At 43.6% G+C, this 122298-nt stretch overlaps 1 protein-coding gene and 1 long non-coding RNA gene across 2 annotated transcripts; one reads left to right on the top strand and one right to left on the bottom strand.

Annotated features, from left to right (window-relative positions):
• Positions 1-15232: 15232 nt before the first annotated feature.
• Positions 15233-107141, top strand: USP48 (ubiquitin specific peptidase 48). Its single transcript, XM_043574035.1, is given in 28 exon segments — positions 15233-15603; positions 42412-42532; positions 43488-43644; positions 47637-47764; positions 48384-48506; positions 49026-49136; positions 52104-52137; positions 52140-52236; positions 52946-53028; positions 60118-60297; positions 63699-63827; positions 65323-65472; positions 69674-69871; positions 71518-71632; positions 72567-72697; positions 73862-73933; positions 80123-80247; positions 80411-80533; positions 80812-80873; positions 81726-81836; positions 83663-83793; positions 84133-84239; positions 91453-91557; positions 96332-96487; positions 101494-101619; positions 103003-103051; positions 105501-105527; positions 106594-107141. Coding segments are annotated over 28 exon segments (3108 nt in total). The 5' UTR covers positions 15233-15469; the 3' UTR covers positions 106617-107141.
• On the bottom strand, positions 52100-56121 carry LOC122480063. Its single transcript, XR_006296509.1, has 2 exons — positions 55591-56121; positions 52100-55357 (listed from the first exon to the last, which is right to left on the bottom strand). It is a non-coding gene; the product is annotated as an uncharacterized LOC122480063 (long non-coding RNA).
• Positions 107142-122298: the final 15157 nt, after the last annotated feature.

The raw sequence follows: 122298 nt of genomic DNA, 5'->3' as shown, positions 1-122298 counted from the left end.
CAGTAGAGCATGCGACCCTTGATCTCAGGGTTGTGAGGTCAAACTCCACATTGGGTATGGAGCCTACTTAAAGAAAAAATACAGTCCTATAATCAAGCTTAAAGACATTAAAGATTATTGAGGAATAAAACTACAAGTACAAGATTCTTACGTTCCCTCTTTCAGAATAAAAGCATTTACTTTGGGGCGCCTGAGTGGCTCAGTTGGTTAAGTGTGTGGCTCTTGATTTTGGCTCAGGTCATGATCTCATGGTTCGTGAGACTGAGCCCTGATTCCGGCTCTGCACTTATAGCATGGAACCTGCGTGGCATTCTCTCTCTCCCTCTCTCTCTGTCCTTCCCCTGCTCATGCACGTGTGCACTCTCTGTCTTGCTCTCTCTCTCTCATAGTAAACTTAAAAACAACAAAGCATTTACATTGACCACCCTCAATGACTTCGTTATAACCATCCTATTTCTCTGACACTGTGTACCCAGTTTACCTGTAAATAGACTGACCATAACCTATCAGATTGACTTCACAACTAATTGCTAAGGTGGTGAACACCTCATTTGGATCAAACCAGGATCAGATATAGACCCATGGACATTTCACAATAACGAAAATACATCTTATTAGGGGCACCTGGATGGCTCAGTCACTAGAGCATGCAACTCTTGATCTTGGGATTGTGAGTTCAAGCCCCATGTTGGGTGTAGAGATTACTTAAAAAAATAAAATTAAAATACATCCTATTAGCCCAACTTCAGCCATCACGAGACAGAAATGGTCCAAGTCTGCATGGAAGTAAAGAAAGCTACATGACCCTTCAAGATGGCCCGAATGAGGCTGACATAATCGCAAGGGATCTTGAATGGGGAGACTCACCCTATCAGAGAAATACCACCAAGAACAAAAGACCAGATATGGACTTGGTGGGCCTGAGCCTATGCTTAAAACCTCACCTCACCTGCAGGAATGATTATGCCTTCCTTAAGAGAGACAAGTGAACTAAGAGATGAAGAAGATTTATAGCAACATCACCAAAGGATCCATGGGCCATTAGGAAGAACTGAGAACAGAACAGACATAGGAGTGGGTATCACAAACGTTCATGGACACTGGGCATGGTAAGTTGAAGAGAAACATGGTGCAAAGATGTACTTGGGAGATCTGGCTGCTCAGTCAGTGGAGCATGTGACTCTGGATCTTGGGGTAGTAAGTTTGAGCCACACGTTGGGTATAGAGATTAATTAAAAATTGAAAAATAAAATGGGGGAGGTGCCTGGGTGGCTCAATCGGTTAAGAGTCTGACTTTTGATTTCTGCCTAGGTCATGATCTGGGGGTTGTGAGATTGAGCCCCGTGTGGGGCTCTGCTCTGAGTGTGGAGACTGCTTAAGATTCTCTCTCTCCCTCTAGCACTTGTGCACTCTCTCTCTCTCTCTCTCTCAAAAAAAAGTAGATAAATAAAATATAAATATAAATAAAATCTCTAATGATTAAATGGATGGAGCTTTCTCTCTCTCCCTGCATGGCAAGACTCTGTGCTGTGGACATTTTATGGGACTCTTGACATAACCTTGGGGATTGGATACATTGCAACATTAGCAAATACTTAAGGAATATGCTTGTTTGCTATGATTCTGTTTGTAATTTTTTAAAGCTTATTTATTTACTTTGAAAGATAGAAAGAGTGAACTGGAGAGGGACAGAGACAGGGAGAGAGAGACAATAACAAGCAGGCCCCACACTGCCAGCACAGAGCCCGATGCAGGGCTCAAACTCATGAACCAGGAGATCATGACCTGAGCTGAAATCCAGAGGCAAATGGCTAACCAACTGAGCCACCCAGGCGCCCCGCTATGATTCTAATATTGGTTCAGGTCTGTTGTAAAGCATAACAGAGTCAGGGTGTGAACTGTAGAGCAACTATGTTTGTAAATTATGTCTCAGTTCTGGCCATAGCTTCTTTTTTGTTTATTTAAATATTTATTTATTTTTGAGAGCGAGAGCGTGAGTGGGGAAGGAGCAGAGAGAGGATCCGAAGCAGGCTCTGTACTGACAGCAGAGAGCACGATGTGGGGCTCGAACCCACACACCATGAGATCATGACCTGAGCCAAAGTCAGACGCCCAACTGACTGAGCTACCCAGGCACCCCTAGTCATTTTTTTTAAGTAAACTCTATCCCCAGTGTGGGGCTCAAACTCACGACCCCAAGACCAAGAGTTGCATGCTCTATCTACTGAGCCAAGCAGGCACAGCTTTTTGTTTTGTTTTGTTTTATTTTATTTTATTTTATTTTATTTTATTTTATTTTATTTTATTTTTTTATAGCTTTTTATGAATTCCAGATGTCAAAGGCTGCCTGCATCCTGGTAAGGTCTAGCTCACATCTTAATTGTGTCAAAATAACCGTGTCACTTGCACTTCTCTAAAAAACTTCTCTAAAACAGTCCAATGCTGAGGTGGCAAGAGCCAGCAGGTGCAGTAATCGTATCAAGGATCAATATATTCAGGTTTGCTAAATTGCCAATAACCAATCAGAGCCAAGAGTGTAAACAGCCACGCACAAAGAGCACGATTATAAACAGCGTCGGAAGTTGGATAGTGTCCACCCAAAAGTCATGCCCTCCCCCCGAATCTCAGAATCTGATTTTATTTGGAAATAAGATCTTGGGGCGCCTGGGTGGCTCAGTACACTAAGCATCTGACTTGGGCTTAGATCATGAGCTCACAGTTCCTGAGTTCGAGCCCTGCATCGGGCTCTGTGCTGACAGCTCAGAACGTGGAGCTGCTTCGGATTCTGTCTCCCTCTCTCTCTGCCCCTCCCCTGCTCACGCTCTGTCTCTCTCAAAAACTAAACATTAAAAAAAAAAAAAGGAAATTAGATCTTTCCAGATGTAATTAGTTAAGATGAGATACCGGATTAGGGTGGGCCCTAAACCCAATGGCCAGTATCCATGTAAGAGGAGAAGGCCACACAGAGACATACACAGAGGGAAGATCCTGTGAAGGTGGAGGTGGAGAGTGGCGTTAACCGCCACAAGCCAAGGAGCATCAGCGGTAACTTAAAGATGGGAAAGGCAAGGTCGACTTCGGAGACCTGAGGGGGGAGCGTGGCCCTGCAGGGAGCTTGAATTTGGACTTCCAGACTCCAGAACGGTGAATGAGCAAATGTATTGTTTTTAAGACACCCAGCTGGTAGCAATTTATTATAGCATCCTTAGTGGACGAACTACGTGCAGCAGCGGAGGTCTCCATTATAAGATTCCTGATCCTGGTGCCCCTTGCTCCCAAAGCAAGAGTACACACTGTCCTTCCCTCTCCTAATGCTGGAGGGTCGGTCTCTAGTCAAAGGATCATGCCAGATCCAATCCACTGTGACGGCCGAGGTAGTGGCCGAGGAGAAAGAGAAGGAACATTTGTACCGAGAAGGTGACCACCACTTACTACCTAGAATTTAAGGCACTGTGGCCTTTCACCCTACCTAGTGTGGTGTCTCTCCCGATTGGATGGGGGCCTCCAGATGTGGGGTGACTCCGCTGGGTGGAAGCCAGTGGCGAGGACAGTGAAAGGATTCACCTGAGGTAGAACAAAAGCGATAGAAGTTTATGGGAGACACCGGTACAGGGAGGCGCTGCAGGCAGGATGGCAAAGGAGAGACTCCGGGGCAGTGGAAGGAGGCTGCTTTTAAGGGGGGTGGAGGGGGGACGCAGAGTTGCCTGGGTGGCTCAGTCGGTTAAGGGTCCGACTTCGGCTCAGGTTATGATCTCATGGTTCACCGAGTTCGAGCCCTGCTTCAGGCTCTGCGCTGACAGCTTGGAATCTGGAGCCTGCTTTGGATTCTGTCTCTCCCTCTTTCTCAGCCCCTCCCCTGCTCTTACTCTGTCTCTCTCAAAAATAAAACATTTTAAAAAGGGGGAAGATGAGGAGATATTGGGACATACAGAATTTTCCCTTTTTTGGTAACTGTGCCTGGTTGTAAGTAGCCCATTGGTTGGTTAGGTCCTATAGATATTTTGAGGTGGGTTCCCCGATGGGCCTTGCTGTATTTAGACAGATGGTCACTGTGGGCTCTTTCTACATTCCATTGCTCAAGCCTGTTGACTAAAGGCAGCCTCTACACCCAGAAGGACTATGTGTGTGGGGGCTGGTGTATTAATAGGGAGATTTATTCTAAGTGTCTAAGACATTGTATTAGGTAGTTCCTTATTATATTAATTCTATAATAAATATGCTTTTCAGAAGGCTACCTGTGGTCAGATCCCACATTACATTTTAGCCAATGGAGTTCATGTGATACGGTTCACTGAAGGTCTTGTCTCCTCCCTCCACTATACTGGTCAGTGACTAACTCCTGGGTATGCCGGTTCACACCGTAGATGTCAAAGGGAGACCCAACGCTAGAATGTGACCATATATGTTCAGATCCACAGTGGTGGCAAGGAAGCGTAGTAAAGCATCTTCAGTGTCCACATGAATGGTACTTGGTGGATGAGGCAGCCCTGACCCCACCCATCCTCAGGTGGTGACACATTCCACCCCTTCACTTCCCTTTTTGGCTTGGTTTTTTCCCCTTTCTTCCCAGTCTTGGAAAGATGGTGACATTAAAAATCTGCTTGTGCTTCATGCGTACTTTGTGAGTCTGCCTATATTTCAGGCTTCTTTCATCTAGGCAAAAGAATCTACTTTTTGTTTGTTTATTTTGAGAGTGAGTGCGTGTGCATGCCCACATGAGCAGGGGAGGAGTGCAGAGACAGAATCGCAAGCAGGCTCCTAACTGTCAGTGTAGAGTGGACTCGGGGCTCGATTCCATGACCCATGAGATCATGACCTGAGCTGAAATCAAAAGTCAGATGCTCAACCGACTGAGCCACCTAGGTGCCCCAGAAAAAGAATCTACTTTTAACCATACCTCTGGAACAAAAACGATAATCCTTATTCAGACTGATGCACATTCATTATTTAGCGATTTCTTTTTGCTGTTAAATTTGAGAGAGAAAGAGATTGAGCGTGAGAGTGGGGGAGAGGGGCGGAGGGAGAAGAGAATCTTAAGCAGGCTCCATGCCTAGTGTGGAGCCGGATGTGGGGCTCGATTCCATGACTCCGGGACTGTGACCTGAGCCGAAAACACCAAGCCAAAAGAGTTGGCCGCTTAAGTGACTGAGCCTATAGTGTATTTTTTTAAGTTTATTTATTAAAAACGTTTAAAATTTTTATTTATTTTGAGAGAGAGAGAGAGAGAGAGCGAGCATGAGCAGGGTAGGGGCAGAGAGAGAGGGTAGGGGCAGAGAGAGAGGGAGACACAGAATCCGAAGCAGGCTCCAGGCTCTGAGCTGGCAGCACAGAGCCGGATGCAGGGTTCAAACCCACGAGCCTTGAGATCATGACCTGAGCCAAAGTCAGATGCTCAACCAACTGGAGCCACCCGGGCACCCCAATAAGTTTATTTATTTAAAGAGTGCTTGGGTGGCTCCGTCAGTGGTGAAATGAGAAAGTAATTTATTTCTGTGAAGCTGATGTCGGGAAGACTGCAGCCTGGCGTCTCCAAAGTGCTGAAAATACTTGTATGTTTATACAAGGAAAATGTGAAACAAGGTTGGTAAGTACAGGCAGGTGGGCTGTGAAGGGCCGATCAGTCATTGCCTTGGGGTCAATCACTCCAGGTCTGGCTGGCTCAGGGCAGTCTTTGTTGCTTGAGGGGTAGTTTGGGCTCACGTCAGCGGAATGCTTTGCCTGCGGGGTCTTTTGCCTGAGTTGAGAGATAAGCTGGAAAGAATTTAATCAAAGTACAGACTGAGGTCAAAATGGAGGTAGTTGAAGTTCTCTTTCATTACTACTGTAACAAATCACCACACTCAGCAGCTTCAAACAATTTATAATTCTGGAGTTCAGATGTCTGGAGAGGGTTTCACTGAAGCGAAATCAGGTTGTGGGCAGAGCTGCGTTCCTTGCAGAGAATCCAGGAGAGAATCCATTCTCCTTGCCTCTCCCAGCGTATAAGGGTGCCTACATTCCCTGGCTTCTGACTCCTTCCACTTTCAAGTCAGCAGGGTAACGTCGTTTCTGGCTCTGACCATTCTGTCTCCCACTTACAAAGACCTTTGTGTTGGGGTGCCCGGGTGGCTCAGTTAAGCGTCCGACTTCGGCTCAGGTCATGATCTCATGGTCCGTGAGTTTGAGCCCCGCGTCGGGCTTTGTGCTGACAGCTCAGAGCCTGGAGCCTGCTTCAGATTCTGTGTGTGTCTCTCTCTCTGCCCCTCCCCTGCTCACACTCTTGTCTCTCTCAAAAAATAAACATTTAAAAAAAAAAAAAAAAAAGAAAGACCTTTGTGGTTACATTGGGTCTATTGAGGTAATCCAGGATAATATCCCCATTTTAAAATCTTTAATCAAATCACATCTGCAAAGCCACACCCTTTTGCTACATAAGGTAACATATGCACAAATTTTGAGAATTAGGACATGGACATCTGTTTTACTGTATTTGGGCTTCCATAACAAAAATACCATACTAAAATAAAATAAAAATTAAAAAAAATGCCATAGACTGGGTGGCTTATCAACAACAGAAATATTTCTTAGCAGTTCTAGAAGCTGGGAGGTTCAAGTTCAAAGTGCTCACAGAAGCGGTGTCTGATGAGAACTTAATCTCCTGGTTCATAGAAAGCTGTCTTTTCACTATGTCTTCATGTTGGTGGAAGAGGCAAGGGAGCTTTCTGGGGTCTCTTTTATGAGAGCACTAATCCTATTCATAAGGGCTCCACTCTCATGACCTAAGCACCCCCAAAGGCCCCACCTCCAAATACCATCACATTGGGCATTAGGATTTAACCTGTGAACTTCTGGGAAATGAGAACATTCAGTCTATAGCAATATCTTCGGGCTGGGAGGGTGGGGCATTATTCTGCCTACCATAGCCCTATAGGTCATGAAAAGTAGTTTAGATTTTATTTAAAATGTGAAATGATGACAAAATGGAGTGACATAACCTAATTTATGTTTCTATTTCTTTTTTATTGACCTATATAAAAGAGGGCCCAGGATGAAGGCTGGCAAAACTTCAGCTGTGATGCTGTGATTTATAAAAAGCAATACATATTTGGGGGGCGCCTGGCTGGCTCCATCGGTTAAGCATCCGACTTCGGCTCAGGTCATGATCTTGCGGTTTGTGAGTCCGAACCCCACATCTGTCAGCAGGTTCGTGAGTCCAAACCCCGCATCTGCAGCGTGGAGCCCACTGCAGATCCTCTGTCCCTCCTCCCCGCACCCACACCCTTACCACTCTGTGCACCTCCCCCGTTCACTCTCGCTTTCTCTCAAAAATAAACGTTAAAAAAAAAAAATACATACATGTTGGTCTTCCTACATTCCTCCCAGAGTTCCTAAACCCTTGGAATTTCCTAAGTAACTGGAGTGATAAAGTTGTCTTTTGTTATAACAAGCCCCTTCCAACTACTCCAGGCTTTATGTTAATGAGATGACTTTTGGAAAGCCCCTGGGTAATTTAAGAATGGGGGCTAGTAGCCTGGAAAACCAATCATGATTAGAGGGCTGGAACTTTCAGCCTCAATCCCAGCCCCCGAACTCTGGGGAGTAGAGCTTGAGATCAGTCATCAACAGTCGATGATTTAATCAACTCTGGCCGTGTAATGAAGCCTCCATAGAAACCTACAGGACTGGTGTTCAGAGAACTTCCAGGCTGGTGAACAGTGGGGTTGCTGGGAGTGTAGGGTGTCCAGAAAGGGCGTGTCCAGAAAGGGCATGAAAGCTCTGCGCCCCCTCTTACATTTCTTGCCCTATGCCCCTCTTCCGTCTGGTTGTTCCTAAGTTACAGCCTTTCCTAATAAACTGTCCGTTAGTAGGTAGAACGTTTTCCTGAGTTCTGTGAGCTGCTCTAGCGAATCAGTCAAACCTGAGGAAGAGGTGATGGGCGCCTCTGACTTGTAGCCAGTTGGTCAGAAACCTGGATTTGCAATTGACGTCTGAAGGAGTGTATGTGTGTGCGCAATCTTGAAGGACTGAACCCTTAACTTGTGTGATCTGATAATTGTTATGCCCAGAATTCGTGATCCCCAAAGACCACTAGGGAGCCGAGTCCGATGCAAAAGCAAAGAGCCTTTATTCGAGCTAGCTCGAGCTCAATCCCCTACCTGCACCCGAGGCAGCGGTGAGATACCAGGGAAAGAGAGCGAGTTTCAAAAGTACAAAGGTTTTATAGGGGTCTAGGGGCAGCCGATTGACTGGGGAAGTGGCGTGTTTTGATCAGGAAGCTTGAATGGGTGAGCGGGAGGTCACTCAAAGGGAAGAGGCGTGGTCTAGGTGAAGGACACAGAACAAGATGGAGTTGGCCGGGGTAGGCCCGCCCTTTCAATAATATCTCCAGGTAGATGGTGACAGAACTGAGTTAAATACGTAGGACATCTGGCTGGTGTCACAGAATTGCTGGATGTATGGGAAACCCACACATCTGGTGTCAGTGAGTATAGAGGAGACACATAGGAGTAAGTTTTTATTTTAGACTAGCGTTTAGAAAACCCATGGAGGAGGAGGAAGAGGAGGAGGAGACAGCAAAGAAGACAGAGAAGGAGCAGTGACTGAGGGAAGTGGACAACCAGGAGCGGATACTGCCTAGAAGCCAAGAGGACATTTCAAGATGGTAGGAGCAGTGACTGCAGTGAGCTGAGGGCTGAGAGAAGACTCCTGGGTTTGGTGACACGGGAGCCATGCGAACCTTGATAAGAGCAGCTGTAGGGAAATGAGAAGGTCGCGGGCCAGATTGGAGTTGTTTGAAGAGTGAGCAGAAGGTGAGGAAGTCGAGAGAGTACAGACCTCGGCTGTCCACCGCGGTGGCACTCCCCACATGTGGCTAATGAGCACCTGAATAAGGCAAGTTTGGAATGTTTAAAAAAAAATTTTTTTTCTGAGGAGAGAGAAAGGCAGAGCTTGAGCAGGGGAGGGGCTCTGAGAGCCTCTCTTGAGCAGAGAGAGAGGGAGACACAGAACCCAAAGCAGGCTCCGGGCTCTGAGCTGTCAGCACAGAGCCGGATGCCACACTTGAACTCATGAGCAGTGAGATCATGACCACACACAAAGTCGGAGGCTTAGCCAGCTGAGCCCCCGGGCGCCCCGAATGCGGCAAGTTTAAATTGAGATGACCTGCGAGTGTAAAATGCACACAGATTTCCAGAATATAGTGTGAAGAAAAGACGATCAAATATTTCGTTGATATTTTTTAAATATTGATTTCATGTGGAAACGTACCCACTTTGGATATACTAGGTTAATTATATTGTTGAAATTAACTTCACCTGTTTCTTTTTACTTTTTAAAATGTGGCTACTAGAAAATTTTAAATTACCTATATGGCCTGTATTATATTTCTTTTTTTTTTTTTATTAAATTTTTTTTTTCAACGTTTATTTATTTTTGGGACAGAGAGAGACAGACCATGAACGGGGGAGGGGCAGAGAGAGAGGGAGACACAGAATCGGAAACAGGCTCCAGGCTCTGAGCCATCAGCCCAGAGCCTGACGCGGGGCTCGAATTCACGGACCGCGAGATCGTGACCTGGCTGAAGTCGGACGCTTAACCGACTGCGCCACCCAGGCGCCCCGCCTGTATTATATTTCTTTTGGAAAGTGCTAGGGATAGATAATTTTTTCGATAATTTTACTAAGGAGCTAAGAAATGGGGAGTAAAATAGATGGGAATTTAACATTGCTGACCATTCCCATCTTCTTGAAACTTTCCTCCCTAAGCTTCTCAGGTACCCAATTCTTCTGATTCTCCTTATATCTAACAATTGTTCCTTCTGGACCTTCTTTCTAGGGTCCTTCCCGTTCCCAAAGCTTATTAGGTGAAGGAGCAAAACTGTACCATGTGGCCGTGCAGAAGAGTGTTCCAGGCAAAGGAAACCACAAATGCAAAGGCCCTGAGGCAGAAGTCGGCTTTGGTAGTTGTGCGCAGGGAGTAAGAAGATGGTGTTGCTGGCTCAAAGTTGGGGGAAGGGAGAGTGATGGGAAATGAAGTCTAGGCAGTAAGGTGTAGGGGAGAGGGCCTTTGGAGGAAGACAGGAGACAGGAAGGAGGGAGACAGGAAGTTTTAAGAGGTTTTTAAGCCAGGGAGTGTCCACTCAGTTTACATGCAGACTATAAAGAGACAAGGGTGAAACTTGGAGACCAGTTAGGAAGCTTTTGCAAAAATCCAGGTGGGATCAGGGTGGTGATGGTAACTGTAGGGTGGTTGTATTCTGCATATACTTTGAAGGCACAGTTGACAGGATTTGTTAGCTGTTTTGGTTTTTTTTTAAGTTTTTATTTAATTATTTTGAGAGAGAGATTGCGCACACATGAGCGGGGAGGTCAGAGAAAGAGGGAGAGAGAGAATCCCAAGCAGTTTCTGCACTGTCACCACAGAGCCGGATGTGGGGCTCAAACTCACAAACCATATCATGACCTGAGCCGAGATCAAGAGTCAGACACTTAACCCACTGAGCCCCCCGGGCACCCGACTGACAGGATCTGTAAAAAGACTGGATGGGGACGTAAGAGAAGGGTAGGTTAAACCTGCCTCTAAAGCTTCTGGAAGGATGGAGCTGCCATTTGTTGAGGCGGCAAAGATTTAGAAGGATATTTGGGGGCAACTGGGGTTTGGACTGTAAAGTGTATCGCACACTAGAGATGCCAGGTGAGCAGTAGGACATACGAATCTGGCATCATGGGGTGAGGTCAAGTCTGGAGATACGAATTTGGCAGTCAACACACAGCTGGTATTTAAAGCTCCCTAAGGAGATCAGATCACCCAGGGAGTAAACGTATTAGAGAAAGGTCCAGGGACAACCTTACGCCACTCAAGCTTACAAGTTGGAGATAAGAGCAAACCAGCAAAGGGCACTAAAAGAGAATGGCCAGTGAATCGTGGGAAAAGCAGGAGAATGTGGTATCCGGCAACTTAAGAAAAGGAAGAGGTTCCAGAGAGAGATTGAATAATGGTTCAGATGCTTTGGATTGGTAGGTCAAAATCAAGTGTGAGCTTCCCAATGGATTTCACAGTGTGACCTTCATATGAGTGGTTTTGGGGGAGATAGAGACAAGAGCTTGATTTGGAATTAATTGAATGAGGATAGGAAGAGGGGAACTGGAGAAAACTATAGACAACTCTTTTCAGTTTTATTATAAAGAGGGAGCAGAAAAATGGGACAGTAGCTTGGGGTGGATGTGGGAGTCAAGAGAGAGTTTGTTAAACTTGGGAGAAATCAAATCACATTTGAATGCTGACGAGAATCATCCAGCATAGAATGAAAAATTAATGGTGCAGGACAATATATCCTGCAAGATTCAGATTCACGTCTGCTGTCTTGACATGTATGTCCCTTATGCATCTGAAACCACTTAAAAAACCAATAAAAATCAAAACGACTGCACCAACGCTTCAGCAAACCTGGATTTTAAAGTAACCTTTTCCCTCTCTTCAGCAAACTTGCCCTGCTCTCTTACCACCCTAAAGACAAGACTGGAAGCTGGTAGCACCACACAATGCCTGTCAAAACCAGCCAGATCCTGTATTTCCCTATAACCCTCCAGCCCCTTCCTCTGGGAGGGCTTGCAGTTTTTTTTTTTTTTTAATATACGTATTAAAAAATGTTTTTAATGTTTATTTACTTTTGAGAGGGGGAGGGGCAGAGAGAGAGGGAGAGACATAATCCAGAGCAGGCTCCAGGTGCTGAGCGGTCAGCACAGAGCCTGACGCGGGGCTTGAACTCATCAACTGTGAGATCATGACCTGAACCGAAGTTGGACACTTAACTGATTGAGCCACCCAGGTGCCTACACACACACACACACACACACACACACACACACGCACACACACATATTTTAACTGTATTTATTTGTAAGAGACAGTGAGCACAAGTAGGGGAGGGGAAGAGAGAGTGGGAGAAAGAAAATCTTAAGCAGGCTCCATGCTCAATGCAGACCCTGACGCGGGACTGGATCCCACGCCCATGAGACCAGGACCTGAGCCAAAAACAAAGAATTGAATGCTTAACTGAGGGAGCCATCCAGGTGCCCCAGGCTTTCAGGTTCTGAAGGTCAGCCTGCTGCAGCCTCCTTTGCCTGCAAAGCAATAAAGCTATTGTTCCTCCTTACCCCAAACTCTGTCTTCCTGTTATATTTTGGCTCTGAAGCATGGAAGTTGGTTTTCGACCACACACCTAAAATGCAATAGTCGACTCTTGAATAACACAGGCTTGGACTGTGTGGGCCCACTTGCACTTTTTCCGATATAGTACAGTACAGTAAATGTATTTTTCTCTTCTTTATGATTTTCTTAGTAACATTTTCTTTAGCTTGCTTTAAGAATACAGTCTATAGGGGTGCCTGGGTGGCGCAGTCGGTTAAGCGTCCGACTTCAGCCAGGTCACGATCTCGCGGTCCGCAAGTTCGAGCCCCGCGTCGGGCTCTGGGCTGATGGCTCAGAGCCTGGAGCCTGTTTCCGATTCTGTGTCTCCCTCTCTCTCTGACCCTCCCCCGTTCATGCTCTGTCTCTCTCTGTCCCAAAAATAAACGTTGAAAAAAAAAATTAAAAAAAAAAAAGAATACAGTCTATAATACATAAAACATACAAAATGTGTTCATGGACTTATCGATAAGGCTCCTGCTCAACAGCAAGCTATCAGTAGCTAAGTTTTTGGGCAGTCAAGAATTATACCCAGACTTTCCACGCTGCTGGGGGTCAAGGTACAGCACATAGTTTAAGGGTCTACTGTATTTTAAAAATTGAAATCATCTCCCTTCTAAACTTGCTCCTTCTGTAGTCCCTATCTCACTTGGTAGAAACTATTATCCAGGTTTGAAAACTGGCATATAGGGGCGCCTGGGTGGCTCAGTCGGTTGAGTGTCCGACTTCGGCTCAGGTCATGATCTCACGGTCCATGAGTTCGAGCCCCATGTCGGGCTCTGTGCTGACAGCTCAGAGCCTGGAGCCTGCTTCGGATTCTGTGTCTCCCTCTCTCTCTGACCCTCCCCCATTCATGCTCTGTCTCTCTCTGTCTCAAAAATAAATAAACATTAAAAAAATTTTTTTTAATTAAAAAAAAAAGAAAACTGGCATATAGCAGTGACAGCCTGGTGAATAATACAATTTCATCATTTGCTAAGTGAGACAATGGGTGGCACAGGGAGCTGTAAGCACCAAGGAAAGAGCTATGACCCAAACTTGAAGGTCAAATAACAGGTGAATAGACACTGGTTAGACCAACACCATCAAGTTGTAGCAATTCCACATCCTAGGTATCTTTCAAATTTGTCTCCTCAGGCGGTTATATATCATGAAACAGGACAACCTCCATTTTGACCACATTATGTACTTTCTAATTGATTAAGTTCTTTCCAGCTTATTTCCTAATTCTGGCAAAAGACCCTGCAGGCAAAGCATCCCCCCCCCCCCCCCCCCCCCCCCCCGCCCCACCATGTGAGCCAAAATCACCTCCTGAAGCAACAAGGACTGCCCTGGGCCAGCCAGACCAGGAGTGATTGAGGAAGACTGACCTGACCTTCGCTGCTTACCTGCTAGTACCTAACAACCGTAGTCTCTCATTTTCCTTATATAAACGTAAACGTATTTTCAGCCCTTTAGAGAAGGCTTTGAGATGCTAGTCCATGGTCTTCCCCGAGTCGGCCTCACGGAAAGAAATTCCTTTCTCGTTTCACCACCACTACTGCCACTCATGCTCTGCCTTTGGATTTTGTCAGTGGCAAGTGGTTGAACCTGGTCTGTTTGGGAGCCCTCGGGCTGTGGGTTTATACCCCACCCCTGGTACAATTACATTGCCCCAGTTTAGGCCTTCATGATCTCTGGCCTGTTATTACTTCAGTAGTCTTCTAAGAGGTTTCTCTACTTTTGACCTTGACTCAAACTGAAAAAGCTATACAAAATGCAAATCTCCAATGTATGCCTCACCAGCTTTAAACATTTCAAGGAATCTGTGGGATAAAGGCAAAGTCGCCTGCCTCTCAAGGCTTACCTCTAACCTAACCTCCCTCTGTCTCAGAATTTGTTTTCTCACACCAAGAAGTCTCTCTCTTCTGTGCCTTTGCTCCTTAGGGTTCCCTTTGTCTGTAATGGTGCCTTTTTTCTATCCTGGCTAAGTTCTACTGATTTTTTAAGATGTGTTTAGGAATTACCTCTTCTAGTAAGCCTTTTACCAAGTACTGCAAACCTTCCAAGGCTGGGAAGGGGATCTTTGTGTTTCTACCGCTCTCCCCTCACCCCCCCCCCCCCCCCCCCGCCCCAAGGCCGGGACCACGTCTTATCTTCGTCGTGCTTTCAGCAAATGTTTATCTAATGAATGACTAGCACACTTTAAGCATCAAGTCCAAGGTTACCCAGCTGGTAAACTGCTGAGTCAGAAATTAGCGCTTAGACCCCCGGAGGGCTCTCATTCAGATGTAAAGTCCTCAAAACCTTCCCTCCAACAGTGCCCTTTACAGTTTGCAAAACATTATGATAAGGCTACTCTTTAGATCCTGGGGCAGGACTTGTAAAAAGGAAATGTTTTTAAACCCGGGAGCTAGAGAAGAGCTTCGGAAAAGGACTAAGTCCTCAAAAAGAGAGGACAGCAGTCCGGGGTCAGCCAGCTGCCAGAAGACCCTCCCAGCCAGAGAAACCCCACCCGAAGCCCACCTCACCCGAAGCCCCCCTCCACCTCGAGGACTACAAATCCCAGCATGCCTCGCACCCAGTGAGTGACAGCACGCTATGCATGCCGGGACATGTAGTCCAGTTCTACTTGAGGAAAGGCCCAGAACATCCCGTGACGTCAAGAGGGCTCGGGAAAGGAGTCGGAACCGGTCCAGGCTCAAGTTTAATCATCCTCTACAGAGCCGACCGTCGTTTTTTTTGGTGACCTGGTTTCAGGTCCTACCCCGCAGTCCAGCGGCCCTATGATGTGCGTTGAGTAGCTTCTCGCGTGATTCCTTCAAGGTTAAGGGGAAGTACCAGAGAGCGAGAATAGGCAGCCTTTTGCCCTCGAGGTGCCAGCTTGTTAGGGTGGTGGTTCGCAGGACGCTACCCTGGACAGGTGCTCAGACGCTGCTTCCCCAGCAGCGCCGGTGAGGACGTGGCAACACTACCTCGAACAGGCTGCTTCCCCTTCCTCCACCCGTCGGGCTAGAGGCGCGGGGTGGCGCAAAGACTGCTGGGAACGCGCATGCGCCCACCACGGCGGGGAGTATACCTCCAACGTCTGCGGGCGCGAGGGGTGTCGGGTGTCGGCGGCGGCGCTTTGCGGCTAGTCGTGCGGGTCGGGCGCGGGCGGGCGGGCGCGGCGGCAGTGGCGCGCACAGGTGATTGACTGGCCAGCTGGCTGAGGGATCGCCTGGTCCCCATTGCTGGCAGGTGGCGGAGCCCATTTGGGCGGCGGCAGAGGCAGCAGCAACAGCAGCGACGGCTCGGCTCGGGAGGCGCTCTTCGGGCCAAGGCCATGGCCCCGCGGCTGCAGCTGGAGAAGGCGGCCTGGCGCTGGGCGGAGACGGTGCGGCCCGAGGAGGTGTCGCAGGAGCACATCGAGACCGCGTACCGCATCTGGCTGGAGCCTTGCATCCGCGGCGTGTGCAGGTGAGGCCCGCGCACTGGGCCTTGCGCCCCCGGTTCGGACTTCGGGAAACCGGGCCGGGGGCCGGGGGTCATATTGGGGGAAAGAGGACAGCAGCCAGCTGCGTGCATCTAGCAGGCGCGGAGAGGGGCAAGGTGGAGGCTTCCTCCTTAACGCCGTCTGGGCGACCTGAGTAACGCAGCCTTCCCGGGCTTTGCATGGAGGTGATGCTGCTGGAAGCCCTTTAGAAACGGTTCTAGGTTCTTATCTAGAAGATGGCGGTGGAAATGGTTGAAGGCAGGAGCTGAGAGCTTAGCAAACGTTGTTGGCTGTTGTATCTTGGCCACGGCTCGGCTTTTTCCATTGTAGAAAGGGAACTTCTTGGAAGTGAGTTTCATCACAGTATATCTTTTATTACTGATGACGCTAAGGCTTGGTCGTCTTAGTATTAGTTTCGGATAGGGCTGATTTAGAGAACCGTATGGGTAGTCTACGTCATCGACACCTTCACCCCCAGTTGACCTACCCTCTCGTTCATCTGTTTTAGCTTTCCCCCCCCCCTTTTTTGGGGGGTCGTTTCGACCGTACCACTTTACCAAGTGCGAAGTTTGAGCTGTGTAAGTTCTGTCCTTCACTTCTGCTTAGCCCTTGAATCTTGCCTTTCCTTTTAGTTCGAATTCTTAGGCATTGTTCCTGTCTCTTCTGTTTTTCCACCTTTTAACGCGGGAACTATAGTTTTTGTTCTGGAATGTTGTTGAATTGAGTTGGCCAAACCGGGCATGCTCAGTAGCTTTACTTCAGCAGGCATTTAGTAAAGGCTTTCTGGAGTTTTTAAGCGGCGGGACCGGAAGGAATGGAAGTCAAGGTCTCACTTTGGAATTTAAGTCTAGGTTGAGAAGTGATTCAGGTTAGGGAGCTTCCATAAGGCTAACGAATAATTCCAGGTTCTAAGGCATCTGGCTTGCAAGGAGGGGACATCTGACTCCAACAGTAAGCCCTGGAATGACAGAGGCTGTGTATAACAGAATTTATTAAGCTTCAGTTAGTTTCCCAAAATAATTAGATTCTAGAGAAGCAAAACAAAACAAAAACAAAAACAAAAAAAACAAACCACCACTCTATCACTGTTAGAATTCTGATTTTAACGCAAATTAGGGAGTAGAAATTGACTGCGATCCTTATAAGGGGAATGTCCTAAGAGTTTTAAGTTGCAGGTAGCCTGGGTGGCTCAGTCCATTAAGTTCCTGAGTTCAAGCCCTGCACCCAGCTCTTTGCTGACAGCTCAGAGCCTGGAGCCTGCTTCTGATTCTGTCTGCCTCTCTCTGCCCCTCCCCCACTGGTGCTCTCTATCTCTCTCTCAAAAACATTAAAAAAGTTCTTTTTAAGTTGCAATTGCAAGGTTTATATCCAAACAGGTGTTTTTGTTTTTTTTTTTAAAGCATCGAGATAGAATTCACATATTGTATGATTCACCTATTTAAAATGTACTATTCACTGGTTTCTGTTTGTATATTCAGGGCTGTTTAGCAATGCTCACAGTCTTGACTTTAGAACATTTTGCCCACCTCCCCACCTAGCCTTTTAAACATTGGATTGGCACTCAGTCCTCTGTACATCACCACCCAAGCTCCAGGCAACCACCCATCAACTTTTCTGCTTCTAAATTTGCCTGTCTTGGACATGTCATGTGAATAGAACCACAAAATATGTGGACTTTGTGACCGACTCCTTTCACTTAGTGTAATGTTTTTCAGGGGTCATCACATTGTAGCATGTGTCAGTATTTCATTTTAAAAAGTGTGCAAAAGACAACAAAATGTATTCTTTTAAAGTACACAGGGGTCCCTGGGTAGCTCAGTTGATTAAGCATTCGGCTCAGGTCAGCATCTCACAGTTTGTGATTTTGAGACCAGCATCGGGCTCTCTGCAGTCACCAAGAGCTGGCTTCCGATCCTCTGTTTCCCTCTCTATCTGCCTCTTCCCTCCCACTACCTCCCCACATGTGTGCTCTCTTTCAAAAATAAGTAAACATTAAAAAAAAAAATAGTATACAATTAAGTTGTACAACCATCACCATTGTCTAGTTCCTGAATCAAAGGGAGGCTTAACTGAATGAGCCACCCAGGAGTCCCCCCGCGTGTCCCCTGCCCCTGCCTTTTTTAATTTTAATTTTTAAAGTAGGCTCTACCCTCAATGTGGGGCTTGAACTCAAAACCCCAGTGATTGAGTCACGTGCTCTACCTACTGAGCCTGCCAGGTGCCCCCAGCTTTTTCTGTTACCTTAAAAGGAGACTCCATATCCTTTAAACAGTCACTTCCCGTTTCCCCTTCATGCCACCTTCTGGCAACCACTGAACTTCCTGTCTTGTAGGTGTCTCTTCTAAATATTTCATGTAAATGGAACCAGACAATATGTGGCCTTTTTTTGTGTGGCTTTCAGGTAGTATGTTTTTCAGTGTCTTCCATGTTGTAGCGTATATCAGTACGTTATTCCTTTTGTGGGCTGAATAATATTCCTTTGTTTGGATATATCATATTGTTTATCCGTCAGTTGATGACCTTAGAAAATTTCCCCCCGACCTTATTGGCAAATAATCGACAAATAGAATAACCTGTATTTGAAGTTTACAACGTGATGATTTGATAAACATGATGGGATGATTACCAAGATCAAGGTAGTTCACACATCCATCACTTCACCTAGCGTAGTTAACTTGATAAACATTTTTGTTCTATCCACTTTTTGGCTGTTAGGAATAGTGCTGCTATGAACATTTGGGTACAGGTTTTTGTTAGAATACGTGCTTTCAGTTCTTTTGAGGGTATACCTAGGAGTGAAATTGCTGGGTCATGGTAATTACGTTTAACTCCCTGAGGAACCGCCACAGTTTTCTACAGCTGCTGTGCCATTCATTCTACATTCCCACCAGGAATGTAGGAGGGTTTCAATTTCTTTCCATGCTTGTCGACACTTGCTATTTTCTGTTTGTTTTTGTGCCATCCTAGTGTGTTTGAAGTGGCATCTGGTACTTTTGGTTTGCATGTTTGTAATGACCAATGAATTGAACATCTTTTTCCATGTTGGCCATTTTTCTTTTTTTTGTTACTGAATAATATTCCATTTTATATGTACTACACACTTATATATCCGTTCATCAGCTGACAGACATTTGGGTTTCTACTTTTTGGCTGCTACCAAGAACGTTTGTGTAGGGTTTTTGTGCAGTTGTATTCTTTTATCTTGGGTATATATGTAGGAGTGGAATTGCTGGGTCATAAAACTCTGTTTAACATTTTGAGGAGCTGACAAATTATTTTCCAAAGGGGCTGTGGTATTTTACATATTCATGGTTTAGATGAAGATTTCTCCACGTCCTTAACTCTTGTTTTTGGTTGTCTTTTTTTCTTCACAGCCATTCTAGTAGGTATAAATGGTATCCTTGTAGTTTTGATTTGCATTCCCTGATGACTAAGGTTGAGGCTCTTTTCATGTGCTTCTTGGCCATTCCTGTATCTTTGGAGAAATGTCTATTCGAGTCCTTTGCCCATTTTAAAATTGGGTTATGTATTTTTTTATTATGGAGTTGGAAGAGTTCTTTATTGGATACACATCTCTTATATTGGCAAAAATTTTCTCATTTCTGTGGGTTTTCACATTTTTGATGTTATTTGTAGTGCAAAAGCCATATTGATGCAGTCCAGGTCTTTCTTTCTTTTTTCTTTCTTTTCTTTTCTTTTCTTTTCTTTTCTTTTCTTTTCTTTTCTTTTCTTTTCTTTTCTTTTCTTTTCTTTTCTTTTCTTTTCTTTTCTTTTCTTTCTTTCCTTGTGCTTTTGAGACCGTGTATAATCTGAGGTCCAAGCATTTTTTATATAAATATCAAAAGTTTCTTTTCCACTAGGTGTCTCCTTTTTTTCTTTCCTTCTTTAAAGTTCATTTATTTTGAGAGAGCATGAGCTGGGGGGGGGGGGGGGGCGGGGCAGAGAAAGAGAGAAAATCCCTGGTAGGCTCTACACCTCAGCACAGGGCCTGACGTGGGGCTCGAACCCACAAACTGCAAGACCATGCCCTAAGCTGAAATCAAGAGTACAACACTTAAACCAACTGAGCTACGCAGGTGCTCCCATTTTCTCCTTTTGTTTAAGCATTTCTTCGGACTCTTAGGAAGAATATTTTATTTATTTTATTTTATTTTTATTTATTTTTGAGACAGAGAGAGACAGAGCATGAATGGGGGAGGGACAGAGAGAGAGGGAGACACAGAATCGGAAACAGGCTCCAGGCTCTGAGCCGTCAGCCCAGAGCCCGACGCGGGGCTCGAACTCACGGACCGCGAGATCGTGACCTGGCTGAAGTCAGACGCTTAACCGACTGCGCCACCCAGGCGCCCCTTAGCAAGAATATTTTAAAGGATTAAACTAATGGTATCAATATCCTTTGTTTAAATGTTTATTTAAAGAGAGAAAACAAATGAGCAGGGGCAGAGTGAGAGGGAAAGAGAGAATCACAAGCAAGCTCCATCCTGTTAGGCTCACAACCCTGAGATCACGACCTGAGCCAAAATATAGAGTGGGATGCTTTCTTTACCAGTTGAGCCACCTGGGTGCCCCATCAATATACTTTTTTTTTTTTTTTTTTAAGTACTTTACATGATTGTTAGAGGAGATTCCAGAGCTGAAGCAGTGTTTAGATCTACTCAAAGACTAGGTGAATCAAGACTTTTATTTACATTTCTGAAACTGCTTAGTACAATCACAGATGAAAGCAATCTATAGTAAATCCTGTATCCACAGATTTCTGGAAATACTGTGTCTAAATTCTTACAGGCAGAGGTTTTGCTAACAATGAGGGTGATAGTTAAGTTCCTTGCAGTAAATTGGTTGGGTGGGAGCTGTGGATTTTTCATTGTGATCCATATTGCTAAATTGCCCATCAGAATGGTGGTTCCACTTTACAGTCCTGTGTAAGAATGTCTCGTTTCCTCACACCATTCACTAACACAGTGTTAATCATACTTTTTGATCTGATAGGTCTTGTGTGTTAATTTGTGTGTGTGTGTGTGTAACAGTTAAAATTTTGATATGCATTTTCAGTCTGGACTAGTTTATACTTCTAGCTGTGTATATAGAAGTACAGTGTCCACTCTGTTCTCCTTAGAGAAACAGTACTGATGACTGTTATAAAATTAAAGCATTCTAGTAAGTCAGTATCATGCCAGTTTCAAAAACATTTCAATGACTTCTCATAGCTCTAGTCCAAAAACAAAGGTTTTATTTGTCAGTAATCTCTATACCCAACATGGCGCTCAAACTCACAACTCCGAGTAAGAGTTACATGTTCCTCCAACCAAGCAGCCTGGTGCCCCTGTAAGTTGTTGGTTTAAATAGGTGTCTGTGTTCCATGAAACATGTGTCCTTGTCTATTCTTGTTCATTGTTTTGCATCTTTCTGCTGTCTAGCTCTTGAGCACTCAGAACACTTAATCCTTACCCAGTTTTTGTGTGAAAGCTCAGCTCCTCCTTAATTTCAGGCTCATAGCTACCCACCATTAACGTTGTATACATATCCTCTTTTTCTGCATATTTTTTAAATATGATACATATATTTAAACATGGTAAATACTTATTGAGTACCTGTTCTGTGCCTTGCTGGGGTAATATTCATTCTTTCATTCGACAGATGTTTTTGGTATCTACTATGTGAGCTTGGTGTAGTATTCTAGAGAGGCTCTGGGATAAAGCCCCAGAAGGTGAAGTTCCTTTCTTCATGTGCCATATGTTTTTATACATTTTTAAACTTTTTTTTCTTTTTAAATTTATTTTTAGTTAATTAATTTTTAATTTTACATCCAAGTTAGCATATAGTGCACCAGTGATTTCGGGAATAGATTCCAGTGATTCATCCCCTCTAACACCCAGTGCCCATCCCACCAAGTGTTTTCCTTAATGCCCTTTGCCCGTTTAGCCCATTCTTCCTCCAGCAACCCTCTGTTTGTTCTCTATATTCAAGAGTCTCTTGTGTTTTGTCCCCCTGCCTGTTTTTGTTTCCCTTTCCTTATGTTCATCTGTTTTGAATTTTAAATTCCACATATGAGTGAAGTCCCAGATTTGTCTTTTTCTGACTGATTTCGCTTAGCATAATACCCTAGAGGGAACTAGAGTTCTATCCAGGTTGTTGCAAATGGCAAGATTTCATTCTTTCTGATTGCCAAGCAATGCTTCAGTGTGTGCATGCGTGCGTGTATACCACATATATATACCACATCTTTATCCATTTATCTGTCGATGGACATTTGGGCTCTTTCCATACTTTGGCTATTGTTGATAGTACTGCTATAAACATGGGGAATTTAAAGTTTTTATTTATTTATTTTGGAGAGAGAGAGACCCAGTGGGGAAGGGCAGAGAGAGGGAGAGAGAATCTCAAGCAGGCTCCGCACTGCCAGCACAGAGCCCTGATGTGAACCCTGAGATCTTGAGAGATCTTGACCCGAACCAGAATCAAGAGTCGGACTCTTAACTGAGCCACCCAGGCACCCCTCATGTGCCATATATTTTACAGGTGAGACAATATAATCAAACAGCATGATTGCTATTTTAGAAGAAAAAGGGAGCAGCTCCTGGGTGGCTCAGTTGGTTAAGCATCCAAGTCTTGGTTTCTGATAAGGTCAAGATCTCAGGGTCTTGTGATGTAGCCCTGCCTCCTGTTCAGTGCTGGGTGTTGGGGGCAGAACCTGCTTAAGAGTCTCTCCCTTGCTCTGCCCCTCCCTTCCTCCCTAGCTCACTATTTATTTTTTATTTATTTATTTATTTATTTCCCTCCCTAGCTCGTTCTAAAATAAAAGTAAATCAAAAAATTTTTTTAAAAGGGGAGGAATGTCCCACGGCATACTTTTTGCCAGTTATTTTTATTTGATAATGTACCTTTTTCCATGTTAGTGCATCTAGAAAACTTACCTTACTCTTTTTAATAGCTATGTGATCCTTCATTGTGTAGAGGTAGATGTGTTATAATGTAGCCATTTGCCTCCTGATGGACCTTTGGGTTTCTGGGTTTTGCTGCTTGTATAGATCCTGCTTCTGTAAACATCCCTCTATATGTATCTGGGTTGAGTGAGTGTTTTCACTTAGGTTGCAAGTTGAGAAACTGCTGAGGTAAAGGGCATGATGACCATTTAAAATTTTGATTGGTGGTAAAAGTTCATACTATTTAATACTGCATCCTGTATTCACCCTATTTCACCCTGGGAATAGGCATTCTTATTTCAAACATCAACGTCATTAGTGAAAAATACCATCTTGTTTTCATATGCCTTTTTTTTTTTTTTTTTTTTTTTTTTTTTTTTTTTTTTTGCTAGTGGCTTTGGACATCTTGTTATATATGGGTGTTCTGGATTGTTGACCATTTTCTTACTGATTTTCAAGAGCTTTTTGAGTATTTCTGCTGAAGATACTTTGCCCCCAATTTTGGTTTTTGGTTGTTTTTTTTTTTTTTTGACTTTGTGGGTTTTGTTTCTCTTTTGGTACATTCAAACTCATGATATTTTTATGTGGTCATATTATCAATGCTTATCTTTATGGCTTCTGGATTTCCCAATTCCAGTATTGTAGAAATATTCACCCATGTTTTGTTTTAGTACTGATGGTCTCATTTTATGTATCCAGTCTTTTTTTTTTGTATTTTTTTTTTTTGTATTCATCCTTTGTCCTCTTCAGTTTCATTTGATTGAAGGAGTGAGAGAAAGATCCATCTTCATTTTACTTTTTACCAAATGGCTACTCAATTTTTTCAAACCATTTATTGAGTAATCTAGTCTTTTCCTCCATGAGTTCAAAAGGCTACCTTTATTATATGAGGAATTATTGGGTATACTTGTATTTATTTCTCATCCTGGTTCTAATGATTTGATTCATTGTATCTCTTAGGATCGCCGTTCCACTTACTGGGTAACAATTAAAAAATACCTGATAGGGTGAATCCTTCTTGATTACTCTTAGAATTTTTCTAGTGTTCTTTTTCAATTAAAATTTATTTTTTTACACACAGGAAAGTACACAAATCCTAAAAATTACACAGGATGAATTACCACAAAGGGAACATACCTATGTATCTGCCACCAATATTAAAATGTTACTAGCATTCCAGAACGCACCCATGTTTCATTTGCTGCCTCTTAATTGGTCATTAGCCTCTTCCTGCTCCTTAAAAGTAACCAAGCACTGCCCTTACTTTGGACACCGCAGATTGTTTTGCCTATTTTGAACTTTGTATATAATTAGTTATACCTTGTAGTTCTTTTTGTGTCTGGCTTCTTTTGTTCAGCATTGTGTGATTTGTCCACATTGTGGGTAATGGTAGTGTGTTCATTTAAAAAAATTTTTTTTTCAACGTTTATCTATTTTTGGGACAGAGAGAGACAGAGCATGAACGGGGGAGGGGCAGAGAGAGAGGGAGACACAGAATCGGAAACAGGCTCCAGGCTCTGAGCCATCAGCCCAGAGCCTGATGCGGGCCTCGAACTCACAGACTGCGAGATCGTGACCTGGCTGAAGTCGGACGCTTAACCGACTGCGCCACCCAGGCGCCCCTTGTGTGTTCATTTTTAATGTGCAGTATTTCATTGTGTTGCAATATACTTTATCCTTTCTGCTGCTAATGGTCATTTGGAATTTTTCCAGTATTTGGCTGTTATGGACAAAGCTGCAGTGAAAACTTTTGTATGTATCTTTTGGTGCCATACATACGCTTTTTTTTTTCGTGTGTGTGTGTGTGTGTGTGTGTGTGTGTGTGTGTATGTATGTATATATATTTTATTTATTTATTGAGAGTGTGTGAGCACGGGAGGTGCAGAAAGAGGCGGGCAGAGGATTCAAAGCGGGGTCCTTGCTGACAGCAGCGAGCTAGATGTGGGGCTCAAACCCATGAACTGTGAGGTCATGACCTGAGCTGAAGTTGGAGCTTCAATCCGTCGGGCCACCCAGGTGCCCCTTTATGTATACATTTTTGATAGAAGGACTTGCTGGGTCATAGAAGTTTATTTACCTTATTAGATGATGCCAGAGACTGTTTTCCAAAATGGTCATACCGCATTCTACTCTCATGAGTGCTCTGTGAGAGAATTCATTTGCTATATATCCTCACCATAATCATTTTAATTTTAGCCATTATGATGGATGTGTCATGACATCGAACTGTGGTTTCATTTTATTTTTTGATTCATTGAGAGAGAGAAACGGGGCTTGTGTTTTACCTGAAGTGGGACAGAAGCTCACCCAAAGCGGGGCTCGAGCTCACTCAATGTGGGACTCGAACTCTCGAACTCCCAAATGGAGTTTAGCCTGAGCTGAAGTCTGGTGCTTAACAACTGAGCCACACCCAGGAGCCCTTATTTTACTTTTTTAAAGTTTATTTATTTTAGGGGTGCCTGGGTGGCTCACTTGGTTAAGCATCCGACTTCCCACTCAGGTCATGATCTCACAGTTTGTGAGTTCGACTCTCCTGTTGGGTTCTGTGGTGACAGCTCAGAGCCTGGAGCCTGCTTCCGATTCTGTCTCCCCCTCTCTCTCTGCCCCTCCCCTGCTTATGCTCATGCTCTGTCTCTCTCTCAAGAATAAATAAACATTTAAAAAAATTTTTAAAATAAAGTTTATTTATTTTGTGAGAGGGAGAGACCTGGCAAGGGGCAGAGAGAGAGACAGATCAACTGAGCCAGCCAGACACCCCAGGCCCCATTTTTCTATTTGGTTATTGTGTTGATTTGTAGTTCTTTATTTTGGATAAAATAAAGCTTTGTTGGGGTGTGTCTGGCTGGCACAGAGGAGCATGCAACTCTTGACCTCAGGGTCCTGAGTTTGAGTCCTATGTTGAGTGTAGAAAACACTTTAAAGAAAGCTTTGAATATATAGCAAAAATCTTCCACTCTTGCCTTTTTACACTTTAAAAAAAAATCTTTTCATTTTTCAGAAATGTTTATTTTTGAGAGACGGCAAGAGAGAGCGCGCAAGTAGGGGAAGGGGGGGCAGAGAGAGGGGAACAGAGGATCCAAAGCCGGTCTGCACCGACAGCAGAGCCTGATGCAGGGCTCAGACTCACGCACCATGAGATCATGACCTGAGCCAAAGTCGGAAGTCCACCACTGACCCACCCAGGTGGCCTTACTTTGTTTTGTTTGTTTGTTTTAAGATTTTATTTTTAAGTAATCTCTGTCCCCAACCGGGGGCTTGAACTTAAAACCCTGAGATCAAAAGTCACATGCTCTAATGACCGAGCCACCCAGCTGCACCTACTTTTTACTGTCAGTAGCATTTTTTAATGAACAGAAGCACTAATTTCATTATAGCCCAGTTTATCAATATTTTTCTTTATGGTTGTTACTTTCTTGTGTGTATTTGGTTTAAGAACTCTTCATCTTCCCCTAGGTCCTAAAGGTATTATCTTTACTATCCTCTACAAGCTCTCTTCTATTGTCTTTCAGAATGAGATCTAGGTCCACGTGGCATTGACAACTTATTTTATTCTTGTGATTAGGGAAGTAAGGGCCTGGAAGAATTTAAGGGTTTCCTGTTTTTGGTACCTTTGCAATGTAGAAGAGAGTTGAATGACTGTCAGTGGTAAATAGCTTTGATGATAGAAGAAGGTTTAGAAGAGAGGGAAAGAGGGAGGGAGGGGGAGGGAGAGAAGGAGAGAGGGAGAGAGAGGACATACATGGGGGGGAAATAAAAATTAGCTAAATGGGGCTTTCTTGTACAAATCCTCTCTACCTCATGTCTTTCTTGGCTTCCAAGGCAATGATCTAATTATTAAGAAAAAGTTATTCTTATATTTGGGACAATCTTACAAAGAAATGAATAAAAGAAAAATTCCTATTTGATCTAAAATTCTTTCCTGTGTAATATTAAAAAAAAAAAAACACTCTTTCAACTTTGTGTAATAAAACTAATTGAAATTTAGATTCCAAGATGGCACAAGATGTTTTTCTTGTGGCTTTATTTATTATATATTCTCCTATGTGCACTCCAGTTTGAGTACTGATGAGCTAAAGTGGAATGTAGTGACATTAGGCTTCTAAGGAGTCTGAGCTCGCTGGTGACTTGATGAAGTCATCAAAAATAAAAGCTACCCCTCAGACAACAGGTTGTAATATTTTTGTGTAATTCCTTCTGATTTTTTTACATGCACATAAAAAAATACCTTTATGTTGTATGTGCCTTTGGAAAGGTATTTTTTTTTTATTCTTATTTTTTAACGTTTTATTTATTTTTGAGACAGGGAGAGACAGCATGAACAGGGGAGGGTCAGAGAGAGGGAGACACAGAATCTGAGACAGGCTCCAGGCTCTGAGCTGTCAGCACAGAGCCCGACGCAGGGCTCGAACTCACGGACCGGGAGATCATGACCTGAGCCGAAGTCGGCCGCTTAACCGACTGAGCCACCCAGGCGCCCCTGGAAAGGTATTTTTTAAGTTAGTACTAAGAATGTATCCACAGGATGTTACAGAGTTTATAAAAGTACTAATTTCTAATCACTGCATCATATTCCATTTTACATGCCCCAAAGTATTGAACTATTTTCCTATTGGGCATTTGTCTGCCTGCCTGCCTGCCTTTTACTGGCCTCCCCCGCCCCTTCTTCTTTTGTTAAGGTCTTTTTTTGTTGTGCTCCTTCTGAGCATCCTTGTAAATAAATATTATCTACCTTTTTGATTATTTTCTTAGAAAAAAGTTGTAAACTTTACATGAACATCCTTAAGGCTTTTGAAATACATTATTATTGCAAGATTTGCTCCCGCTGTCTGTACAATACGTGAAATCCGTGTCTCTGTGTCCTTGACATCAACTGAGTATGAAATTTAAAAAATTTTTGCCAGTTTTATCAGTGAATGATGGTATCTTTTATGAGTGAAGTTGGAAGGTGTTTAAGCATGAAGCCATTATTTCCCAAATCGTATAAAGCTTGAGAAATGTTTCAAATCCTCCTCCTTGGAGAACTGAGTTCCACTGTAGGAGGGAAAAAGAAAAAAATTCTAAGTCTTAAATAAGCCTATCCACACAGGGAAAGACTTTTGACTTGCCAGTTAGCACCTCCCTCCTACCTCCCAACATCTTTCTTTTAATACCAATTTGGTGGATATCCTATTAGAAAGGATTCACGTATTTCCCAGTAGGCTCACTTTTTAAATCCTTTTTGCTTGGTTAATCCCTTTCTCTAATAGAAATTTGAATTTCAGGCCAAGTGATTTAATATGCTAATTACAAGAGTTGGATATATTGATCATTTTTTATGAGCTGCAGGTTTTGAATCTGGACTTAATGGGGCATAACTTGAGGTTTGGAAAAAGGAAGATATTTCACTTTTGCTAGGCGGCAGAACCTCAAAGGTTGATTGGATTCTTCAGCTTAAAAATATATACTTAACATTTTTTAAATATCCAATAAACTAAAGGATTGCCAATACTTTAGGACGGCGTCCATCCATGATATTTAACAAATTTGGTGTTTAATTTTATTGACTTTGTCAGCTGCTTCTCATACTTCTTTTGCATAAAACTTTGGCAGAAATCCTAGGAGAAGGGAAGGGGGGCATACATGTTAAGGGACCTGTTTGTGGCTGTTTTGTTTTTATGTCTGATTATATCTTGCATATCTAATACCTGAGACCTTGATACAATGAAGTTATGAAGAAAAACACTAGAATTTTCAATGACTAGAACCTAGAGTTCAGATCATCTTGTTTCTCCTTTATGTTCACTTCTTCAGGAAAATAGGTGCTTTAGTAACTTAACAAGTTTCCTTTTCTTTAAAAAAATTAAAAAAAAAAATTTTTTTTTTACGTTTATTTCTTTTTGAGACAGACAGAGCATGCACGGGGGAGGGGCAGAGCGAGAGGGAGACACAGAATCTGAACCAGGCTCCAGGCTCTGAGCTGTCAGCACAGAGCCCAACACGGGGCTCGAAGTCACAGACCGCGAGATCATGACCTGAGCCAAAGTCGGACGCTTAACCGACTGAGCCACCCAGGCGCCCCTAAAAAAAATTTTTTTTAAATGTTTATTTATTTTTGAGAGAGAGAGAGAGACAGAGCATGAGTTGGGGAGGGGCAGAGAGAGAGGGAGACACAGAATCCAAAGCAGGTTCCAGGCTCTTGAGCTGTCAGTACAGAGCCCGATGCGGGGCTCAAACCCACAGACCATGGAATCATGACCTCAGCTGAAGCCGGATGCTTAACCGACTGAGCCACCCAGGTGCCCCAACAAGTTTCCTTTTCAATGAAAACTTAAATAGTTAAGGGTGAATAGTTGATAGTTATATGTTTTAAATAGGGAAATGATTTTTGTTTTTATTTGTATGTGTGTATGTATATATATATGAAAATTATTTTTATTTATTTATTTATTTATTTATTATTATTTTTTTTCAGAGAGAGACAGAGCATGAATGGGGGAGGGGCAGAGAGAGAGGGAGACACAGAATCGGAAACAGGCTCCAGGCTCTGAGCCATCAGCCCAGAGCCCGACACGGGGCTCGAACTCACGGACTGCGAGATCGTGACCTGGCTGAAGTCGGACGCTTAACCGACTGCGCCACCCAGGCGCCCCTGAAAATTATTTTTAAAAAGTATGCATTGAGAACATGTATTCCCACCTCTGCTCCATTTCTTTCACATCCTCTGTAAAAACAACTTTTATATTCTTTAAAAAAATTTTTTTTTGAATGTTTATTATTTATTTTTGAGAGAGAGAGACAGAGTGCCAGCTGGGGAAGGGCAGAGAGAAGGAGACAGAATTTGAAACAGGCTCCAGGCTCTGAGCTGTTAGCACAGAGCCCGATGCGAGGCTTGAACTCACGAATGGCGGGATCAGGACCTGAGCTGAATTAAGTAGGATGCTTAACTGAGAGAGCACCCAGGAACCCCTATGCTTTTTTTCTGTTTAATTTTTTTAATGTTAATATTTGAAAGAGAGAGAGAGAGACAGCACAAACAGGGGAGGGGCAGAGAGAGAGACAGAGACAGAATCCAAGGCAGGCTCTAGGCTCTGAGTTGTCAGCACAGAGCCCAACGCGGACTCCAACCCATGGAACTTCATGAGATCATGACCTGAGTCAAGTCAGACACTTAACCGACTGAGCCACCAGGCACCTCTTTTCTATTCTAAGTTTATTTTGAGAGAGAGCCTGTGAGGTGGAGCAGGGGAGGGGCCAAGAGAATTCCAGGCAGGCTGTTAGCTCCACACAGGGCTTAAATCCAGGAACCACCCATGAACCTCGAGATGATGCCCTTGCATACGAGGGGCGGGGGTGCACTGAGAGAGAGAGAGGGAGAGAATCTTAAGCAGGCTCCACGCTCAGTGTGGAGCCCAACACAGGGCTCGAAATCACAATGGTGAGATCATGACCTGAGCCGAAAGTCTGAGTCTGACTTTTAACTGATTGAGTCACCCTGGCACCCCAAGGAACAACTTTTATTACTTTCTGCAAGCACATTTTTTAATTCCTCCCCTTTCTGACACAGTGTTGCATACCGCATACAGTGTTTTTTTTGTTTACTTTTGTTTTTTAATGTTTGTTTATTTTGTGAGAGAGAGAGACATGGAGACAGAATCCCAAGCAGGCTCTGCTCTGTCAGAGGAGAGCCTGAGGTGGGGCCGAACTTACGAACTGTGAGATCATGATCTGAGCCGAAATCAAGAGTCTGGTGCTGAACCAACTGAGCCACCCAGGCACCCCATTCCCATACACTGTTTTATACCTGTAGACGTTTCTATGTCAGTAGTTAAAAGCTTCCTGGTTGGTTTTGTTTTTGACAAGTCAAAAGCTTTAAAAAATTGAGGTAAAATTATATACATTGAAAGGTCCTGTTCATTTAGACTTTTTTCAGTAGATTTCATTTTTAGATTTTATATTTGGGTGCTGCTATTTGTTTTTTGTTTGTTTTTTTAAGTAGGCTCCAAGCCCAATGTGGGGCTTGAACTCAAGATCTTACCCCAAGATGAAGAGACCCCTGCTCCGCCCACTGAGCCAGTCAGGTGCCCCCTAGACTTTATTTTATGGAGTAGCTTTAGGGTCACAGCAAAATTGAGTACAAATCTGGAGGTTTCCCATGTACCTCTGAGCCCACCTATGCATAGCCTTTCCCACTATCGCACCCCCCACCAGAGGATTACGTCTGTTAACGGTCTCCATTCACACATCATTATCATCCAGTATCTATGGTTTTTTGTTTTGTTTTTAGTTTAGGTTGGTGTTCTTTTTCTCCTAAGAGGTTGTTATTTATTTATAGTAACCTCTGTGCTCAAAGTGAGGCTGGAACTCACGACCCCAAGATCAAGAGTCACATGCTCTTACCCGATGACCAGTCAGGTGCCCGTTTTTTTGTTTGTTTGTTTTGTTTTGTTTTGTTTTAAGTTTTAATTTAAATTCCATTTAGTGTAATATTAGTTTCAGGTGTATAATACAGTGAAACAAGTGTGCTCCTTAATCCCCATCACACCCATTCAACGCATCCCCCCACCCCCCTTCCCTCGCTTTCTGGTAACCATCATAATGTTTATACTTTACATTAGAGTTTGAATTCTGTGGGTTTGGACAAATGTATAATGACATATTCACCATTATAGTATCATATGGAATAATTCACTGGTTAAAAATCCTCTGCCCTGCCCATTCATCCTTCCACCCCTCCTAACATCCCCCCCCAACTATACTTTTTACTATTTCTGTAGTTTTGTCTTTTTCAAAAGGTAATATAATTAGAAATCGTACATGGCCTTTTCATATTGGCTTCTTTTTTTAAAATTTTTTAGTGTTTATTTTTGAGAGAGAGAGACAGAGTGTGAGTGGGGGAGGGGCAGGGAGCCAGGGAGACACAGAATCTGAAAGCAGGCTCCAGGCTCTGAGCTGTCAGCACAGAGCCCGACGCAGGGCTTGAACTCGGGAACCATGAGATCATGACCTGAGCCAAAGTCAGATACTTGACCCACTGAGCCACCCAAGCTCCCCACACATTGGCTTCTTTTGATTAGTAGTATGTATTTAAGCTCTTTTCATCACTTGGTAGCTCCTTTCTTTTTAGTGCTGTATAATATTTCATGTTTGGATATACCATGTATGGTTTATTCGTTCTTTATCACCTACTTATCCTTTATCAACTATTTATTACCTACTTAAGGACTCCTTAGTTGCTTCCAAGTTTTGGCAAATAAGTGCATAGCTGCTTTGTAAACATTTGTGTGCAGGGTTTTCTGTGGACAAGTTCTCAGCTGCTTTGGATACATGCTTAGGAGCCCAATGAGCATGATTGTTGTATGGTATAAGAATATGTTTAATTTTGTAAAACAAAACACCAGACTGTCTTCCAAAGTGGCTGTAACCACTTAGAATTCCCACCAGCAACGAGAGTTCCTGTTGCTCCAGTCTCACCATCATTTGTTATTATCAGAGTTCTGGATTTTGGCTATTCTAATAAGTGTGTGGTGGTATTTCATTGTGGTTTTAATTTGCATTTCCCTGATGACATATGATGTGGAACATCTTTTCATATGCTCATATCTTTGATGATGTGTCTGTTAAGGGCTTTGGCTCATTTTTAAACAATGAGGTTGTTTTTCTTATTTTTGAGTTCTAAGAGTTCTCTGTAGGGGTACCTGAGTGGCTCAGTGTGTTAATAAGCCTCTGACTTCAGCTCAGGTCATGATCTTGCAGTTGGTGGGTTCGGGCCCCACTGCAGGCTGCTTGGGAGTCTGTGTCTCCCTCTCTCTCTGATGCGTGCACGCGCTCTCCCTCTTTCTCTGTCAACTTAAAAAAGAGTTCTGTATATATTTATTTATTTTTTAAAGTTCTTATTTTCAGAGAGAAAGCGTGAGTTGGGAGGGGGCAGTGAGAGAGGAGAAAGTGAGGACCTCAATGAGACTCTGAGCTGCCAGTCTGAGCCTAGTGCAGGGTTCGAACTGACAAACCCATGAGATCATGACCTGAGCTGAATTCAGATGCTCAACCGACTGAGACATACAGGTGCCCCTCTTTGTATATTTTAAAAGACAGCCCTTTATCAGTTGTCTTTTGCAAATATGTTTCTCCCAGTCTGAGGCTGGTCTTTTTATTCTCTTTACAGTGCCTTTCATAACAGAAATTTTAATTTTAATGAAGTCCAGTTTATCAGTTCTTATCTTCATGGATTGTGTAGTGTTGTATCGAAAAAGTCATCACTAAATCCAAGATCATTTAGATTTTTCTCCTAAGTTATCTCTGAGGGGTTTTATTGTTTTGTGTTGTTTTATATTTAGGTCTGTGATCCATTCTGAGTTAATTTTTGTGAAGGGAGTTCACTAAGTTTTTATCTGTAATCACCACCCCAATCAATGTAGAGAACATTTCCATCATCCCAGAAAGTTCCTTCGTACCCTCTTCCACTTAGTTCCCATCTCCCTATAGGTAACCACTATTCTGATTTCTTTCTACATAGATTAGTTTTGTCTTTTCTTGAACTTTATATTAATGGACTGCTAACAGTCCATTATTTTTTTGTGTCTGGATTCTTTCGCTTTACATCATGCTTTTGAGAATCATCTATGTTGCATGTATCAGTTTTTTGGGGGGAGGCGGACTGAGTAGTAGTCTCTGGTATGAATTTACCCTAATTTGTTTATTCTACTGATGGATATTTGGATCATTTACAGCTTGTAAATAAAAATTTTCTATTAGCTTTCATGTACAGTCTTTGGATATTTGTATTCATTTCTCTTATATATGGTTATATTTTATAGTACTGTATGGATTTTCCTTAGGTTATTCAGCCAGTTCCCTGTAAATTGATACTGGGCTTATTTTCAGTCTTTTGCTGTTACTAACAATGTTTCAAAATATAACATTTATTTTATTTATTTATTTTTAATGTTTATTATTATTTTTTTAATGTTTATTTATTTTTGAGAGAGAGGGAGACACAGAATCTGAAGCAGGCTGCAGGCTCCAAGCTGTTAGCACAGAACCTGACACGGGGCTTGAGCCCGTGAGCCCATGAGATCGTGACCTGAGCCGTAGTTGGAGGCTTAACCAGCTGAACCACCCAGGCTCCCCAAGAAGACTTAATGACATTGTTTGGTTTTATTTTATTTTTTTAACAACTGCTAATCAATTTATTAAAAAGGTTGATTTAAGCATCTGCAATGGTGACTTCAGCCTTGACTCTCAGCTCAATACTGATGGAAGTAATCTGCTTACCAATCTTAGAAGGACTGTGCAAATCGATGAGTCACTTGTGGATCCTCGTCTGAAAACGAGCCCACGTCTTAGAACCCTCACCACAAGGAGTTTTTTGGTAGTGATTCTCATAGTCTTGGTAGGCTTCCCAACTCGTCCTTTCATTTTGAGACTCTTCCTTTGTGCCTCTGATCAAGTCATTCTAATCGAGGGTATCACCACCTCTGGTTCCACCAGTGTCTTCCTGGTGTATTTAAAAGCCCTGACTGCAGCAAGGTTTCCTGACCCCAACGCAGGGCTTGATCTCACAAACCATCAGATCATGACCTCAACCAAAATCAAGTCAGAGGCTCAACAAACTGAGTCACCCAGGAGCCCCTTAAAGAGTGTTATTGACATTGTTTTGTTTTTCTTTAAAAAAATTTTTTTTAATGTTTATTTTATTTTTGAGAGAGAGAGACAGAGTATGAGCGGGGGAGGGACAGAGAGAGAGGGAGACACAATCTGAAGCAGGCTCCAGGTTCTGAGCTAGTCGGCATAGAGCCTGATGTGGGGCTCAAACTCACAAACTGTGAGATCATGGCCTGAGCCGAAGTTGGGGACACTTAACCGACTGAGCCACGCAGGCGCCCCTGTTTTTCTTTTTTAAATGCTTATTTATTTAAGCACCTGAGACAGAGCATAGGTGAGGGAGGGGCAGAGAGAGAGAGAGATAGACAGACAGACAGACAGAATCCGAAACAGGCTCCAGGCTCTGAGCTGTCAGCACAGAGCCTGATGCAGGGCTCAAACCCATGAACTGTGAGATCCTGACCTGAAGTCAGACACTCAACCGAGAGCCACCCAGGTGCCCCTGACATTGTTTTAATAGTTAATTTGCTTTGGGGATTTTTTTTTAACCTGACCTGAGAAATGGAAAACTTTAGATGGGCGTGCTTATTTTAACACTGCCAATGTTTCCGAGCAGGTTGAGTCTTAGAAGGTGGATGAAAAGATCCAACCTTGGAATCCCCTCAAAGAAGAAGGCTGCTGTAGGGCCAGTCACCCTGCCTCAGAATGGTAACTGCACATTGTGAAACATGGTTAGCCAGGATCCTGATGCCTCATCTGTCCCAAAGGCTACGTGCTGATGTTCTTTTGGATCCTTTTGGGCAGAATGCAGAATTTCAGATGAAATCAGGTTGTTAGATGAATGAACATTTTATGAATTTCTAGATGTATTTTCAAGGCATCTATTTTTTTGTGATTTCCATCCTTTAAATGACATTTTTTAAAATGTCATTTCCACCCTTTAAAAAACATTTTTTTAAAAAAATGTTTTATGTATTGTTGAGAGAGCGCAAGCGGGGGAGGGGCAGAGAGAGAAAGAGGGGGACCGAGGATCTGAAGCTGGCTCTGGGCTGACAGCAGAGAGCCCAACTCAGGGGCTCGAACTCACCACTTGAACTTCGAACTCCTGAACTGTGAGATCATGACCTGAGCGGAAGGTGATGCTTAGCTGACTGAGCCACCCAGGTGCACCAAAAAAATATTTTAAATGGAACCACATACATAAAAACCTGACTCCTTTTTCCCCCTCACTCACCACAAAAGTGATAATTAGTAAGCGCTGTTGATTTGAACTTGGTGCCAGCGGCATCTTCTCCCTGTGCCGGCATCTTCTGATCCTCGTTTCTTGTCTCTTCTAACAGCATCCCTTGTAAATTTCACTGTCGTTCCCCTCCCCCCCCAACACACACACAAACAAGAAGAGCCAGGATTTATTCTTTGAAAAATCTCCCATTAAAAAAAAAAAAACCCTTAGAGGCTTAAAACTTGTCTTATTAAGAAGCAGGAGGAGCTTTATAAGAATGGCATTTATTGAAAAAGCAAAACTTGTGGGATCTTCAGGTGATTCTTATAAGGCACTCTGGTAGAGAAGCACAATTAGAGGCTCTTTCTAAAGTGCAAATCCGATTATTTTTCTTTTAAATAGCTTATGCTGGCTTGTTGTTGTTGTTGTTGTTGTTGTTGTTGTTGTTGTTGCTGCTTCTTGGATGAAGTCCAAGCTCTTATCTGTTCTGTGAGCTGATGTGGCCCCTGACTTCCCTGCAAAGCCTCCAGCTGTGCTGAGCTGGAAGGCCTCCTCCCCTCTGTAGCTTGGTGGAGCTGGGCGGGCTGCATTGATTTCCTCCTGCTTGATTCTCCAGTCTTCCGTCTCCATTTGCTCCCCTCTGCCTGGAATGCTCTGGAGTTTTCCCTCCCCCATGGAGTGAGTTCCTGAGCACCCTTGGAGACTCTCACCTCCACAGCACTGTGCCTCCCTTCCTGTGAGATCTCTGCTGTGGAGTCCAGAGTCCGTGCTTCATGCCACCACTGCATTAATGTCTCTGGAGTTATCCTTTTACTTGCCCGTCACCTCATGTGCTGCGAACCCGTCTTTGATGCCTAGGACCTTGTCATTCCTTTCAGTATCCTCAGGTCCTGTAATTATCTGGGCATCTCTGTGTGACAGAAAGTGTCACCTTTGAAGTCTAGTTGCTTTTATAAGATGCTAGGTTTGGGTTACACAAAATGATACTGTTTACTGTTATGTGCGTGTTGTGATCTGTCTAGTGGACATGTATTGATTGATAGCAGTGTTGATAGTAGGCACCCTGAGGCTTTTTATGTGTGTGTGTGTGTGTGTGTGTGTGTGTGTGTGTATAAGCATATATATATGAACATTTAATGCTATAAATTCCCCTCTAAGCACTTACTTTAGTTCCATCTCAACTTCTGGTATGCTTTATTCAGTTCAAAGTATTTTCTTATTTTCCTTGTGATTTCTTCTCTTTTCAAAAGCTTTCTTTTGTGAAAAATATATAAGGAACATCACGCCCTCCCCATTAGAAAAATTAGAGTCATAATGGGGCATCTAGGTGGTTTAGTCAGTTAAGCGTCCAGCTCTTGATTTCTGCTCAGGTTATGATCTCATGGTTTGTGAATTTGATCCCTGCATTGGGCTCTGTGCTGATGGCAAGGAAGGAGCCTGCTTGGGATTCCTGTCTCCCTCTCTCTCTCTGCCCCTCCCCTGCTTACTCTTTCTCTCTCTCTTTCTCAAAAGTAGATAAATACAGAGAAAAATTAGCGTCATAATGGATAACTTTGTATCCTGTTTATTTAGAATTCTGTTTGAGCATGGTCACATGTCATTAAAGTATTGCTTGAAAAGAGTTTTAATGGCTGCATAATACTCCATGTCACTACCACAGTTCAACATCATCCCTGTGGTTGGGCCAGTAGCTTGTTTCTAAACAGTTTTCTGATATAAGCAACTCTGGTTTTCCTGTGGTTGGGCAGGTAGCTTGTTGCTAAGTAGTGATGATAATCTTTGAAAGTATTTGTTGACATCTGTGTGTGCTTAGGATACGATCTGGTGGTTCTGAGTCAAAGTACCAGTAAGTCTTTATAATTTTATATATATATATATATGTATATATATATATATATAAACACACACATATATACGTACATATACACATATATGTACATATATATGTACATATATATACATACATATAAACACAAACACACATATATATAAACACACATATATATATATATATATAAACACTATATATATAAATACATATAGTCAAGTTGCTTTTCAGAAAAAGGCTGCATTAGGCAAAGCTTCAGTGTAGTCAGATTTTCACCAGGAGCAGGAAAGTTGGCATGCTGTCCTTCCTTCATTGACTTATGCCTGGGCCGTCTCTGACATGATGTCCTAAGAGCTAAGAAGCAAAGATGATGAGAAAAACAAAGCAGTAATCCTTTTAATGACCATTCACAGGGACTGAGAGCTCCACCCCGTTTCCCATTCAAGCAGTGAATTTTCTTCCAAGTATATAGCAACTATGAAATCATTGGCTATAAATTTTTGTTCGTTGTGTTGGAAGATACTCTTAAAAGGCAGATCCTTGGAGATCTGTCGGAACAGCTGAAACTTCATCTCTTACCTGTGGCCAGTATCGAAGGAACTAGACATGTAGCCTATTGTTTTTTCACTCTGCAGCTGAGCAGGTTTTGATCTGCGGAAAATTGATTTCCTTCTTCACAGTTTTGGGCACTGCAGACATCTCTGTTCCCTTCTTACCCTCGCTGTCTACGTGGTCCCCAAGTCCTGTTGATTCCCTCGCATCGATAAACTTGAATTCAGCTTTCCTGCGTTCCTGTTGCCACTAAACTGGTTTAGGACTTGATCCTCCATTAGGATTGCTGCCGAGGTGTTCTGCTGGCTTAAAATCACAGCAAGTCATGTCACAGCTGCTTAGCGAGTCAAACCAAACGTTTTGGAACCTATCCCCCGTCTACCACTTCAGCCACTTGGTGTCTTTCTGTCACACGGTTCTGGAGAAAGTAGCTATTGGGATTCACCGTTATGTTTCGTTGTCACAGTGTTGTTGCATATTCTGTGGACCTGTGCACAGGGGTAGACTTCTTGAAACAAAATGTTGGTGTCATTTAATATTTGAGACATTTTCTCAAGTTTTCCCAAAAGAGTTGTGTTTGAGCTCCCATTGCACAGCGGCTTGCGCTTGATACTGGTTCATCGTTGGGAAATTTTTGCTAATTGGGTAAGCAAAGACATCTTTCATGGCTGTTTTAAGTTTGCATTTCTCTGGATTTGAGTATCTTCTCCTGTGTTTGTTAACTAGCTTTATAAGAAAGTTTAGAGAAAGAGAGGCAACCCGTTTTTAAGAATCAGGTCTATCAGAGACTGAAGTGGCTTTTAGAATGGTAATAACAGGAATAGCTTTATTTAGTTAGTTCATATTTGTTAGCACTCCTAGACACAGGTGAAAGAACCTTGAAGCTAGCTAGCCAGAAGGAAAATGACTAGCGAGGGCGTCTGTCTGTTAATTCAGGGAAATTTGGACAAATCACAGATAAGGCAGGGAGCCTTTTCATGAACCACCTGTTTCTGCTTCTCAGACAAATCAGCATGTTGGTTCCTTCCTAGGCAGCCAAGCTTTCCAGGTCCCGTGCCATCCAGAAGTCTCTTGCTACCTCAGAGGGACGAATGTTTCTCCCCCTGTTCCTCACTTTTCCATTTGAAACATCTTGTGGGATTTTTGTGTTTCAGTGATGGATTGGAGCTGCATCTCAGCAGCTCTTGCTAGTGTAGCCGGGGTGCCTGAGCCTCTAGCTCCCGGGGTCCCACACGGACCAGGTTTGCCAGCTCACTGACAAACTCCAAAGGCAGAGACGCGTGTGGTGGTAAAACAAGAAAGGAATTTATTTCTGTTGACACCCTGGACTGGCATCTCCCAAGACTGTCTCCCAAGTGCCAAAAATACTTCCAGGTTTATGTAAGGAAAATGTGAGGCAAAGGCTGGTGGGTACTTGCAGGGAAGCAGTGAAGGTCATTGTCCTGGGTGGGGTTTTGCTGGCTCTGGGCCGTTCTTATTGCTTGGGGTGGGTGGGGGAATGGCTCACGTCAGGGGACCTTTTGTCTGAGTTCAGAGATAAGCTGGAAAGAAGAATTTAATCACTTAGAAAGTTCAAGGTCAAAATGGTGATCATTGAGGTCCTTTCACTAGAACTACAAGACCCAAGGAACAGTTTGTTCTCAGAAAAAAAGGCCTTATAGGGCAGCGGTAGATGAAGAAACTTGGCACATGCAGTTATACAGTAATAGATATCAGCCATACAAACAAAAGTAATCTCTTTAATCTCTAGACCCAACCTGGGGCATGAACTCATGACCCTGAGGTCAGGAGTCTCATGCTGTACCAACTGAGCCAGCCAGGTGGCCCCACAAACCTATTCTTAAGCCAGCTGATGTAGAAGTAAATGAGATGGGAGAGTAGGAAAGAACCAGGTTGACTGTTTTCTCATGCTGGGTTTTTGTGATTTGGTTCTCTGATCACCCTGGAGACAGAAGGAAGGATTTCTGAAGTTAGTTATAAGGTTTATAGAAGTTTATATTCAGAGAAGGTGAGTGGCATCACCCTGACTAAATCAGGGCTACTTGTGACCTTGAAAAGGTTCTTTATTTCTAAGCCAGCTTTAGCAAATCCTGCTTTCTAGGGCCAAGTAAGTAATATAAATGGGTCAAACTGGCTAGGGTGTTTACACAGTAGTAAACCAGTCTTTCCTGGAAAACATGTGTGCCTGTCTCCTATCTTGAGACACTCAGCCTACTTGATCTCTTTTTACACTTTGATAGACACAGGTATGCAAAAATATTTTTCTGCTATAAGAAAATTGGTACACATGTGATGATAAATGCTACGTGACACCCGTGGCCTACTCTTCCCGTGGATAAAATGAACTTCCAGGGCATTGGAGACTGAATGGAGAGATTTCATCTGTAGGCATTCTAGCCTCTGATATTGGTGTTCTGTTGTGCTGCTTAGGGTGGCTTGGGAGTAATCGCTTGTAATTAGAAATGGTTTTACCATTTATGCTTTTTAAGTAGATTCTCCACTTCTCCAAACAAGACAACAAACAAACCCAGAAAAGCCCCCACAAGACTGGGTTCATGGAGAAATGCGTAGCCCCTATTTGGAATTCTTTATTATCTGTTAACTTAACTGCTTTTATTACTGCAAAGCGCTGCCATTGGCTTTTTGAGTTCTTACCTGCAGGTGTGGCCCTAGGGGCCCATAAGCCATAGGTTCTGCCTGGGGCTGGTGCTTCATCACTGCTTCAGCTCATCTATGGTGATGGTGTTCTAGCTGATTGAACGCTTTGTCAGTAATACCTAGCCAGCAATTAATTTAAGAAGATGTGTACAAACAAAAAAAACAATACCAACACTCTAGGGCCAAATAATGCAAGTTGCTTTCAACTTCTCACATCTGTTTTGAAAGTTTTTTCAAAGTTCAACCCTATTTCATCTAATTTTCAGGCTGCAGCAAGGACCCAACTTTGGACCAGGTTGAAGAGTACAAGATTGCCCACGGGGGGGGGGGGGGGGGGGGCGGCAGTGAGGACAAGGATAGACTCTACTTTTTTAAGTTTATTTATTTTGAGAGAGACTGCATGCACACATGTGTAAACCAGGGGAGAGGGGCAGAGAAAGAGGGAGAGAGAATCCTAAGCAGGCTCTGTGCTGTCAGCGCAGAGCTCAGACGTGGGGCTCAATCTCATGAACCATGAGATTATGACCTCAACCAGGGCACCCCTCTCCTCCATCATTCTTTTAGTACATCCCTACTTCTGGGTCACAGCAAGATGTTCCACGTTCCTCTTGTACTCTCTGTCCAGACTTGGAATCAGTCATTTCTGCAAGGAGTCGTGGGAAGACTTAGAAATCAAGACCTGGTTGCTAGGAGTCTCACATTATTGCTTCTACACCCTCAGCTGACAAAAGGCCATGTTGTTGGCCTGCCCAATTACATTTCAGATAAGACAACAAATGTTTTTTAACTTAAACATGTCATTTATCTGAAATTCAAATAACTACTGTTCTGTAGTTTATCTGGCAACCTTAATCTTCCCCAAGTTTACACTTATTATTCCTGATCCAGTACTGCGGGGTTCACTTTATTCTTCCTCCCTTTTCTTACTTGTAACTTTCCAAAACTTGGTTTCCTTTAGCCCCAGTATATTTACTTATTTATTCAAATAGAGAATATACGGAAAGTAGTTTTGGAAAGTAGTTTTAGAATTGTTAACGTCTCTGTGAAAAGGAAGTCATTCAGATTTGGTATTTGTTCCTTTTTAGCCTGAAGACACCACTAAATGAGCTTGCTAATGAATGACCTTATTCAAGTTACTTGGGTTAGTTCCCCCTTCCCTTCATTGTGGATGTTATTTAGTTGGAATGTGTTTATGTGAGATTTAGGGTTCTCCCCATGCTTACTGATTTCTGTGTGTAACCCACACACAGCCCCCCAGTTCAGCAGTGTATTATAGAACAGTATGTTCAGAAAAGTGTCACATACCCCGCCATTTTTGTTTACCCTAAACCCACTCATATTCAGTAGCTAACCACTTTTATTAGTCTCTGGTTTATCCTTTTTGTATTTTTTTGTTCAAATAGATACATGTATATTTTCTTATTTCCCTATCTTTCTTACACAAGAAAGTGAATTATATAGGTACTGTTTTGCACACTGCTTTCTTTACTCGCTAATATATCCTGGAAATTACTCCACATCCGTTCACAGAGGTTTGTTATGTGTTTTTCATTTTACAGTTGAATAGTACTCCATTGTGCAGATGTACAGTATCCCCTACGTTTGGCCATTTGGGTTCCCAGTATTTCACAAACAGTGCTATAATGAATACCTGAGGTGGTGTTTGTGCTGGGTTTTCTTGCACTGTTGGGGCTGTATCTTCAGGGTGAATTCTTAGAAATGAATGACTAGGTCAAAAGGTAGCTATATGTATAGTTTTGTCAGATTGCAAAATTCCTCTCCCTCAAAGTCCTACTACCAGTTTGTATTTCTCAGCAGTAAAGGAGTTGTGTTTCAGCCTTACAAATTGAGTGTGGGGTTTATACCTTCTAAGTTTTCCTAATTTTTATAGAGGAGAGATATGATAAAATACTCTATAGCATTATAGTTTTAATCTGCATGTGTAATATGGAGCTGTGACATTTCTTAATTAAAAATAATATATTTATTTATTTATTTATTTATTTATTTATTTATTTATTTCTGTCAGACGAAACTGCAAAGGAAATCCGAATTGCTTGGTTGGGATTGGTGAGCATATTTGGTTAGGAGAAATAGATGAAAATAGTTTCCATAACATTGATGATCCCAACTGTGAGAGGAGAAAAAAGGTAAGCCATCATTTTTTAAGTTATTGCTATGTGGTATCCCTCTGGGTTTTTGTTGTTTTGTTTTGCATCTATGATCTGAAACTATAATGGACTTTGTGGGAGCCTGTGCAGCTTTAAGATGTAATGGAACTTAAAACCCTATAACTGCTTGAATTGCAACAGTTCTTATTGGTAGTGATACTTTAAAACAGGTGGCCATGTAATCCAGCAAGTCTTAAATGATAGTTTTAGTTTAAATGCTGATTCTGTGTTTGCTTTAATATTGTATATTTCATTTCAAACTCATTTTTAAGCCTCTTTAAAGGAAGTGGTAAATCCAGGGAACAAACTCACATAATGATTCTACCTCGCTTTTCTTGGGTTCATTGTGTTAGATATTACACGTGTAGCAGATAGTTTTACTTTTTTAAAAATACCCATTAATGTTTTCTAAACCCTAAAGCCCGGCGTTCACAAAATAGTCAGCTGTATGGATACTTTGTTAAGAATGAATCTTCCTAAGTTCAGGAATTCTCAGTCTTAGAAGAAGTTGTAATCAACTCTCCTTGTTCCACTTCTCCCAGATCTATGGGATTTCTGGAAGTTTAACTTCCTAAACGTTTTACTCCTAAATGTTGACAGTTTAGGAATAGAGCAAATGAACAGCCTATGTACACGTGTTCAGAACAGACCTGTCCTTGAGCCCACCACTTTAATTTTAGATTGAAGGGGCCAAAGAAGACCAGAAGACTGGAGATGAGCTGTCCTAAGTCTTTTCCACTCCAGTAGCCACCCCAGATGCATCTTCCATGAAATTATGTCCTCGCCCTGGCCAAGAGAGCCTTGTGGTGGTTATACCATGTTGACCTGGGTAGTTTTAGCAAATTTTTAATCTGAAATTAAATAGTTCCTCTTATCATTTTTGTGTGTGTGAAGGGAAATTGACTCTATGATTATGAATTTTGCATTTTTGTAGAACTCATTTGTGGGCCTCACTAACCTTGGAGCTACTTGTTACGTCAACACGTTTCTTCAAGTGTGGTTTCTCAACTTGGAGCTTCGGCAGGCACTATACTTATGTCCAAGTACCTGTAGCGACTACGTGATGGGCGATAGTATCCAAGAGGAGAAAGGTTAGTGGGGCGCATGTGGGGAGGGCTCACTTCGCAGCATATTGCCAGCCAGAAAACCTTCCAAATGCAGGGAACTAACTTCTTAGTGCTCCGTATGTGCCGGGCTTGGTGGTATGTCCATAAACATTGTCAGGATTCAAAATAGTTTTCACTTTTCCTGTAAATTTGTTAATGGTGCACTGAAATTGTTCACATCCAAGTGAAGGAAATACATTTGATTGTTATTATATAGCTTACATCAATAATTGCTCTAGGTAATACACTGTGATTGTAGTTCATTAATTTTTAGTGATTGATGGAAATCAGTCAGTAAAGCAGACAAGATTACTCTCTTTAGTTTGAGAGATTTAATATTTCATTGTGACCACAGTCTTTTGTCCTGATTCCCAGATAGGCTGACTTAGATGATACCCCTAAGATTACCGTTAAATTCACTAACCTTGGCAAAATGAATTACCATTAGCAACTACTCACATTGGAAATTTAGAATCAGTTTTGTGTTTTACACAGGATCAGTTTCAAACAGTTTCTACTGGAATTATTTTATTTCATGAATAGCATGTCGATTATTATTCTTGATTGATATGACTTTCTATTAGAGATTATTCTTTTTGAGAGGGAACTTTTCATGGAACAAATCAGATTTTTCTCTTTCTCAAAGCTGGGGGATGGAAGAAAATCACATAGGTCTGGGAGCTCCAAGTTGGGAACTTTGACTTTTGCTTCCATCTACATACTGTGCCGTGTTTTGGATGCTCTTGGTTGGGCACATGGCTCATGTCTTTGGCTCTGAGAGAGAAAAAATAGGATTTATAAGCCCCACCACTTCTGACAGCCCCGTCAGATAACAGTAACACTTTAGAGTCTCGATCTTTGTTAATTGTAATTTGTGCTTCAAAACACAGTGCTTAAGGGGTGCCTGGCTGGCCCAGTCCATAGACCATGAGGCTCTTGATCTTGGGGTCCTTCACGAGTTCGACCCCCATGTTGGTCATGGAGCCTACTTAAAACAACCCTCTGCCCCAAAACATAGTGCTTAAAACTCTTAGGATTATTTCTCCAAAGCTTTATTTTCATAGTTCTGAATATTTAAATCTAGATTAATAGTATACTGGGTGTTTTATTTTATTTTTTATTTTTTTTAAGTTTATTTTTGAGAGAGAGAGAGATATCATGAGTTGGGGGAGGGGCAGAGAGAGAGGGAGACAGAAAATCTGAAGCAAGCTCCAGACTCGGAGCTGTCAGCCCAGAGCCTGATGCAGGGCTCAAACCAACAAACCATGAGATCATGACCTGAGCCGAAGTCAGATGATTAACCAACTGAGCCACCATGCACCCCAGGATATTGAGTGTTTAATAATGTATGGGACATCTGGGTGGCTTAGTCGGTTAAGCGTCCAACTCTTGATTTTTGCTCAGGTCATGATCTTATGGTTCATTAGATTGAGCCCTGCCTCTGCTCTGTTCTGACAGCACACAGACCCTGCTTAGGATTCTCTCTCTCTCTTCCTATTTTTCTGCCCGCCCGCCCCCCCCCCCCCCGTGTTGTGTGTGTGTGCTCTTCTCTCTCAAAATAAATAAATTAAAAAAAAATAGGAATGTATGCAAAGGATGAGTAATGTTAAATGGATCCTTTTTGATAGCATTAGTTTGCCGAAATATAAATTTACCAGTGAGAGGTCAGTTAAATGACAAATGAAAACTAAATTTCTGTTTTATAAAATGATGTGTCATGGCCTTTAATGTGGCTTCAATGTGTATCTTCAAAAAAAAAAAAAAAATTTTTTTTTTTTTAAATTTCTAAGCACAGGAATTTTTATTTCACCAAAGTCTTCCCTGACCTTGTTTTCTGATAAGAGTGTACATTTGTGGTACTATCCTAGCTGATACAGTGCAGTGGAGTGCAAAGGCTTTACTTTGGAAATGATGGGATCTGGGTTCTGCTACCAACTCAGCCTTTCCCTCATTTTACAGATAAGAAAGCCAGCAGAGTATGAGTTATTTATGGAGTTATACAGGTGGAGTACCTAACCTATAAAATAGGAGAGTTGGAGTATACACACAACTTTTAACAGCCTTCAAAGCATTTGCACTCCAGGCACCCCAGGAAGTGAGATTTTTATCTTTGTTTTACAAATGAAACATTGACTTCCCGAGAGTCACAAGTGGTAGTAAAGAGATAAATTATTCAGAGTTTAAAATAAAAGAAAGTACACAATAATTTGAATAGGGAAAGAATAAGGAATTATTGTTATATATATAATTTTTATGATTTTTATTTTATGTAATCTCTGCACCCAACGTGGGGCTTGAACCCCAAGATCAAGAGTTGCACAGTCTACTGACTGAGCCAGCCGGGCACCCCGAATTATTATTATTATACAAGATAGACTTAATTTTTTAATTTTCAAAACATTTTACTGGAAGGGTTTTTTGGAAGGGATTTTTTAATAGTTGACATTTTAGTTTCAGGTGTGCAGTGTAGTGATTTGACAATTCTATATGTTATGAAATGCACCCCAAGAATAGGGAATTAGTAACAGGAAATTAGAGTAATGGGGGAATTGGTTGGTAAGAATTAAAGAGGACTTAAAAAATATAAGAATAGCAGATACACAGAGCAGCCACCACTCCCAGGGCAAAAGAGAACACCTAGGGAGGGTCTCACCCCCCACTGCTCAGGTCCGAAATCTGGACCTCTGGACAACTCCCTGTGCACGCTCACTAGGTGCCTGAGAAGGTGCTGAGCTGCTGCTTCAGTGGGAACCCCTGCTTGAAACTGACCACAGGGAGGTCCTGGGCCTCAGAAACCCCTGCTAAGTCACCTGAGAGGGTGCCCAAGGGGTTGTTCAAGAGGAAGTCCCTCACTAGAGGCAGCCCCCTGCGACACACCAGAGGAGACACCGGGGGAAGCTGTTGGAAGCCATTTGGTGCTGGTTTGGCTGCAGGAGGCTGGTCGGATGCTTAACCAACTGAGCCACAGGTGGGTCAGGGGCAACTGAACCCTCCAGTACCTTCTGCTGACAAGACCTTGTGCAGGCTGGTGAAGGAGAGTTGTTTGCCAGGCTCATCACAGAGGAGGCAAAGAAGGGTGGCGACTGGCACCCAAGATCATACTCACGTCTTTCTGGGCTCTTGTGTCCTATTTACATACCTTCCCAGATTCATTAAAACTAGCAACTCTAGGGGCGCCTGGGTGGCGCAGTTGGTTAAGCGTCCGACTTCAGCCAGGTCACGATCTCGCGGTCTGTGAGTTCGAGCCCCGTGTCAGGCTCTGGGCTGATGGCTCAGAGCCTGGAGCCTGTTTCCGATTCTGTGTCTCCCTCTCTCTCTGCCCCTCCCCCGTTCATGCTCTGTCTCTCTCTGCCCCAAAAATAAATAAACGTTGAAAAAAAAATTTTTTTTAAATAAAAAAAACCTAGCAACTCTAGGGGTGCTTGAGTGTCAGTCCGACTTCTATGCAGCATCCAACTTCTCAGTTCGTGATCTCACAGTTCCGTGGGTTCAAGCCCCATGTCTGGCTCTGTACCAACAGTTCAGAGCCTGGAGCCTCGACCCTGCTTTGGATTCTGTGTGTGTGTCTCTCTCTGCTCCTCCCCACCCCCCTCTTGTCACTTGCTTTACCTATGGTAAATAAACATTAATGAGATTACAGTAAAGTGTTTGGCCATCTTATGCGAATGGTGAATATAGTCCATGGTTTTTATTACTGGAATGAACGTTTCAGTGTGATTTGACAGTTTGGAAAACTATAGTCATGAATGCTGTTGTCATAATGCACATACAATCCTTGCCTTTGGGGGCTGTATATGGATAGCTGTGGCTACCTCATTACTTCCAGAATAATTGTTTCTGTTAAAGTTGTAGAACTGTAATAAAACACTAATATACTTTGGATATAAGGGTGTTTAATCACATTCTCATGTGAAGAAGTACATATTTTAAAAAAGGAGAGGAGTAGTTTTTAAAAGACAGACATGTTTTTTTAATAGATTATGAACCTCAGACAATTTGTGAGCATCTCCAGTACTTGTTTGCCTTGTTGCAAAACAGTAACAGGCGATACATCGATCCATCGGGATTTGTTAAAGCCTTGGGCTTGGACACAGGACAGCAGCAGGTAAGGACCTTTAAATGTTTTTTTATTAAGTGAAAGAATATGATATCTTTTTATTTTTTATTTATGTTGGGTTTTTTTTAGAAGAATGGCAAAAATAAATTTTCTTTTATAATAAATATATATTAATCCAAAATTTTCAACCATTGAGTAAGATGGAAGGTGGGAAGAAAAAGACTGCTTCCTAACAAGTTCCCCAATCCCACTCCCAGAAAATAACAAAGAACCTTAAAATTTTTTTTAATATGAAAAGGTACCCAGGTGTTCTTTAGAATGTTTGTAGGGGGAAATGAAGTGAAATCCTTTTTAGAAATTAAGTTTTTTTTTTTTTTTTTCCTATTTGGAATTTCAGCATTTATTAGCTGTCCTGCATATTACACATTTTCCTTGATCTCATTTCTGAAAATTCATGCATGGGTACAAATTGATTCAACATAGCTCTAGTCCTTAGTTGAAAATGCTAACTTCAAAAATAGAGGTAGTTTCTGGAACATTTCACTTGTTGCTGTTTGTATCAGAAATTGAAAATCAAGATAATGATTTTTCTTTCGTTTTCATTTTCTGTTTCTTTTTCTTTTTTCTTTGTTTTTATTTTTTAAATTAACCCAAACTTGTGTTGTAGGATGCCCAAGAATTTTCAAAGCTATTTATGTCTCTTTTGGAAGATACTTTGTCTAAACAAAAGAATCCAGATGTGCGGAACATTGTCCAGCAGCAATTCTGTGGAGAATATGCTTATGTAACTGTGTAAGTGTGTTTCATCTTTCCCAGGGTACATTTTATTCTAAGACAGTTGCTCGTATGTGATGTGATTTTCAGTTAAGTTCCAAGTTATAGCCTTCGTGGGTTATCGCGGGACCTGAAATATTTCTAGTAATAGATTTCCAGGGGGAACATGAAAGCAACTGACTTGGTAAATGCAGTTGGACTCATTCAGGTGTTGAGACCTACGTGTGGTCGAGCTCTTGCCACGGACTTTGTGGCTGTGGTGTGAGTTGAAAGAGTAAGATTGGAGCCACTCTTAAGAGTGGAGAACTCTTAAGAGTAAATGCAAAATGCCTCTGAAATTTTTTCCTAAGCGTAAAATACATGCTTCACCGATCACTTTCTGTTTTTATTTTTAACATACAGTGTAAATAATTTCTGTGAAAGAGAACCAAGGTAATAAGGTGGTAAATGCTTCTCTCCATGGTTCTAGAATGTAATACAATGGAACTTTATTGTTTTCCAACTCTGATCTTAACTTTCACTCTGTTTTATTATAGTTTGCAACCAGTGTGGCAGAGAGTCTAAGCTTTTATCAAAGTTTTATGAACTGGAGTTAAATATCCAAGGCCATAAACAGTTAACAGATTGTATCTCGGAATTTTTGAAGGTATATAGTTGTTTCTGCTCATTAACAGTTAAATATTATTCTGAATTTTTAAAAATTTAATGGCTAAATTCATTACTTCAGACTTTTCCACATATGAAGTGTCTGTTTATGTTATAATCCAGAAGAAACTTTATGAATTTTTATTTCAATTTTTTTAAGTTTATCTATCCTCAGAGATATGAGAGCCTGAGCGGGGGAGAGGCACAGGGCGGGGGGCGGGGTGTTGGAGAGGGAGAGAGAGAATCGTAAGCAGGTGCTCCGTACAGATGGAACACGAGGCAGGGCTCGAACCCACAAACCGCAAGATCGTGACCTGAGCCGAAGTCGGATGCTTAACCAACCGAGCCACTCAGTTGCCCTGAAACTTTGTAAATTTTAAGGTGTCAAAGCAGATGGTGTATTAAAATAATTTTTGGATATTTTCAGGTTATTTTACACGTAAAGTTATGTGTAAAAACTTGTATGTTTCAGAGTGGTAGAGTGTTTTCAGGGAATCTAAGCTCTGTTACTACCAGGTTAGTTTGTCCTTTCATTTAATGAGAACTACAATGTGTGGAATACAGTTTTCTTTTTAAATTTTTTTTTTTTTTTCAACGTTTATTTATTTTTGGGACAGAGAGAGACAGAGCATGAACGGGGGAGGGGCAGAGAGAGAGGGAGACACAGAATCGGAAACTGGCTCCAGGCTCTGAGCCATCAGCCCAGAGCCTGATGCGGGGCTCGAACTCACGGACCGCGAGATCGTGACCTGGCTGATGTCGGACGCTTAACCGACTGCGCCACCCAGGCGCCCCTACAGTTTTCTTTTTAAAATCACTGTGGTCTGGGCGCCTGGGTGGCGCAGTCGGTTAAGCGTCCGACTTCAGCCAGGTCACGATCTCGCGGTCCGTGGGTTCGAGCCCCGCGTCGGGCTCTGGGCTGATGGCTCAGAGCCTGGAGCCTGTTTCCGATTCTGTGTCTCCCTCTCTCTCTGCCCCTCCCCCGTTCATGCTCTGTCTCTCTCTGTCCCAAAAATAAATAAACGTTGAAAAAAAAAAATAATAAAATAAAATAAAATCACTGTGGTCATTCTTAAATCCCTCCACTGCGTATCTCTCTCCTTTCTGTATGTTTTGATTTATGTGGGGAAATGGAAGTGGTTCTCTTTTGCTCAGAGTTGAAAAAGCTGCTAAGAGGAATCCTTTGTTACCAAGTGGGAACAAGCGCTTAACATAGTAGATGAGCTAATCATACAGCTTCACATCTTAAAACATTTTTTGTGCCTTTCCTCCTTTTTAGCACAACCGTTAGTCTGCTTCAAACACTCATTTATTGAATTCATTCAGCTAAATATTGATCGAGCGATTACTGCTTTCACACACAGTTTTCAGCAGTTGGGGATAACCATAGTGAGCAAAAGAGACAACAGAGTTTTGCCTTATAAGGTAGTGGCTTTGGGACCAGAGGAGGACAATAAAATAAGGATAAGTATAATATATAGTGTGTCAACTATAATAGGTATTGTGGTGAAGAATAAATCAGGGAAGAGGGATGGAGAATGTGGTAGGAAGGAGGGTAGGTTGGTTGCAGTTCTAAATAAAATGATGGAACGTGAAGGAAGGAGCCATGTAGGAAAGAAGGAGGTGTAGAATGTGCCCGGTGGTTTGAGGAACAGCAGGTCAGTGTGCCTGAAGTGGATGAGCAAGGGGAGAAAGTTGGAAGTTGTGGAGATAACTAAGCATCACCTAGGATACGCCTTTGCCAGAGGCTTGGACTTTTACTGTGAGTGCAGTGAGATGCCACCAGGGGGTGCTAGTCATAGGAGAGTCCTGATGTGTTTGAATCCTTAACTCTGGGTGCTGTCTTGAGAATTGGCTGAAGGTGGGGCCGGGGAGACAGTAAGAGTTGATGGTGGCTTTGACCGAGGGTTAGCTGACGAGGTGAGAAATAGTGTTTGGATTTTCAGTGTATTTTCAAAGTAGAGCTACTACAGTTGCAGACTGGGTATGGAGAAGAGAGGAGTCAAAGATGACTGAGGTTTTGGCCTGAGTGCCAGGAAGCATGGAGCTGCCAGAACCGCTATGACAAGGGCTGTGGGAGGACTAGGCTTGGGAGAGGAATTGGGAGTTTGCTTTGGGGTATGTTCAGGGGAGGGCATTGGGGGCTGGATAAAATTAACAAGGGGTTGAGAGAGAGAGATGAGGACATTCAGACAGGGGATCAGGGAGGTAGGTGCAGCTGGCCAAGGATGCTGAGGAGGGGCACTGGACAGTGAGTTACGAGGACATGCGGGAACAATTTAAAAAGAAACCAGCATTAGCTAGAACACTGAATTTCCTGCATTATTCTTTTCGCTTAATGTCATCAGTGTGGTTCAGTAATTTTAAGTGTGTGTGTGTGTGTGTGTGTGTGTGTGTATTCTGATGCCCATATGTAATTCCCACCCATTTCCCACTCTTATTAAATTAATTTTGTTGTGTCAAAGTACATAGGATTTTTTTTTTTTTTAACTTAGAACCTACTTCCTTGGGGGCACCTGGGAGGCTCAATGGGTTAGGCATCTTGGGTTTGGCCCAGGTCATGATCTCGCAGTTTTTGGGTTTGAGCCCTGCATCGAGCTCTGTGCCTGGAGTCTGCTTCAGATTCTGTGTCTCCCTTTCTCTCTGCTCCTCCCTCCCTCTTTCTTTCTCTCTCAAAAATAAATGAACATTAAAAAATTTTTTAAAAATCATACATCTTGGAAAGAGGCACATCAATTTTAAATTGTTGTATGCAAGTAAATAATATTCCTGCCAAGTAGTACCTTTTATTGTAGGTGTCCTTTTTTGTTACTTGTAGTAGCTTGACCTTAACAGCTTGGGGTGGGGGAGACTGTTAATGAACATGAAATTATGCTTTCCATCAGAGATTTGATCAGTTTTTAAAAAAAACCTTTCCACCCTCTACTTTTTTTTTTTTTTTTAACTAATATGTCTTATTTCTGAGCAGGAAGAAAAATTAGAAGGAGACAATCGATACTTCTGTGAAACTGTCAAAGTAAACAGAACGCAACAAGGAAGATCAGACTCCTCAGCCTTCCCTGCACCCTGAACCTACAGCTGATGCGCTTTGTCTTTGACAGGTAAGCATGTGCAGAGTAGCGGTGTTGGTTGCTCATTGTGGACTGATGGGGACAGATTTTACCATAGACAGAGAAGGTAGTACGGTGCTTACAATTTGAAACTCTAGATTTGGGGGTGAAAGCTGTAGGTGGGGCCTGTCCTTTTGACTTGCAAATAATTCATGGTTTGATCACAAAATTCTTAGGTAAGCCAGACATATATGAGTTAAAGCTAGAAAGGTAGGGTGTCCTTATTTTTTATTCTATTATTAATTATTAAAAACTAGAAAAGGAAAACAAACATTTAGGTAAGGAGTGAATTATCTTGCTGTTCCTGTATTTCTGTATAAGAAGTAGAGTAAATTTATAGTTAACGGTGCTCCAGCCCCCATGGGAATATATCTTTGATTTTATAATTAAAATAAAGGCAGTGTTTGCGTATGCACATTACTTCTGTGCGGGAGTTTCGGTGGCTCTGTTGTGATTAAATTAAAACTTCTGGAAATAAGTTTAGAATCACCACTTTAAATTCATAATTTCAACCTATTATTTTACACCAATTACAAGACAGCATTATGTTGACTTCTAATCGTACAGGTTTTTTGAGCAAGATTGCTAAATGAAGCCCACCTACCTACCAATGCGTTTTTTATTAAAATAGGTGATAGAGCTTATACATTGTTTTATGATTGTTTTAAATATAAATATAATTAGCTTTCCTCTTGGTTAGGCAAACTGGACATAAGAAAAAGCTGAATACCTACATTGGCTTCTCAGAAATTTTGGATATGGAGCCTTATGTGGAACATAAAGGTAATATTTTTACCGAGCAGTGATAATTTTAATGCTCAGAGAATGTAACTTGTGATCTGCTTGCGATGAATACAGAACAGCAGTTTATTACTAAATTTTATTTGCTAACGTTAACGTCTGTCTGGGAACAAAGGCTTTTTAGGCAAGCCGAGATGTGTTACTTCCATTTTTCCGTAAGTACACAGCAAAGATTAGATGGTTCGTCAAGATCTCCATAATTAAGTGTACAAAAGAATAAAAACATGAGAAGGTGTTTTACTGCCTGAACCCACAAAGTGGTCCCTTAGTGTCAGAACTGTATCTGTAATTCCTCATAAAGTGAAGTCTCTCTGAGCTGCCTCCATTCGTGTTTCTTTTTATTTTTTTAACTTTTCATCAAAAACTTTAGGTGGCATAATTTCAATATGTATGCTCTAATTCATATCAGTGATGAGTTCTATGATGGTATGCCAAACAGTTTCCTACCCTTTTGTTTTGGTGGTCTTCACCTTACATACAGGGTGATTATTGATAGAAGAAGACTTCTTGCCCTTTTGTCCCTCTTGCCCTGACCTGACCGGAAGGACTGTTGCACTTCTCAGATCGATCTTCCTGTCCATTAAATTTTTAATAAAGAAATTAATACCATAAACTCTTTCCCTTTCCATAAAAAGCTTCTGGAGGCAACTTACAATAGAAACAAGCCATAAAATAAAACCTTTGGAAAAAAACAATTGGATAGGTTGGGGAATGATGTATTAAATACTTAAACTTTAAAACGTGTGATGCTCTGTCACTGTTGCCGGTTTGAAATTTGCACCTTGGTGCAGGAAGAAAACAGCTGCAGACTTTGCACCTGGACTTTGTTACTTTTATATTTGGCTGAATGAGTAACTTAACTGTAGTCCACTTTGGTTAGTGGTTTGCTTCCTGCCTCCTTTGTTCCAGGTAGTTGTTTAAAATTAGAGATGTCTGATAGCCTGGTGGTTTCTCTGAGTCCAGAAACTTCGATGTAAAATTAGCACTTTCCTTGTCTCCACTGTATGATTTTGATAGTTCTTCTTACTAATGTTACTAATATATTATGTATTTGTCTAATTTGTACTGTAAGGAGCACAAGATGATTATGAAATAGACTTGACGTGTCAAAAACTCTGTAGAAATATTTAGATTTAGTGTGTGCATTGACTAAATCTCTTAATATTTAAATAGAAGAATAAAAATTATTTTCTTATTTTAGAATTGTTAGCTAAGACTAGTAAAATTAATCCAGTAGTTTGTAGCCATAGACCTTGTCTTTCACAGGCTCTTGTGCTATTTGCTGTACAAACACACAACCTTCTAAATACTGAAAACATTAATTTTTGTTAAAATTGCATAGGGTTGGGTTCATTCTTGGTAATTTGGAAAATTTAGAAGGCATAAAGAATAAAAACTACCTGCAATTCTATAACTATATCACCAGTATTTGTTTTCCTGTATTATTTATACGTGTCTATGCATACCTATCCATATGAAGCTGAAAAAGTAGATCTAAAAGATGGTCTTTTTAAGAGGAGAATTCCCTTGTTTCCTTAAATAGTGGGCCCGCAGATCTGCAGAGATCTGTAAACCAAGGGGTCTCCATTCCTTGAACCTTTAGCCCTTGACTCTCTAACTGAACTTTTGCCATGTTTCTTAGAGATTTTAACATACCTGTAGACCACCTTGAGGGTCTGGGGGCTGAATAAAATTCATAGAATTTCAGAAGAAACCAGTTACATTTCAATACAGTTAGCTGGGCACCTGGGGGGGCTCAGTCTGTTGAGTGACCAACTTCGGCTCGGGTCATGGTCTCACGGTTCGTGGGTTTGAGCTCTACGTCAGGCTCTCTACTGTCAATGCGGAGCCTGCTTCGGATCCTCTGTCCCCCTCTCTCTGCCTCTCCTGGCTCACACTCTCTCTTCTCAAAAATAAGTAAACATTTTAAGTAAACTAGTACAGTTAGCAAAACACAAAGACAGACTTGAGGTCCAGTAATAAAGGTGCCCATTAAAGAACAGATTCCACTGGCTGTCCACAACTACCAGAACCTGAAGCTGTTGAGAGTAATGAATTGGTAAGTATAAATTCAGGCTGACAACGGTAACGTGATACGAAAATTTTTGTGTTGTTGTCTCTTGGTCACACAGTCACAGTTACTGCTTCTACTCGTATGGTGTAGCATGATGATTTAATTTAGGGAATACTATGTGGAACTCCTATTAGAGGCGATCTCTCCCACTTTTCTCCCTCAGCCGTCCTGAGGGGCACACCCTCCCTTGTCCTGCTGTTGTGTGCACCATACACGTCACTCTATTGACTTTCCTACCTTTTTAAATTTTTTTTTTTTCAACGTTTATTTTATTTTTGGGACAGAGAGAGACAGAGCATGAACGGGGGAGGGGCAGAGAGAGAGGGAGACACAGAATCGGAAACAGGCTCCAGGCTCTGAGCCATCAGCCCAGAGCCCGACGCGGGGCTCGAACTCCCGGACCGCGAGATCGTGACCTGGCTGAAGTCGGACGCTTAACCGACTGCGCCACCCAGGCGCCCCTTTCCTACCTTTTTAGAATAAAATATAACACATTCATAAAAGTCAAAAATACACGTTTGGCTTGAAGAATTGTCACAATGTGGACATCTGCACGAGCAACATCCAGGCCAAGAGATAAAGCTTCCCAGTACTCTAGAGTCTTTTTTGTTGCCCCTCCCAGTAACACCCCCTTCTCTCCCCTCAAATCATAGGCACTGATCGGGCTTTTATGGTGCTTCATTTATTTTTTTATTTTTAATTGTTTAAATGTTTGTTTGTTTGGGGAGAGAGCATGCATGCACGGAAGTGAGAGAGAATCCCAAGCGAGCTCTGGCCTGACGCCGGGCTCAGTATCACGAACCGTGAGCTTATGACCTGTGCCCAGATCATGAGACAGATGCTTAACTGACTGAGCGCCCCAAGCACCCCTATTTTTTTATTTTTATTTTGCTTTAGTGCTTCACGATGTAAGTTTGCATCCCTGAACATTAGGCTTTAGTTTACCTTTTTCCTCCTGGGATATTGCCAGGTGAAACCCAACCCATGATGAAATCTTGCACTGCCTGCCTCCCTGGCTCCTTTATCTGGGCTGTGGTTGAAGGTAGCTGGAGAAAAACACTGTCATAGCTGTGTGTCTGTCTGCGTCTCAACCCTTTTAATTTGGGGAATTGCAAGTTTACACGAAAAAAACGGAATCCCAATCTGGATCTTTAAAAAAAAAATTTTTTTTTAATGTTTTTATTTTATTTTTGAGAGAGAGAGAGAGAGACACAGTGCAAGCGAGGGAGGGGCAGAGAGAGAGGGAGACACAGAATCTGAAGCAGGCTCCAGGCTCTGAGCTGTCAAGGCAGAGCCCAATGCAGGGTTTAAACTCAAGGAGTGTAAGATCATGACCTGAGCCGAAGTCAGATGCCCAACCGACTGAACCACCCAGGCGCCCCCCAATCTGGATCTTTTAACTGCATCGGTCCACTTACCCTTATCCCCCCCCACTTACCCTTAAGTACTGATCTTTCCTCTGGTTCAAATCTGTACCACGTTTTATGGCTCCCCGTTACTTGAATGTGTTTTAAAGCTTCTCATTTCTTGAAACATAGCCTACTTTTATAGTCCATGACTGACTCTTAGAATGTTGTGCAGGCTTATTTTGGGGGTATCGGTAGGTTCTTGTGTTGTTGTCATGTTTCTTTTGTACTCGGTTATCTTTGATTGCATGGTGGTTATTCCACATGGAAAATCTGTGGGGATTCCCTTAGGGCTGGCATGACACCACATCCTCCAGTGAGACCTTACTTATTTCTGCCAGGCATCTGGGATCCCTGCTAGTTAGGTACCAGCACAACCTGAGTTCAATGCTGAGGTCCCCTTGTTCACCCAAGCTGTAAGAACCTGGTACGAAGTCCAGACTAACACCATGACATTCCCTTCCACCCCACGTTCTCTTTCTCTTGCTCTCCTCAGGGTTAATGGGTTTACTTTATGGTTTCCTGAGGTTGGGGAGATGGAGAGGCTTTTTTTGGTTCACTTTTACCATGAAGTAATGGGAGAGGGCAGTGTGGTAGAAAGAACAGTAGGTGGGGGAGTCCAGGTAAGCCCTAAAATATGGAGTGTGGACCAGCACACCAGGTAGATAAGCCTGAGCTGTCTGACTGATATCACTATTCTCTACTTCCATTAGTTAACACAGAAAATAACATGTGCACTTAACTCTGGACATAGTGTCTTTACCTCTGTAATCAGTACAAGTACCTTGGGGTGCCTGGCTGGCTCAGTTGGAAGAATGTAACAGTTGATCTTAAGATTACTTAAATAAAAATAACAAAAACCAAAAACACATTACAAGGACCTTAAACCACTAAGAAGTAGATCCTCTCTTAAATTGCTTATTTCTTGTATGTGTTTTTTTTTTTTCTGGTAATTTTTCAAAGTTTGTTTGTTTATTTATTTATTTTGAGAGAGAGAGAGCAAGCATGAACAGGAAAAGGACAGAGAGCAGGAGAGAGAGAATCCCAAGCAGACTCCACATTGTTAGCCTGGAACCCAGTGTGGGGCTCAAACTTATGAAATGTGAGATCATGACGTGAGCTGAAATCAAGAGTCAGACCCTTAACCACCTCAACCACCCAGGGGCTCCTGTTTTCTGTATGTATTTTAGTTCTGCTTTTTAAAAAACTCAAAGGCTGCCTTATTGTGTGTAGGACTGTTGGTGTTTTGTTTACCACCGTCTTTGGTTTATCATTCATTCCCTTCTGCATTCGAGACCTCCCATCTGCAGTGGCTTTTTTTTTTTTTAATATGGAATAGAGCTTATAAAATTCCTTTTGAAAGGGTCTGTTGATGGCAAATTGTTTTCACATATCATTGTCTGAAAATTGTATTTTGTTCTTGTGACATTTATTTTCCCTAACGTGGGCCGTTATGTTCACGCGGTACATGAGAGACCTCTTGTCGCAGTGCTTGTGTTGCCGGTGAGGGGTTGGGGCCTCTTTTGTCATTGCTAAGAGGTTTTTCTTTGGTTTGGGCATTTTGCAGTGTCACTGTGACCTGTTGGGCTAGATTCTAAGTGTATTTATCCTCCCTGCAAAAGGTATCAAACAATTCCTCAACCATCGTGTCTTAAAATGTCTCATCCCCACTCTTTCTTCTCCCCTCGAATCCCAATAGGTGTTTGTTAAGGTGTTCCCTGACTCTTCCATTCTTTGTCCTGTGTGTCCCAGAATTTCTTTAGCCCCACCTTCTACTTTACTGATTTCTCTGTTCAGGTGAACCTAATCTACCGTTAAGCCTTTCTGTAGAGTTTTGACTTTGAGTTATTATAATTTTCATTTCTAGAAGTTCAGTTTGGTTCTTTATCATATCTGATTTTTTTTAATGTTTATTTATTTTGAGAGAGACAGGAGCACGAGCAGGGGAGGGGCAGAGAGCGAGGGAGAGAGGGAGAGTCCTAAGCAGGCTCCATGCAGAACTCACGAAACCCTGAGATGACCTGAGCTGAAATCAAGAGTCAAGAACGCTTACCCGACTGAGATACCCAGGTGCCACTACCATAAGTTTTAGGATGTTTAATGATATAGAAAGATGTTAATGATATATTTGTTAGAAAAAACTGCAGGTCTCAGTGTCATTAGTGGTTCTGTCTGTATTATGGAGTTGCTAATTAGTTTTTTGTTCTCTGATTTTTAATAAAATAGAAGTGATTTTTTTTTTTCCGGTACATATGTATTTCTCCCCATGATTGGTTTAAAAGATTTTCTTTAAAAAAAGCTTTAGCGGGGCGCCTGGGTGGCGCAGTCGGTTAAGCGGCCGACTTCAGCCAGGTCACGATCTCGCGGCCCGTGAGTTCGAGCCCTGCATCAGGCTCTGGGCTGATGGCTCAGAGCCTGGAGCCTATTTCCGATTCTGTGTCTCCCTCTCTCTCTGCCCCTCCCCCGTTCATGCTCTGTCTCTCTCTGTCCCAAAAATAAATAAATGTTGAAAAAAAAAAAAAAAGCTTTAGAATATTGTATCTGAAAATGGCAATGTTCATTTGCCGATATTTGGATAAATGGGTAAGGCCTTCTCTTGCATAAACCATGTGCATAATATGCTTTTGTTTATTTATTGGTTTTCTTTAAAGTGAAATAGGAATTTAAAAATACTTCTGAAGAAACCTCAGTGCAGAATCATTCTGTATTTTTATTTATTTGAAGTTTTATTTATTTAAGTCATCTCTGCACTCCACATGGGGGTTCAGATTCAGAACTTTGATTGAGAGTCGCACGCTCTTCTGACTGTGATAGCCACATGCCCCTCATTCTAGATTTTTTAATTTAATTTTTTAACGTTTATTCATTTGTGAGAGACGGGGGGTGGGTGGTGGCAGGGGGAGAGAAAGAGAGAGTGAGATTCTAAAGTAGCCTCCAGGCTCTGAGCTGTCAGCACAGAGCCCGACGTGGGGCTTGAACCCGTGAACTGTGAGATCATGGCCTGAGCCGAAGTCAGCCGCTCAACCGACTGAGCCACCCAGGTGCCCCACCTCATTCTAAATTTTAATGTTTTCTCTCCTGTTTCCAGTTATCTTGGCCTATGCCTGTTTTGACAGCAGTTTTTCTTAATGGCTTCTCTCTAATTTTTTCTAAAACATTTTTCTTCTTGAAAAAAAATTTTTTTAATTTCACACTCCCATCTCATTAGTTTGTATAAGTAATTTGTGAGAAGAATATGATCACCTGATTCTTGGTAAGTATATAGGTGAGCCAATTCATGCGGAATAGCAAAGTGTACTACAGAATAGCTTTGTAACCCTGACCTGGGTGCCCAGAGTGCGATAGCTTTCCATCTGTATATTTTGCGAGGGAAATGGAGAGTCAGTACAGTCAGGTGCTTAAGATAGCATCTCTATATTACTTTGTAAAACTAAATTTTTTGTAAAAAAAAAAAAAAAAAAAAAAAAAAAGACATGCTTTGAATTCTATCAGATAGGAAAACAATTTTAATCATTACAGTTAAGGCTCAGGATAGAAGAAGAAATATTGTTCTCCAAAACGTTTTTTACTTTCTCCCTTTTCTTTCTCCAGGTGGGTCCTATGTGTATGAACTGAGTGCAGTCCTTATACACAGAGGAGTGAGTGCTTATTCTGGCCACTACATTGCCCATGTGAAAGATCCACAGTCCGGTGAATGGTATAAGTTTAATGACGAAGACATAGAAAAGATGGAGGGGAAGAAATTACAACTAGGGATTGAGGAAGATCTAGGTAAAACCTTTAAGTTGTGAGTGCCCTTTTAAAATATAAATTTTTTTTTACTGGAAATATTTTGATAAATTTTTATGGCCCAAGATTGGTATGGGTTATTAAGGGTATTTGCATGTCTTAAACACACGTAAAATCTCTGAACATCTTTTGTTAGCAATGCCTGAATTAAAAAAAAAAAAAAAGATTTTCCTCCAGAGATGGTTTCCATGATGTTTTTCTTTGTGTCGGGAGATGTATGTTGGAGAAATACCTCTAGCAGGGGACCTTTGCTCTGAGAACAGTACCTACTCCTCCCTGTTAAGTATCTTATGCCATCCCCAGAGTGTGATGCAATGCCTCTGGGGAGTAAGCTGTTTGCGATTTTGTAGTGATGAGGTCTGCCTTTACAGTGCTTTGTGAATAGCACCTTACTCTGGAGCTGTCATCCTGTCCATTTTCTTGGGCCAGAAGACCCATCCCTTCCCTAACGAAGTGCACACTTTTTCCAGTAGAAGCCATCTCAGCTGAACTTTTCATTACTCTGTCGCCGTGTTTTGTCATTCTTGGATGAGGCTTGGACTTGGGAGTCTAAATAAGAGAAAAGGAATGGGAATGGGTGTGTGCCTCCTCCAAGGTTCTTCATGGATCAGAACCACTTGCCCAAGGTGTCAGGGAGGAGCATGGCCATTGGAGTTGGCTTTCCAGGCATGTGGGTAGATCTTTCTGCAGATATTTAAGTGGCAACAATATTCTTGTAATTGAGAGAGGTATTTTCTGTTTTTAAATAACAGGTGTTTATAGATATTCAGCAATGTTATTCCCATCCCATCTTAGTTAACACTCAAGGTCTTAACCTTTGCTTATAATTTTTCTTATTGTGAGAGTCTTTCTGGGAACAAAACTGAGATGTAGCTTTAAATTATGAATAATTGTGTCGTGGTTTTATTTGACTGTTCTTCACTGAGGTTTATTTGATTTGTCTTCATTTTAGTCAGAATTGTAGGAATAAAAGCATTGGTAAGGCTGTCCTATCTACTATTTCTAAGCAGCCCTAAATTTTAGAGTAGTTCAAGAGAAAGAGACTCCACACCTATCAGGATTCCATTCCAGTGTTTTTTTGTTTGTTTCTAATGTTTATTTTTGAGAGATAGAGGGGGAGATACAGAATCCAGGGCAGTCTCTAGCCTCTGAGCTGTCAGCACAGAGCCCGACCCCACAAACCGTGAGATCATGACCTGAACCGAAGTCAGGTGCTTAACCGACTGAGCCACCCAGGCGCCCCTCCATCCCAGTGTTTTAATGCCACTATGCAATGTTCGTTACAGCTTTCATCTGTTGTTTTCTTTTCATCAAAAACAGAAAATCCTTGTTTGTTAAATTCCACGAGTCATTTTCACCTGTATTCTATTATGAACTTTTATGAATTGTTTTATATTCCCATCTTCTACAAAGAATTGAACACGTTAAATCATAATACTTTCTGGTTAGAAGTGCCCAACTGCCTCTTTACTGTATATGCTCCTGACGTTTTTAATTTACTGTTATGGTGGTCTTCAAACTTTTTGTTCCTGTATTCTCTATAAGAATATTGAACGAATTTGCGTTCCTTGCATGTTTTAAAACCCGACATTTTCATCTTAATTTTAAGTGCTCCAAATAATGTGATTTTCTGACATAGTGAAACTGGAACATCACTTTTAAGAGCGTCCAAATGAAATTAGTTAACAGTCAATACCCACCATTTCAGAGACATATGAATTGGTCTTTGTTTATAGCAGGACACTTTTAACCCTCCCCCTTTCTCCCATACTAGTATTTCCATCTGACCCTGCAGAATTTTATTCTAATGGAATATACTTCAGATTTGTTTAACCATACAGCTCTAAATAGTTAAAGTTCTTTTTGATTGAACTTTTTCTTTTTTCCCCCCAATATCCTTCTCCCTTTCCCCTTCTCCCTCCTGCCCCCCCCCCTTGCCTCAGGATCCTGCTTTATCTTTTAAATTATAAATATCACCACATTGGTCAATCCCATATGAGTATGTTATAGAATACTCCTGAATCAAATAAAAAGCAAAATTTTATTGTAAACACATCTTTTAATGACATGGCTGAGAATTTTTTTTTAATCCCTGGATGAGGTTATATCTTTCCTTTGTAAAGTGGGAGAGGGATGACTGAGGAAGGAGAGGCAGGAGCTATCAGTGGAACCTCAGCTTTGAGGCAGCTCGAGTCTACAAAAGTATATAGTGAATTGGAGATCTGGTAATTGATTTCCTGAGAAGTAAGCATGATCTCATACCACCGGAAGGTTACCCCTGGATCCTAGGCACCAATCTGAAGATCACTTTCATGTGATCCACTTGCCATGCAGAACACTTAGGAATGAATGCCATGCTACTGAATTTGTAGAGATTAGTGGCTAATCTTTATGCTCATTAGCATTTCACTATTTTGAACATGCTATTTTACTTCTTTGGGCAATTAAATCTGCGTTGTTGTTTTTTTTTATAACTTCTTGTTGAATTTTGATTTTAATTCCAGTTAACATATAGTGAGTCAACAATTCATCTGCCAGTGTACTCCCTAATCCCCATCATCTGTTTCACCCAGCTGCCTGCCCTCCTCTGCTCTGGGAACCATCAGTGTGTTCTCTGTCATAATCTGGATTTACTGTATTTTTTTTTTAATCCTTCAAAGAATATTCATTTTGGAGAGAGCTCGAGTGCACAAATTGGGGGAGGGATGAGAGAGGGTGTGATCAGAGGATCCAAAGCTGTCTCTACACTGACAGCAGCAAGCCCAATGCAGGGCTCAAACTCCCAAACCCTGAGATCATGACCTGAGCTGAAGTCGGATGCCCAACTGACTGAGCCACCCAGGCGCCCCGATTTTTAAAATCTTTTTAAGTTTACTTATTTATTCTGAGGGAGAGGGAGAGAGAGAATCCCAAGCAGGCTCTGCGCTGTCAGCACAGAGCCCGACATCGGGCTCGATCTCACTAACTGCACCATCATGACCTAAGCCAAAATCAAGAGTCAGACTCTTTACCGATTGAGCCACCTAGGCGCCCCTGGACTTACTTTTGTAATTTAAGATCGACATTAAAATAAACTCATAGCAGTAGTACCTTTTATTTGGTTCTAGGTTTTTCTTCCTGAAAAATAGTACTTTCTTACCATCTTATAGAAATGGAATATGGCAGGCAAAGGGGGTAGGGTAGTAAGCTTGTTTAAATACTCAAGCATCTAAAGAGCGTGCTGAATTTGTATTGCCTTTTAATGTTTCAGATCCCTGTTAAAGTATCTTGAACGTGTATTATAGAAATTTGTTTTCTGTGGCCCCCCTCCTTCCCCTCCCCTGCAAAAGGATGAACATACTAGAGGCATTCTAATTTAGTTATCTTTTATTTCTCGACCTCAGCAGAACCTTCTAAGTCCCAGACACGTAAACCCAAGTGTGGCAAAGGAACTCACTGCTCTCGAAATGCATACATGTTGGTGTATAGACTACAAACTCAAGAAAAACCCAACACAATTGTTCAGGTACCAGGTAAGCAGTTTTCCAGGGTTACATAAGGCAAATATGTTAGAATACTGTGCTCAAAGGTCAGTGACAAGAACTTACTGCTTTAGCGGCATCTGGGTGGCTCAGTCGTTTGAGCGTCTGACTTCTGCTCAGGTCATGATCTCATGGTTTGTGAGTTTGAGCCCCTCCCTCATCAGGCTTGCTGTGCTCAGCACAGAGCCCGCTTCAAATCTTCTGTTCCCCCCTCTCTGTCCCTCGCCCGCTCACACTCTCCCTCAAGAATAAATAAAACATTTAAAGATAATTACAAAAATAAAAACTTCCTGTTTTAATTTATTAAGATAGGTTGATTGCAGATAGTAAGTGTTGGTGAAAGTAAATATAATCACAAATTTGCTTTTAAAGTAGTGAATTTTGGGGGTGCCTATCCGGCTCATTTGGTGGAGTGTGTGACTCGATCTCATGGGTAGTGGGTTTGAGCCTCATGTTGGGTGTAGAGATTACTTAAAAATGACAAAAATTTGGGGTGCCTGGGTGGCCCAGTCGGTTGAATGCCCAACTTTGGCTCATGTCATGATCTCGGGTCGTGGGTCGAGCCCCAGGTTGGGCTTCTGCTGTCAGCACAGAGCCCACTTCAGATCCATAATAAAATCTAAATAAATAAATAAATAAAGTAGTGAGTTTTTTAAAATAAAGGTACCATTTAAAAAAAAGTTTATTTTGAGAGAGCAAGAATGAGAGATAGCCTGCACGAGTCGGGGAGAGCCAGAGAGAGAATCCAAGGGAGGTTCTGAGCACAGAGCCCGACATGGGGCTCAGTCTCAGGAACCCCAGGATTGTGACCTGAGCCGACATCAAGACTCGGAGGCCTAACTGAGCTACCCAAGCACCCAAAAAATAAAGGAACTTTTAACAGAACTGTTCCACTGACCCCTTCCCTCCCAAAGAAAACCACAAACAATTTTTAAAATTCTGTAGGTAAGAAAATATGTATTTAAGGAACCATTTGGTTTAATTTGTAAAGCATACAAGTGGGTTTTACCCACTTAGCAAGGTGCCCGGCTGGCTCGGTTGGTAGAGTATGCAACTCTTGATCTCAGGGTCATGAGTTGAAGCCTCACCATGGGCATGGGCTTAGAGTTTACTTAATTAAGAAGGGGTAGGGGGTGGGGAAGAGTTGCTACAGGCCTGAGGGCGGTCTTAAATTGTCATCTTACCTACTACTGGACTGTGGTCTGTGGCATCATCTGTTTTTAAGTGGTATTTGTGAGCCATTTGATGGCTCCAGTTGTCTGGTGACATCATAGAGAACCAGATTGGGAATTACCTAGTATCATTCAAGTGGCTGTTTCCATTTTTACTCTTGTCTGCAGGTTATAGATCTCTTACAGAAAGGGAGACTGCAGTAGGAAGTTCCCGCTAGAATCCTAACCGATATTTGCTGTAATTTTGAGATTGGCATGGTTCTGTGTCTTTGAAAACGGGAAAACATTAGTTTTTGTCTTTCTCTTTTGAATAGCCTTTCTTCAAGAGCTGGTAGATCGGGATAATTCCAAGTTTGAGGAGTGGTGTATTGAAATGGCCGAGATGCGTAAGCAAAGTGTGGATAAAGGAAAAGCAAAACACGAAGAGGTTAAGGAGCTGTACCAAAGGTTACCTGCTGGAGCTGGTCTGTAAGATATTCTGGGACAGCACTGCTGCCATTATGTGCCTTGTTTCTTTCGTGTTCACAAATGTACATGAACAAACTTTCCCCTACCCTTTCTTATAACCCACTAACGCCAGCTTAAGCACTATAAAATTACTATGTAAACGAGCAATAATTTGATGCATAGCATTCCATATAGTTTTCATTATCATGTACTTTTAAGAATGGGAAGCTCTTAACAAATTAAAAGGTTTAGGTCAGCATTCTGCATATGTATGAGTCTTACAGGCATTTCTATTTTGTGAGATATTAATTTGTTCTTAAAAATCTGATTGGGTTATGGAAGCAACTCACTGCCCTGACAGTCTTAACAGGCAGTCTTGTCTGTGTACTATTTTTAATGATACTATTATACTAATTTGAAATTTAATATCAAATATTATGCTAAGAATGGAGAGCTTTCTGCTGACCCTTAATTTCTTAAGAATTATCCCACACAAGCCAGCTCATCCCTTTACTGTGTATGTTTATTCAAGTTTACCTAGTGCCTTAGAAAATCCCAACTTTTTGAGCCTTCAGTACCATTGGTAACGATGTGTCATTAACGTTTCCTAGGCAGACTTCCCCATGTCCAATTCCTACGTAAAGAAGAGAGGCAATTTAATCCTAAATTTTGAAGATAAATACTCAAGTATAATTGTACTTGTGGTTTTGTCTTTTTCATATCTTATTTTTCCATTACTGGTATACTCTTTTAAACAAAAGATGAATATAAATTGCTAAATCTGTAAGAGTGACTCTGAACAGTTCTTTCTAAACCACATCTTTATTTGATTCTGACTTTTTTTTGTAATGCGTTGGTCTCACTCTGTCCCAAGGGTTGGGATTATTCTAAAGAATGAGACTGACCCTGATGTTACTGAAAATGATTTGGACATGAATATGATTCAAATACCTAAATTTATTCAAAGGAGTTGAGACCTAGAAATCTATTTTTTGAACTGTATTCCTAGTTTTCTGCATTCACTGGACAAGAGAATGGTTCAAAACTGCATTTTATGTTAGATGCAGTTAAGTCCCGCTCTTTTAAAACCGCATTGTCCAAAGGCGGGATGTGTCTGGTCAGCACATACTTGGGCATCTCTTGGCTGTTTTCAGTCTCTAAGAAACTGCTCTTGTGTTCTTAGAATATCTCTCTGTTATCAATACTTTTACTAGTTAGGAACATCTTCCTCCCATTTGCAGTAAACATACATAGTAGAATATCTCTGTCGTGTTAAGTGTTGAAAATCCAAAATCAGATGAATGTGGTTTTGTGCTGCCAATCCTAGTCTTTGTTATGCATTTTCTAACTCTTACTTGTGTTTGTGAACATTTATATAAAAGAAGAGTCATTTATCCTAAAACATATGCCTCATCGGGAACACGGACACTTTTGGCCCTTTTTATTGAAATTTAAATAAGGTATCTGCAAATAATGGTAAAGTATCTCTAGGTGAAGTGTTGCAAATATCTTTGAGGCCACAGTCTTTGTAGACTTTTATAATTCCCCCAAGGGATTTCCTTATGTTCAAAATTCAGGCATTAAAAAAAAAAAAAGTTATACATAACTTTAACCAAAATGTACATTTCTCTCTGGTAAATACTGTCACAAGTGCTTTCCTGTTTTGTGAAATGGTGAGATGATAGACCGTTCAGTATTTCCACCTTGGCGATTAGAGTGCGCATTCCTTTTTCGGTGCTTGATTACCCATGCCTTCGGAAGACAGTGCTGAGCTGGTTTGCTAGATCACAAATCATAGGGAATCTGCCATGAGTCTTTCTCTAGGACAGAAACGTCAGTAGTGTAAAAACTCTCCAGAAGCAGATCTGCCTTAACTCTTGAGACTTGAGCTCATCCCTGATTGTCTGGGAACTCTTGGCAGAGACTGATCCAACTCTTTATAGTAATTGAGATTGGGAATGGAAAGACAGACCTATGTGAACCACAGCCCCTCTTCCTTCCATGGGTCCTCCAGCACACTAAAACTAGCACCCTGAATCTAGAAAATCAGTAGAATTAATAATACAGAATTCCATCAGAACCCCAGAACTGCTCTCTGCTCTCTCCCTTCCTCCTCTTACTGTAAAATCAGATGTGATTTTTCTGATCTTCATGACTTACTTTTAATTCGTATGTAACTGGTCAAAACGAAAACAGTAACCTTCACTTGGAAGTTTTCTGTGGGATTCGAGTAGGGGATTGGGAAATCTTGTCTGAAGCAGATTGCCTTTGAGCCACATTATCATACGGGTCCGGGGTACAGCCACCCTGGGCTTTCAATTCCAGCAGCCGGCCCTTGGCACAGGGTGTTTTCTGTACTTCCTGGACTCCTTTTCTTGTGAGGGTCGGGATCCTTATGGTTTGTTTGCAGTTAGCAATAGTGGGCATTGTCTGCTCTTCCCTCCCCAGCACCTGGGGACATGAGAACACCAGGTGAATGGTTCTTGAATGTTGCTCTGTGTCACAGTTCAGTTTTCCCTCCTTTGATGGTCTTCAGATTAGTAAAAATTTTAATCTATGTGACTATATTTGAGAAAGGATTAGATATGCTAAGAGTTTCATTTTGCTTTCTTGGACAGAGATCATGTATATTAGTAAAATTCTGAAGATAACCAGGTGTACTCTGTCCCTGGCAGATTAAACTCGATAAATGCCAAATAAAATTGGGAAGTATCTTGAATTTAATTAGCTGTATCATTATATATTGTAGAGTGTCACAACCATGTTACCTATACTGAATCTTAAGGTCTCCACTTTATATATTGTGTGAATGTATGATTAACTTTTCTATATCTCTTTTCTTCCAAAAAGCTCAAAATGCTTCACATATCTTATCTTTTACATTCAACAACATCCCTGTGAGGTAGGTAGAAGGCAGGTATTATTACCTTCATTTTACAAATAAAAGACCTGAAGCATAGAGAGTTCAAGTGACTTGCTCAAGTTCAGTTTCTTGGTGGCAGAACTTGGATTAGACCTTGGTCTCAACTTGGCAGTCATGAGCTCTTTCTCTGCAGCTGCATTAGGGCTGACCAATCCATCAGAAGGCTCTCAGTTGACGATGTACAGTCTTAGAACAAATACGGGATGCGATCATGCTGAATTTTGTTTTTGTAAAAATTGAAGTGTTTCACACTGAACTTAAATGGAAAGTAGTTTTCTAGACTTGTCACTAACTCTAAGAGAAGTATACAATTGGTCAAAATGGGCTTTGCATTGAATTGTCTATCCCTCAGATCTCATCAGAAGTAGTACATGATACAAATACGTAAATTCAATCTCTGTATGTTTTCTTCTATGTTTTATGCTGGGACTCACTGGAGATCTTTGTAAGTAATCAAAGCTGGCCCTTTGTCCTTAATTTTGACTTTTAGGGAACTCTGGGACTCTTGTTTTCCCAAATGAAAACTCATTTTGAGGTGGTTCAGTTTTATCTAAATTTTTGTAACGTCAAAGTCGCAAACAATTCAATTCTAGTGTAATTCATACTGGAATTTGTATAAAATAACTTACTTTCTTGATATACGTTATATAACAAATAGCTCATGATACGGACTGGGGTGGGGAAATCAAATACGTTTTAAGTGACACCAGTATCCTCTCGGATGAAGAAAAAGAGTTCAGTGGTTAAAACTGGCTTATAAAAGTGTGGTTATGGCTGATGAGGTTAATTTGTAAAATTTTTTCTGAGGTTAATTTATAACTTGGAACTCAGTCTCTTCATTTTCATTTCCAGATGTATTTCACATATTGGTGAGAAGTGTTTATGAAAATCATTTATGAAATGAACATAGTAGGGAATGAGGTTATATGATTTGCACGCCAATGTGTGGAGCATGGCCTCTAGTCGACAGTCATGGGTGTCCTGATCAGAACTCTGCTGTGCTATCAAGCAAGACACTTCTCTCTGTGGATGCCTCTTTTGTAGAATGTGGTTAATAATACCAGCCGCTCTCATAGGGAACTGTGCAGTCTCCTATCGTGCACAGCTCCTTGACCTAGAAGAGGGTTAGTTAAATGGAGTTTTATGTCAAACTCCTCAACATTTTCCCTGAATAGTGATTCTTCTGATTCTGCTAACTTTGGACAGAGTTTGTATTGTCTTTTGAGGAAAATGAGTATCACTTAGTCAAAAAGCTGTGAAAATACATAGATGCTTTCTTTTGCTTTTTTCCTCAGAGCCCTATGAATTTGTCTCTCTCGAGTGGCTACAGAAATGGTTGGATGAATCGACACCCACCAAGCCTATCGATAATCACGCTTGCCTGTGTTCCCATGACAAGCTTCATCCTGATAAGATATCAATTATGAAGAGAATATCTGAATATGCGGCTGACATTTTCTATAGTAGATATGGAGGAGGACCAAGACTAACTGGTAATTCGAGGTGTTTTCTCTGCTGAAAAAGTAATGCCTTAAGTCCTCAGCTTGTGGTCTCTGATCATCTCACCCAAACTGTGACAGCCAGAGCAAATGCTCCTTAACGCTTTGCAGAAAGGGTTTGCTAATGAGAGAAGTTATGCAGCATTAGACCTTATAAGCTATTTTTATTTTATTTTTAAGGTTTATTTATTTATGTTTGAGAGAGACAGAGCACATAAATGGGGGAAGGACGGAGAGAGAGAGAGAGAGAGAGAGAGAGAGAGAATGAATGAATGAATGAATGAATGAATCCCAAGCAGGTTCCGCACTGGCAGCACAGATTTCGGACAGGGGGCTCCAACTCACGAACCGTGAGATCATGACTTGAACTGAGATCATGACTTGAACCGAGATCAAGAGTTGGACGCTTACCCAGTGGAGCCACCCAGGTGCTCCTAGACCTCATATATTTGTAATGTTAGAAAAGAAACTGACACTTTTCTTTGAGTTTTAACGGTGGATTTTGCCCTCTCAAAGACAAAATTTTCCTCTTTTGAGGAAACCACGTAGTCTTTTATTAGTTTGTACAGTAGTCTTCAGAGTACTTGAACCTTGGTCTGGTAGATTGCACATCTGATTTGACTTCCGTAGATTGTTCACTTAGCTTATGAATGGAAGCTACTTGATGCCACCTTGAATGCAGAGGTATTTATAACCATGTAGTGTCCGTAGTCCATTTGCGTCCGGTTGTCTCTCCTCAAAACACTTTCCTTTTAATGAGCTACTGGCCACACAAGGCCTCCCTCCAGTCTGTCGGTGAATCTAATAAAATTGTGCAACCACGCTCCCCTTTTCCGAAAACAGCATTTAATTTAGTAGAAAGGGGGAGCGTGGTCGTACAACTTACTGCATAAAAACTGGCATTTAACTGCAAGATTCAGACCTTCTCTTGTACACATCTGGAGTTTTGCTTGCCCAGTTTGTTTTTGATTCACGATCAGTGAACTAAACAGTGATTATATCATTCCAAGAACCACATTTCAGGGCTGCCTGGGTGGCTCAGTTGAGCCCCACGTCGGGCTCTGCACTGACAGTGCAGAGCTTGCTTGGGATTCTCTCTCCTCCTCTCTCTGCCCCTCTCCACTCTCCTCAACGTAAATAAATAAAGTAAAAAAACCAAAATCACATTTCGTGATTCCTGCAGCTGTGAGTTTGGGGCCTTGGTGGTGTTTTTCCCTGTAGTGTTCTGTGCTTTCTGTGCTTTGAAGTGTTCCAATATTTCATACCCCCACGAAGCTCTCATTTAACATTACATTTATAGTTGTCAGATATGTTGACACTCCTCTGTGCCCTCCCCCCCACCTGAGAGCCTCCATTATTTAACTACAGTCTTGTAAAATAGGCATCTAAATCTCGTAAAATAGTAGATAGCATAGGTAGTTGTAGCGAATGGTGACATCTCGCCTCGCATTGTTCTTCATGTACAGAACAGTATTGGTGTTTTGAAATCTGTATCGCCTAAGTAACGTAGGATATATGCTGATCTGCTCTGCTATCAAAACATGCAACTTTGATTGAGAATTCTGTGTTCTGTGTAGTACTGACACTTCCCTATCAGGAAATCAGTATGTGAATGAACCGTTTCCTTTCACTCCCTCTAGTGAAAGCCCTGTGTAAGGAGTGTGTGGTAGAACGTTGTCGCGTGTTACGTCTGAAGAATCAACTAAATGAAGACTATAAAACTGTCAATAATCTGCTAAAAGCAACAGTAAAGGGGTATGTTACACAGCGCATGCTGTTTATGACGAGCTGCAACAGTTGTGAGAGGAAATCACGCAGCGGCTTATTAGTTCCAGACCGTAGGAGTTAGGATGTTTTGAGGAAAGGGTGATGCGGTGGTTGACAGCTAGATTAAATGTCGCAATGGTTGCCACTGCGGCAAAGATAAGGAAAGCCAAGTGACACAGCCTTTGTGACTGCACTCCCTCTGTTAGAAAAGTAGAAGCAGAGGTGTGGGTCTGCAGTCCGACCAAACCAAGCAGCATGTTAGTGCGTTCGGGAGTGGAATTGTCAGTACTCCTGGCAGGCGTGGGGGTGCCCCCTTTAGAGAGCATGACGTGTATTAACAAATGGTCCCCCGTGGAGGGCCCTTGTCGAAAATACCCAGGGTACGTGTAGTATGTCGAGCATCACTCCACAGAGTATCTTGCACCCAGGAACCAACAAAATCAGGTGGCATTTAGTATGGCACCTGTTATGTCTGGGTTTAATTGAAGGTGCGTGTTTTCCAAATAAATATTATTCACTGTTTTTGATCATTCTGTAAACAGCCTAATGAATCCTCAGATGTGTGTTTGCATATAGACGTGGATGTGTGTGAGAGTACCTACAGATGTCCTTGAAGGCACAGCTATATGTGGTTGTGCCTGGTAGTCACGTGAAAGAGAGTAGCCAGCTGAGTCGTGTCGGGCGTGAACGTAACTGAGGAAGCCGGACGAGATTTGGGATGGAACCAGAATGAATATGAGATCTGTGCTATTCAGTAGTGATGAGGAAAAATGGCCAGGATGCAGGAGGGGGATAAAAATGGTGTGGACAACAGAGTTTGAACGTTAGTAATTCGTTCTAGTTGTGGCCTTTACAGGTAAAGAGGGGATGGGGGCCTCAGGAAATCCTACTTGCGTGACGTCACGTGGTCTCTGTTCCACAGCAATGACGGGTTTTGGGTAGGGAAATCTTCCTTGCGCAGCTGGCGCCAGCTGGCTCTCGAGCAACTAGACGAACAAGATGGGGACGTCGACCAAAGCAACGGGAAGATGAACGGCAACACCTTAAATAAAGGTAATGTTGAAAACTAGTGTGTCAGTGGTCATAAACTATACCGCGACATACCCATACGGAATTGCCATGTACTGACTCGTATTGGTAAATTTCCTCCAGAAAGTATGTTGGGGGCTTGTTTTCCAGTGCTTTTGTCAACATAAATCGTATACCGTTCACATCAGTTTTTACTAGTCTGATAGATGAAAAATGATAGAGCAGTGTCAAGACTGTGCCTTTCAAAATTATCACTGAGATTAACCATGGCCATTTATTTGAGAAGTTCATTGTGTTTGTGACGGAATGAGGAGACAGTTACCTGGTCAGTGTCCTTTCTTTTTCATTTTTTACTGATTTGAGAGAGAAATCGCACACACATGCTCAAGTGAGGGAGGGGGGCAGAGAGGGAGACAGAATCCGAAGCAGGCTCCATGCTTGACTGCGGGACCCTGGGATCATGACCTGAGCTGAAACCAAGATGTTTGACCAACTGAACCAACCAGGTGCCCTTCCACTTGAGCTTTTTAATGATTAATAAATATTCTTTACATATTATCTTAAGCGTATTAAAAATGTATACTTAACATAAACTAAAACCCCTACGTAGTTACTCTAATCTCCTTATGCTTAAGGATTTTGTTCCTGTTACACACAACTACAAATTCATGGTGACACAATGCAGACAAATAGGAAAAGCAGATGTTGGAAGAGAAATGTTAACAGGAAACGCACAGTACTTACTATACGTTTTTGATGTTATCGGTTAAGTCCTTATTTCTCATTAGCCTTTTCTGAAGTTTTCCGTTCAACCCCTAAAAGAAGAGGTAGGTGAAAATAACGTGACATGTGGATGATTAACTTGGTTTAAGATCCTGTATTCTGAATAGCTTGACTAGAATTAATGGAAGGAGATGTAAAGTATTTTTCAATTTGAAAAAAAAAAAAGGGAACATTTTCTTGCATAATCTAAATCTTTAAAAAGTAAAACTGCCACTCAGATATTTTTCTTTCCTTTTAAGGGAAAGAAACATAGCGCTTCTTAGCATAACCACGTACGAATCACTTGGGTCTAATTTTTGGAATGTTTCAAGTTTTCTTTGTTCGGAATCGTGCTCAGCGGTACTGCTGCTTTGACCTTCAAATATAACAGCTAGAATGATTATTATCTGTATTTCTTTTGATTAGAGGAATCAAAAGAAGAAAGGAAAGAAGAGGAGGAGGAATTAAATTTTAATGAAGACATTCTGTGCCCACATGGTAAGCTAGAAGCATACATCTTTTTTTTTTAATGTTTTATTTTATTTTTGAGAGAGGGAGAGACAGAGAGACAGCGTGCGGGCAGTGGAGGGGAAGAGAGAGAGGGAGACACAGAATCCGAAAGCAGGCTCCGGGCTCCGAGCTGTCGGCACAGAGCCCGGCATGGGGCTCGAACTCTCAAACCACAAGATCATGACCTGAGCCAAAGTCGGATGCTCAACCGGCTGAGCCGTCCAGGCGCCCTAGAAGCATACATCTTGTGTTGTTAGTCTGACGTTAGTGTATCACAGATGTTTTGTTAAGTATTCTCCCCGGGTTTCTGAGAGAAGTAGGCCCTGATGTGGCTGTCATGGTGCAGTAAACCGGCTTTCTAATCTGCTTGACTTTTCATATTTTTGTTCTCCCGTCCTTTTTCCCAGTTAACTTCTTACTGCCTGCTTTCGTGCCAGGGCCTCTCATATGTTCTTTCCTTGCAAACAATTTTTTTAAAAAAATACAAAATAGGATTTTACCGTATTTAGAAAAGAAACTTTGTCGTGTGTCAATTGAAAGACTGAGTTTGAAGGCAGGAATGTCCGTTATGTCCCATGACTGAGAGTCTTTGTTTGACTTGAATACTCTCAGAACAAAATTCATATATTTCTTATTATTAGGGCTACTTCTGGTTTCATTTCTGAGATATCCATTGACTAGCTACTGTGTGCTATGTTCTCTTAATGATAATTTCCAATTTTTTTTAATCAATCCTGTGTATTTGATTATCTCTTACTTGGTCTTAGTGCTCACTTCTAGTAAGTAACTTTTTGCAAGAGACTCCTTGTATATGGCACACAGTTTCCCATTCTGTTAGCTGTCTGCACATCAAAGAGGCATCAACTTCTCAAAGGCACTTACTGCATAAGTCTCCTTCCTCCTCTCTCATTTCTAACTGTATCCAATTCTTTTTTTTTTTTCCTTTTTAAACATTGTTATTCAGTTATTGAGGGACAGAGAGAGAGACCGAGCATGAGCTGGGGAGGGGCAAAGACAGAAAGAAGGAGACACAGAATCTGAGGCAGGCTCCAGGCTCTGAGCTGTGAGCCCACATCTTGATGTGGGGCTCGAACTCATGAACCGTGAGATCGCGACCTGAGCCAAAGTCGGCCACTTAACCACCTGAGCCACCCGGGAGCCCCCTAACCGTATCCAACTCTTACTTCATTAGTTCATTCCGAATCAGCGCGCGATAATCTCATACTTACCCTCATGCACCTTAGTGCTTTTGTATCAAGACTCCTTGAAGACACTAGTGACAGTAATTGTCAGGTGAGTGATGCTTGGCGTGGTGATGTTGCTGACCATTATCACGCTGTGCTTTAGCTTGCTAGCTGAGTGGCTGAGCTCACTCGTTTCCTGGCCGTACCACGTGGAGGGGGTGTCATCGTGGGATGTGGATTCGGGTGTTTGTGGGTTATGGGTCCCAAGCCCATCTGTCTTTCCTGTCACATCACCCTTTCTCCCATTTTGCCCTTCCTTACACTAGGAACACACGTGCGGGTTAGACATGCCCTCTGGAGTGCTTGACAGAACAAGCAGATAAAGGTGAAGTGAATAGCCAAGATGGTTTTTTTTTTAAACCATCATAGCATGGGTGTGGACAGTGGGGTAATCGTCTCCCTTTCGAGAGTTGAGGATTCTGTGGCTCATTGCTACTTTCCTGCGAGGTGCTGCCCAACTGCTAGAAAACGCGTCGCAAGTCGGATGTCATCTTAATCCTTAGCTCGCTGACTTTTGCTCTGCCTTCCCACTTCTTGTCTCATCTTGTCATTTCAGTATTACAGTTTTGACAGAAAGCATGGCAGACCTGAGTGTGATTTCAGAACTTGGGCTGCACTCTTCAGCAGAAATTGAGCACAAGAGCTGGGGTTTTGTTTTGTTAAGATCGTTGGCTTGATCTCAGCTTCGTGGCATTTTGTTGCTGTACATTATCTAGTTTTGTTTTTGTTTTTTACTTTAACGCTTATTTATTTTGAGAGAGAGAGCATGAGCTGGGGACAGGCAGAGAGCAAAGGAGGGAATCCCAAGCAGGCTCCACCAGCGCAGAGTTCGATGCAGGGCCCGAACCCACGAACTGTGAGATCATGACCTAAGCTGGAACCAAGAGTCGGACACTTAACCACCTGAGCCACCCAGGTGCTCTGAGATCAAGAGCGAATGCTCCACTGGTTGAGGCGGCCTGGCACCCCTATTTTACCTCATATTTCAAAAGTATGGTTCTCAACGACTGGATTTTGTGGACCTCACTTGTCAGTGTACTGTCTGCCCATGGATGCCAGGGTTTACAGGTGCAGCATATTGTACCTTAGAAACCCACTTCACTCATTAGATTTATATTAAAACTCCTTCCTGAGCTGTGGTGGTGGTGGTAATCGCACTAATAATAGTAAGATGATAGTGAACATTTATTGAATGTTTACCATGTGCCCAGTCGTTTTCTAAGCGTATAGGTATTAGCTCCTTTAATCCCTCCAACAGCGCTGAGAGGTATTACTGTCTTATCTGTCTTACTGATGAATAAGTAAACTGAGGCACACAGAGGTGAGAATCACCTCGAGTTCACCATACTAGAAGGGTAGTTTTGCCAAGCGCAGGAAGAGTTGCTCTTTCAATGTACCATTTGTCCAGAGCCATTCTTTATAGGTATTTTTTTCCCTTCCATTTCTGGTAGCTTGTCAGATTTTTGTCCCCAGTGTTGTGACATCTCACCCGGGCCTGTCTTGGCGCAGGCCCTACCTCACGTACTGTGCAAGATGCTCTCTGGATGCCGGGTGTGTGGCAGCAGCTAATGATGACGAGCTTTGCTGTTAGGGTGCTGTGGCTGGGCTGTTGTGCTCGGGAGTTCTCCTTGTTGGTGTCTGTTCTTGGGTGCTCGGATTTCTCCATCAGCATTTTCCATTTTCATGCCTGGACAATGCTGACTGCGCTGTCGCTGCTCTGGGGTTGTAAGAGAGAAGAGCGCTTGGGAGCCTTTGCCTTCTGTGTGAAACATTTACTGGTCCCCCTCTCAGCTCATGACCGCATTCATGTCTGCACTTTCTGTCCTCCAGTGCAGGGGGAAGCCTGTGGTCTTCTGTGGGTAGAGTGGCTTTTATCTGTAGGGCATTGAGGAAGGGCCTGAGAATTTTAACTGCCTCCTAAATAGAGACTTTTGGTCTATTCTCCTGTTTTGCAATCTCATCCCTACTTCTGTGTGCTTCTGATTCCTGGGCCGATGGGGGCTGTTCTGCTGTTTAGTAAATCTGGTTACTTCCTGACCTTCACCACATTTAAATTAATTTTTCTTCTGTCTCATCCATTTGCTCTTAAGCTTCAGACATGTTTGTTGGCATTGCTCCCTCTGTGTTCTCTTTGTCACCATGATTTTACAAATTTTTTTTAAAATCCCTTTCCTCTGGTGTAATGATATTTGAGGAGGCACTGAAAGTACAGTTATAAATGTCATTTTTATCTGGAAGTCCTTATTTTGAATTTGCATATTTGTATAGTAAAATCCTGATGTATTTCTAAAGCCCCGTGTATATTTAATACATCAGAGATTTATGTGAATTAATCACCAGATTAGACTCCATTAGGAGATCGATTACTACTATAGAGTTCAGTATTTATTGCAGATACTTTCTATGTATTAAGTGTTCTTACCCAGTTCATTGTATATTCATTTAAGTGGATAACCTTCCCGTAACTTAAACCTTTTTTGTTATACAGATTGGTTAATAGTTGGACAGCATTTCGTTTTATTTTTATGTGTTTTTCAGGTGTTCTATGCCCCAAGTTACTATAGTTTAACCTAGATTTTGTGGGTGAGGGTATTTACGCACAATGTGTGAACTCATTGTTTACTACTAGATTTCTGTGTTTGTCAGAAGAATCTTTGGGAATTAGGCCATCCAAGTGTGTTTGGTGAATTTAATCTTTCATGATTGGTTTGATCTGTATTGGGAGATGTTGGTCAAGAATGAACTTAGTTGGTAGGCTTTTTCCTTTCACGTTTTAGGAAACTTATTGCAGAATACAAGTCTAAAAAAAGTTGTTTATGACCTCATAATAACTCATATTCAGATACATTAAATCATCATAGCAGTTATTAAGATGATCTGTACCTAAGTATAGAAACATCACAAGGAGCACAGGGGACAGTTAAACTGCAGCAAAACGAATGATTCATATACTCTTCTGACTTCAAAATAAATTTAAGTTGTTCTTTATACCCACCCCACATTAAAGTAAGTCATTACGTAAAAATAACCTCTTATTGGGGCGCCTGAGTGGCTTAGTCGGTTAAGCGTCTGACTTCAGGTCAGGTCATGATGTCACGATTTGTGAGTTCAAGCCCCACATCGGGCTCTGTGCTGACAGCTCAGAGCCTGGAGCCTGCTTGGGATTCCGTGTTTCCCTCTCTCTCTCTGCCCCTCCCCCACTTGTGCTCTGTCTTTGAAAAATAAATAAATGTAAAAAAAAAATTCAAAATATATTTAAAAAAATAATAACCTCTTATTAAAACAAGGGCAACACATCCATGGGTAACATGACATGCTATTAATGTGTGTGTGTGTTTGTATTATTTACTTTATTCACACTGCTTTTCTGAACCACACCGTGCTATACCATGTACGTATATACATAGCATGTACGTCCTCTTTAGTCCTTTTTTGGGAAAAAGGAAAGAAACCCCTTTAAAATTATAACTGCCTTGGAGTTTTTTTTCTAAATCAGTTGTGAAAACCTACTGTAATCTTTTTGATGGCTGCATCGTATTTCACCGAAAAAGATGCACCAAGTTAACATCTGATAAACCAGTTAACTTAAAAAAAAAAAATTCCCTGGTTGTGTCTGGGGATAGACGTGTTGGAGTGGATCTTCATAGCCTCAGGAAACTTAACAGCCTGCTCAGAAAGTTAATTTTTGCAGTGTGACCTATTTTCTCTGGTCATGTTTTTTTGATGCAAAATAACCTTTTCTTGAGTATTCAAAGCTCAATAAGAGGTGTAAGGTAAGAAGATGCATTTTGAGGTGTTAGAAATTGTGGGGTTTGGATGAGACAGACCTGGGGTCATATCCCAGCTTCCTTGTAAACAACCTACAGTGAGTCTGTATACCAATTTCTCTGATTCTCCATTTATTTATTACATAGAATATGTAAAGCCAAAATGACAACACAGTATTTAGAAAGGTCACTGGCTTTATTACTCTTAGTTATGGGGGTAGAAGCAAATGTATGGCTTTCAGAACTTAATGGTAGTTTTTTGGGGTAATGACTAAAATGCAGTGTACTAATTTATCAACCGGGAGCAGCCAAACAATAGAAATTGGAACCACAGGAGCATCCGAGTGGCTCAGTCTGTTAAATTCCTGTTGATTTCAGCTCAGGTCATGATCTCGAGGTTTGTGGGTTCAAGCCCCACGCTGGGCTCTGCACTGACCGCGGGAAGCCTGTTTGGGATTCACTCTCCCTGTCTCTCTTCACCTCCCTCTCACTCTCTGTAAATAAACATTAAAAATAAAAGCAAAGAAAAAACCTGTAGGCAAGCGTGGCATTTAACTGTGGGTGGAAGTGCATTTCTCTTGAACACCCCTGCCTTGTCACAGGGGCACCAGGATCCCTGCAGGCCCTATTAGTGCTTTCTTGCCCGGCCCTGGTCTCATCTATGTGATTTTATCACCTAATTTTTCAACCACAGACCTAGATGAAGCATATACCGGAAAGGCTACCACCTTTAGAATTAAATGACCTTGAAGATGAAATCTACAGAGTTTTGAAACGAGGGAAAGAGGGTGCAAATTACAGAAAATAAGGAAAAGAATACATACAAATTTTCCTAAAGTTTAAGCAATAGAAGATAGATTTTTTTTTTAATTTTTTTTTTCAACGTTTATTTATTTTTGGGACAGAGAGAGACAGAGCATGGACGGGGGAGGGGCAGAGAGAGAGGGAGACACAGAATCGGAAACAGGCTCCAGGCTCCGAGCCATCAGCTCAGACAGAGCCTGGCGTGGGGCTCGAACTCACGGACCGCAAGATTATGACCTGGCTGAAGTCGGACGCTTAACCGACTGCGCCACCCAGGCGCCCCTAGATTTTTTGAAGGGTATGTATATTGACCTTTTAAAGCTGTTTTCCCCCAAATATAATTTTTCGTTTTTTTAACTCAGGGGAGTTATGCATATCTGAAAACGAAAGACGACTTGTTTCTAAAGACGCTTGGAACAAACTGCAACAGTACTTTCCAAAGGCTCCTGAGTTTCCAAGTTACAGAGAATGCTGCTCACAGTGCAAGGTACTGAATGTTGTGCTGGCATCTGTGGGGATCGCATGCCGCCTCCCTGGATTGACTTTTCAGAGCTGACATTGTACTTCTGGTGGGGGTGTAGGGAGGAGGCAAGCCCTGTGCCGTCAGCAGGAGGTGGTTGATTACCTCTTGCTTCGTTCTCTTTTTTCAGATTTTAGAAAGAGAAGGGGAAGAAAATGAAGCCTTACATAAGATGATTGCAAACGAGCAAAAAACTTCTCTTCCGAATTTGTTCCAGGACAAGAACAGACCATGTCTCAGTAACTGGCCAGAGGTATAATGATCCCCACAAAGGATGGAATTCTTACCTTTTCAAGGCTCTTGACAAATTCCCAGTGAACTGTTTCAGAACAACCCAGATTCTCATTTTTTGGTAGTCTAATCAGTGGGTTTATTCTAGCTTACGGTTCCTTGGCAGAGGGCTGTATTTACATTTTAGTTATAAAACTTGAAGAAGGAGAACCACAGTACATGGAAAAACATTATCCCTAAAGGGTTTCGGTTAAGTGCGCACCGAGTTAACAGGCATTTGTGTGTGCTTCTCTGTTCCAGGATACAGATGTCCTGTACATTGTGTCACAGTTCTTTGTAGAAGAATGGCGGAAATTTGTCAGGTAGAACCCAACATTTTCTATTTCCTTTTGTTGTTGTTCACTTTAGTATTTTTAAGAATAGTGGATTCTAGGGGCGCCTGGGTGGCTCAAGTCGGTTAAGGATCCGACTTCGGCTCAGGTCATGATCTCACAGTTTGTGGGTTCAAGCCCCGCGTCAGGCTCTGTGCTGACAGTTAAGCCTGCTTCAGATTGTGTCTCCCTCTCTTTCTGCCCACCACCCCCCACCCCCTTGTGCTCTGTCTCTTAAAAATAAATGTCAAAATTCCAATGACATTGAAAAAAAAAAAGAATTATGGATTCTAGGGGTACCCGGCTTGCTCCTACGGTAGAGTATGTGACTCTTGATCTCAGGGCCATGAGTTGAAGCCCCATGTTGGGCATAGAGCCTACTTAAGAAAATAAAGGGGCACCTGGGTGGCTCAGTCGGTTGAGCGTCCGACTTCGGGTCATGATCTCACGGTCTGTGAGTTCGAGCCCTGCGTTGGGCTCTGTGCTAACAGCTCAGAGCCTGGAGCCTGCTTCGGATTCTGTGTGTGTCTCTCTCTCTCTTCCCCTCCCCTGCTCATGCTCTGTCTCTCTCTGTCTCAAAAATAAATAAAAACATTAAAAAAAAAAAAAGAAAAAGAAAATAAAAATTAAGAAGTATGGACTCTGATCATGGTACCATTGATGGTTACTTTTTTTTTTTTTTACACCTATTAAAAGCTTTCTTTTGTTTAAGTTAAATAATCTTAAGAAAACATTTAACTAGTATCCTTTTAAATGTGTGTCTGATTTTAAAATAATTACTTTAAAAATCTGAAGTCATTGCCATAGTGAAGTGTGTTGATCCTCCTTGTCTCCTTTGAATAGAAAACCCACAAGATGTAGTCCCGTGTCATCGGTTGGAAACAGTGCTCTTCTGTGCCCCCATGGGGGACTCATGTTTACATTTGCTTCCATGACCAAAGAAGATTCTAAACTGTGAGTTTCTTCTCTTCATGTGATTTTTCTTTTTCTTTTCTTTTTTTTAATGTTTATTTATTTTTGAGAGAGAGAGAGAGAGAGAGAGACAGTGTGAGTGGGGGAGGGGCAGAGAGAGAGGGAGACACAGAATCGGAAACAGTCTCCAGGCTCTGAGCAGTCAGCACAGCCTGACGCAGGGCTCGAACTCACAAACCGCGAGATCATGACCTGAGTCAAAGTAGGATGCTTAACCGACTGAGCCACCAAGGCACCTCCATGTGATTTTTCTAATGACTAATAAAGTATATTTAGGTTATTTTTCCTCTGACATAAGCAGTCTGTTTGAAGAATCTGGGCCTTTGCTGAATTGTGGGGAGTGTTGTTTCATAAACTCCACCAGAGTGAGCACTTAACTTTTTTTTTTTTTTTTTTTTTTAAAGAAAGCAAGACTGTCTCTCCCTAACAGGCGAGAAGCCCCCTGAAGCTACCTTGTTCTTTTTCTGTGCTTTGTCCTTCCTGAAGCCCTGCCTTCTTCTTCCAGAAGCTTCGGGTACCAATACAGCCTCTCTAGCACATGTCTTCCAGCATCCCAGAATCACCAGGGATCTTGATTGTAGTTGTTTTTCCTGTAGCCCCCAGGCTTCAGGAAACAGATGAGGAGGAGGAAGGCAGCATGGCACCAAAGCGGAGCCACTGAACTGGTCGTCAGGAATTCTGGGGTCTTAAAATGGAAATTTTTGTGCCACCTGCTAAGTGCTTCCATAAGGGCTCTTAATATGAAACTCACTCCTGATGTTGCCATTTGATCTTTTCAAATAATTTTTAACTGTGTAAGAAAAGATAGAATGCCTCTGATATTCCTTATAAACTGTGAAAATTAGAACACACAAATAACAATTTCTTTGGCACTAAGCTAGAGGTGGGGAGTTCATTATTCGTGTCAATACTTTACCATCATTTATGGAAGCTTAGAGTTAATCTGTTTCTTCTTCTAGGTTCTCCAGCTCTCTTTTTCCTTCCTTCCTCTTTGCAGGGTGGGTGCTATAAATGTTGGACATCTGGAAAATGTCTGTAATAATAAAAGAAATGTGTGTATTAGCCAGCTTAAAAGTTAAACAATTCAGGAGTGCCTGTGTGGCTCTGTCAGTTGAGCGTTTGACTCTTGATTTCAGCTCAGTCATGCATGTTACCAGGTCGTGGGATCGAGCCTTGTTTTAAGCTCTGTGCTGATCATGGAACCTGCTTAAGAATCTCTCTGTCTCCTTTGCCCCACTTGCCCCTTCTCTCTCTTTTAAATTGAAAATAAATAAATAAAATTGACTTTAAAAAAAAAAAAGAAAAACAGTTCAAATAAAATCTAAGGTCCCTCGGTACTTATCGTTTCTTCCATTCCCCTTTTTCTCTCTCTCTTCCTCCCTTGCGGTAACCACAGCCCTGATGCTGAGGGTTATCATCCTCAGGAATACTACTTAAAAACACACACACACACACACACACACACACACACACATACATACACACACTAATATTTTGCATATTAAAATGTTTTATATAAATGGGCATTATATGATATCCCTCTGTAACTAACTTGTGTATTCAGTTTCAGGTTTTGAAATGTTGCCATATTGCTTCCTGTAACTATAGTCCCTTTACTTTCATTGCTGTAACACCATTGTTTTGTATGAGGAAATCTAGTGTTCATTGTTGAGGAAGATGTATCTTTTCCTTTTTACCTTCTTTGTATTAAATATTGCTTTTGATGTTTTGGTTTTGGGAGACTAATGGATTATGTTAGTTCTCTTCGTTTCCATGTGTCTTAAGGCATGTTGGGTTCTTTTGCACAGTATAGCTCTCATATGGCCCGGCGAGTGGCAAATGATTCAAAAGCTCTTTGTCGTGGATCATGTAATTAAAATCACAAGAACTGAAGTGGGAGATGTAAACCCTTCAGAAACACAGTATATTTCTGAGCCAAGTAAGTTTTCATATTCATCTGTTTATGTTTCGTGTAGTTAAAAGTTGACATTTTAAGAGGGAAGGAGGGGATGTCACTGCTGTATTCCCTACTTAAAATTAAAGAGCATGTGTTGGTCCAAACTAATACGCCCCAGGTGAGAATTATCCTATTCCCATTCCATTATTTGTGTCTTTATTTATTTGTTGATAGTAAACGCATTCAATGGAATACATTAATAGAAAATATGAGTAATAGTTATTTAATGAATGCTCCCTGGTAGCTTTGATGTTTGTTTTTATATATTTTTTTCTTTGACATTAATTCCTCAGCCACTTCTGATTTACTTTGTTTCTTTAGAACTCTGTCCAGAATGCAGAGAGGGCTTATTATGTCAACAGCAGAGGGACCTACGTGAATACACTCAAGCCACCATCTACGTCCATAAAGTTGTGGATAATAAAAAGGTACCAGTCCCTCTTGTGGCCATGACCAGTAATGATCAAGCTTGCTTTTTGACTTGCGGTTGGATTTTCACTGAGGCCTGCCTAGGATCACATTTTTCTTTCCTTGGAGCTATTTGGCATAAGAATAGAAATCGGATAAGGAGTGAAAATAAATAGTTACTTTGATTGTATGTGGATTTTGTTATTAATTTGTTCCACAAATAATTATCGGATGTCAGCTGTGTACCAGGAATGGTCTTGGCATGGAGGGAATACCATGGTGAAAAAGACAGACAAGGTGTCTGCCCTCAAGAATATTTGTATCTCTTGTGGTGCCCGGGTGGCTCAGTCAGTTAGGCATCTGACTCTAGATCTCAGGTTTGTGAGTTCAAGTCCCGCCTTGGGCTCTGTGCTGGGGGTGAACAAAGAACATTTGTACCTCATGCAGAAGATCAGGACCAAACCCAGAAAGGGAGGAGGTTCAAGATGGCAGCATAGGAAGATCCTAAACTTAGCCTCCTCCTACAGATACAGCAAATATCCAGCTACATGTGGAATAATTCCCTTTGAAAGGAACTTGAGAACTAGGTGAACAGATGCTTCACAGAAGATAAAGGGGACACATCAAGATGGGTAGCAGAGATACCGTCTCCCCCCAAACACCACCTCCTTGCACAGCAACCCACTGTGGGGGACGAATCTCACACATATGGAACTCCTCCCTGAGGAAAGAAGGGCTTTGACCCACAGGTACCTCAGCCTTTGAGAACCATAAAGCTATGGGGAATGGATCCACAGAGGATGCCTGTTGGGCACTGGGCTCTCATGGCCAGAGGGGACTGCCTTTCTGTGCCCCCCAGTTCTGAAACAGTCAATTTGACAAACTAGAAGTAAGAGAAAGTTAAATAGTAATACGCTTCAGTGTTAATGCACGGCCACTCCTTCAAGACCAGGAGAGATATTTCCACTTAACCCATAGAAACCGTCTGCAAAATGAGGACACAGAAGAATGGGTTCCAAATGAAAGAACAAGGTAAAACTCCCAAACAAAGAAGCAAAAAAACCTGTGACAAAACAGATAAGGAATTTACCTAAGAAAGTGTTCAAAGGAAAGGTCATAAAGATGCTCACAGAATTTGGGAGAATAATTGATGAACACAGAATTTCATTCAACCAAGAGGTAGAAGATACAAGAAAGTAACAAGTCACAGAGCCAAAGAATGCAATAACTCACCTGAAAAATATACTAGAAGATTTCCATAGGAGATTACATCAAATACAAGAAAGGTCAGTGATCTGGAAGACACTGCAGAATTCACCCAGAGCAGCTAAAAATTTTTTTTAATTTTTTTTTTTTCAACGTTTTTTATTTATTTTTGGGACAGAGAGAGACAGCATGAAAGGGGGAGGGGCAGAGAGAGAGGGAGACACAGAATCGGAAACAGGCTCCAGGCTCCGAGCCATCAGCCCAGAGCCCGACGCGGGGCTCGAACTCACGGACTGCAAGATCGTGACCTGGCTGAAGTCGGACGCTTAACCGACTGCGCCACCCAGGCGCCCCTAAAAATTTTTTTTAAATATGAAGCTAGCTTAAGGGGCCTATGGTACAACATGCAGCAGAACAACATACGCATTGTAGAGGTCCCAGAAGACGGGAGAGAGAGAAATGGGCAGAAAACTTCTCTGAAGAAGTAACGGCTGAAAATTACCCTAATGTGGACAGGAAACATACACCTGAATCTAGGAAGCCCAGGGAATTCCAAGTCAAATAAACCCAAAAAGTTCCACGCTATGATACATTAATGAAGATTTTCTCAAATGTTAGAGAATCTTAAATGCAGCAAGAGAAAAACAACTTGTTACCTACAAGGGAATCTCCATAAGACTTACCAACAGATCTTGTCATGTCAGGAGTAACGAGCTATGCAAAGGGCTGAAGGAAAAACACTTTCAACCAAAAACACTATTCCTGGCAAGGATATCATTCAAAATTAAAGGAGAGATCAACAGTGTTCCTGGTAAGTACAAACTAAAAGTTTATCACCACTAAACCAGCCCTGTGAGAAATTAGAGGGACTTCTTTAAGCTGAAAGGAAGGAGACTAATTAGTTATAAGAAAATGTGAAAGTAAAAATCTCAGTGGTAAATATATAGTAAAGGAAGTGGATTAATCACTTGATAGAGCTAGTGTGAAGGATAAAGTAGTAGCAATTATAACTATATCTGCAATAATTAAGGGATACAAAAAATAAAAAGATGTAGAAAATTGTATTAAAAACCTAAAACATTGGGGGTGTTAAAAAAACAGTTTTAGAATATGATTAAATTTAAGTTGCCGTATACCAGTATATTTTAAGTGTGACTCTTGTGTTAACCACAAAGCAAAAACCTATTGTAGGTACACAAAACATAATGAGAAAAGAATCAAAGCATAGCACTAAACAAAGTCATCAGTGGACAGAAGAGGTGAGGAGGAGAAGAGAGGAACTAGAAAACAACAAATTGGCGATAAGTAAATGCCTATTAATAGTTAATTTAAATGTAAATGGACTAAATTCCCCAATGAAAAGACACAGAGTAGCTTGAATGGACACAAAAAACAAGGCCTATCAGCCACTTATATGTTGCCTATAAGAGACTCATCTCAGATGTAAGGATACACAGAGACTGAACGTGAAGGGGTAGGAAAAGCTCTTTTGTGCAAATGGAAACCAAAAGAAGGCTATTTGTATCAGAGAAAATAGATTTTAAAACAAAGAGTGTAGTAAGACAAAGATGGTCATTACATAAGGATAAGTCAATCCAACAAGAACATAAACGTATATAACATTTGCAGATATGTACTCAACATAGTACCTAAGTATGTAAGGCAGATGTTAACAGAGCTAAAGGAGAAGTTGACAGCAATGCATTGACAGTGGGACATCAATGAATAGATCATCTAGACAAAAAAATCAATAAAGAAACATGGGTTTAAATGACCTGTAAGACCACATGAACTTAATAGATATATATCTATAGATAGATAGATAGATAGATAGATAGATAGATAGATAGATATGGATAGATAGATAGATATATGTAGAACACTCCATCCAACAACAGGAGAATGCACTGTCTCCTCAAATGGACATAGACCATTCTCCAGCATGGGTCATATGTTGTGCCACAAAATAAGTCAGTAAATTGAAGAAGACGGAAATCATTATCAGGCATCTATTCCAATCACAATGGTATGAAACTGGAAATCAATTACAAGAAAACTAGAGAACTTTCAAGAAGTAGATGTATTTCTGGAAACATAATTTTCCAAGACTGAATCATGAAACAACAAACAAAAGTCCAGGACCTGATAGCTTCATTAGTGAATTCTACCAAACAAAGATTTAATACCTGTCCTTCTTAAATTCTTCCAAAAAGTAGAAGATGAGAGAATGCTCTCAGTTTTCAAGGCCAGCAAGGATACCACATAAAAAGAAAATTAGAGGCAAGTATCTCTTGTGAACATTGGTGTGGAAACCCTCAACAAAATATTAGCAAACCAAATTTCACAGTATGTTAAAAGGAACCTACCCTGTGATCAAGTGGGGTTTATTCTAGGGAAGCAAGGATGATTCATCTGCAAATCAGTCAACATGAAATACCTCATTAATGAAAAGAAGGATAAAATAATATCATCTCAATGAATGCAGAAAAGCACTTGACAGAGTGTATTATCCATTTATAAGAAAAACTCAATAAAGCGGATAGAGTTGGATCATACTTCAACTTGATAGAGGTCATGTATGACCAGCCCACAGCCAACATTATCATCGATAGTAAAAAGGTGAAAGTTTTTCCCTTTAGATCAGGAACAAGGATGTCAATTGTCACCAATTTTATTCAACATAGTATTTGAAATCCTGGCAAGAGCAGTTAGGCAGGAAAGAGAAATAAAAACATGTCCAAACTGTAAAGGAAGAAGTAAACTATCACTCTTGACACATGACATGATTTTATATGTGGAAAACCCTAAAGGCTTCACCAAATAACTGTTAGAACTTACAAACAAATTTAATTATATTGCAAGGTACAAAATCAATATATAATAAAATCAGTTGATTCCAGGGCTATGAGTTGAAGCCCCATGTTGGGCGTAGAGCTTACTTAAAATCAGTTGCATTTTTATACATCTAGCAACAAACCATCAGAAATTAAAGAAACCATCCCATTTACACTTCCATGAAAAGGAAAATAGAAATAGATTTAACCAATTGGGGAAATGATCTGTGCACTGAAAACTGTAGGATGGATGAAGTTGAAGAAGACACAAAATGAAGGCTATTCCTTGGTGATGAATTGGAAGAATTAGTATCGTCAAAATAACATTACTCAAAGCCATCTACAGGTTGAGCGGAACCCCTATCAAAATTGAAATGGCATTTTTCCCAGAAGTAAAAACCAAGCAATCCTAAAATTTGTATGGAACCGCAGAACATTTTCAATAGCCCAAGCAATCTTGAGAAAGAAAAAAGCTGGAGGCAGCCCTCTTTGTGATTTCAATCTATATTACAAAACTACAATTACCTTGGGTCTCCTGCGTGGCTCAGTCAGTTAAGCGTCTGCCTCTTGACTTCGGCTCAGATCATGGTCTCCGGGTTTGAGCCCTGCTTCAGGCTCTGGGCTGACAGCATGAAGCCTGCTTGGGATTCTCTCCCTCTCTCCCTGTCTCCCCCTCCCTCTCTCTCCCCCTCCCCCCCCCCACTTGCGCTCTTGCTCTCTTCTCTCAAAATGATAAATCCGTAAATTTAAAAAAAAAAAAAATGGGTGAAGGAGCACATGGGTGGCTCAGTCAGTTAAGCATCATGGTTTGTGAGTTCCAGCCCCCTGTCAGGCTCTGTGTGGACAGCTTGGGGCGGGGGTGGGCTGAAGCCTGCTTGGGATTCTGTGCCTCCCTCTCTCTCTCTGCCCCACCCCACTCACGCTCTGTCTCTCTCTTTCTCTCAAAAATGAATGAATGTTGGGGCGCCTGGGTGGCGCAGTCGGTTAAGCGTCCGATTTCAGCCAGGTCACGATCTCGCGGTCCATGAGTTTGAGCCCCGCGTCAGGCTCTGGGCTGATGGCTCAGAGCCTGGAGCCTGTTTCCGATTCTGTGTCTCCCTCTCTCTCTGCCCCTCCCCCGTTCATGCTCTGTCTCTCTCTGTCCCCAAAATAAATAAACGTTGAAAAAAAAAATTAAAAAAAAAAAATGAATGAATGTTTAAAAAAATTAAATAAAAATAATTTAAAAAATTTTAAATGGTTGAAGAATGAGTGCAGTGGGTGAAGGGAATCAAGAGATCCAAACCTCTGGTTATGAAGTAATGAAGTCACGGCTACCCTGAGTGTATAATGTATATAGTGTAACTGTAGTCAGTGTTATATTGGAGATTTGTAATTTGCCAAGAAAGTGAATCTCAAACATATGATGGCAAAGGGAACCAGCGTTCTTGGACATTTCGCAGTGTAATAAAAGTAATATAGTGTTGTATATCAATCGTTTCAATTTTAAAAAAAGATCCAGAACCCACAAATTAATAAGATGATAACGCAGGAACGAGTGTTTTTGAAGAAAATCGAGCAGGGTAAAGGGGGAAATGGCAGGAGGTGGAGTTGGCGGTGTTAGATGGGAAATGGACGGGTTTGGTGGAGCACAGAGATCCAGCCTGTGAGGGGAGCTTCAGGCAGAGGGTAAGCCTAATGTGCTTAAGCTGCAGAGTGAGTCATGTGTAGAGATTACCGCAGCGATAGAAACATTCTGTGTCGGTGCCGTATGTTTGATATGGTAGCCACCGTTCACATGTGACTGTGGCGGCTGTGGAACTGAATTTTTAATACATTTATATTTAAAGAGCCACATGCAGCCAGCCAGTGACTACCATAGTGGACAGGATGGGTCTAAAGTGAGGTTTCCTCTATCAATGTATAGTGGTATGGAGTGGGGGAGCAAATCCTATCACATTTTATACTTCATACCAGGGATTTGGGGTTTCATTCCAGGTATAGATGTAAGCTACTGGAGAGTTGTAAGCAAGGTCATAGTGTGATATGATTTATGCTTTAAAAAGGTTGCCATGGCCATGGTCTTTGGAATTCGCAAGGGCAGAACAGGAATAAGGAGGGTCCGTTTAGAGCCCCTTGCATTTATCTCTAAGAGAATGAAGTAGACAGATGGAGGTGTGTTTTGGGAACAGGAGTGTGAAAACTTGCTGTGCATTGGATGTGGAACATTTTTAGTATATTAGTATCTTAGGTAGATCCTGACCCAGATCTCTGTGCATGTCATTAAGTTGATTGCAGGATTGCTGGAATTCAAGATGAAACTACTTTTTATTTGATGATAGCTTCCAAACACATTGTTTTAGGAGGATAAATTTACAAATTAAGCTCTTTAGTTCTTGGGTTCTCCTTTACAAGTTGAACTAAGGCCTTTATTTCCTCATTTTGCTGAGAAAATGAAGTTAATGAGGGTAAATGTCTCTGTGTTCGTGCCTGTTAGTCTCTGTATACAATTGTATCTACAATAGTATCCATTTGGGGCGCCTAGGTGGCTCAGTGGGTTAAGCATCTGACTTAGGTTCACGTCAAGATCTCACGGTTCCTGAGTTTCAGCCTCTTAAAGGGTTTGGGGCAGTCAGGGCGTAATCTGTTTGGGATTTTTTTCTCTCTGCTCCTCCCCCATGCTCTCTGTCTCTCTCAAAATAAATACATTAGAAAAAATGGTATCCAGTTTATCTAAAGCTTTATTGTTTGTTTGGAGTTTCACAACAGTATTTCACAATACAGAGGAGCACTTGCCCTTCTATCCTTCCCTCTCTCAATTGTAAGGAATATTGTCTGAGTTGTTTGACAGTCCCTGTGCTAGGGTCCAGGATAAGCTTAGAGCCTCTTTGAACTTCTGCAAAATCACATCATTGTAAAAGCCCGATAGTAGCAACTCTTGCAGATACTGCTTACTTACATTTATGATGAGCACGTTATACAGAAGAGAGTAAGTCCTAGGATACAAACTAACATGTTAAAAGAGCACAAGAAACTTGAGTCTTGATCCTCTGCTTGGTCTGTTATCCCACTGTTGATAAAGCCCCCACACCATCCAAGGCTTGCCCTGCAAGGTTCTGACCATCTCTCTTTCTCTCTCTCTCTCTCCCTCTCTCTCTCTCCCTCTCTTCTCTTCTCTCCCTCCCTCTCTCTCTCTTTCTGTGTTTGCATTCAGGTGATGAAGGATTCAGTTCCGGAGCTGAATGTGAGTAGTTCTGAAACAGAGGAGGATAAGGAAGAAGCTAAACCAGATGGAGAAAAAGATCCTGATTTTAATCAAGTACGTGTCGAAGCTGCTTTTCATTGTCCTACCTTCGGCTTTTCTGAAAGCAGCCTCTCCCTGCCCCTGGACATATGTCTGTACCCCGCGTGGGACGTTGGTTTCTTGGCCTCCTTTTTTGCCCTCTTTTCCTCACTTTTGGTGGCACACAGTAGTGGCCCTGATTTCCCTCAAAATCCCATGAACTGCATTATTCCAGAATTAATGTATTTGTTGCTATTAAGTAACACAGGCTAAGATACAATGATCAAATCGTTAGCTGGAAAAGAAGACTAAAACGAGACACATATCTTGGTGTGTTGCTTAATCATCGAATCTTTAAGTATGAAAAAATTAACTCCATTTCCCTCATTACAAACAAAATCAACCATGGTCTTAGTAATTGAATTTATAGAAGAGATTTCTGGGTTTCTAATTAAGGTGTTAGTAAAATGACCAGATCAGCGTTAGTCTTTCTTATTTCCTTGTGATGAATTTAATGTTTTCCTTTTAAAGTTTCCTGTTTCGTGTGTATTCTGTTATAATGTTCTATCCTGCTTATATTCTGCATGTTCATAGTGACATTGGAGAAAAGGGCATTAAGAACGGGGAATAACTTGGGAATATGGTTGATCTAAGGTGTAGATAAGTTTCAGCTTCCCAAAAAGTCAAGACTACTGAGTTCCAGGGTATTCTACAGATACCTTAAATTCATGGAATTTCTCCTTAATTACAATTAGTTGTATCAGCTGAGATACTTATTTTTATTTGTTTATTTTTTGCTGCTAAAATAGAGTAGCCAAACTATGTTTAACCTTCTCCCTAAAGGAATACAAGTGTTAGACTCTCCATCAGCTACATCTGTTAACAGAGTAGAACTATCTGGACACACTGATACTGAACTTCATTTTCACCATACGAAAGTCAGAAAAGCCCTGTTGGCTGGAATTTCGGTCTCTCGCAGTGAATGTTACTTGTAGTTTTCCACCCGGCACAGAGAGAGATCCACATTTTCCCCTCCTTGTTCCCGCTCCTGAAATGCTGTCAATACCTGTCAGGGAACGGTACCGGGAACTTGGGTCCCACCCTGCTCACCTCGGTTAGCCATTCTGTGAGGCCAGTTTGTGTTTCATTCGGTCCACATCAGAGGGCCCCTTGCTTCAGAAGGAGCCAGACCCATAATTTTACAGGAATGCTGATTTGTTTTGTTTTGTTTTGTTTTGACGGGACATTGTAAATACCGTGCTTATTCGTATCTTTGTCGATGTAGGTCTTCTGTCTCTTGGGATGGCTTTTGAGATTATCTCTTGATTGGCGTTTGCAGACCTATCTTTGTGGTTAACTCCTAACCGTGTTTGTCATCAACTCTTCTCATGTCCCCATCGCCTCGTAGAATCCATCTTGCAAATCCCACACCCACAAACTAGTTTGTTTGCTCACTTTAGTTGATACATTAAAATTGCATGCTTGTGGAGGGCAGTGAACATCTCCATCCAGACTGAGGACTCTAGTTTCTTTCATTGCTTGGCTGGCAGTACTACATCGTTTTAATGATTGTCTCTTGGAAGTGTGGTTTTCTAATCAGTTGGGAATCTCCTTCTTTCCCAAATCTGTTGTCGCCGACTCATTTTCTGAATAAAGAGATAAACTTTGTCAATTAGTTTGTAAAGATAGATATGTAAGTTCATATTGTCTTTAGTTTCTGTTATTTCAAGCTTTGCTCTTCAGCCTGAGTTAATTGCGAAATCTCTTTACATTTTCAAGTGATTTAGAATTTTGGGAAGCCAACGTTTCTGAATGTCTACTTTTATTCATGGTGGTTATAACCACAGCACTTTCTAAAGAGTGGATGTGGAATTACTCTTCTTAGTTGTGGATGACAGCGGATTTCGTATTTACAAATATGACAGAGAATGCTGGGAAACATCACTTTTTACGCTATAATTTTTTTTTATGTATACATTATAATTTTCTTCTGTCTTCCCTCTCCTTGTTTGGATATTGTCATACTCTAGAATGTTTTAAATATTTTTGACCCTCAAAAAAATGTAGCCTTCCTTTTGAAAAGAGGAGATGGTCCCAGAAGAATGGCAAGCTTTTTCAGACCTTCAGGGTCCTCAGACATTTTCTTTGTAATGTATTACAGTTCAGTACAGATAGCTTCTGTAATTACGGTTTTAAATCCCTGTAATAGGAAATGATGCATCTCTACTTGTCCTTAATGGGGAGGAACAAATCCTCTTTTTTCCCTCTCTAAGCTAGATCAACCCAGTCCCTTTGACTTTGACCTTTTCTACAGTTCAGGTTAATAATGCACCCAGTGTCAGATATCGCTTAGGTAATTGAAAGCCATCTAAAACCAGTGGGCTGGTTTTTGTCACATAGTTGGATTTAGATTCTTTTTTTTTTTTTTTTTTTTGAAAAAATAATTCTGGGAAAAGCTTTTGGACCCATTTAAAATCAGAGCCATTAAAAAATATATCTTGCCTAATGCCGAGGGATTTGTAATTTGGTTGTGTTTTGTATTTCTAAAGTAAAATTGGATACGTTGTAGATATTTTTATCCTTCCTAATTTGGAGAATTTAGGTCCACCTTCATCTTTCCTTCCTGCGGATGAGATTAAGGAAAATGTTTCATCAACTTTTAAGTTATTATCTTTCAATGTTTTTATTTATTTTGAGAGAGAGCATGTGCACACATGAGCAGGGGAGGGCAGAGGGAAAGAGAGACAGAGACCCAAGCAGCTTCCGCACCGTCAGCACAGAGCCCCAGACGCAGGGCTCGATCTCCGCAACCCTGAGATCATGACCTGAGCCAAAATCAAGAGTCAGATGCTTAGCCGACTGAGACATCCAGGTGCTCCTCTTTTTCCTTAACTCCACTTGCCACGTAACTTTAAAAAAAAAAAAAAATGTTTTCTAGTGTTCATTTATTTTTGAGAGCCACAGAGCGTGTGTAGGGGAGGGGCAGAGACAGAAGGAGACGCAGAATCGGAAGCAGGCTCCAGGCTCTGAACTGTCAGCACAGAGCCCACCGCAGGGCTTGAACCCACGAACCGTGAGATCCTGACCTGAGCCAAAGTCAGACACTTAACCAACCAGGTGTCCCCCACATAATTTGTTAACGAATGTTAGAACCACCTGTGTATCTCTGTAGCCTCGGGGCTAGAGCGAAACCTGGCTTTGCGTGGAGCCCAGCCAGCAGGTGTCACCCTGAGCCAGTGCTCTTGTCTGCTTGCGTCCCGATCCTTGTCTGCTTTGTGAATCCCTGGATCTCTGTTAGTAATGAGCATGTGGCATCTGTGTCCATAATGGCCCCTGATCCACTCTGCTCATGCGCAGCTAACACTCAGTGACAACTGCAGAAACCAGAGCCAGGGCCTGGGGCTTACCTCATCCACATTTAATTAAAGCGGGGGAAAACTGTCTGAGGAATCTTGTGCCTCTCACTCCTTGGCCTGGTTAACAGAAGACTGTTGACTCTTAGCCTCCTTATGAAGTGTTTATGGGGGTGTCATAGAAAGACATTTGGCTCTTCTCTCTCATTTTTTTCTTAAGACTGGCACATTAGGAATTCTGGATCCATATATATGTATGTATGTATGCCTGCATATTTTGCCCAACTATCTTTAGGTAAATAGTATCTGTCGTGCGTTTTCACCCCTAAATACTTAAATCAGGGGTGCCTGGTTGGCTCAGTTTGTTGAGCATCTGACTCTTGATTTCAGCTCAGGCCATAATCCCAGGGTTGTGTGATTGAGCCCTGAGTTGGGCTCCATGCTGAGCATGGAGCCTATTTGTGATTCATATTCATATTCTCTCTCTCCCTCCCTCTCCCTCTCCCTGTCCCTCTCCCTCTCCCTCTCCCTCCCTCCCCCCACCCTCCCCTGCTCCCTTGCTCTCTCTAAAATTTAAAAATACATACATACTTAAAGCAGCATATAAGTAAGGTAGTGTCCTATTGCCCATACTCAGAATTTTCCAGGTATCCCAAAGATGTAAAATAGTATTTCCTCCTCCAAGCAACTGTCAGGGTGTACATTGTATCATAGCTAGAAGGCCAGTCCTACCGCCTTACCCCCTTTCTTTTCTTCTTTGACCTTTAATGTCGTGTAGATTGTCCCTGATCCTTGGTCCAGCTGATCGCCCCCATACATTATTGAGTTCAGTTTGTTTCTCTGGTCTCTGTAATTTTTGTACATTGGAAATCGGCTCTCAATGTTTGATTAGATTCAGGTCTAAAATTTTTCACAAAGATCTTTCACAGAGCTCTTTCTTGATCCCATCAAGAGGCACAGTGTGTCCCGTTTTTAGTCAAACCAAGTTGATGTCTTTATTAATACTGTCTTTTCTTTTGAACGTTCTCAGCTGTTTATACTTAGCTTCCTCGCCTTCTCAAAAGAAATCGTGTAATACAAACATTACGATTCAGGTTGTTTCTGGATTAAATTTAGTAATCTTAACATTTTTTAGTTTATCACGTGTGTTTTTCTGAGTGAAGGTTCAAACGTACCATTTTGCTTTTAAATGTTCTTATTGTAATTTTTTGAAGAAAACAAAAACAAAAACCTGCTGCTTACGTGCAGTTACTGGTATATCTCACACATCCTCTTTTCCAATTTTATGTGAGCCTACTAAGTAAGGATCTGGTGAGTTTCTACTCATTGTTGACGCTGAATTTCAAATGGTTAAGGGACCAGTAAGTAAATTGCTTTTGTCTATCTGATGAACTTTATGAGAATGGGTCACACAGAGTGGATCATCTCAGTGCTTTGTTTGTTCTGGATTTTTCTAGAGCAATGGAGGGACGAAGCGGCAAAAGATAACCCATCAGAATTACATAGCCTATCAAAAGCAAGTCATTCGGCGCAGTATGCGACATAGAAAAGTCCGTGGTGAGAAAGCACTTCTTGTTTCTGCTAATCAGACACTAAAAGAATTGAAAATTCAGGTGAGGAAATTACAATGTTGGTTTAGAAGGGACCTTCCTGCGTTCCTGCTTTGCCCTGTGTTTATGTATGTCTCTGTTTTCTTTCAGGGTCGATCCTCCTGGTATTAATCCGTTGAGAGGGGGGTTTCTTTTGATTTCAGAATAACGCTTGAATAATTGAATAATATATTCAATAAATTGAGTAATAAATTTCAATAAATTGAAATAACTCTTTTAAAAAGTTTTCAAAATAGCCGAGGTTTGAAAAAAAAAAAAAAAAGTTTTCAAAATAGCCGAGATCTGGTGCACCTGGCTCGCTCAGTTGGTGAAACATGGTAACTCTTGATCTCGGGCCATGAGTTCAAGCCCCCGTGTTGGGCGTAGAGATTACTTAAAAATAAGTAATTTTTTAAGAGGCCACACAAAATAGCCAAGAATCTTTCTTTCTGTGAAGGTGAAAGTGGTTTGGATTCTGAAACCGTGGGCAAGTTCTGAGTAGCTTATGGGAAACACTGAGAGCCCTGTAATGTGCCGAACGCGGAGGTTGTTCAGGGTTAATTGTTCCCTCACTTTACTGTGCTGTATGTTTTCCTTTGACCACTTACTAAGTATTTGAGCCGGTTACCAGGATCTGCTGTGAAACTTAAGGGGAAATAAAAGGCAGCTACTGCATCGTTCATTCACTTGGGCGAGCCTGGAATTTGTTTACCACAATATTTTTGGTGTCAGATAAGTCTACTTGATAGAATTTTAAAGTTACCTCTCTTTATAGAGTGATGTTTTCCAAATGGGTTTTTAAAGATTTGTTTTAGATTGTTTTCCTCTCCGTCTCACTCCCTCGTGCCCCCCTCCCCAAAGCAAGCATTGTTGAGTGAATGCAGTGTAGGCATTTTGAAAATCCTAGATGATTTTGTTATTTCTTCGTATCAATACTGAAATACTGTAAATGAGTGGTATGTCCCAAAATCTAGGCAAGAGGCTCTGATAAGTTCAAGATGCCCGTGAAAAAAAAGAAATCTGGCCCCTAATCGGTTTCAGACACTGATATATATCCAGAAAGTCGACCAAATTTCCCTCTTTGCTGCTTTCATGTGGCATAGTTTACTGGTTCTGCATTTTTTCTTGCTGCTGATATTTATCATTGTAATTGAGGCAAAAATACAGGCTTCCTTTGAGGGTGTTATATGTTCCAGATTGTCCTGGGAACAGTATTTCCCTCAGTTGAACCCATGGCTCTGAAAATAAACGTGTTGGCATAATATCTTTACTCTGTTATTGTACCTTTTACATCTGAGAAAGCCTGTTTCTGTCACCGGCTTTTTGCCTGTCAGTGGTAAACCTCGAACATTCAAAACCTTTAAATTACAAAAAGAGCCCCTGTGGATAAAGACATTTAAAAAGCCTGTGCTGCTTTTATTACGGACTACCATTTTTGAAGAACAAATCAAAAGTCAGCAGAAATAACCTCTGTTTAGGAACATGTTACCTGCACGGAGGAGCTGTTAGAAGCCAGCAGCAGTTCAGATGAAACCCCCAACGTGCTCTTCTCCGGTGGGTCCTTTGCAGTGTCCTTCCTCCCCCACCCGGGCTTTGAAGCCGCCGTGATCCAGAGTCAAAGGAAAGGGCAGTGAAATGTAATTTCCCCTTGCTGCTCAGTGGTGGTAGCTTTGAAAGCCTCCACTAGATGTGACCTTTTGCCTGGCAGCCTGGCCAGCATTGGGGTTTGTGGTGGGCACGAGTGTGGCCCTCAGTTAGTGGTGGTGGGTGTTTTGTTTTGTTTTTAAAGTATGTAAATGCCTCTTTTACGTTCGATGGAGCCTTTCCTCATGGAGAGAGTACATTTCCAAGTTAATAGGATGGCATCATTTGTAAAAGTATAAATGTTTTATTCTAGACATCCGCATTTAGTGTGGCTTAAAACCTTAAGAAGTTTGTCTTGCCTGATGATTAATTCAGCCACCTCTGATACCGTAAAGTAAATGGAATTACAGTTGGTTCATCTCCCTTTGCAGAAGATGTTCGGTGTTCAGTTGTATTATTTCATTTTCCCGCAGACACGTTTTGAGCAGTCGCGCTGCCTGCCTTAGTAAGGAGGAAACGGTGGTGCCGAGGATGGATGGCTGCCAGGTGAAGCCATCGCCCCTGCGTTTCCTTTAGGCCACACACCCTTGCGTCCTGGCAAGGAGCGCAGGGTGGCTTCCCCTTAGGACAGGGTTTGTTCCCCTTAGGACAGCATATGGTTGTTTCTCGTATGCTCCATAGATTAGGGATGCTGCACCTATATAATATATGTTATATTTTAATGTTTATTCATTTTTGAGAGACAGCACAAATAGGGAAGGAGCAGAGAGAGAGATGGAGACACAGAATCCAAAGCAGGCTCCGGGCTCTGAGCTGTCAGCACAGAGCCTGATGCGGGGCTCAAACTCAAGAGCTGCGAGATCATGACCTGAGCTGAGACGCCTGAGCCACCGAGCTACCCAGGCATCCTGCACCTATATACTATTAAATTATACTCAGGCATTTTTACGGCTTGTGCATTATTGTGCCAAAGGCCTCCGTGCCCTTGATTGGCTTTTTCCCTTCTTCTGAAGTAGAGTGTGCTCTTTTCACTAGCAAACACTTGCTCATCTTTCATGGCACCTCCTACAAACCTGCCTTGGCCTCCAGCTGTAGAACCGACTCTTCTTGTCCTCCATGCTCCCCAGATCTGACATGTACCTTCTGCCACCAGCCCCGCCATGTTCTGCCCTCACTCTCTGAACGCCTCCCATGTGGGGTTCCTCACTCAATGTTTATTTCCCGCACTGAACGAAGCATTTGACTCCTGGTGGCTTCTTCATAAAAGCTTCATTCGTTGTTAAGTGTCCTTGGCCATGTGCTCAGTACATAAAGTCCTGAGCATCCACCCCTCAGTGAGGGTGCTCGTGTCTGGATGTGTTTGCTTTGTCCGACCTCATGGGGCTGGTGCAAAGACGCTCAGTATTCTGGGATACCAGCAGGCGTTCCTACAGTCAAGCAGCTGTAATGTTGCCCACATTAAGTTCGTAATGGACACCTCCATTGTAACTCTGCTTTCTTCCTCCCGATTCCTCTTTGGTAACCTGGTTACCTCTGCCTGATTCCTATGTGCTGGGCTGGCTTTGGTAGAAGTGACCTATTAGTACTTCTTACAAGAAATAGGCTTATTGATTTAAAAATTTTTTTTTCAACGTTTATTTATTTTTGGGACAGAGAGAGACAGAGCATGAACGGGGGAGGGGCAGAGAGAGAGGGAGACACAGAATCGGAAACAGGCTCCAGGCTCTGAGCCATCAGCCCAGAGCCCGACGTGGGGCTCGAACTCACGGACCGCAAGATCGTGACCTGGCTGAAGTCGGACGCTCAACCGACTGCGCCACCCAGGCGCCCCGAGGCTTATTGATTTAAAGGCAGTTGATTGATGATGTCAGTGCATGTTAGCCACAGAACCATCTGTGTTGTCTTTTTTTTTTGTTTATTTTGAGGGAGAGAGAGGGAGACAGAAAGAAGCCCAAGCAGGCTCCACGTTGGCAATGCAGAGCCCGACACGGGGCTCAAACTGATCAACCATGAGATCGTGACCTGAGCCTAAGTCAAGAGTTGGATGCTTAACCGACTGAGCCACTCAGGCACCCCACAGCCACCTGTTTCTCAGAAGCTTGTGTCCTTTTGAGAAGTCCAGTTAAGATTCAGGCCTAACATGGAGGAGGCCCGTGTTGTTATCCTTGTTCCTAATTTTCTGTATGCCACAATTAAAATCACTTTTCCAGTCACAGTTTTCTTGTCTTGGAAAGCTCTTGGGCCCTATTATACACACGATTGTCTCAGGGCTTCTTCATCTTTCCAGATTCAGAGAGTAGAGTAGCGTGCATATAAAGGTTAGGATGGTTTTCCCTTACCATCGTTGATACTGGTAATAAACATACATATAATAAAACATTCACTTGAGTATGTAAGTAAGCTATGAAGCATAATAAAATGGATACTCTTGAATGCACCCTCCAAGTTACAAATTAGAACATATCATTGAAGGTGCCCATGTGCTCCTGTCCAAGGCCAAAACTTCTTACCTGCCCACTGGTAATTACTACCCAGCAATGATTAAAAAAAAAAAAAAAAAAAAGACATTTTTGTGAATTTGAAAAAATGTTTAAGTATTATGCATAGTAGTCTTTCTGAATTTATTTAATGTTTTAATTTTTTTTTTTTTTTAATTTTAGAGCGAAAGTTGGGGATGCACACAGGGCATGGGGGGAGAATCCCAAGCAGGCTCCACGCTCTGCGCAGAGCCTGATGTGGAGCTTCATCTCACAACCCTGGTTATCATGACCTGAGCTGAAATCGAGAGTCAGACATTCAACCAACTGAGCTTTCCAGGGGCCTCTGAATGTACTTAATTTTTTAATAATTGGCTAGAATTATGAAGGGGTCCCTTCCCTTAAGAAATTCATATTTTGGTTCCTAGAGGCAAGACTATCTAAGAATATACAGCAGTCCCAAGGGTGAATTATGTAGTCCAGGCTTGCTAAAGAAATTAGGACAGAAGGAAGAATCCAGATGGCCTGCTGGTTAATTTAAAGATGGTCTTAGGAAAGAATTTTGACTTGACTGTTAAAAGGACGGGTGACCTGGGCATGAGGCGAGTGACTGTCACGTCCTGGCTGAGGCCTTAAAACCAGAGGAGCTACCGGCCTGGTCCACCTGCTCCTTTGATTTCCCCACACCCCCTCTCTCGGGGAGGCGGCAATGCACAGAACAAAAGGGTCCGTGGGTATAATTGTTCTCTACCAGGCTTCCTAAGGATGTTCTCAGATAGGCTAGGACTCTAGTATTCGTAGGAGTGGAGCCCGTGGGCTGATTGCAAGGAGTAATATCTTTTGTACTCTGAGGACTTTTGTTTGTTTGTTTGTTTGTTTGTTTAAAGTATCCATGTATTCATTTATTCCAGTAGGGTGTAAGTCTCAGTATTATTTGCCTCATACACGCTTTCTTTTATATTGGCACAGATCATGCACGCGTTTTCAGTTGCTCCTTTTGACCAGAATCTGTCAATTGATGGAAAGATTTTAAGTGATGACTGTGCCACCCTCGGCACGCTTGGCGTCATTCCCGAATCTGTGATTTTGTTAAAGGTAGGTAACGGCTCCTTACGTAAGGAATTCTAGAAAACTTTGATGACCTGTCCCCCACAAGCGACAGTGGTGAAGATCGCCTCTGGTCCTCGGGCGGCTGTGCCAGTAAGCGACTGGCCTCCAGACGCTCCCACTCTGGCTCAGCTGCACAAGACTGAGTGGAGATCAGAACATCGCTGGTTCTTGTGGGGTTTTCATCATTTTTGTTAAAAATAATATAGATTTAAGCCTCCACCCAGACTTCTGGATCAGCAGAATTACTTAACCATACTTGTATTAAACCATCCCCTCATTTCCTCTTGGCTCAAAAGTACCAGCCACTCAAGCAGGGAAGCAAATGTAACACATGAGGCTCGGCCACGATGGTCTAAATGCTTCTGGTTGACTTGGGATTTTTGTCCAGGGCATGGAAATTGGCTTCAGGTACAGTAGATAGGAGAGGTGGAAAGTGTTTTGCAAAGGCAGGGTCCTGAAGAGTCCTTGAACTGCCTCATTAGCCCAGTTCTGTCCCTACCCTCCTCTAACGGGTGGGTTTTGTCCCTTCCCTTTGCCTCTTTGGTTTCTTAGTGGCCAGAATCATCCCCACTGTGGCAAACAACCACTGCGTCACCCGGTAGAGTATTTGTATTTGTTCACTATTTTGAACTGTGAGACACATGCTTGTATCTGGAGCCTCGGTCCTGGTGAGATACAGTTGGGCCCTGGAAATGAAGGAGCAGGCCCATAATACCCACTCCTCCACGCACTCCTGCCGCCTGCCCATTCCCTGTTTCCTTTTTGCTTTTCTTTCAACTGTAGGTTCTGTGGAATTATTCTGAAAACCTAGAATTGCCGAGCCCTTAAGGACCCTAGGTCTAAAACCCTTGAAATGGCCCATGTTATCAGAGGACTTGTACCTTGGACGATCAGCTAGAGTCTATGCTAGCCATCAGCCTCAGGGCTGGCTTCTGTCCTGAAAGGGGAATGGGTGATTTCTTCCTGCTGCCGAGGAGGAACAAAAATGTCTTTCTCAGCTAACTTATTTTTTGGAGGACCAGTCTGACCTGGTTTCTACCAGCTCCCTGTCACCGTCACCACTGGCATCCTAACTCACATTCATTCATTTTGTGCTTAGTAGCCGCAGGGGAATAGATGTCCACATCGGAAGGTGTTTTTAAGAGCAGTTAACCAGTGTCACATGTAATGTATGGTTTGGGGGTGATGAGTGTAGACCCATCATTGTAGGCGGGGACATCCTTTGTGAGTCCTGGACATGGCCGCCTCTCTACCGGACAGCGCTTGTATCTGTGTGTCCTGTAGCAAAACACCGGTCGACACGTGGACCCGCCTTCCCTGTGGTGAGGATCTGCCCTGGTTTTCACTTGTCTTCGTTGGTTTTTCTAGGCCGATGAACCGATTGCAGATTATGCTGCAATGGATGATGTCATGCAAGGTAAAGACACATTTGTTTTAGGAATTTAAGTTGCTAGAAGGAGCGGTAATTACACCTGGTGAAGTTTCCATCTAACGGTGCTTTTACTTTTCACTTTGAAAAAGTTTTACGTGTTGTTAGGGCGGAATCTTACATTCTTTCTCCTGGAAGATCATAGAGAAGGGCGGGTGCAAAAATGGGGCAAATGGAAAGCCGAGAACAGAGTAGTCATGATTTAGCTGAGCTGAGGAAACTGAAACACCGGTAAGCCTGGCAATAGAAAAGGCCAACCAGAAGCAAAGTTAATTCTGATTGTAGAGCCTCAGGCAGATGCACAGGAGACCCCAGGCACTTCGACAGTGGGAGTGAGGTCAGAGCCTGAGAAGAGGAAAGTATGTAAGAAGCGGTAAGACAGCGCAAGCCCCTCCTCTGGATCCTTCCCCACCGGGACGTCACGTGAGCAGTGAGGATGTGTTTCTCAGCTCTTTGAAGGCGAGAATGAGGCTGTCACATGGCAGACAGGGAGAACACCCCTGTCTTTGTTCAGATGCTGGCAGCTGCCTCTGCCTCCTACACAGGAGCGATGAGCTAAATCGCACTCGGGGGACACCGGCCAATTCAAAAAATCACCTACAGATAGGTATTTTTTTAAAGTGCTTCATCTCCCAGTAACCCTTCGGTGAGGCCCACCAGTGTCCACTGACCAGTCCTCATACTTCACTAGTATGAAGTATGGGCACCTCCAAACCAGACAGTGGAGGAGTGAGGGTCTGGAACGAAACAGTGTCCATGAAGAGCCTCAAGAAAGGAAGCTAAATGAAGCAGTCCATGCAGGAAGCAGAAGAAAGCTCAAAAATTAACTATAAATAATACAGAGAGACCATATAGCTAGGGACTATATAAGAGAAACGTTGAGAGGACAGAAAGGGTTTCATGAAAATATAGAATGATCGTACCAAGGATCCGATGCAGTAACTGAAATTCTAGGGACTCGTGAATCTAAAAGCATCCAGAGATACGGGAGGAAAACAAATCCCCTTCCTAGGATAAAGAGTCAGAAAGACCAGTGGATGGAGCTGTGCCCACAGGATTCTGAGGAAAAGTGAGTTCTGATCCAGAATTCCACAACTAGACAGATTTTGTTCTTCCCTCACATTTGAGGCCCCCAAATATTTCTCTCTCAAATATCGTTTGCCAATACACTGTGGACGGGTGTGCTCTTCGTAAACAACAGTGCAAGTCAAGAACGAAGTCGGTGGTGGAACCCAAACCTAGGGATCCAACAGAGGAAGACAGCCCTAGAAGACAGGAAACCCCAGAAGAGAAGCCCTGCGATCAGGGGCGAGCACCCCCCAGTCCAGATCGGAGCAGGGAACACAGCTCCGGCAGAGCGTGTCCACAGGGAAGAGTGGAAGTGATGGAGGGCTGTCTTGAGGTTTACAGGTCTTCCAGCGTCTGTATGCAGCAATTACCGCCCCCAGAAAGGTAAAGTCATACCAGACAGGAAGTATGACCAAGGTGCACTGAGGGATTCAACCGTGAGCACTTGTTAATGGAGTGAAAGGTGACGTGAACACTGGACACTGACTTGACTGGCTTCACAACAAAAAATACCATGTCAGGAGGGGACATGGGTTAGGGGGCAGGTGGTAGACCAACTAAATCTTTAGTGTTCATTGAGGAAGTTGTTAGATATTATTTATCTAATGCTACGAAATAATAATACAGTTGACCTTGAACAACATGGGTCTGAACTGTGCCAGGTCCACTCCCACATGGGCATTTTTAAATAAGTGTATGTGCAGCACCGTAAGTGTATTTTCTCTGCTTTATGATTTTCTTAATATTTTTTCTCTAGCTTACTTGATTGTAAGAATGCAGTATATAATGCATATAACATACAAAATATGTGTCGAGTGACTGTTTTGGGTGAAGCTGTCAACAGAAAGCCGTTAGTAGTTTTGGGGAGAGTGCAGAGCTCTGTGTAGATTTTCAGTCATGCTGTGGGTCAGCGCCCCTAACCCCTAGTTGTTTAAGGGTCAACCGAATCAGCCTATCATCTGGAAATAGAGACCAGGAGAAAAGGCTGCATGAGTCTGAAGGGGTTGCTTCTCGAGTGTGGGAATGGAGGGAAGGTGAGAGAGACACAGCATCTCTCCAAGGGCATCTGTCCCACGGTTTTCTCCAGGCCCCCCCTGGAGTCCTGCAAAACTTGGCTCTAGCTACAGCCATTGTTCTACTGTATTTGACTTGTGTGTTGCTTTGATAAAAGTAAAAACAAAGAGAAAGATCATCATCTGATTATTCTCACCCAAAATTTCAAAGGTAATCGTTATGGGTGAGTAAAGTAATTAGAAGTTATTTATAAACTTTTTTTTGTCTTTAGGCATTGCAATAATTTAGGCATTCTTGTCTGTCACGACGGTGTTTTCATTTTGGAATTCTTTTTTCTCTCTTTCTTGTTTTCTAGTGTGTATGCCAGAAGAAGGGTTTAAAGGTAAGTTACATTTGTCATGTTTTGTTCATGAATGTCAGAGTCATACTGTAATTTTCTCTTAAAGCGAAGGCTGTAATTTGATTTTAAAATTTAATCCAATATAGTCTCATGACTGAAATTAATTTTAGTTAAATGCATTTTTTATTCGGGCTTCTTCATTATCTTTTTCAGCACTCGGGCCTCAGCTACGGCCTGTGTGTTCAAAGTCTGTGGTGCCAGATGTCCATTTTGCTTTCTCTTTCTCATTTGGAGGGGCGGGTGGGTGGGGAGGTGGGGGGGTTAGCTGACGGCATTTCTATTTACCTTTCCCCGTTCCTCCTCTCAGTCCCACCTTGGAGCAAAACATTTCGTGTGTAACTGATGAGAATTAGAGGGAAGGAATTTGCTGAATTATATCCAGTTCAGTGAAAAGGTTTCATTCATCCATTTAGAATTCAGGCCTTTCTTGGATTACGACTTTGGATGGAGACACAGCGGTGTCTTGTCACATCATGGCCGCTATTAGTTGTGTATACCGATAGTATTCATTAATTCATCAAATACAGATCTTTGATATTTACAGATTGAGCCTTTGCCCTTCTGATTCCTTTGGCCTACTCCAGAGGTCCGTGGCAGCTTGTGATTTTTTTTTGCCTCGGAGTGAGTTTAATCAAACACCAGGGGTCCTTTGCTGAAACAAATAAGTGAGCAAAGCCACTGGCCTTAGTAAAGCCTTTCTGTCAATGCAGCTTTGTTGTCTACACGTTACTACACAAAGAAGTGGTCAAAACAAAACAAAGCAAAAAAATGTCTTTATGAGAAATGGCCATCAAATGAAAGCATCAATAAAATGTGATTAACTTGTGCGAAGATACCGCGTAGGAAACACATGGCTTTCAACTGAAACGTGGTTTAGCGGAAAGCCTGGAGTCTGCTGCTCTGTTCTTACCCTTCACCATCCAGGGGCTGCTGTGCTCACTCATTAAATTGGATATTCCCTGGTGATGATGCGTTCTTGGCAAATGGAATACCTGAACTCTTCATTTTCAGTTCACAGCTCTACCTCCACATGTGTTTCTTTTCCCAGGTACTGGTCTACTTGGACATTAATCTTTTGGACACTTGCTGACTTCTGAGAAATGACCAGAAGGGAAGAGAGACGTTTGACATATGTTAGGGCATTAACGAAACGATGGATTTAAGAATTAAACCATTCTGTGACTCTTCCAAAAGGCAGAAAACTATTCTGAAGTGACTGTCCCAAATGCCTTATGTCAAATAAAGCAGATTGCACTGACGGACATCAGACTTGAAGGAAATGTTTCAAATTTTATATTTAAGAGAGGGTGGCGGGCGGGCGGGGCAAGTAAAGACGGAACCGGTTTAGTAGCAGTAACAGTAAATCATGTTTACATATGAGATTTATAGTCATGGGAGGGAATAAAGTTCTGTTATATTTCCCTGCTCGCACTTCATACCAGATGCATTGGTCCATAAAGGATTTGTATCACAGTAGATGGGACAACATTCTGCTCTGAACTAAAAAGTAATTCTTTAGAGACATAACCTGCTTACCAATACCTGTCTTTGATTCATATTTTACTTTGAATAAAGCATGAAAGTGAAGAAACTTGCCTTAATTGTGGAAAAGTGTCTTCAGATTATCCTTCTCTGTGTCGGCTCCCACACTACCCGCTGCCCCCTGGTCTCTCTTAGTGTCGGGTCAGGGAGGAGGCACCTCCGTGTCTCCTGCAGTGAGCGAGGGATTGGGTCTCAGTTTTGGCTTCAGTGCCCTGGCTTTCGTGCACACAGAAAGGATGGCAAATGTTTGTTACCTGTGATAGCACCTTCCTCCAATCTTGCCGTCATTCAGAATTTGGGAAATCAAGTACATCTTGCACTTTAGAAAACTCTGACCACACCCTATCAGAAGAGTAAAGTACCATTTGGATAACGCAAGGTTTTTATAGAAATGTGTTCTTTCCGTTCTCCAAGTCTACTGTTTGTTTCTCGGATCTCGCTTCTCTTTTTGAAAGCATTCTTCCTGAAATGCCCAGAAAGGGCATTTAGATCATTTTGTTTAAATAAGACAAAAAAACATATGGATGGGATGTGTCGTTTCATCCATTTCCGGATTACTGTTATTAACTCATAACCAAAACAACATTCTTAAGAATATTGAGGGGTTTTAAAATGGGACTTAAGACAAGTTGGTTTCGCTGTTTTCTGTTGAGTTGTGTATGTGCATGTTCGGGGCCAAGATGCTGACTCCTGCGTGTCTCTCGCAAACACTTTTCGAGGCTTCGGTTCATGACAGGTACCCCCCCTTTGTTTTACCCACAAAAATTTAAACTCAGATAATGGATGAGGGAGGCAGGTTTCAACTTGAGGACCAGTAACCTTGGCAGAGCCCTTTTGAATAGCTCTTTTTATCAGAATAATATGGCTCTTCGGTCAAATTATACCTTCTTATTTTTCCTGTTTGCTATGTCTCCAGTCTGTGCCCCCTGAGGAGGCGGGGGCATTTAATGAGCCTGCGTGGGAGAGTGAGAGCTCCACACAGGACCCTTGAAAGCCATCCTAGGAACCAGACGTTCCCGCGTTGAGCTCTGTCAGCGCAGGGACGGGACTCGGGGGTTGAGATCATGGGTAGCTAATTGGGTTTTAGATCCCAGTCTTTTATTTCACTCCAAAAGGGAAGCTGGGGCATCAGTGTATTAATACACAGAGCAACGTATTCCTTCCCAAGGTAAAGACTTGTCAACAAGTTCCCTTAGTGCTCAATGGGCCAGCTTCCCTTTTCCCACAAAGAAGCCACTCGGCCGGAAAAGGTTCTTTCTAGGGACTGACAAAGACGTCTGTGGCTCCTAGAAATCAGATCTTTTTCCCGATTTCCTGTTAAAAACAGTTCTTAAATGTGTTACTCGAGTCTTTCCCCCTTATGCGATGGTAACCGCCTTTTGGAAACCTTTCAGTATGACGACCCGGTCCCTGCAGTGGCTCCTCTAAGAACTCTGCCCAGAGGCGGGAGTTCTCAGCCCAGCAGCTGTTTCCCTCCTGCCCTGGCCAGTGCTACTCAGTGTTGGCCACGCACCCACCAGCAGCAGTGGGAGGCTGTACTAGAAACGCAGGAGGGCTAAGCATCCGACTTCGGCTCAGGTCATGATCTCACGGTTTGTGGGTTTGAACCCCCCACCTCGGGCTCTGTGCTGACAGCCCGGAGCCCGCTTCAGACTCTGTGTCTCCCTCTCTCTTTGCGCCTCCCCTGCTCACACTCTCCCTCTCTCAAAAATAAATAAAACATTAAAAAATTTAAAATAAAGAAATGCGGGGGCAGGGGGCACCTGGCTGGCCCCGTCGGAAGAGCCCGAGACTCTTGATCTCAGGTTATGGGTTGGAGCCCCACGTGGGATGTAGAGATTACTTAAATATTAAAAGAAAAATGCAGGAGCCCAGGCCCCAGACACACGAGATCCGCATCCACAGGACGCTCCAGCGCTTTCAGAGTTTGAGAAGCCTCTGGCTGAGACCGCTTTGCTACGCTCACTGCTTCGCATGGGGAAAACAGGTACACAGTAGATAAACTCAAACCCAATTCTTTGTCTCTATTTACAAATATGTAGAGACCAGTGGTCTTCTGGGCCGGGACCACATTGAAGCACAAAGACTCTCTGTCAGGTTTTTTTTTATCCCATGCATGTGTATTTTTTATCAGAGCAGTCCTCTGTAGAGGGTATTAGGAAGCCTGAGACTTTCCCCCTTATGCTTCTGACCACTCCTTAATCCCACACTAACATGACTACATCCCGTGATGGTACAAATTGTTGACGTTACCTGAAGTGCAGGTTGCCATTTGGCCGTCTTCATTTCCTGGGGAAATCTGTGTATTAATGAGCTTTGTTGTTTAGAATTACTCTTAATTTTCTGCCAAATTAAAAAGAGATGCGTGTCCCCTGACTTCCATGAAGTCATAATCCGGAGTATTTTTTGGTTACTTTAAATCTCCAGTTAGTGGTCTGTGTGGTCACGGACTTATTGATCAGACCCTGGTTAATATTTGAAGCTGATGTTGGTATTGAGTAACCTGTTTCAAATACCCGAGGCATGATTTATCTCTGTCTAAACAAACTGCCGAAATGAAATGAGCATTAAAGCCTGTCTTTCCTGTTACTGAGGCCTGGAGGAGCAGCCCATCCTTTCTCTTTGGCATTTTAATGTTTTATTTGCTCAGTGTTACAGGGGACTGTGAACAGAGTTCAGTCCGATGCAAAACCAGCATTTTCATTTAAGAAGATTCTCACCCCTTTGCCAGTGCCCTGTGTCTCACACCCCACCTCCAAGGTGCAGGGTTTTGTCAGGAGCTACATTTGCGATTCTGAAGGCCAATAGTTCACTGCCCCCAAAGCTCAGACCTCGTGTGGACACCAGTATGGCTGGGGATTTGATGATCAACATTCCTGGTGTCCTTTGTTCGTTAAACTAGAAATTACAAACATTTGTATGTGGTACCACATACGTGATGGCTTTGTCACGGAGCAGCAGCTGTCATGCCAACGGCCTGTGTGCCAGGACAGAAGCCTAGCAGAGGGACATACAAAAGCACCTCTCCTACATCCCAGACCTCTGTTGTTTTTTTCAAGTCTGGCTGTCGAGTTCACTGGGCGAAGGAGTCTGCCAGCTGTTCAGATCACACATACATGTGTAGAGGAGTGTTGAGAAGTCAGGTCACCTGGTTCCAGATAATTCTACCGTTTCCCTTGTAAATAAGCAAAGTTGCTTTGCTTCAGCGTGGTTTCCTCGTCTCTTAGAAGGGCAGTATTTGCCTTGTTTTCCCTCCCGCGCTGAAGATCAAGCAGTAATAAATGTTGGGGTAAATTGCTTTGTATTCTTTGTCATTAGAAAGACTCCGGCCTCTGTGAGGGAATGCCCCGGAATCTTTTCCGTAAGTCTTCAAATAGGGGTCATGTAACCACAAAGCCAAGCTACCCAGAACCCTTTCTCTTTAGCATACACCTTATGCTGGAAGCCCTTAGGGCTGAAATCACGGCTGGACAGGTGTTCAGTCATCCTGTTACATAAATCTTTCCTCTTGGCTGGTAGAGAAAATGAAGCTAATGGCCAAATGGTAAGCTTCCTTGGTTCTCTGTTTATGTGCAGGGTTATGTTGAAAGGTATTTGAAACACGTTTAGAATGTGTGTTGAAGATTTATGTCTCTGTGATGGGCAGGTCCTGCCCTAGAGGGGAGCTTCCGATGTTTTGATTGTCATTGCCAAGATCGTCAGAAACAGGTGCCGTGAGCTTCAGAGGCAGGGCTGTGCAGGCACTGGGAAGCACGATGCAATGCAGAATCACATGTTTGTCATTTTTTATTTACCTCTTGAGACTTAGTAATGTTATTCAAGAGTAGAGTCTGTGGAACAGGTATTTCTTGTGCTTCCCCCTTCCCCAACAAATAAACCACAGGAACAGTTGTATCAAATCAGTACAGCATACTGCTTACCAAATCCTATCACCTTAAAAAAAAATGCATACGTCTCAGACGAGTTGGTGACATTTCTTCATATGGTAAAATTTAAGTATCTTTTCGGAGCCTCATTAGATTTTGGGTAGAAGGAGGTTGCAGAATTCATCTTGTTGTGACTTGGCAGTTGAATGACCTCTTCTAGGTGACATTGGTCTGCCTTTAGAGCTGGGACCCGCCACCAGCTCATTCCTGCCCAAAGCCTTTGCTGCGTCCCACGCGAGACGCAAGATCGTGATCCCTGGAGGAGCGGATCCTGCCAAATGGCCTCTGTCCCATAAGCGTCAGTGACATGTTGGCTGGCTCTTCCCGTACGGTGTGTTCACACTTTCTCATTCACGAGGCTGTCGGCATTTTCCATGAAGTTAGTCCCAAGAGCTCGCCCAACACAATTACTGTATTGATCCCAAATAGAGGGCATCATCTGTCCCCACCCCTCCCCACAACGTGCTTAAGGGAAAAAACTCGCTTTCAAGGACTTGGCCAGGGCCTGTGGAGCGAAATCCTCAGAGCCAGAACGGGAGCCAGCCTTATACCAGCAGCCGGAATGGCAGCTTGAGTTCCAGATCTGTGTTCGTGCTGCCAGGGGAGGCAGGCCCTGGGCCCCGGGAAGTGAGGGGCACCCCCCAGGGAAGCCGGAAAGCCTAGCCAGCCACTGCCTGGGTTAAATCATTGCTGGCTGGCACACTGGCCTCGGCGCACTCGTATCTCGGTCCCCCTCCGTTCCCCTCTGATTTATTTGTGTCTATAACCAAGGAAACACTCAACTGCTACCAGCTCTATGTTCCTGGATAAGCGTGTTCCCCTTTGGACCCAGGTCCTCTCTGAACGGAAGATGTGTAGAAGTCAGACGTGAACTAGGTGGAAGGAAGCGGTGGGGCCTCATCTCTTCGGCTCTACCGTCTTGAGGAAGCTTCAGGGAGTGCTTCTAGAAAATCACCCAACCGGCCTTCTCTTGTTTTATCAGTCTGAGTCGCCTCTCTGGTTGGCGTGTGCCTGCAGTATTTGCTGCATCTTTCCATCTGTAGCATGCACTGCTGGTTCTCTGGATGAAGGAGGATCCAAGCGGTGCTAGACTGTCTAGAATTCCGGACGCAGAGCGAACCGGTTATTTTTGTCTTACTGGGAGCCAGAGTTAGGGGTGGGCTGGATCTCACATCTGCACCAAAAAGCACTCCAAACCCAGAAAATGAGTCAACCTAATTAGTGATGGACTGTTCTAGCTCCCTGAGTGCAGGGGCTCTGGCCATCTCATTCTTCACTGTTTCCACATGAGCCATATGTAGCCACGTGATAGATTCTTTTTTTTTTTTTTTCCTTCCATATTTATTTTGAGAGAGAAAGAGCAGGGGAGGTGCAGAGAGAGGGAAACAAGAGAATCTGTCCATACGGGGCTCCAACCCACGAATGGTGAGATCATGACCTGAGCTGAAACCGAGTTGGACACAGCCTGCTGAGCCACCCAGGCACCTCCACATGATAGGTTCTCAGCAAGGGAAAATGAACATTTCGGCATCCACTGGAAGCTCTTCTGTGACTAAGATTCCTGGGGGAGAGCCTTCTGTGGCTTTGGTATGACCAGGGCTGCCCCCACCTTCGGGCTTGTCTCTTTTTGTCCTCAAAATGGGGACTCCCTATCTATGTTCTCATTCGTGATCCAAAGACTTCTGTAACCGAGAGTGGGTCCCCCAGGGTGGCCTCCTTTGTGCCGAGTCTCCAACATCCGCCTGGCAGCTCCCTGTGCAGACACTGAGGCTGACTCCCGCCCATCCGGCTTGTTCTCACTGGGGCGGAGCTATCCTCCCAGCCACCCCTGCAGCCCACCCTCTCTGGTCTCCCAGCCCCTCCTAGACCTCACTCAGTGCTTCCCTGGTTAGCACACCTCGGGCACCAGGCACCAACTGCTTTTGAGTTTTCTACCCCTCTTTTCCTGCTGGGCTGCCCCTTCCCCATTTTCCTCTCCTTTGAACTGGTGTGGGGGTGGGGGGGGGGAGCAGAGTGTGGAGTTCCTTCCAGGAGGCTGTTCCCCGTTTGAGGACCCCCCTCGTGCATTATTCTGAGTTTACTGTTGTGCCCGCTCACATTTTCATTCTCCAGTCTTCTTAGATGTCAGGTTTTTTTGAAGCCAGCTTTCATTTTCAGCAGTCGGGAGGGCAGGGGTGATGGCTAGGTTGCAATGTATTAAGTGTTTGAAAAAGAAAAGGCTTGTGCCCAGAGGCAGCCATGCGTGAGCGGTCAGTCCTGAGTGGTTTGGATTGAAATAGGCCAGGGAAAGCAAAGCTCTGGAGCCTTCGTCCAATCTTCCCCTTCCGTACCTAGGCTTCATGCCAGGCTGTGTGCCCAGCCCCCTACGGCACGTGTTGCCTTCTCCCCAGGGGCCCTGACGGTCTCAGAATGGTGCCCCCCCAGGATACACTGGAGATTATAAGCCTCTTGCATTGAGGTTTTCTGTAAAGACGAAAATGCTGTAATCGAAAGCTCCTTGATTATAAAGAAGGAATAGAGAGGCTTGGCACAGAAGAGCCTTCGTTCTTTGGCCTACCCAGCCAGGGTCGGGCACATTCAGTCCCCCAGAGCCAGTAGGACCTTAGGCTCTCGGGGACCTTGGAGTCTGCCAGTCCAGACCATGAAAGGTCACAGTTGCAACCGCTCACTTAGGGTGTTTCCGCACCACTGCTGCCTCTATCTGCCCCCTTGCTCTGGCTCAGGTGGGGCACCTTTGTCTCCGTTCACGGGCCGGAATGGCACCGTTAGCCCTTAGCTAATTATCATTAGCCAGAGTTGGGAGCCTGGGATCTTTTTGTCTCACAGCATGGAGGGAGAGGGCTCTGAGGGGGAGTAGCTGAAACAGGAAGAGGCACTGGGATTGTGATCCGAATTGAATTCGAGGATCCATCTGACTCCCTGTACAAAAAAGCGAGAGGATGGCAGGAGACGCGGCGCTTCCAGGAGCTCTGGAATTTGTGCGTCCGCCCTGAGGCGTGTGCGCCCAGCTCTGCTGCAGGCAAGCCAGCCGGGTGCCTGCTGCCCTGCGAGTCGCAAACAGGATTTTATTTCCCCAAGCATCTCCGGGGACCAGTGTCCCGTTGAACATCCCCGTCTGGGGCAGTTGGCCCACCCACCACAGAATCCCCCTGCACCAGCCCAGAAGTGCCTTGACCCACCACGTTTGACTGCTCTCTCATTCTAGCTTTGAAAGAACCACCTGGCCCCGGTGCATCCTGAGAAGGATCCAAGCCCGGGCCCCATGCTGGGCAGGAAGTCAAAGGGTCCCCAGGAGTGGGATGGGCCCAGGGGAAGCAGATGATGTTCCGGCCATCTGTCCTCTGTCCCGTCAGTTGCCTCCCTCCTGTTCTGACCACCTCGTTCTACCAGCACTGCCAGAAGCTTTGTTGGAAATACAGGAGCTCAGGCCCCCGAGTGGCTCTGTCAGTTAAGCATCCGACTTCAGCTCAGGTCATGATCTCACTGTTGGTGAGTTCGAGCCCCACACTGGCTTCAGGCCGATAGTGTGGCGTCTGCTTGGAATTCATTCTCTCTCTCTCTCTCTCTCTCTCTCTCTCTCTCTCTCTCTCTCAAAAATAAACTTAAAAAAAATAGAGGGGCGCCTGGGTGGGTCAGTCCGTTAAGTGTCTGACTTTGGCTCAGGTCGTGATCTCCCAGTCTGTGAGTTCAAGCCCCATGTCGGGCGGGCTCTGTGCTGACAGCTCAGAACCTGGAGCCTGCTTCAGATTCTGTGTCTCCCTCTCTCTCTCTGCCCCTCCCCTGCTCCTGCTCTCTCTCTCTCTGTCTCAAAAATAAATAAACATGAAGAAAAAATGTTTTTAATAGAAAGAAATGCAGGAGCTCAAGCTCCAGACCCTGGTGCATCAGGTTCAGGCCACTCCTATGGTGTTCAAAGTTTGAGAAGCCCTGGGCTGGGGCCTCCTTCCCAACCATGGCTGTTGAGAGTGTTCCAGGAGGGAGAACTTGACACAAGGACCACAGAGCTCTGGTGCCTGATGTGCACTTCCCCTCTGCCTTTTCGCATTTGCATGTGGCGGTGGAATGAGGTTGAGGCTCGCCCTCCTACTCACCATTAATTCGGATCATCTCTTCTTGGGTGAGGGTCTTGGTGGAGAAACATGGCCCCGGTCGCAGCCCCCATGGGACTGAAAGCTCAGGGTCCTGCATTTCTCAGCGCAGAGACTGATGCAAGGGTTGCTGAGGTCCCAGATCTTTTCCATAATGGAATGCGGTCTCCATGACTGGAAAGATGGGGACTGGGGACGGGGAGGAGAGAGGAAGTGGAGATGTGGAACTGACAGTCACTCTTGTTAAGCACAGCAGGTGGTCAATAAGTAAGTTGAGTAAGTGGGGCTCCTGGGTGGCTCAGTAGGTTAAGTTCAGCTCAGGCTCAAGTCATGATCTCACGGTTTCATAAGATGGAACCCCATGTCAGCTAACATTTCAGAGCCTGCTTGGGGTTCTCTCTTTCTGCCCCCCTCCCCCCTCCCCACCCCAGCCCACGCACTCTCTCTCAAAATAAATAAAAATTTTTATTTACTTTTTTTGCCCCGCCCCCCCCCTTTTTTTACCCCTGTCCCCAACAAATAAAAATAAAAAATAAGTTGAGGGGCACCTGGGTGGCTCAGTCAGTAAGCATCAGACTCTTGGTTTCGGCTCAGGTCATGATCTCACGGTTGGTGGGTTTGAGCGCCACATCAGGCTCTGGGCTGACAGCTTGGAGCCCGGAGCCTGCTTCGGATTCTGTGTCTCCTTCTCTCTCTGCCCCTCCCCCACTCACGCTGGCTCTAGCTGTCTCTCAAAAGTAAACATTAAAAAATTTTAAAAAATTTTAAAAAGACCAAAAGAGTGAGATCCAGAGGTCTCAAAGATCTCCTCTAACATTAATGTTGTTTGTGACATGGGGCATGATCATGGGGCCACCAAGCATGCCCTCACTCATTGTGCCCCAGAGCTCTGGCCTTGTAGACACACTGCCTGTTCATTCATCTAGCCGTTACTCCCTGAAGAGTTGCCCCATGGAGAAGAGAGGGACATGTGTGACACAAATGGAGTCCCCTCCCTGAGGCCCAGGAGCTGCTGCTGACATGCATGTGACCTTGTGCAAATCTCTTACCCTTTCTGGGCCTCAGCAGGCAGACTAAAGTGAACCCCGCTCTGCCTGGGTTTTTAACTCTGGGCCCCAGCAGCCTCCTGCCACTGTCCCTCCACTTCTTTAAAGGCCAGGGGCCTGCCTCCCCGTTCTGGGTTAGGTTGGGAGTGGGGAGCGAGCTGCCGAGTCCGGGGAGGATGTCCAAGACCCGCTAACCGGCTGAGGGTGGGACGGTCACCACGAGGCTCCTTCGGGGACTCACACCAAGCTCCTCTGTGCAGAGGACGTGCTGTCGGGGCACACAGCCTCCTGGCCCACCTAACCCAGCGCCTTTTCCTTCCTCCCCAGCCCCCGCAGACACGCGGAGGCCTTGGGGGTCTAGGGCGTGTCCCGCACCTTTCCCATAGTCCCCACTTGCCCCAGAAGCTGTCCCTCTCCCCTCGGAGCACGGGCTATTGGCCAGAACGCTGGGCGCTCGCCCGGGGCCCTGCCACAGTCCAGCCACGTAACCTTGAGCCAGTCTTTGCGCTCGCTGGCCCTCAGTTTCCCCACCCGCGAAATGGGGGCACAGAGTGCCTGCCGCCGGGACCGGCCGCGAGGGGCGACGGGCGCGCCGGGGCCGGCGGGGCGGGGGCCTCCGCCGCTCCCGCTCCCTCGCCGGCGGCTCGGGCTCCGCAGTGACGGGGGGAGCGGCGCCGGGGAAGGAGCGCTCCGCGGTCACGTGACGCCCCCCCTCCCCGAACTGCGGCGGCGGCGGCGGCGGCGGCGGCGGCGAACGCGAAGCCGCGTCCGAGCAGAGCTGCAGCGGCTGCCGCGGGCACCGGAGTGCCGAGCCCAGGACGCCCGGCCCAGGCCCGCGGGTGAGTCCGCCCCGCCCGGGTGCGGCCCGGGGACGGGGAAGGGACGGCCCCGGCTCCCCTCGGCCCGCCGCCAGGACCCTGCACCGGCGGGCGGGCGGGGACCCGGGGCCCGAGGGTCGGCGGGAGGGGGCGCGGGCCGGGTTGGCCGCGGCCGGAGGCGGGCGTGGGGGGCAGGCCTGGGCTGAGGCGGCTGAGCACCCCCCCACCCCAGCCTGCCGGGCAGGGTCCAGGCCGCCGCTGAGGGGGCGCGGGTCCCACCCCCCTGCGTGGGTGGGAGTCCCGCCTGCCCTCTGCCTGGGGAGGGGGCGTCTTGGGTGCAGAGGAGGGGACGCGGAGAAGTGGGCGCGTTCCTTCGATCCCTGGGCAGGGACCCCGGGCCTTAACGCCTCCCCCCCCCCGCCAGGAGGAGGCGCTCCGGTCCTCAGAGGAGGGAAGTGGGGGTCCTCAGGGGCAACGACCCTGAGCCCAGAGGGCGGTGATGTCCTTGCTTCCCCAGGGACAGAGCGCACTCCCTCCGCCCGTGTTCCCGACCCGCCGCGGAGCGGGGTACCCGCGTCACGCAGCCGGGCGCCCCCTCGCCGCCTCCCTCCCCTGGCTCCGCAGGATCAGAACACTCGGTGGGAATCCACAGGGCGGTCCCCGCGCCCCGCAGACGCTTTGGTGCCAGCCTTGGGGCGCCTGGGCTTGGGCTTGGGCGCGCGCGGGAGCGCGCACACGCGCGCGCGCACACACACACACACGCGCGCGCACACACACACACACACACCAGCTCAGGAGGCGAGCGCCCTCCTTCTGTGGTGGTTAGACCCCAACCTGTGCGTGACCCCCGAGTCCTTGCTGGGGTCATAGCACAGGCCTGGGGGTGGAATCAACAAGAACACCCCACCTCTCACACATGGCGCATTGGCATCTGTCCCCGTTCTTCATTCTTTCCCTCTCTGTAGTCAGAGGCCAGCAGGAAGGGCCGAGGAGAGAAGCTGGGTCAGGACAGAGCCGGAGAGAAAGGCAGAGGAGAAATGAAGTAGGAGGTGTCATTTCCTCCCAAAAGGGAGCTGGGTCCCCAGCTTTTAGCCCACCCTGCCAGAGGACAGTGGTCCCTCCTCCCCGAGGGTGTCTGGAAGAAGAAGCTGGGGGGAAGAGGGTCTGTTTTGTAGTAATGTCAGCCAAAGTTGACCCTGAATGGGGAGAAGGCAGCAGCTGAGTGGGGGTGGGGTGGTCCTGCCCAGCTGGCCCCAGAGATCCCCCCCCCGCCCCCCCCCCCCCCCCCCCCCCCCCCCCCCCCCCCCCCCCCCCCCCCCCGCCACATTTCTCCATCCAGGACCTCAGCCTCAAGGGGAGGAGTGCCTTAATGGCTTCAGAAAGGATTCTAGGTAACAACTAATCCCCAGGTGGCGTGAGCACCTTCCCCATGCACAGTAGTGTTTCAGGTGGGGGTGTGTGTGTGTGTGTCTACGCATGCGTGCACACTGAGGTCTCCATTGCACAGATGAGGGAACTGAGGTTTAGAGAGGCTAAATAAACTGCCCAAGCTCGTGGAGCCACCTTCTGCCAGGGCTGAAATCAACTCTCTGACTCCTGATCTAGATGGATTTGGGGACGGGGCGGGGGTCTGTCATGTGTGGAGTGGTCCACAGTGACCTGCTCCCTGTGCTGCTTGGGGGGGTGGATGTGCATCTGGATGGGGTGCGGAAGCTGGGTCAGGTTGAGGAGGACCCCTCCACCTTTCTTCGGGGTCCAGAACTCAGACCTTCTTCCTCTCCCGGAGCCCCGTGTTTGCTCTGCTGCCCCTTTCCACGGCCACGATGGTGTTCCCACCCTGGGACTCATAGCTTTCCTTGGGCAAAGGCTACTCCTCTTCCCTCTGTGCCAGGTTGCCTGCCTGGCAGGGGTCTCAAGAGACCCTCCACCCCCGTGAGACAAGAAGGATTCTTCCTTTGGCTTTTTGAAATGCAGAGGGGGTGTCTCTTTTTTGGCTCCAGATTGGGGGGGGGGGCGTCTCTACTGCTCAGGCCTCAGGACCCTCAGCATCTGCACAGGCCTGGGGTAAGGGAGTCCTGAGACCCTACTTTAGCCCCTTCTCACCCGGCCCCACCCCCTGCCCGGCTGTTGTGTTCCAGAGCTGAGAGGCCCTTTGAGGACTCCTGGGGCAGGTCTGTCTTCCACGACACCTGTCTGTCTATGGAGGCCTGTGTCCTGGCTGTCAGAGGCTGCTGAGCTGTCACACGGGCTGCACAAACAGCCGAGACCCGTGCACAGCCAGACACAAACAAACACACGGTGTGAGTCACAAACACCCCGAGACCCAAACCCGGGAACACACAGGCGCACCCAGGCCGAGACCCCCGCCTCCAACTCTGACCGACACTACAGACGCCAAGAGGCACGCCATCCAGCACATGTACACGCAGAGATGGAGGTCATTGTCAGCAAGGAGAGCCTCCTTCGAAGCCCCCATCGGACTGATAGCTGCTTCTGTTAACCCCCGCTGGGCACATGCGTGGTCCATACACACACAGGAAAGAGCACAAGAGAACCCCACGCCCTTAGAAATTAACCTGGCAGACATGCACTTGCACCCACCCACACCCGGGCCACCACGGGCGCACACACGTGTGCATTACATCAGCTTCCTGTGTGTGGGACGTGAACTCCTCATCACCCCAGGAGGGGGTGGCAGAGGCCCCTCTGACCTCCCCCAGAAAAGCCTCACCTTCTTTTCTGTTTCACATGAACCCAGCTTGGCTGGCCCTAAGAACACTGGGAGAGTGTCTGGTGTTTCCCCCTCCACGTACTCCTCTCCTCCCCCCATACCTGCCCGGCTGCCAAAGGAGCCTCTTCACCCTGCGGCCCCTCTGCTGTCCCTGAAGGCGCTGCTCCACAGGCCCCTCCTAACACAGAGCACACCCCAGCCCCAGCAGCCCCCCGGGGTTCCCTTTCCTTTGCCACTGAGCCAGGAAAGCTTGCCAAGTCCCGGTTTCGGCTTTGCCCTCCCGGCAAGGCCAGAGGCCAGCTGGGGTGAAGGGAGGGGAATCCTCTGGGATCCTCTGCCAGGCTGGGCCCTGGCACCCTGGCTGTACCCCTGCTCCTTGGAGGGCAGCTTTCTGAGAGGTGCTTCTGTGGGCTCTGATAAAGTCTCTGGGGCCGACCGATGCTAGGTGGGGGCAGCGAGGGGCTCTGGGCTTTGCCATTCTCATTTGGGCACTCGTCCTAGGCTTGCCAGAGTGCTGGTTCTGAGTCCAGGCCTGGCCATGCCTCTTGCTGGCCGTGCAGCCCAGGCAAATCATTTCGCTTCTCTGGGCCCTTCTCCAGCTCTGGGAGCAGCTCAGCCTGGCCAGGGAGTGTGAGGTGTGAGGTGGTAGTCCGAATGCCAACGAGGAAAGGAAGTTTCGCTCTGCTGGACATCATGGGGCAAAAGGGTGTTGCTGGCTAAGGCCTTCTGGCAGATTGAAAACTAGGTCCATACTAGGTTAGGCCGGGGTCGTCAGTCCTGGGACCCCCTGGGATGGCCAACCTGGGGTCAACAGAGTAGGACCTGAGGGCAGGGGGCTGAAGCTATAGTTTGCATCTGTAGGTATTTTTATGCCCCCAAACGTGCTCTATTTTTAGGGCTGAAGACTAGCAACTTGCAGGCAGTGACTCAGAGAAGGAGGAAGGGAGAAGAGGCACAGGGGTGCTCGTGGAGAGACACCCCAAAACAGGGAGGTCCCACTGGAAGAAAGGAGCCAAACCTGTGATGCACCTGCCGTGTGCTGGTACGACGGCAGGAACCTCATTGGCACACTTGGTAAGCATTTATTGAGCAGGGGGGGGTGTCCTAGGGGACTGGGACGGGCCCCAGGGACAACAGAGATGGGCTGGGTGTGGCATCATTCGGTCCCTCCCACAGCCCAGTGTGGTGTTACTGTGGCCACATTTCAGATGAGGAGATAAGGCTCACAGAGGTAAAGTGATGTGCCCACTCCACTAGCAAATACCTCTGCCAACACGAGCCACCCTCCCCCGGGGAAGCCCTTTGGAAGTCGAGGGCCTGAGGTCAAATTCTGACTGCCACTGAATAGCTGTACAACTTAGGGCAAATCATTCCCTCTCTCTGGGCCTCCATTTCTTTATCTGTAAAGTACAGATCACCCACTCTGTTTGCCTGATGGGGCTGTTCCAAAGGTTAAGGAGACTAATATAGGCAAGTACCCGAGGCAGTGCCCAGCTCGTGGTATTTGTTGGCGACTGAAAGGAGATGGGCTGGGCGTTGTCAGGAATCCAAGTCTGGTCTCTGCCGTGTGGCTTTGGACAAGTCACTTACTCTCTCTGTGCCTCCTTTCTTTCTCCATGGGACAGGGATGATGAGCCCTTGTTTGCCTGCCTACCTGGGAGCATTGTTTGTGCAGATCAGACATGATGGCTGGGAGCTGCTTTGAAAATCACAGAGCCCCACTCAGAGATAGGAATGCGCAGAAAAACAAACGCCAGAAAAACGTGAAGAAAGATCTATTTTAAAAAACTTCAAATATTTTACTACAGCAAGAAAAAACAAGCCTTTTCTTCAATGTTTTGGGATAGTGGGAATTTTTCCCGTAACTTCACATTGCCAAGGCAGTTGGCATTGCAATCACGGGAGATGGGTGGTCTCCCCACCTGGGGGAGTCAGTGCCTGGCACACAGTAGCCAGGCAGTGGTAATGGCAGCTATTAGTGGAATTAGGAGTTGCATAGTGATAGAGGGTGGGGGTGTTCCTGGGGCGTGACTGGCTGTGATGTGAGAGGTGGACATCAGGTTTGGGGGAGTGGAAGGTGTGTGTAGGGATGAGCCAGAGTCCGCTCATGGAGACATGGAGTATGGAGGGCCTTGAATGCCAGACTGAGCAGTTTGCATTTCCCTGAAAGCCAGTGGGGAAACCATCAGAGGGGCTGGCCGAACCTTCCGTGGGCAGGCCGTGGGTACCTGCTCACCAGTCAAGAAGGAGGAACTAGCCTGGCACCATTCTCTGCCCTGCCCGCTGTGTAAGAATGGCTCCACTGCCTGGTTCCCCGCATCTCATTTTCCTCATGTGTGCCAGGGAGCATCGTCCATCCCCGGGACAGGCGAGAGGACCAAGGCACCGACTGCTCAGGGAGCTAGGGCATTGCCATCTGTGCTGGAAGTCAGCAGACCCATGTTCCCCCTCTGACCCCACCCCACTAGCTGAGTGATCTCAGGCAAGTCACTGACCCCTTCAGGCCCCCCTTTCCATCTGTAGAATGGGCAGATGCAGTTTCTGCCTTTCTAAGGTGGCTCCAATGAGACTTGAGCGGGTGACCGTGCTATATGACACTCGG

Source organism: Prionailurus bengalensis, chromosome C1, assembly GCF_016509475.1.
Source record: "Prionailurus bengalensis isolate Pbe53 chromosome C1, Fcat_Pben_1.1_paternal_pri, whole genome shotgun sequence".
Lineage (NCBI taxonomy): Eukaryota > Metazoa > Chordata > Mammalia > Carnivora > Felidae > Prionailurus > Prionailurus bengalensis.
The sequence above is the reverse complement of the archived record's forward strand: the minus strand, read 5'-3'. Positions and strand labels throughout refer to the sequence as shown.